Here is a 144179-nt window from a genome sequence, read left to right on the forward strand (position 1 = left end):
CAAAAAGCCTAGAAACATGCAGAGTCTTATGCCGAAAGATCATTTTACATACTGGCCCCCTTTTGCTTTCTAGACATTATTTGTGGCGAGGTCCGGATACGGTTCACCAAGAATCTGCCTAGGGGCAACTGATCTGGGTGCTGCGATCATACAGTCGCAGTGGCATTGATGCAACCAGGTAAAAAAGGGTTTCTACATCTGAAGAACCAAAGTCTTACAGTTATTTTAGAAATACAGGCTAGAAACCTACCCTTAGTAGAGAAAGGTCTTTTATCACCTAAAAATTCTAGAAAAAAAACCTAAGAATTGCTAAGAGCAGGAGGGGTTAATATGGGCTGTCCTAACAACATGGTTTGCCAGTATCCTCACCTACAGATAACAGCATATAACCCACGGTCAGTACATTAAGAAGCCTGTGTCCTGTGCTGTACAACAGAAAGAAACATTTTGTAAATATACATTTCCAAAGATATTTGCACAGCAATATATTTATAGTAAAGATTTACATACGGGCTTCCGCCTGGAGGACTCTGCTTTGCTCAGCGGGCGGATCGATCCCTGCTAAGCAGGCGGAAGATAAGACCGTTTTCGCTCTGTGTGCAGAGACAGACCCATGAGATCCTTGCTCTCCTCTATGGGAGATCGGATGAAAATGGACCACCTGTCCGTTTTCATCCAATCCCATCTGATCCTCCAGACGGATGGAAAATAGGGTTTCCATCCGTCTGGATTTCACAGACAGGATCAGATCGGAGAGCAGTGGGTGTCAGCGGACATGTGACCTCTGCATGGAGCATCCGATCAGGTCTGTCTGAAAAACTGACAGGCGGACCCGATTTAAAAGCCCGTGTAAAGGTGCCCTAGTGTCAAAAAGCTAGACAGAGAAAAATAGTTTGCTCTTCACTCTGTTTCAGGGCTTGATATATTTTCCAGGGATTCAACAATTTCTCCCTACCAGGAGTAAATCCAGCACAAACATAACTTTGACAGCAATCTGGCCCAGCTCAGTGCTCAGTCTGTTACACAGACTGATTATAAACATCTATACACTGCTACACTTGAAACATGAAGTTTCTATTCTTTAAAACCCTGATATGTGGTCGTAGTCAAGGTGCCCAGTCCACGCTTCCTTTTCTTGACAAAGTTCTAAAGGGCAGAATAATTTGATTTGAGTTTCTGTCAAAACCAGCGCCAATCACATCTGAAGCCCATTTTACTACAGCACTTAGCAGCAGATACAGTATATCGCATCCCAAACCAACTGATGGGCTTCCTGGGGCTGTCTGCCACTTACTGTAAACCTCACCCTCAGTTTACACCTGGGGCCCTATAGTACTGGATGCAACCATGCAGGGCCCTTGAGAGAGCATCCACTTATTTAACGGTTTAAACAATTTTTTAAAATAAAGATATGTAAAAAATCTGGCATGTTTGTTAAAGGAAACTTTATTTATGATAAGCGGTCACATCTCCTCAGAGCCATTCTTGTAAAAACAAAGAAACACCTAAGGGTTTTTTTTTTTTTCTTAACTAGAAGTTTCATTACTGGTTTTTCATATACATATTTTCTTTGATAGGGGGGTGCCCTCAAATTCTCCTCAATATACTGCAGAGAATACCAAAAATTGTCAGACAATTTCTTCCTATTCCTTGATATGCAGGAAATGGAAAGCATCTGAGACAATATTTGTCTCAACTGGAGCAGTTGCCTAGAGCAGCCAGTCAGCTTTTACATTTTCATTTTCTAAGCTGTGTTGAAAAAAATGAATACTAGAAGCTGACTGGTAACTATGGGCAATGGCAACAGTTTATCAATTTCCCCTAGTGTGTCTTAATCGTTAGTCTACTGTCAAGTTGTGCATACACAAAGATATGCTTTATTAATTAAAAAAAAAATCTCCCCTAAAGTACACCTTGGATATCATTTCTCATTATATTGTTATCTGAATTGGGTAACTGACGTGTTGTTTACATTTGAAGAAACAAGAACTATGGACATCTTTTACTATGAAGACAAAAAAAATTCAGCTGCACACCACCGCCAGTGAAACAGTGTTTATTGGAACAATACAATACAAGTGACTGCCACCAAGACATGAGACATGAATGAGGTTGATGTGTTTCACACTAACATCGTGGCTTTGAAGGAGCGTGGTGTGCAGCCAAATTCTTTTTGTCATCACTACAGCTACAGGAGCGAGTTTGGGCTAGCACCCAGTACTTTTGGATTACACTCATCACTGCTCTTTCCTTTCCATCTTTTTTCTACGGACGGTCAATATATATGTACATATCAAAACAATGAGGAATCCCCTGAGGGTTCCTTATAGAGATTATTAATAAACAAAATGGAAAAATAAAGTATGTTTTTCAATATATATATATGGCAGTACATCTAATGTACATCAAAAAATTGATACACTACGCCAGAGGGGGATGCGATTTTTTTCCTGTAATCTTTGGAATTATTGGTATCCCCCATATTTAGGTGGTTTTTAACATATTTTGACAAGTTATTACCCAAGTTTACCCCTTTTTCTGCCACTCCAATTTTTGTGGGTTTTAGTGAATATAAACATGCAGATTTTAACACACTCTTAGCACCAACAGGAGTCAAAATTAGTGAATTAAACAATGTACAAATGATGGTTCCAAAGGTCACCAAGAACAAAGAGCTCCACAATAGGTTCAACAACAACAATAAAAAAAATATATTTTTAACATAGTAGGTTAGAACTTCTGTCTGGCTTTTAGAGCAATGTTCCAGTGGAGATTCCCCTCACTTTCTTTTCCAGCTCCACTGGTCACCGGAGGACCCCTTTAGAGACCTGGATATTAATGGAGACCTGACAGAAGTTCTGACTCTTACTCAATCTATGCAAAACTAAAAAGTGTAAAATTGACCTTAGTGCCACTTTAACTGTGTACTACTGTGATATGAGGTAGTTCTTGCATTGTTTCAGTAAGGTAATTGCGGTACTTGTATGAGGTTTCCACAGCTTTATTTAAAGCAGGCTCAATCCTTCTTTGGCAATGCTGCAATTCAGACTGTTGAATAAGGTTAAACATTAACCATTTATTAATCTATTCATAACAGAGCTATGAGCAACTATCACTTAGGCTTGATTCACACCTAAGCATGTTTGAGCACTTCTGTAGTGCTTTTTGCTGTGCTTTCCACAGGTTATTACTGTGATTTTGCCATGACCTTACCACGATTTGTGTTTTTTAATGCTTTTTGGTCCCTGACCCTTTCCAAAATTGCAGAGGCACAAAAATGCATTGATGTGAACGAGTTCCATAAGAACCCATGTTGAAAAAATGTTGTGCATTTCTGCAAAATGCATTCTAAATATTGTTGGTGTGAATGAAGCCTTAAAGGGCAAATGTGACTAAAACGTATGAGTCGAATATGTAATTGCTAGTATTGTCAAGGGATAACATGGTAATATTGACAGAATTTAAACAATACTATAATAATGAATCATAATTAATATAATACTATAATAATGTATTGTATTATATAATACTATAAAAATGAAGCATAATTATCCATGAGTCTAGTAGCTTTTCACCATTTTGGCCCCGTTCACACCTAAATGTTTTGTAACTTGTAGCTCAACAAGCAAAATCCCATTGTACTCAATAGCCTTTGTTCACATCTGAGCATCCTGTCACTTGCAGCTGAACGCCTGTCGCTCAAAAAAGTACAAGAACTACTTTTCAGGCAGATTTTAGTGTTTTGGGCCCCGAAGACTTCAATAGGAACCCCTATTTGAGCTTTGTGCAGGTATTTTTTAGCCTATAACCAAAAAACCGAAGCTTAAATACACATTAAAAAAGCTTGTAATACTCTGCTAAAAAAGTGCCTGTATACACCTCTCAAAAAAGCTCACATAAAAACTCCCAAAAATCGCTCTGCTCAGATCTGATCAATGCAGATTGAGATAATGCTTTCTGGCATGCTGATAGTAATAATACACATCTGCACAATTAAAATGTACTGATTTTATGTCACCCTACTACAGAAACAAATGGGATATTTTGTACTTTCTTTAAAATACTTTCCTCCAGTTGTTCAATGAAGTACATAACAGTTCTTCAACCCTTAAAAATAGCTGTGGCCACTAGGAGGATTGGACATTATGCATTAAAAAGGGTACAGTCCCATCTATAGGTTATACCCTTGCACATGCAATTTGGGCTCAGGTCTAGCAAGCAGCAAACAATTGGAAGAAAGAATACAAAAAAAGGAAAAAATGGGTATCTTGGGACTTTAACGGTGCATATTTGCTTAAAGTATTGATCTAGTCAAAAGACACATAATATAAAAAAGTATCAAACTTTTTTATTGAAAAATTGGATTAAAAACGTTCAACTCACAAACATTAAGACAGAAAAAGAAAAATGGAAAATACATGCCAAAGGGCATGAAATGTAGATTGGTCCTTTACTCTAAAGGAGTTTGACCGGTTTCGCCAGAACAGGCTTCTTCAGAAAAATAGCGTAAACACAGATCCCTCTATTGGGTGAAACATACACATGTCAGAACAATTAAGTTCATACATAATATAAAAAGTATACAATAGCGCATATACACATAGACCTATGTTCATGCATGTTGACCATTTCCCACCCGGTAGAACCCTGTATACTAAAAAAACTGATCCATACCTGTAAGCTGGAGCAGATATTGAGAAAAGAGAATGTATGAGCCCAAATTGTGGAACCCAGCAAGTCCAGGAGCCATGCAGGCACGGCCCGCTAATGGTCTCCCGCAGAGGGGATAGAGGAGCCAAAAACACAAAGATTATACCTAATAAAGCACAGCAGTGTTAAGTTAGCCTAGAGTGCTGAGTAAAATTATATAAATTTAGAAATGATAAAACCAATTACTGGGCCAAAACATATGGTCAAGTTCAGCACAGAGAGGGTTAAAATCACAGTCTAGACCGGACATAGCACAATAGGACAGAGGTCTGAAGATTCTCAATTCATAAAGATTTTTTCTTCCTCACAAGGACAAAAAAAAAAACCAAAAAATATCAAAAAGTAAATAAGGGGGAAAAATAAAAGTGGAAAGACCCCCTAAGCAATTCATGGCAGGCAAGTGGCAATGGACAATGGAGAGCCCATAAAGATGTATCCAGGTATTTCACTTGCAACAATGAAGATGTTGAATGTATAGCAGGAATTATCCACCTGGAATTAATACAAACCCAGGTGCATATGAGTTAATGAGTATAAGGAAATGGCACAATAGAATAGAAAGATAAAGAGAGGGTAAGAGATACATCATAAGATAATTTCCATAGATAGGAAGCAACAGGTCTGCTGACCCCACATCAAGTTACATCCACACCTACCACTTGCCACAAACTGCCAGGACTTCTGATCTAGACCACATCCAAAGAGCGTCTGCTACATGGAGAGATCAGGCTCCATTTAAACCCCCCTCCACTCTGCTGACGTAGAACGCCAAAGCAAAGTGCGGACGTGATAGGCTGGAGGCTTGGAAGAAAGAAAGGAAACCTTCCAGAAAATATCTTACCTGTGACAAAAAGCCAACAACATGAAAACAGCCACCCAACAGAGGAGAGGGAGCCGTGTCCTATATATTTTTTCATTTTTTTTTCTATTATTTAACTAGGTGGTCTTTTTTCAACCTATGCAATTATGAACAGAGAAAATAGTTTTACTGAGAGTACAAAAAAAAAACAGAATTTTTGTAAAATCTTACCGTAAAATTCCTTTCTCTGAGTCCTCCGACAGTCGCCGCCCCTAAGTCATCACTATTGGTTATTGACTTCCGCTCCGCAGGAGTAGCTAGGCACAAGACTTAGTTAAAAGAACAAAAGCATTTAGCATAGACTCACCAATGGGGGCTGTCCCACTGGTCAACACCCCCCTGCAGTGATCCCTCCCAACTCAGTTTGGTAGAATAGCAGTAGGTGTACAAGAAAAAACCCCAAAAGAGGGGCGGGGGCGGCGACTGTCGGAGGACTCAGAGAAAGGAATTTTACGGTAAGATTTTACAAAAATTCAGTTTTCTCTTACGTCCTCCAACAGTCGCCACCCCTCATAAGTCATCACTATTGGGATGTCCCAAAGCAGTGTAGACATGAGGGGTGGGAGACGCAACCGTAGAAAAAGGCAACGCAGTACCCACATCACAGAAAGGAACCTTACACATACAGTAAGAGAACCTTCTGGGCAACGGAAAAGGCTCAACAGGAGCAACAGCCCAGGAAAGCAAATAACCCAGGGTATAAACAGCCCCAACAGCCAGGGACCCACAAAAAAACAAGGGTCCCCTATGGCACTGCCGCACTGAGAACCTTGCGGCCAAAGGAGGTATCAGCTGATGCCAGAACATCCACCTTATAGAATTTGGAAAAGGTGTGCACCGACGACCAAGTCGCAGCCTTGCACACCTGGGCCATCGAGGCCTGATGCCGGTAAGCCCAGGACGTACTCAATGATCTGGTAGAGTGCGCCTTAACAGGAAAAGGTGGAACCCGTTCCTTCAAAGCATAGGCCTGTTCAATGGTCTGTCTGATCCATTTGGCAATGGTCGCCGCAGACGCAGCCATGCCCTTCCGAGGTCCCTCAGGAAGGACAAAGTGGGAATCCAATTTCCGAAAAGATTCAGTGGACGACAGGTACACCCTGATCGCCCTGACAACATCCAAGGAATGCAATGCAACCTCCTTAGGATGCTTAGGCTTCGCACAGAGCGAAGGCAAAACAATGTCCTCATTAAGGTGAAAATCAGAGACCACCTTAGGGAGAAAAGACAAATGAGGTCGAAAAATCACCTTATCCCTGTGAACCACCAGATAAGGAGAGCGGCAAGACAACGCCGCCAACTCTGACACCCTGTGTCAACTTCTCACGTACCTGACTGATGAGCCCGATAGTGCAGAGGAAGGCCTCCCTTACGTATCTGACTCGCGGCCCCTGGTAGAGCAGACAGGTGGCACGGGAGAGCAGAATGGTATGAGGGCCTGGCGGGTCAGCTGTTGGACGGGTAGCTCCAAGGTCCCTGATGCTTTAAGAGGAGACAACCAGCAGGTAGGAGGATCCCAACAGCAGGCAGGCAGAAGGACGGAACACCCGAGTCCACACTCACTTTGGGGGCTCACAGGCAAACGGATCAGTTCACAGGCCGGGGGTCAACAACAGGCGGGCGGCGTGGAATCCAAAGGAGCATGCAGGTTCAAGGTCAGATGGGAGCCGAGGTCAGGTGCAGGCAGAAAGCAAGGGAAGTCCAAAGTCAAGCCGGGTCGTACAGGAGATCAATCATAGAAGCTGGTAAACCGGAGCAGGGGTCACAGGAAGCTGCAGATCAGACAGCAAGGACATAATGCTGCTGCAGAGTTTAAATAGAGCAGCCTGTTGCCAATCACTGCAATTAGGCTGCAGACTCTGCACTAAGTTAACCCCTTAGGTAGCAGACCCATGACACCCTGCGAGCCGAAGTGATCGCCACTAGAAAGGCAACCTTCTTAGACAGCAGAGGTAACGATATCTCCCGGATGTTTTCAAAGTGAGAACGTTGTAATACGGACAGAACCAAGTTCAAGTCCCATGGAGGTAAAGGCTCCCTCCGGGGAGGAGCCAAATGTCGCACACCTTGAATAAAGGTACGAATTAAGGAATGAGACGCCACAGGGCGTTGAAAAAGAACAGCCAGTGCAGAAACCTGGCCCTTTATCGTGGCCAGCGCCAGGCGCTGGTCCACACCAGTCTGAAGGAAAGCCAACAATCTCGTCACCGAGTATGAGCGAGGAGAAAACCTGCATGCTCCTTTGGACTCACACCAGGCAAAATATGCTTTCCAGGTGCGGTAATAAATCTTACCGGACGAGGCTTTCCTAGCCTTGATTAAAGTAGGAATGACATCTGGGGAGAGACCCCTGTCTCTCAGGACCTGGCTTTCAACAGCCAGGCCGTTAAAGCCAGCGACTGTAAAGCAGGATGGAAGATCGGTCCCTGAGACAGTAGATCCTTCCGCAGTGGCAGCCGCCAAGGAGGCTCGACCGCCAGGTGAACAACGTCGGCGTACCAGGACCAGCGTGGCCAGCCCGGCGCCACTAGAATCACCAAGTGCGGTTCCGAGGCCAACCTGCGAAGGAACCTGGTCAACAACTGAATCGGAGGAGAGGCATACATCAGACGATACTGATGCCAAGGGGCCACCAACGCATTTCGAGGCGTCCGCCCACGGATCACGCGTTCTTGCCACGAATCTTTCCACCTTGTGATTTAGCCGAGACGCGAACAGATCCACGTCCGGGGATCCCCACTTCGCACACAGCATTTGGAAGACCTCTGGGTGCAGGGACCATTCCCCCTGGCCCAGGGTCTGGCAGCTCAGATAGTCGGCCTGCCAATTCTCCACACCCGGAATATAAACTGCTGAAATTTCCGGGACATGAGTCTCGGCCCAAGACAGAAAGTCGGTCACCTCCCGGGCCGCCCGGGCACTCCTGGGGCCCCCTTGGTGATTGATGTAAGCCACCGCGGTGGCATTGTCCGTCTGTACCCGAACAGGATGGCCCCGAAGTCGATCCGACCACTGGAAGAGACAAGAGTTTGATCGCTCTCAATTCCAATATGTTGATTGGAAGGGAGGATTCCTCCCCCGACCAAGTGCCCTGGGCAGACAGGTTGCCCAGGACTCCACCCCAGCCCAACAGGCTGGTATCCGTGGTAATCACCGTCCACAGCAATGGACGGAAGTATTTTCCTTCTGACACAGCCGGGGACTGAAGCCACCACAGAAGATCCATTCTGGTCCGGCGACTCAATGAGACACTCAGATCCAAGGACTGAGGTAGCCTGTCCCACCTGGCCAGGATCTCCGCTTGAAGAGACCGTGTGTGAAACTGAGCAAAGGGTATCGCCTCGAAGGCCGATACCATCAACCCTAGGGACCGCATGCAGGTCCTGAGTGACGAGGATGGCTTGTCCCTGAGGTACCTGATCTCGTCCTGTAAGGTCCGGATCTTATCCTCCGGCAAGATCACCAGCAGAGTCCAGAACCATTCCCAGATAGGGAAGACGAACCGAGGGAGACAAGGTCGACTTCTGTACGTTGATGGTCCATCCGAACTCCTGGAGCGTCTGTACCGTAGTGGACAGATCGTGCAGCAGGTCCTGGCTGGCACTTGATCTTAAGAGGAGATCATCCAGATATCCCAAGACCGCAATGCCCTGTGCCCTTAGCAGGCGCCAACACTTTGGTAAAGACCCTTGGAGCCGAAGCGAGACCGAAAGGTAACGCCACAAACTGATAGTGGTCCTCCGCTATTGCGAACCGAAGGTACCTCTGGTGACCCTCGAAAATGGGGATGTGTAGGTACGCATCCCCCAGGTCTATAGAGGCCAGGAATTCCCCTGGACTCAGGGAGGCCACCACCGAGCGGAGAGATTCCATACGGAACTTCCGAACGCGCACAATGCGGTTCAGCGCTTTTAGGTCCAGAATCGGACCTTGCCCTCCTTTCTGGGCACAGATTGGAATAAAATCCCAGAAACCTGTCCCGATGAGGCACCGGGACGACAACCCCCTGGGCAAAAAGGTCCTGCACCGCCTGATGCAGGTCCCTCAGACGCCCCGAGGTCAGATGAAGATTTGAGGGAAAGAATCTGTCCGCCGGCCGGGAAAGGAATTCGATCTTGTACCCTGACCGAATGATTTCCTGAACCCACCTGTCCGGAATTCGGAGCAGCCAAGGTTGGAGGAAACCGCGCAAACGTCCCCCCGCCCCTGAAACGGATGAGGGCGCCCCTTCAGGCAGAGGCGGATTGACCTGCCGCACCAGCATTGCCGGACTTCTGCTTGCCCGCCCAGGGCTTCTTCTGGCTGCCTTGGCCCTTGAAGGGCTTGCCCTTGGTTTGGTTCCTAAAGGCACGAGAGGACCCTTGATTGGGTCGAAAGGCGGGACCCCGCTTGCCACGAAAGGACTTGTTCTTCGGGTTCTGGGGCAGCATCGTGCTCTTGCCCCCCGTGACGCCTTTTACCAAGGTATCCAACGCCTCGCCAAAAAGGCGAGACCCTGCATAGGGAAAATCAGCCATTGTTTTCCGTGATGTCAGGTCAGCCGACGAGCTCTTCAGCCAGATCAGTCGACGGTTAAGTACCACGACACTAGACAGGCGCGCAGCCAAAGGGGCCTCATTTAAGGCCGCATCGCACAAGTACATGACCCCTTGGTGAATTTGATCCACCATAGCCAGCGTGGCAGAATCAGACGCGACGGTGCGCCTAAGCACCGTAGTCCAATCCGCCACCGCCTTAGCCACCATGACGGACGCGAAAATAGGTTTGAGCAAGGAACCCGCCACCATGTAGGAATGGCGGGCAAGAGACTCCAACCTCCTGTCCGTGGGATCCCGGAACACCGGGGTCTCCTCAGTGGGAATCAAGGTAGCCTTGTTTAGCACGGCCACAGTGTGATCCACCTGTGGAGGCACACACCAGCGCGAGTCCGTAGACGGCGCAAAGGGATAAAGCAGTTTAAACTGACTAGGTACCGTGAAAGGACGTTTTAAATTGCGCCATAGTTCATTCACAGTGTGATGAAACTCAGCGGGGCAGGGAAAAACCTGCGCTGACTTGCGGGTCCTATGTGTACCAAACGAGGACACAATGCCCGGAGGACTGGGCTCATCCTCCAAGTGTAGTGTTTCTTTCACAGAAGAAATGAACTCATCCATAGTCACGCGTTCTTCAGGCGACCCCGGGGGAGAATCGCCAACCCCCTCCACCTCCCCCTCAGACCCCAGTGGGTCCAGGGACGAGCGAGACCCTGAAAAGGGCACGCCAGCCACAGCAGCCACATCACCATCTGAATCAGAGGAGAAAGACAGTCTAGGCCTTTTCCTAGCAGCTCGTTCAGCCATCAGCACCTCCATTTTGGACACTTAAGACGCCACTACGGCGGCCAAATCAGGTATATCAGGGGGTACAGCAGGACTGGGGTCCCCCACAAGGGCTGGAGGGAATTTGCTGTCCTGAGATTCCTTTGCCCAAGTTACAATAAAAGGTACAATAAAAAGTACTGGCCCTTTAAGATCGCTGCGGAGTGCGCAGCCCACCGCTACATGCACAGTGAACACAGACCCCCAAAAGGAGAAAAAACTGAGCCAGAAAGGACAAAACAGGGAGTTATGGAAGAGACAGTCTGCAGAGCCCCCACGAAGTGTTACCACACTGATCGCTGCTACAGAGGAAAAGGAAATGAGGTCATCAGAGGCTGAACTATAAGCTGCAAGACCCAGGGAAAATGGCTGCCCATAGAACTGAATGGGAGGCTTCGGCAAGATGGCCGCCGACATGTGCTCGGAACGATCGTTTTGCCACACACAAGATGGCGTCGGATGGTGCCAAAAACACACTACACAGCATGCAGTTACCAGCCCACAGTGAAGCCAGACATGCTTGCCCATACCTAAAATGGCGGACCGCACGGTTTTCACCCGCTGCGGCCGCCGTACACACAGTCTGCACCCCCAAAACACCGCAGTGACACAGGGGAAGGGGCCCCCAAAACCACACAGCACCGCAGCGCATGTAAAAGAGACCCCTGCAGGGATCGCATCAGGGAGCCCCACACAGGCACAGACATGGGGAAAACACAGCAACACAGGACTGCCACCCTAGACAGAGGCCCCACACAGAAGGAACTTACCTGTACCGGATGGCGTGGGGTGCCTCCATGAACGGAAAGCCTCTGACAGGGAATGCCATTAGCCAAGAATAGGACACTGCAGCACCGCAGATGTGTCCAGTGAGGTAGCCACCTCAAAGGCTGCATCCCTGCTGCGAACAGGGATGGGTCGTTCATAATGATGAACACATGGCTGAACGCTCGATGGCGGGCTGGCTGGGGATCCCTCTGACCCTCTGCCCTGGAGAGCCGGGGCGGCCAATCCATCTTCATCCGAAGATCTGACTAAACTAAGCTGACAAAATAAACAGCTAGTAAAAGAAAGAAAAAACGGACATTTGCAAAGAAAAATCAAAGAAAAAATATTAGAAAGGCTGAGACTGAAGCCCCAGCACAGGGAAGCCTAACTACTCCTGACGCTAGGCAGAGACAAACTGAGTTGGGAGGGATCACTGCAGGGGGGTATCGACCAGTGGGACAGCCCCCATGGGTGTGTCTATGCTAAATGCTTTTGTTCTTTTAACTAAGTCTTGTGCCTAGCTACTCCTGTGGAGCGGAAGTCAATACCCAATAGTGATGACTTATGAGGGGCGGCGACTGTCGGAGGACGTAAGAGAAAACTGGATTTTTGTCTTACCGTAAAATCCTTTTCCTTCAGAGGTTCACTGACAGACACAGCTTCAAGTCTTCAGACTATTGGGCTTATGCTCTCTCTCTCTAGGAGTAGGACTAGTCGGAAACTTTTTTGGTTACTTACGCCCCTGGGGCAGTCCCAGAGGGTATACTATTACTTCCTGCTGTAGGACTTCAGTTTGTAACATTCAGTGTCAAAATAACAAATAACTCAACCCCAACAGAGGGGCAGGTGCTGTGTCTGTCAGTGAACCTCTGAGAAAAGGATTTTACGGTTAGACAAAAACATAGTTTTCTCTTTCGTTCACTGACAGACACAGCTTCAAGTATTCAGACCATTGGGATGTCCTGAAGCAGTGTCAACATGAGATGTGGGAAAAAAAACACAGCAAACACAGAATTTCCTACAAGGCTAAACATAGCCAACAGGTAATAACAGGAGCTCAACTAGGAACAACTGGAGCTCACCACCAGGAAAAACATTACACCCTCAAGAAGCGGAAGCCCTTGCAACCGCAGCCTGCAAATCTTTGCAGCCAAATGCTGCATCCGAAGATGCAAGTACATCCACCTTTGTGAATGTGTGTACAGATGACCATGTAGCCATCTTGCACACCTGAACCCCTGACACCTGATGACGGAAGGCCCAGGAGGCACTAAGTGCCTTTGTAGAATGCGTTTTAACAGGGAAAGGAGGAACCTGACCCTTAATGGAGTAGGCCTGCACCACCGTCTGCCTGATCCACTTGCAAATGGTCGCATCAGATGCAGCCTGTCCCTTAGAAGGTCCATCCAGAACAAATAATCAGAATTCCTAATAGGTTCAGTCACCGCCAGGTAAATCTGAATCGCCCTAACCACAACTAAAGAATGCAAAGAAATTTCCTTAGGATGTGTAGGCTTAGGACATAGGGACGGTAGCACAATGTCTTCATTTAAATGAAACCCAGAGACAACCTTAGGAAGGAACAGCTGACAGGATCACAACACCACTTTGTCCTCATGAATCACCAGGTAAGGTGACCAACAGGACAACGCAGCCAACTCTGACATGCGACGTTCTGGAAGTAATCGCTACCAAGAAAGCCACCTGAGAGCAGAGGCATTTCTCTAATATTTTCAAAGGGAGGTCTTTAAAGCACCAACAGAACCAAATTGAGATCCCACAGAGGTACCAGGGATCGTACCGGAGGAGCCAGATGGTGAACTCCCTGCACAAAAGTGTGAACCAAGGACTTCGCCGCTAACGGCCTTTGGAAAAAAATAGCCAAGGTGGAAATCTGGCCCTGGATGGTGCCCAGAGCCAAACATTGATCTACACCCAATTGTACAAACTCCAACAGGCAAGACACAGAAAAGGAGCGAGGAGAAACCCTCCACAACTCACACCAAGTAATGTACGCCTTCCAAAACTCAATGATAAACCTTCCTGGAAGTAGATTTCCTAGCTTTCAACAGCGTAGGAATCACCCACTCTGACAGCCCTCTGTCCTTCAACACCTGGTTTTCAATAGCCAGGCCGTTAAAGCCAGCGACCGTAAAGCAGGATGGAAGATTTGTCCCTAAGACAGAAGATCTTCCCTGTGGAATTTTCCAAGGGACGTCTGCTACCAGTCTTACCAGGCCTGAGTACCAAGATCGGCGAGGCCAGTATGGTGCAACCAGAATGACTGGAATTCCTTCTACCTCAATTCTGCGTAGCAGTCTCAACAGAAGTTGTATTGAAGGAAAGGCGTAATTTAGATGGTACTGACCCCCAAGGGGCCACCAGAGAGTCTGCGGCGTCGGCCAGAGAATCCCAAGGCCTTGACAGGAACCTCTGCACCTTTCTGTTGAGACGGGAAGCCAGTAGGTCCACATTGGGGGCCCCACACCGAAGACACAGTTGATGAAATACCTCCAGGTGAAGAGACCATTCTCCTGGATCCAACGTCTGCCCACTGAGATAGTCTGCTTGCCAATTCTCTACCCCAGGAATGTGCACAGCAGAGAGGGCCGGAACATATCGATCTGCCACTTCCAGGGCACTATTTCTGCTCCCTTGATGATTGACACCAAAACGGCCTGCCACACTGCTGTAAAGAGGAAGAGGAAACGCTGACATGACACTAGAGGCACCCGCTGCCTCAGCACTGCATCAGACTATAGGAAAACGGCCGTCATTGAGACTCTATGGGTTAACTAAAAACATGGCGGCTGGACTACACAAACATGGCCGCCGAAACCGGGAATACAGAATCCATGTCAAAATGGCAGCACCAAGCGGCGCTATATGGGACCCTGGACCCCAGGTAAAAAAATCACAGACCCTAGTTCACACAGGAACAGTTGATTGTAGTTCACACAGGAACAAAAATAACAAAGAAAAAGTAAAAAAATCAATTTAAATAGGAATAAATGCCAGGACCGCAGATCCCAGCAGAGAGCCAGGTCCCTACTCCTAAATAGGCAGAAAAAAACTGGACTCCTACAGCAGGAAGTGATGGTATACCCTCTGGGACTGCCCAAATGGAGTAACCAAAAAGGTTTCTGCCTAGTCCTACTTCTAGAGAGAGACCATAAAGCCCAATGGTCAGAAGACTTGAAGCTGTGTCCGTCAGTGAACGAAAGAGAAAAACAATTTTCTCTTTCGTTCATTGACAGACACAGCTCCAGAATTTTCTTGACCATTAGAACGTCCCAATGCAGTGTTAAACATGAGGGGTGGGAAAAAAAACACAGCAGAAAAAATTCAGTAAAAGGCTAAACCTAGACAATCAGGTAACATGGAGCTCAACCAGGAACAACTGGAGCTCACCTAAAAAATCATACATCCTCAAAGAGGACTAGTCCTCTCAAACAGCGGCCTGCAAAATTTTGCGAATAAAAGCAGCATCCGCAGATGCCAGCACATCTGTTTTATAAAATTTTGTGAAAGTGTGCACAGACTGGTGACCAGGTGGCCGCCTTGCAAACCTTCACCACTGATGCCTGATGGCGGAAGGCCCGGGTGGCACTAAGCACCCTTGTAGAATGCGCCTTAACAGGGAAAGTTGGAACCTGACCCTTGATTGAATAGGACTGCACTACCGTCTGTCTGATCCATCTGGAAATGGTCGCAGCAGATGCGGCCAACCCCTTGTGAGGTCCATCTGTAAGGACAAAAAGTGAGTATGATTTCCTAAATGACTCGGTTGCCGCCAAGTACACCCCGATCGCCTGAACCACATCCAGGGAATGCAGGGCAATCTCCCTAGGATGCTTAGGCTTAGGACACAAGGAGGGCAACACAATGTCTTCGTACAGATGGAAACCAGAGACAATCTTAGGAAGGAATGACTGACAAGGGAGAGCCACCACTTTATCCCTGTGAGCCACCAAATAAGATGAATGACAAGACAAAAAACAGCTGCATGCAGAAGTAATCGCCACCAAGAAGGTTACCTTCTGGGAGAATGTAAGCAGCGGAATCTCGCAAAAATTTTCGAAAGGCAGTGTCAGGGTTCTAGTCGTACCCGCCAGACGGCTAGGCGTGGCCACCCCACTGGTGCCTTTCAGAGGTATTGAACCTGTGTCCTTCTGGCTTCCCAGTCTGCAAACTAGCCTCTGAGCCACTTCAGGACTTTGGAGAACTCCTGTTTATTCCTGTATTGCCTGCAGCACTAGGGGGCTGAATTTCACCAGAGGCTCAGACCTGTCAGTAACTCTCCAGCTGTATTTAATACCTAATTAACAAGGTATAAGACCCTGCCCCTCCCTAAGGGCAGTGTCAGTTCATTGATTCTGGTTTCCTGGTTTGGTTCCTGTTGTTTGAGTTCCTGCATTCCTGTTTGTTTCCGGCATCTGACCCCTGGCTTCACCTGACGGTTCTCCTGCTCTAGTCCTTGCCTGTATTTGGACCTGGTTATCCTGAACAGCCCCCGTGCACAAACTCACAGGCCAGGTGGCTTCTTACCTGGTCACCCTGGTCTGTGTTTGTTTGCAAGGGTGAGCATAAATCTCTGCCTGAATGACTCCCAACAAAGGTAAGCCTTGACAGAATGAACTGACCTAACATGGAGTCAGCAGAGATGTGCAAGATGCTAACCCTGCAAGTGTCCAGCCTGGCCCAGACTGTTTCAGAGCTGCAGCGTGAAATTCTGTTACTTAAAGGCACAGTACGCCCAGTCTCGGAACCTGCATATTCAGAGCCGTTTGTTGTCATGCCTGAGAGATTCAATGGTAGTCGTGCTTCTTTCCAGTGCTTTAAGGTGGACTGCGAAATTTTATTTGCCTTAAAGCCTCGGACATATGCCAGTGACTTTATCAAGGTCCGTGCGGCTATCAATCTGCTGTCTGGATGGATCAAGACATGGGCACACCAGATGTTGCTTGCTCAGAATCCTGTCCTTGACAGCTGGGTGTCCTTCTTGACTGCATTGGACTCGCAGTGTAAGACCTCTAGAAAACCATCTACTCCAAGGTCAGGTGTCAGAGAATCCAAGATACCCAGAGACAGGGAATACCAACACCACACGTCAATGTTGCCATCTTGTGAACCTGTTCATAGAGAAACTCCAGAGGTTTCCCATGTTCCTGCCGACTCTGAAGAACCCATGGAGATAGGTCTCATAAAGATAAAGACCAAATTGACACCTGATGAAAGAGACCGGAGGAGAGGCCGTGGTCTCTGCTTTTACTGTGGAGAAAGAGGGCACTTTATCTCTCTGTGCCCTACGCGCCCTCCTAGACCTCGGGCTCTCCATTTGGGTGCTGTTCAGTTATACCCAGTCAGCAATACACCTCTGTCTGTGAATTGCCAACATTGTTGTCACACAAGTTCATGTTCGTCTATGGCCAAAGGTACTCAGACCACTGTGATTGAAACCACCAATGTCCTTCAGGTACCTGATAACGTGACCTCTGTGACACTTCTGTCTAAAGCCCCAGAAGAGGCAACGCTGTCTCCTAAAGATGCAGTTCTTATTAGTACCAACACTACTTCAAGCCTGCTCGAAGAAGATATACCACCAGACTGTACCTATGCTTCTGATGGTACTGTAGTCTGCAAAAAAGACTTGCGTTTATTTGAGGAGGCATTGCGTGCCAGACGCTCCACTCCTGCTGAGGAAAATGTTCACGCCCGGCGGGCGTCCCTAAAGGGGGGGTACTGTCAGGGTTCTAGTCGTACCCGCCAGACGGCTAGGCGTGGCCACCCCACTGGTGCCTTTCAGAGGTATTGAACCTGTGTCCTTCTGGCTTCCCAGTCTGCAAACTAGCCTCTGAGCCACTTCAGGACTTTGGAGAACTCCTGTTTATTCCTGTATTGCCTGCAGCACTAGGGGGCTGAATTTCACCAGAGGCTCAGACCTGTCAGTAACTCTCCAGCTGTATTTAATACCTAATTAACAAGGTATAAGACCCTGCCCCTCCCTAAGGGCAGTGTCAGTTCATTGATTCTGGTTTCCTGGTTTGGTTCCTGTTGTTTGAGTTCCTGCATTCCTGTTTGTTTCCGGCATCTGACCCCTGGCTTCACCTGACGGTTCTCCTGCTCTAGTCCTTGCCTGTATTTGGACCTGGTTATCCTGAACAGCCCCCGTGCACAAACTCACAGGCCAGGTGGCTTCTTACCTGGTCACCCTGGTCTGTGTTTGTTTGCAAGGGTGAGCATAAATCTCTGCCTGAATGACTCCCAACAAAGGTAAGCCTTGACAGGCAGTTTCTGAAGAACCGACAGTACCGAACTGGGATCCCACGGAGGCAATGGAGACCGCACAGGCGGAGCCAGGTGGCGAACCCCTGAACAAAGGTGCAAGCCAAGGAATGCGTAGCCAAAGGACGTTGAAAGAAAATCGCAAAGACCGAAACCTGACGCATGATGGTACCCAAGGCCAGGTGCTGTTCCACACATCTTTGGAGGAACATCAAAATTCGAGCCACCAAACGGAGAGAAACCCCCCCCAGAGACTCACACCACGCAATGTACGACATCCAGACGCGATGGTAAATCTTCCTAGAGGTAGATTTCCTAGCTTTTAACAGCGTGGGAATCACTGAGTCAGACAACCCCCTATCCTTCAGCACCTGGCTTTCAACAGCCAAGCCGTTAAAGCCAGCGACTGTAAAGCAGGATGGAAGATCGACCCTTGGGCCAATGTGTCTTCTCTGAGAGGGAGCCGCCAAGGGACATCGGCAACCAGCCGAATTAGATCCGCATACCAAGATCGGCGAGACCAGTCTGGGGCCACTCGGATGACCGGAAATTCCTTCTGCCTTGATCCTTTGCAGAAGTCTCGACAGAAGTTTCAGAGGGGGAAAGGCGTATACCAGACGGTACTGTCCCTTACTGTCCCTAAGGAGTCACCAGTGCGTCTGTAGCATTGGCTAGAGGATCCCGAGACCTTGCCACGAATCTCTGCACCTTTCTGTTGAGGCGAGAGGCCAACAGGTCCACCTCCAGAGTTCCCTACCAGAGACACAGCTGATGAAACATCTCCGGATGAGGTGACCATTCTCCCTCGTCCAAGACCTGTCGACTGAGGTAATCCGCCTGCCAATTGTCCACCCCTGGAATATGTACAGCGGAGAGAGCTGGAATGAAAAACATTCCACCCACCTTAAAATGTTGGCTTCTTCTCGAGCCGCTAGGACACTTTTTGTTCCCCCTTGGTGATTGACATATGCCACGGCCATGGCATTGTCCGATTGAATTTGTACCGAACACCCCTGAAGACGAACCATCCAATGGCCCAGACAAAGTCTAATCGCCCAAAGTTCCAGTACATTGTTCGGAAGTCTGAACTCCTCCAAAGTCCAAACCCCCTGAACACATTCTGTGCCCAAGACACCTCCCCACCTGGACAGGCTTGCATCCGTGGCAACCACTGTCCAGTACGGGGGAAGGAAGGATTTTCCCTGTCGAAGAGCCGGAGAACGAAGCAATTTCATCCAGGGAAGAACCAAACAGGCGATCCCCTAAAAGGGGAAAATACGATAAGACCTTCTTGGAAGCTTGGTCCGCAAACCAGCATTTCAGCCATTTAATGCACCGAAGGACGACTGCTGTCACGGACAGCCTAGAAACTAAGTGAGTCGCACTCAGAAAGGTATCACAGATAAACTGTAACCCCTGGACCAACTGGTCCGCCAGCTCCACAAAGGCAAGGGGAAGCTGTTCTCCCTCCAGATCCTGGCGCAAAAGCTTAACCCACTTCAGCAAGGTCTGGGACACCAAGGCAATGGTGAACACAGGCCTGAGGACTGAATGGGCCATAGTAAACATGTGACAGAACAAGGTCTCTCACACCTTTCATGCATACCATAACAGTGGAGGTGTTATGCACTGTACTCATTAGGTACATATACACAATGTTCGACCTGCACCAGTGAAAGAGTCAAGTACATTCAATCTTATGAAAAAAGTTTCAGCTGTGGCTGTAGGTAGTCTTTTTAGGAGGTATGCAGGATAGTTTAATCCCTGGGGTTAGTGGAGATGGATGGTGGAGGTGGCTGCAGGCTTCATACAGAGCTAGAGGGACTCTGCAACATACGAAAAGGGATAGGAGAAGAAAAGCAGCACCACCTCAGTGTAGATTAAAAGGTTATTTATTACATAAAAACAACGTAGTAACTCACACAGAGGAAATCGTTGATCAGCAAATGGTGATGGTTCATCTGCAACACTGCAGGGATGTTCGGGAAGTACACTGTGGCGGCCGTGGTCCTGGCTGTGCCGGTGGAGTCCGACACTTCCTGTGGTTCTGGCAGCATTCAGTATCCAGGTTTACATCCAATAGTGGCAGGGGGGTACTCGCGTTCGGAGCATGCGTGATCCTTCCTCAAGCGATGCTCTTACATGTAGGAGGGTTCCCATGTGTAGTTGGCTAGCATGTCGAGAAGATGTATGCTGTCTCTAACATAAGATGGAAGATTTTGTGCCAGTGGTTGTAAAAACTGGTCGATATAAATAGAAAAATAGCTAGTGACACTCTCCATGGCTGCCACGATGGGTCTGCCGGGTGGATTGATTGGGTCTTTGTGAATCTTCGGTAGGTGATAGAAACATGGTCTGCTGTAGAGATCATGTTTCAAGAAGGCTGTTTCTGTTTTGTTAATAATTCCTTCTGATGCAGCATTATTGATGAGTTGGTGTGCTTCTCCGGTAAATTCTGGTAAAGGGTCTTTTTCTAATTCGGTATAGGTGTTTGCGTCTGACAATAGTCTGGCTGATTCTTGAAGGTAGTTGGATCTATTTTGGACCACGATCCCACCACCTTTGTCGGCAGACTTAATGATGATGTTGTTGTTTTTGGTGAGATTAGCCATGGCTAGACTTTCTTCAGTGGAAAGGTTGGAGTGGGAACCTCGAGTGGTACGGTTTTGTTGGCAAAGTTTTTGGATGTCTTTATAAACTACCTGGTAGAAAGTTTGTATGTAGGACCCTTTAGAGGAGGTGGGGTTGAAGATGGATGGTGGGCGAAGTGATGTGTGCGACACTGGTGAAGAGGTAGGCAAATGTTGGCTAAGAAATTCGACATATAGGTCCTCATTCTCGGTGTATAGTTGCTCCAGATGTAGTAGGGCTGTTAGATCGGAGGGAGTTGAATCTAGGTCCTCGGAGTGGGGGATAGGGTCGAAATCAAGCGTTTCTTCTGTAATCTTGTTGTCATTGCTTTTTTCGATTTTCATATGAAAGAAGCGTTTTACAGTGAGATTTCTGATAAACCGGTTAAGGTCTATGAAAAGTTGGAACGGGTTGGGGCCAGCGGTTGGAGCAAACGTGAGACCCCTGCTGAGCAGAGATACTTCAGGGGGTGTTAGGGTGTGGTTGGATAAATTGAAGATTTTAATGGTCATCTGGTCTTTCGTTTTTTGTCTTTTGCATCCCCCCCCCCCCCCTTTGCCTCTTCGGTGTTTTTTCTTTTTGGAGATGGACGGGGGGTTTGGACTAAAAAAGACAAATTTTCCAGACAGCTGGGTAGTGTGGGTTGGGCTGAATTTGAGCCTTTTGCGACATTGGTGTCTGGTTCCTTTGAGGTCTGGGTAGAAATGGGATGATTAGCCTTCGTCCTCTGTTTAGGGTTGTCACAGGAAGATGAGGAGGTTTTTTTGTTGTTGTTGTTTTTGGACTTTGGTGTTGAGCTGTGGCTGGATGCAGGCAATAATTTAGTAGTTGTAGAATGTTTCTTAGGGTGGATTTTTGGACTTCTGGCGGGGGGTGGACGAGTGCTCTTAGGGAGCAATGCTGTGGGTTTGGATTTAGGTTGAGAGGGGTGTGTTGAAGGTTGCTCTGTAGAGCGAATGGATGGGAAAGATAAGAAAGATAAGGAAAGTAAAGGCTGAGGGTGGGGGAAGGGTAGGTTTTCCCTCAGTAATGGGATGTTTGGTGGTGGTGTTATTTGTGCGTTTCCATTGGAAGATGCGGTTGAAGTTGTAATCGTCAAAGTCTCTACGTATTTTCTTGAGTTTGATGCCTAAGAAGGAATCTTCGTATTGTTTTGTGTGCCATTTGAGTTTCCTAAGCCAGGAGATGGGTAGATGCGGGGTATTTTGAATGAGAGAACCTCCTTGATTTTGAATGTTCTTTAACCACTTAAGCCCCGGAAGATTTTACCCCCATTCCGACCAGGGGGTATTTTGCGATTCGGCACTGCGTGAATTTAACGCACAATTGCGCGGTCGTGCGACGCTGTACCTAAACGAATTTGACGTCCTTTTTTTCCCACAAACAGAGCTTTCTTTTGGTGGTATTTGATCACCTGTGCGATTTTTTGATCACGCGCTATAAACAAAAAAAGAGCGTCAATTTTGCAAAAATAGCAATATTTTTCACATTTTTTAATATGAAATTCCCCCAAAAAAAAATGTAAAAATCAAAATTTTTAAAAATTTTCGGCCAATTTATTTTATGCTACCTATGTTTGGTAAAAAAAATCGCAAAAAGCGTATTTTGATTGGTTTGCGCAAAAGTTATCGCGTTTACTAACAAAGGGAAAGATTTTTGTCATTTTTGTTGTTTTTTTTTTTTAACGCGTAATGGCGGCGATCTGCGATTTTTTTTGCGGTACTGCGACATTGCGGCGGACAGATCGGACCCTTGACTGACATTTTTGACACTTTTGGGGTTACCAGTGACATTTCTACAGTAATCAGTGCTATACATATGCACTGTTACTGTAAAAATACACTGGTAGTGAAGGGGTTAACTTTATTTGGAAGGGAGGGGCTGTGTGTGTCCCTAGGGGCGTGGTTTCTACTGTGATTGGCTGTGGCTCTAGCTGTAAGGACACTGATCAACGGATCTACATACCAGATCCGTTTTATCAGTGTCTTTGCAGCGAGGAGAATGACAGGCAGTTTGTTTACACAAGCTGCCTGACATTCTCCCTCTCCCCCGCCGATCGCCGAGTGACCGGCGGACATCGGGTCCGCTGGTCACACGCGCGGGGGGGCCCGTGACCACGCGGGAGCGGGAGCGCGCCCCGGGGGGCGCGCGCTCGCTCCCTAGACCCTCACAAGCAAGCAACGTAGCCCTACGTTAGTTTGCCTGTGAGGGGCTGACCGCCGACGTAGATAGTCGTGCGGCGGTCGGCAAGTGGTTAGAAGTTCTGTGTATTTTAATTCTCTTTGTTGAGTGATAATCGTTATCCATTTTTGTGTGCAAAATTCAGCCACACTGGACCATTCCGTTGAGAGGGAGGGGGATAGGAAGGAACATGTCTTGGTGTTCCTTAAACCTCTTGGGTTGATTTTGTGCATTGAGTATTTTTGCAGGAAGAATTTGTCCCACCATTGGAAGTTAATCATGTTAATCGTATCTTCCATTTTCCGGAATTGTGTGCATAATGGCCTGTATGAGGGGCGAGGTACTGAATACCTGGCTATAAAGAATTCTGATGGGAATAATGTATATAGTTCATCTAATATCCCAAATTTGGATGCTTCTACTTCATTAATAATATCCATCTGGAAAAAGGTGTGGGGGGGGGTACTGGGTGGAGGGAGGTGTAGGGGCAGTGGTAGCAACAAGGTGTATAGTAAAACAATATTTAAAACAATATTAAAGCAGTATTTAAATTACTAGTAACATGAGAGTATGTATCATGAGCAATGGGTACATGGCATCAGATACAAATCACACATGACATTGCAGTTGTATTCACATATGTTGGACAGACAGCATGGAAATGGACTACAGTAGAATAGGTACCAGAGATTTCACAGCAGCAAAAGGTCGCTTCTATTTGGAAAAAAACAACGCAGGACAAGACAACGTTCGACCTGCGCCAGTAAAAGAGTCAAGTACATTCGATCTTATGAAAAACGTTTCAACTGTGGCTGTAGGTAGTCTTTTTAGGAGGTATGCAGGATAGTTTAATCCCTGGGGTTAGTGGAGATGAATGGTGGAGGTGGCTGCAAGCTTCATACAGAGCTAGAGGGACTCTGCAACAGACGAAAAGGGGTAGGAGAAGAAAAGCAGCGCCAACTCAGTGTAGATTAAAAGGTTATTTATTACATAAAAACAACGTAGTAACTCACACAGAGGAAATCGTTGATCAGCAAATGGTGATGGTTCATCTGCAACACTGCAGGGATGTTCGGGAAGTACACTGTGGCGGCCGTGGTCCTGGCTGTGCCGGTGGAGTCCGACACTTCCTGTGGTTCTGGCAGCATTCAGTATCCAGACTTACATCCAATAGTGGCAGGGGGGGTGCTCGCGTTCGGAGCATGCGTGCGCTTTCCTCAGGCGATACTAGTACCAAGATCGCCGAGGCCAGTCTAGTGCCACAAGAACAACCGGAATGCCTTTCACCGCCACACGGCGAAGAAACCTCGGCAGGAGTATGAGCAGAGGGAAGGCATAAATCAGCCGATACTGGCTCCAAGGAGCCACCAGAGCGTCTGTGGCATCGGCCAGAGGATCCTGAGACCTGGCCACAAACCTCTGGACCTTTCTGTTGAGGACGCAAACAGATTAACCTCCAGGGTCCCCCTCCGGATGAAGGGACCATTCCCCTTGATCCAACAACTGACGGCTCAGGTAATTCACTTGCCAATTCTCCACACCTCCTTGGCCGCCAGGACACTCTTGGTGCCCCCTTGATGATTGATGTAAGCCACAGCCGTGGCATTATCTGACTGTATCCGAACCGGAGAACTGCGTAGCCGGCTCGTCCAGTGGAACAGGCGAAGCTTGATCGCGCTCTGAGCTCCAGAATGTTAATCGGCAAGGAAGGCTCTCCTGATGCTGAAGTCCCCTGGGCACAGAGCTTCCCCGCACTCCACCCCAGCCTGACAGGCTGGCATCCGTGGTGACCACCATCCAGAACAGTGGTAGGAAGGATTTGCCCTTACACAAAGTAGGAGACTGGATCCACCAGGATAGGGTCGACTTTGTGGGATGACTCAAACAAATCTGCCAGTCCAATGACCGAGGGTCCCTGTTCCATTTTGTCAGAATCTCTTTCTGCAGAGGCCTGGAATGAGATTGAGCAAATGGGACGGCTTCAAAGGTCGACACCATCAGACCCAGGGCCCTCATGCAGGGCCACAGGGAGGACTGATCGGCTTCCATCAGCAACCTGATCGCCCTTTGCAACTCCTGTAGTTTGTCCAAGGGGAGAAAGACCCTCGCAATAGCGGAGTCGAGAGTCAGCCCCAGATAAGTGACCCGTGCAGATGGTAATAAGAGCAGATTTCTTGAAAATGATTGTCCACCCGAATTCTTGAAGGGTCTGAACTGTAATAGAGATGTTGTCAAACAGATCGTCCAACAGGAGATCGTCCAGATATCCCAAAATTTAGATTCCTCTCTGATGTAACAAGGCCAGCACATGGGCCAGGATATGGTAAAAACTCTGAGAGCGGAGGCGAGACTAAAGGGTAAAGCCACAAATTGAAAATGCTCCTCTGCCACCTCGAAGCGGAGGAATCGCTGATTTCCCTCGAATATGGGGATGTGGAGATACGCATCCTTGATATCGATGGAGGCTAGAAAATCGCCCTGATTCAAGGATGCCACCACCGACCGAATGGACTCCATTCGAAACTTCTCTACCCGCACAAAGCGGTTCAGAGCCTTGAGATCCAGGATTGGATGCACCTTGCCCTCCTTTCTGGGCATTGTGAACAGATATGAATAGAAACCTTGAGAGTGTTCCTGTGGAGGAACCGGCACGATCACCCCTTGAGCCAGGAGGTCCTGCACAGCTTCCTGAAGATCTTTCAAACGCTCTGGAGACAGGTGAAGATTTGACAAAAAAAAACCTGTCCCCCGGCCAGGACCAAAATTTGTACCCAGGAACAAATCAGTTCGCGAACCCATTTTTCTTGAATGAAGGAAGTCCAGGGTTCCTGAAAGAAGCGCAGATGCCCCACCATTCCAGAAACGGGTGAGGGCGCCCCTTCATGCTGAAAATGACTTGTCCGCAGCACCCGACTGACTGGTCTTCGACTTGCCCTAGTGCTTCTTAGACCCTCCAGAAGCTCTGAACGGCTTACCTTTTTCTTGCGCCCCGGGGGCATGGAAAAAAACATCTATGAGCAGTAAAGGAAGGACCCTGCTTAGCACAGGATGTTTTGCCTTTAGAGGACTGAGGAAGAAGAGTACTCTTCCTGCTAGTCAGACCCTTGATCAACTCATCCAGTGAGTCACCAAACAAACGCTCTCTCAGAAAAGGAATATCCGTCAGGGCTTTCTTGGAAGCTTGGTCAGCTGACCAGCTCTTCAGCCAAACCATGCGCCGTTGGGCAATCCCCACAGCCGAAACTCTGGCCACCAGGAGAGCCGCATCCAGGGACGCATCACACAGGAACACCAGGGCCTGGGCCATCTGGTCCTCAAGTTCCATCCATTCTGGGGGAACTACATCAGGGTCCAAGTTCTCTTTCAGAACCCTAATCCATTCCGTAACTGTTTGTGATACTAAAAACAGACACAAAGACCGGTTTTTAAAATGGAACCCGCCAACACGTGAAGATGGCGGGAAAAGAATTCCACCCGCCTGTCCATCGGATCCGTAAAAACCTTGTAAATTGTAGATTTGTTCAACCTGGAAACAGGGTGATCCACCTTAGGTGGCACCGTCCAACGGTTGGAGACCGTATCAGCAAAAGGATACCGGCGTTTAAAGCATTTTGGCACAACTAGCACATGCTTAACATGCCGCCATTGGTCATTCACAATATTATGAAAAGTCTCGGGATAGGGAAAAACTTGCTAGACTTTTGGGTCTTGCGGGAGCCAAAGGCCACCCGTGTCCCTGCCGGCTTGGGCTCATCAGCCAATTTTAAGATTCCCTCACTGAAATAATCAGGGCTTCCACCAAAGCGTGTTCCCGCGTTGCAGCTGAAGAAGACAGCTCCTCTTCACCATCTGACTGCGAGGACAGCAACCCTTCAGGTAGGGGGGCGTCTGTGGTGACCACATCAGCCTCTGAATTAGAGGACTCCACCAAAGATGGAGAAGGCAGTGGCCGTTTTCAGCTATTAACCTTTTTCATGACAAAATCAACTTTTGTTGTCAGGTTTTCCAGAGTTGCTGAAATCGCGGCCAGCGACTGCGATCCGGACTCTCCGGGAGTCGCATAGAGTGGGTCTGAGGGTGAATTTACATAATCCATAATCAAAGTTACAGAAAAATGGAGTACTGTCACTTTATGAAGCGCCGATCGCGGTTCCCACCGCCGATAGCAACGGACTGCAGATTCCCCCTGAAATATATTCTAACAGCAGAGTGTTCAGGGATATGCCCGCAAGGATCCCAGTACTGTACTACCTCCAGAGAGAACCCTCCTGAATAAACTGCAGCAGGAAGAAGAATAACATGAAGTGACCTCGGCCTGGATGTAAAAGTTCACGCTGCTAGTTCAGTTCAATAGGCCTACACAAAAATGGTTGCCAATGCATTTTAATAGGAAGCTCAGGGAAAATGGCTGCCCCATACAAGTCAATGGGAAAAATATACACATTGCCCACACTTAAGATGGCGGCATCCACGGCCGGCCATGCGGCCCGGGATCACCACAATGAAGGCCTCAAGGATCTACAAGACCCAGCAAGAAACAAGGTACTATTGCCACCCCCCTCAGGATGCCAGGTGCCCCAGTTACATAGCCCCCCACAAGGGGAGGGAGACAGGGCACAGAGGCCGGGTACCTGACAGGCCAGGGGGATCTTTTAGGAAGTACAGGTCCTATTATCCCCAGGAGAGGGCCCACATCCCCCCCAAGACCACCATGGGCAAGGGGGGTCACATTTACTCACCATACCATGGACCAGGTGGACTCCGGGCAGACCTCCTCCCACCCGTAGTGAGGGTGCTGCCAGCCGAGGGGTACGCTGCGACTCAGGGCGTTTCAGGACGTCGCATCCCGGCGAGGCATCTGCTCGCAGGCTCGTCCCCATCCGGAAAGGGGCACCGTCGTAGCGAGGCCTAGTGCGGGACTATAACCTGCTCGTGCTTGTAGGCCAGGCTGGGGGGATCATAAGGATCTAGATTATCCAGTGCGAAACCCCAGCCGGCAGTGCTTGCAGATCAACAGAAGGATCCCCCTGAACACTAGCTAGCAAAGTGAGTAAAGAGAAATAAAACTAAATATTCTGAAAAGAATAAAAAAACTGAGACCTAAGTCCCAGCAGGAAACCTAGGTCCTACTCCTTCTCTAGACAGAAACAAACTGGTTTGCTGAGCAGAAGGTGTGTGGGTTATGCCTGTGGGGACGGCCCTGTGGGAGTGTACACCCATTCAGCTAATGAAGATGGAGGCTGCGTCTGTCAATGGACGATAGAGAAAGACACAAATTATAAGAGGGTATTGCGCACTGCACAATTTTGGCATCTCATGCTAAAAACAAAGTAGTTCAAAGTATTACGTCATGTTTAGTCATTTCAACAGCTTTTTGTTTTACTTTATTGGTCTACAAATAAATAAAGCTCTTCAAGTTTTTGATTACTTACTGTATCAGCTTGAATTAGTTCTGCCAAATATATAATGAGGTCCTCTGCAGAGTTTAGATGTAGCCCTAGTCTAAGAAATGCTGTAGTAACACATGCTGCAGCAATCACTGATGGAGCAAATGCTGAAATGTTGTCTGTCAAGAGGCAAGATATAATCATTTTCTTCAATAACTAAAATACAAGGAATTTCATAAACAAGTGTACAGGTGTTTGACTGTATTTTTAAGTAAATAAATTCATGGAAATTTAGTATGACATTTGAACAGCTTGCATCATGTATACATACCGAGTGTACAAATTGTCATAAGTATTCGAGAATGTCTTTTAAGTGAAACACGGCTGGTTTTGGACAGCAACAGCCTTTCCAAAATATGATCCAGAAAGTCATGGGATATAATAATTTCCAAGTCCCAGTGCAAATAATAAAGTATAATTACTTCCCACTCCTGTAATAGAGCAAACAGAAATATATTCAAAATCTTTAGTGCATCTTTAGCAGAAACCTGTGCTTTGACAAACAAATGAGTTGCTACCGCTGACTAGAGAAGGCATGCACCCAATGAAGTGAGAACTCCTAAATGTGCCTACTGATTCCAAGTGGGAGACTTACAGATTTTCAAAGCCTTTAAATCAGTTTGATAGCAAGGCACATACAATTTTCAGAAAGAGAGAAGTCAGCAATGACTGCCTCCTATTTTAATAAAGGTTTACATAACTCCAATTCATCTTCTAACAAATGTTATTAGTCCTAGGAAGTGATTCCTATGCAAGAGTGCTGAAGCTGTAAATTCACAATGGCTACCTCCCTCCACAGTATTAGGAAATGATTTTACATTTTTGCACATGAGACAGCGTTTACTGAAAATACAATGTAATGTTACAGGTCAAGAGGCAAATTAAATATATGGCATAGCAGGGAGGATTCCTCCATCCACCTCGTATATATGGATGGGGGAATCTGTTCATTTTCTAATTTTCATCAGCCCTCTGGCTGATCTAAAAAAATTACCTTCTATGGCCAGATATAAGCATGTAACTAGTGAAACTCTTTCCAGGAGAGAAAGAATCCCCCATTGGAACATTGTATTCTGCCAGTGGCAATCACACCTGTTAGAATACATTGCGCAGCTGAATAAATGCAGCTGAATGAGGAAATTTTGCCAATATGTCTCTTCTACAGAAGATCAAACGATCAACTTCTGTTGAGCAAGGGTGACCACACACTGAACAAAATTTCTTTGGTCCCTGCTGAACCAGCCAAACTGTGATCAGTGTTCGGCCTGCCTTAGACAGGAATTCCCCCACGTTGGAAAGATCACTTCTTGAGTCTACAGGGCAGGAAGTGAAGGCAAATCTCTTTAATAACACATAGATGCAAAGAAAAAACTGACAGTGGTTTTAACCCTTCCTTAGGCTGGCCATACATTATACAATTTTCATGTACAATTTTCCGTTAGATTTACCAAACCATATATTATGAGGTCAAACTTATACACTACAGTATACATTTGTATGCAATCAAGCAGGCCCTTGCTCTACAAAATTGAAGGTAAATCTAAAGGAAATTAAATAAGAAAATTATATAATGTATGGCCAGCGTTACTCTACAATGAATAGAAACGTTTTGGCTTTATATATACAAGTTAAATAATGGCATTTTGAATGAACATTAGTTAATTAGCAAAGTTCAGACAATTTTAATACAAAAGAGACATTTTAGAAAGCATATTTTGTAAGAGGCTCCTAATAAACTGTACAGGAAAGATGCAACTGTACTGTGTATTAGAGGTACTGCAGGTTTGGTGCGCAGGCAACAGCAAATGTCAAGTGCAAGAGTTATATAAAGCCTGTAGTCTGTCTAAAGTTCTTAATCTAAGCACTACCGCACCCTGATATTAGGCACTGTAAAATGTCAGGTAGTGATTTAATTAGTGTCCTCCCCTTGCAGGCAGTTTTCAGAAATAGCCCGACTTCGGGTAGTGAGTGGAGAGAGCTCACTACTTTTGGCCAAGCCCAACCAATGCCATCCGTGGGATGTGCCTTAGGCATTACTGGCATATATACAGGTGTATCTCATCAAATTAGAATATCATCAAAAACTTAATTTATTTCAGTAATTCAATTCAAAAGTGATACTCATATTTTATATAAATGTGTTAGACAGAGTGATATATTTCAGATATTTTTATTTTTTTTTAATTTTGATGAATATGGCTTACAGCTAGTGAAAACCCAAAATTCAGTATCTCAGAAAACTAGAATATTACATAAGACCAATAAAAAAAAAAAAAGGTTTTTAATACAGAACAAATGTTGGCTTACTGAAAAGTAAGTCTATGTACGGTATAGTATGCACTGTACCAGTAATGGCAAACCTTGGCACGCCAGATGTTTTGGAAGTACATTTTCCATGATGCTCAACTACACTGCAGAGTTCATGAGCATCATGGGAAATGTAGTTCTAAAACATCTGGGGTGCCAAGGTTCCGCATCACTGCACTATACCAAAACTTGGTTGGGGATCCTTTTGCATGAATTACTGCATCAATGCGGCGTGGCATGGAGGCGAACAGCCTATGGTAATAAACCATTTTAATTAAACAAGTTATTGGCACTTTTGGTAGTTTGGGCTGGTGCCAAGTCCTTCCGGAAAATGAAATCAGCATCTCCATAAAGCTGGTCAGCAGAGGGAAGCATGAAGTGCTCTAGAATTTCCTGGTAGAGGGGTAAGCTGACTTTGGACGTGATAAAACACAGTGGACCAACAGAGCAGATGACATGGCTCCCCAAATCATCACAGACTGTGGAAACTTCACACTGGACCTCATGCAACTTGGTTTCTGTGCCTTTCCACTCTTCCTCCTGACTCTGGGATCTTGGTTTCCAAATTAAATGCAACATTTTCCACAGTCTGTGATGATTTGGGGAGCCATGTCATCTGGTGTTGGTTCACTGTGTTTTATCAAGTCCAAAGTCACTGCAGCCCTCTACTAGGAAATTCTAGAGCACTTCATGCTTCCCCCTGCTCACCAGCATTTTGGAGATGCTGATTTCATTTTCCAGCAGGACCTGGCACCTGCCCACACTGCCAAAAGTACCAATACCTGGTTTGATGATCATGGTATCACTGTGCTTAATTGGCTAGCAAACTCACCTGACCTAAACCCCATAGAGAATCTGTGGGGTATTGTCAAGAGGAAGATGAGAGACACCAGACCCAACAATGCATATGAGCTGAAGGCCTCTATCAAAGCTTATATAAAAAAGCATCTCCTCTGAGTTTAGGATTATAAGGGCAATTTAGACAGCACAGTATATAAAACAATTCATATTTATTTTAGAATAGGAAAAAAACAGATACATTCAGGAATTATGATTTTGTTGTCTTTCTATGTAATGTGGACACAATTGTGGTCCTGAATTTATCTGTTTTTTATTATTATAAAAAAAATATGAATTGCTTTATATACTGTGCTGTCTAAATTGCCCTTAAAATCCTAAACTCAGAGGAGATGCTTTTTTATATATCTGTTGTCTAATTTATGGGATGGTGGCAATACACACCTTCAGTGTTTTGAGATTTAATCATTTAAGGCCCCTATCAAGCAACCTGGACTTCCATAACACCTCAGCAGTCTCACAGGCTGATCGCCTCCATGCCACGCCGTAGTGATGCAGTAATTGATGCAAAAGGAGCCCTGACCAAATATTGAGTGCATACTTTACTGTGCATGGACACACTTTTCAGTAAGCCAACATTTCCATATTAAAAATCCTAATTTTCTGAGATATTGAATTTTGGGTTTTCACTAGCTGTAAGTCATCAAAATAAAAAGAAAGAAATGCTTGAAATATATCTCTCTGTGTGTAACGCATCTATATAAAATATACGAGTTGAATTTTTTTATTAAATTAACGAGATACACTAACGTTTTGATGATATTCTATATTTTATGAGATGCAACTGTAAATATATATATATATATATTTATATTTATATTAGGGATAGACCGATTATCGGCAAGGCCCCACTTTCCCCGATATATTGGTATCGGCCCCAGAACTGGCCGATATTGTCGTCATTCTGCCTTCTTAGGCTGCCTCCCTAGCCTTGCACAGCCTTGTCTGGAGTCGGGACTAGTCTCGCGGGAGTGTATCACAGCCATACACCCACCCACAGCAGCCCGGTGCCAGCCAGCCATCCACATCCACAGGGTGCCAGACAGCCACCCACAGACAGGGTGTAAGACCGTCAGCCAGCCACAGGCCCTGTACCAGCCAGCCACCCACTTACCACAGGGTGCCAGCCAGCCACCCACCACAGGGTGCCAGCCACCCACCAAAGGGTGCCAGACAGCCAGCCACCCACCCACCACAGGGTGCCAGACAGCCAGCCATCCACCACAGGGTGAATACGTGTGTAGGGGTGTGCTTAACTATACATAAAAGGGGGGGGTGGCTGCACCTGAACTCTAAGAACAATAGAGTGAAGAAATGAATAAAATTACTAAAGGTGCGCTCAAACTGTCTTAATGTATCTCATGAATCAACATGGAAACATATCAAAAATTATCCTTAGTTATGGGGACCAATACAGAAGAATACAGATACGTGAAATATAAAAATATAAATATATGTGCAAAACATTAATGGCTGCAATATATATAAAAATATATGCAATGAATAATTGTGACCAATTTTGAGTCCAGAACCCCTGAGCAGAATCCGTGCCGAGGACGCCTCCCCACCCAGACAGGATGGCCGTCCAGTACAGGGGAAGAAAAGATTTTCCCTGACAAAATGCCAGAGAATGAAGCCACCAAACCAGGGACCCTCTCGTACTCTGTCTCAACAGGATCAGATTGTCTAGAGACTAAGGATTATTTTCAAAATATGTCTTTATTAAATTTAAAGATAACATACAATTAGAGACTGAGGATTCTTGATCCATTTTACCAGAATCTTTTTTTTTGCAGAGAGCTTGTGTAGAACTGAGCAAACGGAACCACCTCAAAAGGTAGACACCATCAGGCCCAGCACCCGCATGCAAGTCTGAAGAGATGACCGTCTGCTGGACAGCAGAAGCTAAATTGCCTGCAGCAATTTTTGGAGTTTTCCAGAGGAATAAACACCATGGCTGAGGCCGAGTCCTGAGTCAGACCCAGATAGTCCAGACTGGTGGACGGAATCAGAGTAGACTTCTGAAGATTCAGAATCCAACCAAACTCCCGCAGAGTTTGCAGAATAATCTCCAAGTTGTCCAGAAGAGCAATCAGATTCTACTCGCAAAAGCAGATCGTCCAGGTACCCCAGTACTGTGATTCCCTCTCTGACGCAACAATGCTAGCACCGGGGCCAGCACTTTTGTGAAGCCCCGAGGAGAAGAGGTGAGACATAAGGGTAGCGCCACAAACTGATAATGCTCCTTGCCCACAAAGCGGAGGAAACGCTGGTGGCTGGCAAATATTGGGATGTGAAGGTAGCCGTCCTTGATGTCGATGGAAGCGAGGAAATCCCCCTGTTGTACAAACGCCACTACTGTGCGAATGGACTCAATTGAGGACTTCTGTACCCGCATAAAGCAGTTTAGTGCCTTGAGGTACAGAATTGGACGTACCTTGGCTTACTTCCTGGGATCTGTAAACAGGTTTGAGTAAAAACCTTGAAAATGTTCCGATGTCGGAGCTGGAACAATCACCCCTTGAAGTAACAAGTCTTGCACTGCCCCAAAGAGATCCCTTAAATGATCTGGAACAAGTGCAGGTTGGAAGGGAAGAATCTTTCCGGAGGATAAGATCAAAACTCGATCTTGTAGCTGGAGCGAATTACTTCCTGGACACACTTGTCCTGTATCAGGGAGGTCCGCGGATCCAGAAACCAGCGAAGACGTTCCCCCACCCCAGACACGGATGAGGGTGCCCTTTCATCCAAAGGAAACCTAGTCTGCAGGTCTGGCAGAACCCGCTCGTGACTTGCCTGACCAGGTTCTCTTACAACCCCCGGTGGAGGCCCTGAAGGGCTTAGAACCATTATCTTGAGACCCTGAGGGATGAAAAGGCCACTTGTGAGCTGAAAAGAAAGGCGACGGGGCTCCTTACCCTTGGGAGCCTGTGGAAGAAGAGTACTCTTTCCCCCTGTGAGGCCTCTGATGAGGTCATCCAAGGAAGCTCCAAACAGGCGAGCCCCCACAAATGGAAGATTGGATAAAGCCTTCTTAGAAGCCTGGTCTGCACATGAGCATTTCAGCCAGATAATACGTCGCAGGACCACTGCTCAACCAGGCAGTCTAGAAATCAAGGGAGCGGCATCCAAAGAGGCACAGACAAACTGTAGCCCCTGGACTAATTGATCCACCAGCTCAGCAAAGGCATTGGGGAGCTGTTCCCCTTTCAGGTCCCAGCGTAGAAGTTTTGCCCGCACTATGGAGGGCGTCCGTAGAAGTCTGTCAATGACGAAATGCGTCAGAGCGTGGTCATGCGATCACCCTGGCAACCAGAAGCTGAGCGGCTGCTTCAAGCGGCTGTGTGATCTTCCAGACGCTGACGAGCGAAGGAGCGGTGAGATCCTAGCAGCTGGTGTCTGTGTTGCATATCGATGTATTGATTTGCTGTGCTATTTATAGTTTTATGTGAGTGCATTGCAAGGGGAAAAGGGGGGGGGGTTAATAAAGTCTTGCAATACTACCCTATGAGCCCTCCTTTTTCCCTGCATATGCTCTTCCTTATTACCTGCTGGAGCTGTGTCCCGCGGTATTATGCGGTGGATCCTTACACCCCTTTGAGATTGAATGTGGACTGGCAGTTACATAGTATTGGGAGGTGATTTGTGGATTGGCACTGAGCTTTGGATCTTCTCGAGCGGAGTATGGAATGTTTTTTTTTTTTTTAAAGGCACAGCACCTGATATTAGCTGGTGAGTGAGCATTACCTAAGGTGGGGTCACGTGGTGCGGTGAAGGCACATTGTGTTCAACTACACTTCGTGGTGATTGGCCATCCTATCTTTGGATTTATGCTTGTCTTTTGACTGTGGACTCACCAGTATATACCTCTCCATAGGAGGTTATTTGCTATTTAGCGCTGCTTATGTGTCTGACTTTACAGTGTTTTATAGGAGGAGTTACACACATCTTTTGTTCCGATGTTGCAATATGTCGCCAACTTGTTCATTCCATGCCTAGAAGACTTGGTGCTGTCCTGACAAATCAGGGAGGTCATACAACATGCTAGATGTAGTAAATTAACGTAAAGTGTTACTAGATTCACAACAGTAAATCAGACTGTATATACAATAAAGCATGCTTGTTATACTCACTGTGGAACCTAAGGGGTAATCTTGCGCACTGTGTAAAAAGGCTGTTTGATCCTGTCTTTACTGATCCTCCCCTTCTTTCTGTCCCAAATCTATTTCCTGATAAGACAGAGCCTTTGGAGGCACTCTGCATTTGCTCAGTTTGGTGTGTATTGCTAGAGTTTTTCTTTTCCTGGGAGGGTGCATGTGATCAGCACAGGGTGAAACAGAACTGTCCAGACAGAGGGTTAGGTGTCATGCAGCCTCATAGGACAGTCAGAGGAGAATGAAAACTCCTCCTACAGGCTTTAACCAGACACTGACAGAAGTCACAAGACTGCTATATACTGCTGATGTGAAAAGGTACAAACCCAATTCCAAAAAAGTTGGGACACTACAAATTGTGAGTAAAAAAGGAATGGACTAATTTACAAACCTCATAAACTTATATTTTTTTCACAATATAATATAGAAAACATATCAAATGTTGAAAGTGAGACATTTTGAAATGTCATGCTAAATATTGGCTCATTTTGGATTTCATGAGAGCTACACATTCCAAAAAAGTTGGGACAGGTAGCAATAAGAGGCCGGAAAAGTTAAATGTACATATAAGGAACAGCTGGAGGACCAATTTGCAACTTATTAGGTCAATTGGCAACATGATTGGATATAAAAGGAGCCTCTCAGAGTGGCAGTGTCTCTCAGAAGTCAAGATGGGCGGAGGATCAACAATTCCCCCAATGCTGCAGCGAAAAATAATGGAGAAATTTCAGAAAGGAGTTTCTCAGAGAAAAATTGCAAAGAGTTTGAAGTTATCATCATCTACAGTTCATAATATTGAAAGATTTAGAGAATCTGGATCAATCTCTGTGCATAAGGGTCAAGGCCGGAAAACCATACTGGATGTCCGTGATCTTCGGGCCCTTAGACGGCACTGCATCACATATAGGAATGTTACTGTAATGGAAATCACAACATGGGCTCAGGAATACTTCCAGAAAACATTGTCGGTAAACACAATCCACCGTGCCATTCACTGTTGCCGGCTAAAATTCTATAGGCCAAAAAAGAAGCCATATCTAAACATGATCCAGAAGCGCAGGCGTTTTCTCTGGGCCAAGGCTCATTTAAAATGCAGTGTAGCAAAGTGGAAAACTGTTCTGTGGTCAGACGAATCAAAATTTGAAGTTCTTTTTGGAAAACTGGGACGCCATGTCCTCCGGACTAAAGAGGACAAGGACAACCCAAGTTGTTATCAGTGCTCAGTTCAGAAGCCTGCATCTCTGATGGTATGGGGTTGCATGAGTGCATGTGGCATGGGCAGCTTACATATCTGGAAAGGCACCATCAATGCTGAAAGGTATATCCAAGTTCTATAACAATACATGCTCCCATCCAGACGTCGTCTCTTTCAGGGAAGACCTTGCATTTTCCAACATGACAATGCCAGACCACATACTGCATCAATTACAACATCATTGCTGTGTAGAAGAAGGATCCGGGAACTGAAATGGCCAGCCTGCAGTCCAGATCTTTCACCCATAGAAAATATTTGGCGCATTATAAAGAGGAAGATGCGACAAAGAAGACCTAAGACAGTTGAGCAACTAGAAGCCTGGATTAGACAAGAATGGGACAACATTCCTATTCTTAAACTTGAGCAACTTGTCTCCTCAGTCCCCAGACATTTGCAGACTGTTATAAAAAGAAGAGGGGATGCCACAAGAGTGGTAAACATGGCCTTGTGCCAACTTTTTTTTAGATTTGTTGATGCCATGAAATTTAAAATCAACTTATTTTTCCCTTAAAATTATACATTTTCTTAGTTTAAACATTTGATATGTCATCTATGTTGTATTCTGAATAAACTATTGAAATTTGAAACTTGCAAATCATTGCATTGTTTTTATTCACAATCTGTACAGTGCTACAACTTGGAACAACGATTTTGGAATCGGGGTTTGTATTTAGGAGTTTATATTTACTAAAATAATTTCATTTCCATGTTCTGTGTACTGTGGGAGACCACAGTACACAGAACATGGATGAATGCATGGATGAATGCATGCACCATAGTGAATGCAATGTCCTGGGTTTAGCAACACTTTAGGTTAAGAGGAACAACCACGATCAGGTAATGTTCTCCCAGGCAGTGGCTGAACAGAGCAGTCTCGGGCCGCCCATATACATAACTGTCCATTTTAGAAGAACAATATTCTCATAACTAGAAACAAGGGCAAGGTCAAAGGTCAACACCTAAAATAATAAAAAATATAGTAAAAAAAAATGTATAATAAACAAGCAAAAAATTGGGGGAGTAAACCCTAAACATGTATATCTAAAGCCGGTGCAGCTATGGACCAAGCAACATGTATATTAAAAAAGAATAGCGCACACATGCAAAAGAAATGACTATCAAATATGGAGACAATCCATAAATAAAAATGGGGATTTAGTCCCACCATATGGCCATATCGTGCTCAAGCCCACCACTGCGTCAAAGTACCCCATTATCAGTGGGTCCTACACTATCCATAAAAAGGGGTGAATCCAGCCTCTCTAACCCTTGGAGACAACACTCCTTGCTGGGATAGATGTGCTAATGCACTACAAAGGACTCCTCCTATATCTACTTGATAGTGGACTCTGATAGAGTACAGGTGTGTGTGGGGGGTGGGATGCTCAACCTCAGAAGTCTGGTCAGACCGAATACATAATAAACAAGCAAAAAATTGGGGGAGCAAACCCTGAACATGTATATCTAAAGCCGGTGCAGCTATGGACCAAGCAACATGTATATTAAAAAAGAATAGAGCACACATGCAAAAGAAATGACTATCAAATATGGAGACAATCCATAAATAAAAATGGGGATTTAGTCCCACCATATGGCCATATACAATGACGTACTAAACATTATACAAGAATAAACAAGTAAAACCAAAGAAATATTGGATTGTAAGAATATGAATTGTAGTAAATGACAATTAAGAAATATATAAAAGCCTCAATTGTAATCATTCATTCACACAATAATAATACATTGTACATCCACTTTATTCCCTGCCCTAAAGGAGTTTACAATCCAAAGTTCCTATCTCACATAACCAATTTAGACATGAGACAATTACCGTACCAGCATGTCTTTAGAGTGTGGATGGAGCCTGAGGAAACCCATGCAAGCACATGTTCTCCCTGGGCTTGCATGGGTTTCTTTCGGGTGCTCCGGTTTCCCACCACACTCCAAAGGCATGCTGGTAGGTTAATTGGCTTGGTCTAATGTGGCCCTAGGGTGTGTTTGTATGCATGTGAAATAGGCAACTTCGATTTTCAGCTACTTGAGGGCAGAGACTTATATGAATGTACAATATAAGTAAAGTGTTGTATAATATGTCACTGCTATTTAGAAAACTTTAATAAAATAAACAACAATAGGTTGGGTTTAGTACAAAGATATATCAAAGGGGATTAGATAACATTTACCAAATAAAAACAAAAATTATAAATTGCAGGTTACATTTTTGAGCAGTGATTTGCCCATGAATATGGTAATATATCAGCAGCCAGAAAATGCTACTGAGGATGCTGGATTGGGACTTATTCCAAATTGGTGTTAACGTGGTGGAAAACCCTGACATATACCCAGTGAAGTCACTAACCTCAGATGATACACAGAGATGAAACAAATACTCCAACATAAGCTGTACCTTTTTATCTGCAGCACTATCTTCTGTAGATAGTTCTAAAAAAACAACTCAAGATCAAAGGATTTTTTATCAGCTTTAGCAGCTGAAGGGCACGAATCTGGGTCTGGTCTCACGGTGCAAATCAGTTAGAAGAGCTGATTGGAGGGAAGGGATAACCCCCCTTTTTCACACAGTACAGGAAGAACAAGCAGAGCTAAGGACATGAATCACGGGCTGTGTGCTGGAACTCTCCTCCCTATCACCTTTGGATGGAGGCAAGTACACAGTATAGAAAGGATGCGCTTTGTTCATATTTATTGTCTGAAGTTTCGAACCACTTATAAATTTAAACTCTGAATTAAATTATTTTCAAATTTTTGTCTGTGGCTTTAGTCATATCCTAATGTGTCATATTATGAAAGCACCAAAAGTAAAATTTATTTTATTTGAAAATAATTTATGTTTAGTGTTTTGCATATAGTTTATTATGTTCAAGACAAAAAAGTTTTCTTGGATCTTTTAGTTGGGTAAATACTAAATGTTTCAAATGAATATTGTATGTTTCATTCTCATTCAGCAGGTGAAGCTCTAGACTCATTTTGACATTATCTGCTCTGCTAAGAAAAAAAAAGTTGGCGTTTACAGAGCTCAATAGTTCAAGCTTCCCTCCCTTACTGTCTACTCTGTGATAGAGTTTCAGTCAGGGAGGGTCTGCATGAAAACACCTTTTGCTGTATTTTTTCTTCACAGAACCCATAATGCTTTGATAAGAGTGTCGCGTGTAGACTCTGTAAAATAAAAATAAAGTTTGTGTGATAATAACATAAAATGCTATAATTGACCCGCAATCAGTATAGTTTCCCTATATATATATATATATATATATATATGGTATACACACACAGTATCTCACAAAAGTGAGTACACCCCTCACATTTTTGTAAATATTTTATTATCTTTTCATGTGACAACACTGAAGAAATTACAATGTAAAGTTGTGAGTGTACAGCTTGTATAACAGTGTAAATTTGCTGTCCCCTCAAAATAACTCTACACACAGCCATTAATGTCTAAACTGTTGGCAACAAAAGTGAGTACACCCCTAAGTCCAAATTGGACCCAAAGTGTCAATATTTTGTGTGGCCACCATTATTTTCCAGCACTGCCTAAACCGTCTTGGGCATGGAGTTCACCAGAGCTTCAAAGGTTGCCACTGGAGTGCTCTTCCACTCCTCCATAACGGAGCTGGTGGATTTTTAGAGACCTTGCGCTCCTCCACCTTCTGTTTGAGGAAGCCCCACAGATGCTCAATAGGGTTTAGGTCTGGAGACATGCTTGGCCAGTCCATCACCTTTACCCTCAGCTTCTTTAGCAAGGCAGTGGTTGTCTTAGAGGTGTGATTGGGGTCATTATCATATTGGAATACTGCCCTGTGGCCCAGTCTCTGAAGGGAGGCGATCATGTTCTGCTTCAATATGTCACAGTACACGTTGGCATTCATTGTTCCCTCAATGAACTGTAGCTCCCCAGTACCGGCAGCACTAATGCAGCCCCAGACCATGACACTCCCACCACCATGCTTGACTGTAGGCATGACACACTTGTCTTTGTACTCCTCACCTGATTGCCACCACACACGCTTGACACCATCTAAACCAAGTTCATTTGTCTTGGTCTCATCAGACCACAGGACATGGTTCCGGTAATCCATATCCTTAGTCTGCTTGTCTTCAGAAAACTGTTTGCGGGCTTTCTTGTGCACCATCCTTGGAAGAGGCTTCCTTCTGGGACGACAGCCACGCAGACCACTTTGATGCAGTGTGTAGCGTATGGTCTGAGCACTGACAAGATGATCCTCCATCCCTTCAACCTCTGCAGTAATGTAGGCAGCACTTATACCTCTATTTCCCAAAGACAACTGCTGGACATGATGCTGAGCACGTGCACTCAACCTCTTTGGTCGATTACTTCTTCCTATGTGGACCTGCTCACTGAAGACACCCCCCTTGGTTTATCGCCTTCTAATGTAATCCTATCTGGTTAAAGTTTTTATCAATTGGTACATGAGTCACCCGTGGCCTACTTTCCCACCCCCTCTCCCCCCTCTAACCCCCTTTCTCTCCCAGCTGCTCTCTCCTCTTCTCTCACTTTCTTTTCTGCTTTTTGCTATCCTTTCACTTTCATATAGGCTCTCTCTGACATTGGTTTTATGATGCAAGATGTTGTGTTATCATTATGTTTTCTCAGACTTTTCATGACTGGGTGTGCTTGATGCGCACTGAAATGTTCGTGTACTCATTGATACTGTTCCATGGCTATTTGCTGTATTTTATGTTGGATGGTATGGTCTATGCTCTGTTTTTCTTTGTCTTCTTGAAAAATTTTTCAATAAACAGAAATTAAACAAAAAAAAAACCTCTTTGGTCGATTATGGCGAGGCCTGTTCTGAGTGTAACCTGTCCAGTTAAACTGCTGTGTGGTCTTGCCCATCATGCTGCAGCTCAGTTTCAGAGTCTTGGCAATCTTCTTATAGCCTAGGCCATCTTTATGTAGAGCAACAATTCTTTTTTTCAGATCCTCAGAGAGTGCTTTGCCATGAGGTGCCATGTTGAACTTCCAGTGACCAGTATGAGAGAGTAAGTGCGATAACATAAAATTGAACGCACCTACTCCCCATTCAAACCTGACACCTTGTAACATTAACGAGTCACATGACACCGGGGAGGGAAAATGGCTAATTGGGCCCAATTTGGACATTTTTACTTAGGGGTGTACTCACTTTTGTTGCCAGCGGTTTAGACATTATTGGGTGTGTGTTGAGTTATTTTGAGGGGACAGCTAATTTATACTGTTATACAAGCTGTACGCTCACTACTTTACATTGTAGCAAATTGTAATTTCTTCAGTGTTGTCACATGAAAAGTTATAATCAAATATTTACAAATATGTGGGGGGTGTACTCACTTTCGTAAGATACTAAGATACTGTACATAGGTCCCGCACACATATGTGAGGTATTGCTGCGAACGTTCGAGCAAGAGCAATAATTCTAGTGTTAGACCTCCTCTAACAAGTAGCATGTAAAACTTTTTTAAGGGCATCACCCGTAGAGAGTTTTAGGTATTGTAGTTTGTCACCATTCCACGGGTATGCGCAATTTTAAAGCATGACATGTTAGGTATCTTTTTACTTGGCGTAATATCATCTGTCATATTTTACAAAAAAATTGCGTTTGAAAAAAAACGCTGGGCAAATACTGTGCGACATAAAAAATAGCAAGGATCGCCATTTTATTATCTAGGGTCTTTGTTAAAAGAAAATATATAATGTTTGGGAGTTAGAAGTAATTTTCTAGCAAAAAATACTGATTTGAACTTGTAAACAAAAAGTGTCAGAAAAGGCTTAGTCTTCAAGTGGATATACTGCAGTGTTGCCAACTGCCCGTAGATTTACGGACAGCCCGTAATATCAGGGCACTTTTCTCCTGCCCGTAAATGCCCGTAGCAGGAGAAAAGTGCCAGTAAATCTACGGCGGAGGCAGAAAGGTTAGAACTGCGCGTGCGCAGTTCCTGGACTCGGAGATCCCCGAAGCGAGCCGAGTTTTCTTCTCTTCTCTCGTGTGACGTCAGCCCCCTCCCTCTCTCGCACACCAAGCGCTGCGCGTCAGCTATCCGCGCCCATCACTTGTGGAATTAAAATCAACAGCATGGCACTCTGCTCCTGAAATCCCGCCCCCAGCCCCTAGTGAAGCCCACCCAGTCTATCATCCCAGTAGGTGTGTCCGGCCGCGCCTCCCCCCTTGTGGTTGCCTAGCAGCGGGACTTTGTAGAAGGTTTGAGCAGTGGGTGAATGTACGATGGCCCCCCAAGAAGAAGAAGGGGAAAGGGAGCGCTGCCGGGAAGAAGGAGAAGAAGGCGGAGGAGAGGACCAGAGGGGAGCCGGTCACTGAGGAGAGCAAAGACTTCTACCAACTCCAGATCCGGGACCTGGAAGGCCGCCTAGAGAGGTGATTAGGGGGGGGGGCACTACAACTCCCAGCATACCCTAGCTGAGGTTAGAGGAACCACAACTCCCAGCATGCCCTGTCTGAGATCAGAGGGACTACAAGTCTCGGGTGTGGTAGCACTACAAATCCCAGCATGCCCTGGCTGGAGTAAGAGAGACTACAAGTCTCAGGTGTGGTAGCACTACAACTCCCAGCATCCCCTGGCTGGAGTCAGAGAGACTACAAGTCTCAGGTGTGGTAGCACTACAACTCCCAGCATGCCCTGATTGGGGTCAGAGGGACTACAAGTCTCAGGTGTGGTAGCACTACAACCCCCAGCATCCCCTGGCTGGAGTGAGAGAGACTACAAGTCTCAGATGTGGTAGCACTACAACTCCCAGCAAGAGAAGAGGACTGGTGAGTGGGGCTCCGAGCCTCCGACAGCTAGCAGAGCAGACTGGAGTAGAGAGAGGAGTCAGGGGGCAGAGGACATCAGTGTCCTGCTCCTGTGCCCCCTTCACCTCTCCACAGGCAGTGTCACAGCTTCACTCTGCAGTAATGTCACTGATATGGCTATGGAGAGGTGAAAGGGACTTAGGAGGAGGACACTGATGTGCTAATATGAAGGGGGACATAGGAAGAAACTACTGTGAGGGGTGAGGAGGGCACTTCCATGTCTGCAGTCTCTGACCACCTCCTGTTCCATGTCCGCAGCCTCTGACCATCTCCTGTATCATGTCCGCAGCCAATGACCACCTCCTGTACCATGTCCGCAGCCTCTGACCACCTCCTGTATCATGTCCGCAGTCTCTGACCACCTCCTGTACCATGTCCGCAGCCTCTGACCACCTCCTGTATCATGTCCGCAGCCACTGACCACCTCCTGTACCATGTCCGCAGCCTCTGACCACCTCCTGTATCATGTCCGCAGTCTCTGACCACCTTCTGTACCATGTCCGCAGTCTCTGACCACCTCCTGTTCAATGTCCGAAGTCTCTGACCACCTCCTGTACCATGTCCGCAGTCTCTGATCACCTCCTGTTCAATGTCCGCAGTCTCTGACCACCTCCTGTTCAATGTCCGCAGTCTCTGACCACCTCCTGTTCTATGCCCGCAGTCTCTAACCATCTCTTTTCTTTTATCGTGTCTGCAGTCGAGTCTGGAGAGGAGTCAAGAGTGAGAGCGCCGCCGGCATGGAGGTCACGGGAGAATTTAGATGTGTGGGGCCCCGGCCTGCGGAGTGGAGACCAGAGCCGTCTGACTGAGCCCTGCACAGTGCACCTGAGGGGAGGTCAGTGAGAGCGCCGCCAGACCAGTCTGATAGGGGGTGGGTCACTGATGTAAGGGGGAGAGAATACAATAATATAAGTGGGCACTGACTTTTGTTTAACTTAAACTTATAGTTTAATTATTCATATTTGCACGGTTTAGCACTGAAAACGGCTATTTTATGTACATTTTTGCAGTGCCAGTAAAAAATTGGTGCCGTCCGTAAATTTTGGACGTTCTGCCAGTAAATTTCACTCCGGGGGGGTTGGCAACACTGATATACTGTATATTTGCAAACATGTACACTAAAGTGCTAATGACACTTTATTAAAAAAATAATAATAATAACAAAGAAACACAGACAGCAAGAAGGTTTATTCTTACATTTCCTGTGGGTGGTTTATTAAATCTTCGTTCTTTTGAAGAACTCCAGGTGGTGCTGCTATTCAACATTTTTGGATGAGTAAGGTGGTGTTTCCCTTGTTTGGAACTGTGGATCCTTCTGCCAGCTGCTAGATTACTTCTCTGTCCTGTAGTGACATAGCAGCTAACAGATGGAGCCACACTGCCCAGTGAGGAGATACGGCATTTAAAACACCTAAAAGAAGCAGCATGCAGAGCTCATTAAGAGAATAAACATTTAACAAACTGGCCACACGAAAGGCAAATAAAAACCTTCCTCTTTTACAGTCTAATGCCCCGTACACACGTACCGATCGTCGGCCGACCGATCGGCCGTCTTTTGTCCCCGGGCTGTCGTGTGCGCTGAAAAGTGCAAAAGACTGCACACAAATTTTGTCCGCCAACTGCAGAAGTGATGTCATGTGATGGTTAACTTTCCTTGTCTTTTTTCTTTTCTGAGCATGCCTAGTCTTGCAAATCTGCTGTCTGTCGGCCGAATTCTGTACTGACTGGCAAACAATCGGCCGTTCTGGTGTCGGCATACAAAAATTTTAATGCTTGCACGACAGATTCTGTTCGGCCGAAAGTGCGCTGTCGGCTGTCGGAAGCATCATACTAACAAGCCGAAAATCGGCCGATCGGTCGTCGGCCGAATCTTTTCGGCCGACAATCTGCACGTGTGTACGGGCCTTAAGTCTCCTTGTTTTAGGTTTCATGCACACAGGAAGTTTGGCCCACAGAGTGTAAAAAATTAGCTTTCTTAGGTGCAAGGGAGGCACAGGTGCAATGTAAATCCACTGCCAGCAGTCTGTCAAAATCAACGACAGCCTGAAATATGTAGTGGCTGTACACGGTCAGACGCCGTTCTGCTATTTGCATTCAGTGCTGTAAGCATTCAGTTACTTAGGCCCCAAACTGCTTGGGTGCAGTAATATCAAAGATTGCATCATGTGCTTCAAGAAATTTCATTTTTCATTCTGCTTGACCAACTGCACCATAATGGGTACATCTGCTCATTCCTAACTAATTGTATACAGCAGCCAGTGATTATAGTTTCATTGTTTGTACTTGTCCACTTGAGTACAATGAGATCGACTGTGCTGCAAAGCATTAAAATGCTCCAATCCTAAACTCTAGAGCAGTGATGGCAAACCTTGGAACCCCAGATGTTTTGGAACTACATTTCCCATGATGCTCATGCACTCTGCAGTGTAGGTGAGCATCATGGGAAATGTAGTTCCAAAACATCTGGAGTGCCAAAGTTTGCCATCACTGCTCTAGAGTCTAGCCTATTTTCGCTACCCACTCACCGAAGCAATAAGCCCATTGATGTCATCAAAGTTGCCCAACTTATTTCCTATAATCCCACAACTGACCTGGTTACATTTGAATTGGAATTTGATACCACTACAAGGAAGCCCATGTTATCAGCAGCAAAATGAGTCTCCACCCCTTGCTCACCATCATTCTTTAGAGCTGCTATCCACTTCATTTTTTATTGTCTCATCTGTTCCCCAGCTAGTGATCAACTCTCTCTGTTAGTAAGGCTCCTTTCACACGGCCGCTCCGTGTGAAAGGTCCGCTGCGGGACTTTTTTTTTTTTTTTTTTCCATGGAGCGGATGACATTTCTGTCATCCGCTCCGTGTGCCCGCATATCATCCCATCCGTTTGCGGATGATATGCGGACATAATGTAAGTATATGGCACTGCGGATGTCAGCGGATGACACCGCTGACATCCGATTTTCCTTCCTTTCCGTTTTTTATACGGAAGGAAAAATGGGGTTCTGTTCCGTTCCGAAAAACGGAACAGAACTGAAAGGAGGAAAATCGGGTGTCAGCGGATGGTATTCCGCTGACACCCGCAGTGCCATTCACTTACATTATGTCCGCAAACGGATTGGATGATTTGCGGACACACGGAGCGGCCGTGTGAAAGGACCCTAATTCTTTTAGCATGACAATATTACTGAACACATTCACACAGCAGAAAGCAACATTTGTAGTCAATTTTAACATGTGGAAATAAAAAGGTTATATACCCTGATCTCAGCAGCAGCAACAGAGCAAGCTGTATACAGTTCTAGAGTGTCAACTTTTATTGGCACCATATCTTTCATCTTCGAGGCCAACAGGATACACACTGTACCAAGCAGCTGTAAATTTCTTTTTTTCACTGGAAACAAAGATAAGCATTTTCGTATATACATCATAGCTAGAGGGAATACCCCATATTCACATTGTTGGTCCTCACACACCTAGAATTTGAAGAATAAAATAAAGACAAATTAGTTACTTATTAATCTAAAGCATTAGGTGGTTACATATGCTTAGCATTATTAATTCCCTAAGGGTATAAATACAATAAATAGTGTTGCACAAGAGTAAAAATCTGCCTAGTTGCTATTTCAACTATATTGGTGGCCAATCCAGATTGTAATGTGTATGGTGTGCTATCCAAAAATATAAAATAAAATAAAATAAACTTGTGAGATATAAATTGTTTCGTGAAAAGTCAATGTTTTGATGTGATTCCAATGCTGAGTATATAAATAAATGTGTAACCCGCTTCAATAATCATACAGTGTTACCAAATATAAAGTGCTGTGTGCTGATACCGTGGTGTTTAAAAAATCCTTGCAATCAATATTTGCTATGTTCTCTCATGCAAACAGAAACCAATATATATATAAAAGATTCTAATATATATAAATAGTGCATAAAGTGCTTATAGGTGTTATAATCTGTGAGCCCTTAATATAAAGAAAAAGTGCCAGGTGCTTGTGGAATAATCAGCTACAGGTGCTCAATCCACCAAGTCTGTGGACATGTGGGTGTGTTCCCAACCGGTATACTTGACCGATATATCACCAAACTCCATGCACCCCCTCGTGATTGGGTGCTCACCTTAAGACCGATATAGATATGCCTCTAATCATATACAATATTAACTCCTCTGGGGCACCTCTCCTCCCTTCCACTGAGATACCGAAAGATCGCTGGCAGTATCCTCCTGCATGTAACTCCAACACTCCATAGGGGACGATACCATGTGAAAGAGATAGCTCCAGATAGTGCTTATATCGTTTTATACTTTTTATTAAATGCCAAGTGAAAAGTTGTACACTCACATTTCCAGGTGCATGTATGCACGTATGAATCGCTTTAACCGTTCCCGGATGCCTTTCGGATAAATAGGGAGCCGCCTCGGCTTGCGACCGTCCTCCTTGGTCTGCCCGACAGCCTCACCTACGCTGGGTGCAACGCTCCGCCCGTCCTAGCCCCTCCCCTACGCGTGACGACACAGGGACCTTGTGTCTTCCTCAGGGGGATATCCGAATATTAATATTGTATACGATTAGAGTAGGGATGCACCGAAATGAAAATTTTGGGCCGAAACCGAAAATGCAGGATGCCCTTGGCTGAAAACCGAAACCGAAAATGACTTTTTCCCCCAAAAAAATTTAAAATGGATAGAAGAGGGGCATACACCAAAAACAGGCAGCGACGTACACCTGTCGCTGCCACCCTGTCACAGTATATGTACTGTGATGGGTTGGCAAGAGGTTAATTTAAATACCAATGGTATTTGTATTATGCAGCATGAGGGGGTTAATGTATTGTCACTGCTGGTCACTCATCTATTAGTGACTGACCAGTGGCAGTTAATTAACCCCTTTGTGCTGCATTAGTGCAACCAGTGTTAATTATCACTGATACTGGTTGCACTAATGCAGCACAAAGGGGTTAATTACCTGCCACTGGTCGGTCACTAATAGATGAGTGACCAGCAGTGACAATACATTAACCCCCTCATGCTTCATAATACAAATACCATTGGTAAGCTGCCTCAGCGTCCCCCTCGGCAGTATACCCCCCCCCTCTGGCTCAGCGTCCCTCCTCCGGTGTCCTTCATTCAAAAGTCCCGCCTCTGGCCGGCGGCCCGCCTCCCGGTGATGTCACTACTACGATCTGTGTTGAATGAAGTGACACACCGGGCGGGAGGGCAGGGCGAGCGGCCGCTATAGATAGAACTATGTGATCCTTCCCCGTCAGCTCAGCGGGACTGTGTGTGAATGAGAACTGACCTGACACCGGGCGGGGGGAGCGGCCGCTAATAACTGTAACTATGTGAGCTTCACTTCCCTGTCAGCGGAGATACGTGCCTGACAGTGAAGTGAAGCTCACAGTTATAGTTATTAGCGGCCGCTCCCCCGCCCGGTGTCAGGTCACTTCTCATTCACACTGAGCTGACAGGGAAGGATCACATAGTTCTAGTATCTATAGCGGCCGCTCGCCCCCCCCCCCCCCGCCTGGTATGTCCATTTATGCACACATCTAGTAGTAGGGACGTCATTGAGAGGCGGGCGGCCGGCCAGAGGCGGGACTTTTAACACCTGCCCTGCGCTGCGCCCTCCTTCCTCACGGCGGCCATTATTTTCGGCAATGTTAACCCATTATCGGCCGAAATGGGATAGGCCCATTTTCGGCCGATAATTCCGGTGCCCGAAATTTCGGTGCATCCCTAGATTAGAGGCATATCTATATCGGTCTTAAGGTGAGCGCCCAATCACGAGGGGGTGCATGGAGTTTGGTGATATATCGGTCAAGTATACCGGTTGGGAACACACCCACATGTCCACAGACTTGGTGGATTGAGCACCTGCAGCTGATTTTTCCACAAGCACCTGGTACTTTTTCTTTATATTAAGGACTCACAGATTATAACACCTATAAGCACTTTATGGACTATTTATATATATATATTAGAATCTTTTATATATATTGGTTTCTGTTTGCATGAGAGAACATAGCAAATATTGATTGCAAGGATTTTTTAAACACAACGGTATCAGCACACAGCACTTTATATTTGGTAACACTGTATGATTATTGAAGCGGGTTACACATTTATTTATATACTCAGCATTGGAATCACATCAAAACATTGACTTTTCACGAAACAATTTATATCACACAGGTTTATTTTATTTTATTTTACATTTTTGGATAGTACACCATACACAGTACAATCTGGATTGGTCACCAATATCGTTGAAACAGCGACTAGGCAGATTTTTACTCTTGCATGAGAGAACATAGCAAATATTGATTGCAAGGATTTTTTAAACACAACGGTATCAGCACACAGCACTTTATATTTGGTAACACTGTATGATTATTGAAGCGGGTTACACATTTATTTATATACTCAGCATTGGAATCACATCAAAACATTGACTTTTCACGAAACAATTTATATCTCACAAGTTTATTTTATTTTATTTTATATTTTTGGATAGCACACCATACACAGTACAATCTGGATTGGTCACCAATATCGTTGAAATAGCAACTAGGCAGATTTTTACTCTTGCGCAACACTATTTATTGTATTTATAGCACAGAGCACTTTCTGAGGAGTGAGGTGTTTGCGGCAGTTGTAAAATCTAGATTAGGGGGGTAGCTCGCAGGATTCCAATCTGATTAATTCCCTAAGGGCTTGTTTACACTAGTACACAATCGGCACTGGATCATTCTTCAAAAGGCATTTGACACATGGTGAGGGGGCATTATGTCACCTCTTCACTGCCCGTTTGAAGACCTAAAATCTCACACCACATGTTTTTAGCCCCTTCAACTGCAAGTTTAAACAAGTCCTTATTAATTTAGAATGTGTAGGTTTCTTGTTGTCAGGCGCTAGTTTGTGCCAGGTACTTCAAATACAAATTCAAAACAGTATATCTATATAATGACAGCACTAAATTATTAGTATAACAACCTAAAAAAAAATATGTATCCACTACTGGGGATGAGCTGAGGCATGTTCGAATCCTAGTCTGAACCCACCTGAACAATTCCCCCCCATGAAGCTGTCACTGCACACAACCAATTGTAGGCAACCAAAGCATTCCTTACCCCACAGCTGAATGTTTACACTCGACTGCGATGCATGCCTCGGCCGCTTATGATTGGTGGTGTGCAGTGACCGCTTACTGACGTAGGGTAGGTTCTGAATTGTATCTGAATCCAACTGAGCTCATCCCTACTCACCACATTTGTCTGTAAACAGCATAGTAGGTGTTTTGTGAATGGATGTGGGAAGTTGATAGGAATGGGGAATGACAGAACCCCTTCATTGTATAAGAGGCAGAACTCTCAGTTGCAATGCTGGAAGAAGAGTGCTGTGTGTAGTGTCAGGATTTTTGGGGGAATTAAATAAAAGAAAATGGAAATATTTAAAAGCCATGTAGACTATAGAGATTTTGAACAGTACAGCATCCATTTTGTTAGGAGTTCATGGAAAGTTCATGTTCTTTTACAAAATGCCTTACAGAGAGTCTTGAAATTTTCAACAGATATCTTTGTATTTCTTTTAAATCGTAAATAAGTGGTACATGGACATCTCATCAGATAAGGGTCATTTTAACTAGACACCAACAGTCAGTGGTGGCCAGTCTCGCTTGTACTCTTATCTTACTCTGGTGCGCACCCGCGAACCGTACTCGAGTCCGCTTAAAAAGGGTGGTCTTGGGTACGGTTCATGTGAACTCCAGTACGGTTCGCTTCTGATGAGAACACAAGTGTACCAAATCGCAGAAGTGAACCGCTTAGTAATGACGTCTAATGTGGTTGACGGAACCGTCGCCAATAACAAGCGTCAGGATGAGCGGAAAGGGTTTGCTGTGGTCAGCAGAAGAAATCGAAACCTTGTTAGAGGTATGGGCTGACGAAAACATAAAAAGCCAACTAGAAAACACACATAAAAACGCAGAAATGTATAAAATGTTCAGCGAACACCTGAAAAAAAGGGGATTCACAAGAACGGCAGATCAATGTCGTGTGGAGGTAAAGAAACTGCGACAGCAATATCTGAAAATACGTGACTCTCTACGAAAGACTGGAAGCTCAGCAGAAGAGAAGGATAAGTTTCCCTGGTTTGATGCCATTGACAACATTATTGGTTCAAGGCCCACAAGTGACCCTCAACACATAATCGAATCACATCCACCTACACCTTCATCTTCCTATGCAACCTCCAATGAGCAACACAATCATTCCGCAGTTTCCCAGCCATCATCCGAAACGACAAATAAGCTATCAAGCAGAGAGTATATTTCTTTATTCCATGGTTTATGTTATTGCTAATATTATAAGCAATTCATTATTCATCTGTATATTGAGTAGCAAGACATGTAATGTGGGTTTTTTTACATCAACGTCAATATTTTTTAGATAATGTCTTTATAACGCAGCAGCTAAAATATATCTTGGTTCATATTTTGCCACCATTTTCAGTTGTTAACCACTTGCTGCCCGCCCACCGTCAAATGACGGCGGGACAGTGTGGCCATTGTTCTGGGCGGGCGTCGTATGACGTCCGCCCATTCATGCACAGCAGGCGCATGATCGTGTGCGCGCCGCCCTGCACTGCCGGTGGCGGCGTGTCCCCGAGACACAGCGCGTCACCGGCAGGGGGGAAACAGCCAATGGGCATGGCTGTTTCCCATGTGATCAGCTGTGTTCTAATCACACAGCCAATCACAACAGTAAATGCCGGAAGAAGACCACGCATGCGCGATCGGGAGCGCGCTCATGTAGGTGGCGCTGTGTTCCCTAGGAAAACAGCTAGCCACCGACAGTGGTAAACAGCCAATGACAGTGGCTGTTTACCACGTGATCTGCTGTGAAACCATTCACAGCCGTTCACAAATGTAAACACAGAGCAGTTCACAAATGTAAACACAGAGCAGTAAATCACTGTTACTAGCTCTTCTCCCCTCACACCGTTTCCAGTGTGAGGAGAGCAGAGCCAGAAACAGTGAGTTACTGATCTGTGTCTGTCACTGTAAAATCACAAAAAAAAAAAGTGTCCCCACACAGTGATCAGCCCCCCCCCCCAATTGCACCTGTCACTCAACAGTCACCTCATCAGTGCCCAAAAATCGCCACCTATAAAGTGCACCTGTCACCAGACTGCCATCAGTACCGCCAGCGGTGCACCTGTCACCCACCGGTGACCATCGCCCGTCACCCCATCAATCACTATCACCTGTCACCCCATCAGTCATCGTCACCTGTCACCCCATCAGTGATCGTCATCCGTCACCCCATCAGTCATCATCATCTGTCACCCCATCAGTCATCGTCACCTGTTACCCCATCAGTCATCATCATCTTTCAACCCATCAGTCATCGTCATCTGTCAACCCATCAGTCATCGTCATCTGTCACCCCATCAGTGACCGTCACCTGCCTCCTATCCGTCTCCTGTCACCCATCAGTGATCATCCGCAGTCAACCGTCACCCGTCGCACATCCCATCACAGCCAACATGTCAAAAAAGGGTGTACAGCAGCGAGGAGGTGTTTCAGATCCTCTCTATGACTGATGAGAGCACCGGGGAGCTCTCATCAGTATCCGAATCCAATTCCGAATCCGATTCGGAATTTGAAGTCGCTAATAGTAGCGGATCGGAGATGGACTAGGAGGAAGAATGGATCCCTCCCAAAAGGGCACGGCGCTCTGGAAACCAGGCAGCCACAAGGGATACACCCAGGATCCTATGCCCAGTACCAGCACTGCCACCAGCAGTACACCCCAGGATCCTATGCCCAGGCCCAGTACCAGCACTGCCACCAGCGATACACCCCAGGAGCGAATGCCCAGGCCCAGCACCAGCGCTGCGGTATCACTCCCAATTTCAAATCCCCCTACTACCAACACTGGAGTGTCACATCCCCCAAGAGCCAAGGTCACTACCCACCTCCCAGATGCTCTTGCCTACCCAAGATGGCTGTCCTCCAACTCGGGATCAGCAAATATTCCTCCTTTTACCGCACAGCAAGGTGTGCAGGCCAATACAGAGAATTTTTCGTTAATTGATTTTCTCCATTTATTTTTGCCCAACAATTTTCTGCAATACATCGTGGACCAAACGAATCTGTATGCCCACCATTTTATTGTAAACAACCCCCAATCATCCTATTCCCGTCCATTTGAGTGGAGAGAGTTGACCTTGGAGGAGTTCAAAATGTTTTTGGGCCTCACGATAAACATGGGGGTTACAAAAAAAAATGAAGGACATGCCTATTGGTCCACCCACCCCATATGCCTATATATTCTTCCCTAATGTCCAGGTCCAGGTATGAAATGATTATGCGTTTCCTTCATTTCAGTGACAACAGCCAGTGCCCCCCCCAAAATCATCCAAATTTTGACAAGCTATATAAAATTCGCCCCCTCATAAATTATTTTTCCCAAAGTTTTGCAGAACTTTACGTCCCTGATCAAAACGTATGTGTGGATGAGTCCCTGCTACACTTCACAGGCCAGCTAGGAATAAAGCAGTATATTCCGAGTAAAAGGTACAAATATGGGGTCAAATTCTATAAACTGTGTGACAGAGCTACGGGATATCTGTATGCGTTCCGCATATACGAAGGAAGAGATTCCCAGCTCGATCCCCCTGATTGCCCGGCATACAAGGTTGTATGGGACTTGGCGTACCCACTGCTGAGGAAAGGTTACCACACATACCTGGATAATTTTTATACCAGCCTGCCCCTTTTCAAACATCTGTACCTTGAAGGAACCCTGGCCTGCGGAACCACCACGAAGAACAGGAAGGGCTTACCACAATCCTTAGTGAATAAAAGAATGAGAAAGGGGGAAATAGCAGCCTTGAGAAACAATGAAGTGCATGCCTTGAGATGGAAGGATAATAGAAATGTGTACATGATGTCCACCATTCATAACGACACCACAGTTGAGGTTCGAAGAAGAAGAGGCCCCATTCCAGGATTACAATCTTTACATGGGGGGGGGGATTTTAATTTACAAATGCTTCAGCCCTACTTGGCAACAAGGAAGTCCCGTTTCTGGTACAAGAAAGTTGCAATTTATTTATTTCAATTGGCCTTTTATAATGCTTATGTTATCTATTCCAAATCCACTGAAAGCCCCATCTCCTTCCTAAAATTCATTGAAGAAACTGTCACGACCCTCATCTACCCACAAGGACCCCCCCAGAAAACCTTCGCTCTGAGGCTGTTAGCCGACTTAATGAGCGCCATTTCCCAGACCACCTTCCACCGTCTGAAGCAGGCCGTAGACGCCCATAAAAAATGCAGTGTAAGCAGCAAAAGGGAATTTCGTAAAGATACCAGCTTCTATTGTCCGGACTGTCCCTCCCAACCTGGCCTGTGCATTGGAGAATGCTTCAGACGTTATCATACATCCATAAATTACTAACCCATTTCCCCGTTTTCATCTGTGCTGACCAATTTTCCTCCTATAACCATGCCACTGCCTTCCACATAAACTGACCCTGGCCTGTTTTTCCACTATGCCTCTGCCTACTGTTTGGACTGCTTTCAAGTGAACTGACCCTGGCCTGTTTAACCGATTACGCTTCTTCTTACTGTTTGGATTGCTTCCCTGTGAACTGACCCTGGCCTGTTTTATCAACTACGCTTCTGCCTGCCGCTTGGATTGCTTGCACGTGAACTGACCCTGGCCTGTTTTACCGACTATGCTTCTGCCTACCGCTTAAACTGATCTGTTGCCCTGCTACTGTAGTACACAGGGGTCTCACATATGTGAGGGGCTCCAGAGTTGTTTTTCCGGATAGAGAAAAACGGAATTTTTGTAAAATCTTACCTGTAAAATTCCTTTCTCGGAGTCCTCCGACAGTCGCCGCCTCTTCATATTCGTCACTAATGGGGTTATTGACCTTTGCTCCATAGGAGTAGCTAGGCAACAGAATATATTAATATCAAAGCTTTTAACATATCCCACCCCCAGGGGGTGGTCCCCTCAGTCAATACCTCCCTGCTTCCTGCATACCAACTCAGTTTCAGTAGAATAGCAGTAGAGTACATAAACAAACCCCAAAAGAGGGGCGGGGCGGCGACTGTCGGAGGACTCAGAGAAAGGAATTTTACAGGTAAGATTTTACAAAAATTCAGTTTTCTCTTACGTCCTCCGACAGTCGCCGCCTCTTCATATTCGTCACTAATGGGGACGTCCCATAGCAGTGTAGACATGAGGGGTGGGAAAAAAGCAGCCGCGCCTAAAACAACGCAGTACCCACATCAGAGAAAGGAACCTTACCAAAGTAAGAGAACCAACTGGGCAACAGGAAAACGTGCTCAACAGGAGCAACAACCCAGGAAAGAACAAGTAACCTAGGGGTAAAAACACCCCAACAGCCAAGGGCCCAAACAAGGGACCTTAAGGCACCGCCGCACTAAGAACTTTGCGGCCAAAGGAAGCATCTGCCGATGCCTGAACATCCACTTTGTAAAATTTTGAGAAGGTGTGAACGGACGACCAAGTCGCCGCCTTACACACCTGTGCCACAGAAGCCTGATGACGATAGGCCCAAGACGTACTCAGAGACCTGGTAGGGTGCGCCTTCACAGGGAAAGGAGGAACCTTCCCCTTCAGAGCATAGGCTTGCACAATGGTCTGTCTGATCCATTTGGCGATGGTCGCAGCCGACGCTGCCATGCCCTTCCGAGGACCCTCCGGAAGAACAAAGAGAGAATCCGACTTGCGAAAGGATTTAATCGATGACAGGTAAACCCTGATCGCCCGAACAACATCCAAGGAATGCAAAGCCACCTCCTTTGGATGCTTAGGCTTCGCGCAAAGCGAAGGCAAGACAATGTCCTCAATGAGGTGAAATTCCGAGATCCTCTTCGGAAGAAAAGAAGGGTTAGGTCGTAAGACCACCTTATCCAAGTGAATCACCAAGTAGGGAGAGCTGCAGGACAAAGCCGCCAGCTCCGACACCCTGCGAGCCGAAGTGATCGCTACCAAAAAAGCAACCTTCTTGGACAACAGAGACAACGAGATCTTCCTGATCTTCTCAAAGGGAGCATGTTGTAACACGGACAGAACAAGGTTCAAGTCCCATGGAGACAATGGTTCCCTCCTAGGAGGGACCAGATGTCGCACCCCTTGAACAAAGGTGCTAACCAAAGAGTTAGACGCCACAGGGCATTGAAAGAGAACGGCCAGCGCAGAAATCTGACCCTTAATCGTGGCCAACGCCAAACGCTGATCCACGCCCGTTTGAAGGAAAGCCAACACTCTCGACACCGAGTATGAGCGAGGGGAATACCCCCTGGACTCACACCAGGCAAAGTATGCTTTCCAAGTACGGTAGTAAATTTTTCCCGAGGAGGCTTTTCTAGCCTTGATCAAAGTGGGAATGACCTCATGGGAGAGACCCCTATCCTTCAGGACTTGGCTTTCAACAGCCAGGCCGTTAAAGCAGGATGGAATATCGGTCCTTGAGACAGGAGATCTTCCCGAAGTGGCAGACGCCACGGAGCGTCGACCGCCAGATTCACGAGGTCTGCGTACCAAGACCGGCGAGGCCAGTCCGGTGCCACCAGAATCATCTTGTGCGGTTCCGAGGCTAACCTGCGAAGGAGCCTGGACAGCAGCTGAATCGGTGGAAAGGCATACATCAGACGATACTGATGCCAGGGCGCCACTAACGCGTCTGAGGCGTCTGCCCGAGGATCGCTCGTCCTTGCTACGAACCTTTCCACTTTGTTGTTTAGACGAGACGCAAACAGGTCCACATCTGGGGACCCCCACTTCGCGCACAACATCTGGAAGACATCCGGGTTGAGGGACCATTCCCCCTGGTCCAGGGTCTGGCGGCTCAGATAATCCGCCAGTTCTCCACCCCCGGAATGTGGACTGCCGATATCGCCGGGACGTGCGTCTCGGCCCAAGACAGAATGTCGGCTACTTCCCGAGCTGCTCGGGCACTCCTGGTGCCCCCTTGGTGGTTGATGTAGGCCACCGCCGTGGCATTGTCCGTCTGAACCCGAACTGGACGGCCCTGAAGCCTGTCCGTCCAACGCAGAAGACAGATTTATCGCTCGCAATTCCAGAATGTTGATCGGAAGGGAGGATTCCTCCTCCGACCAAGTTCCCTGGGCGGACAGAACGCCCAGAACACCACCCCAGCCCGACAGGTTGGCATCCGTGGTGATGACCGTCCACGACAAGGGACGAAAAGACTTGCCCCCCGACACTGCCGGGGACTGAAGCCACCACAAAAGACCCCTTCGGGTGAGATGGCTCAACGATAGCCGCAGATCCAGAGATTGCTCACGCCCGTCCCACTTGGCCAGGACCTCCGCCTGAATCTCCCGTGTGTGAAACTGGGTGAAGGGAATCGCCTCGAAGGCCGTAACCATCAATCCCAGACACCTCATACACGTCCGGAGGGACGAGCACTGATTGTCCCTGAGGGACCTGACCTCACACTGAAGCGTGCGAATCTTGTCTTCCGGCAGGAAGACCTTCGCTTGAACAGAGTCCAAGATCATCCCCAAGTAAGGAAGACGAACCGACGGACAAAACGTTGACTTTGGAACATTTATCGTCCAGCCGAATTCCTGCAGAGTCTGCATCGTGATGGACAGGTCGTTCACCAGGCCCCGACTGGTCGCGGATCGAATCAGGATATCGTCCAGATACATAGTTACATAGTTACATAGTTACATAGTAGGTGAGGTTGAATAAAGACAATAGTCCATCCAGTTCAACCTGTGTAGGTGTGTGTGACTGTAATCATCTAACATAGCCCTCAATCTCCTGATCCTTGAGATGTAAGTCTAAGAGTCTTTTGAAAGTCACCATACTACCCGCAGAAACCACCTCTTGTGGTAGACAATTCCACAATCTTGTAGCCCTAACAGTAAAGAACCCCCCACGTTGCCTGAGGTTAAAACGCTTCTCCTCTAATCGCATTGTATGTCCTCGAGTCCTCATGCAATTCCTTCGAATGAACAGCTTTTCTTCTAAGCTGAGATCCCCATTAAGATATTTATAAATTGCTATCATGTCCCCTCTCAGACGTCTTTTCTCCAGGGAAAATAAATCGAGCGATTGCAGCCGCTCTTCATAGGTAAGGTCCTCCAACCCCCTAATCAGTTTAGTTGCCCTTCTCTGGACTTTCTCCAGCTCCAACACATCCCTCCTGAGGACTGGCGACCAGAACTGGACAGAATACTCCAGATGCGGTCGGACCAGAGTTTTATAAAGTGGAAGGATTATAGTCTTATCTCTGGAATACATCCCTTTCTTTATGCATGCTAATATTCTGTTGGCTTTGGAAGCTGCCGCTTGGCATTGCATGCTGTTGCCTAATCTATCAACTAAGACTCCCAGATCCTTCTCCATTTTTGATTCCCCCAAGGGTTCCCCTCCTAACGTGTATTGTGTTTTTATTTCACAGAAATGCCCTGGGCTCTCAACAAAGCCAGAACCGGCGCAAGCACCTTGGTGAAAACCCACGGAGCCGAAGCGAGACCAAAGGGTAACGCCACGAATTGGTAATGATCCTCCGCAATGGCGAATCGAAGGTACCTCTGGTGACCCTCGAAAATGGGGATGTGAAGGTATGCATCCTTCAAGTCGATGGAGGCCATGAATTCCCCCGGAACCAGGGCAGCCACCACTGATCGCAGGGATTCCATGCGGAACTTGCGAACCCGCACAAAGCGGTTCAGAGCTTTCAAGTCCAGAATCGGACGTACCTTGCCCTCCTTTCTGGGCACAGTGAACAGGTTGGAATAGAACCCCCGAAATCTGTCCCGATGAGGCACCGGAACCACCACTCCCTGGGCCCGCAGGTCCCGCACCGCCAGGGGCAGATCCTGCAAGCGCTCCGGAGTCAGCTGAAGGTTTGAGGGGAAAAACCTGCCCGCCAGCCGAGAGAGAAACTCGATCTTGTATCCAGATCGAACGATTTCCTGAACCCACCTGTCCCGAACGCGGTCCAGCCAGGGTTGAAGAAAACCGAGCAAACGTCCCCCCACCCCAGAAACGGGTGAGGGCGCCCCTTCAGGCCGCATTGTTATGGGCAGCGGATCCGGACTGGCCGGACTTCTGCTTACCCGCCCACGGCTTCTTCTGGGAGCCTTGGCCTTTGAAGGGCTTGCCCTTATAGTGCGACCGAAAGGCACGAAAGGACCCCTGAGAGGGCCTAAACGAAGCATTCTTCTTACCACGAACAAACTTATTCTTGTGAGATTGGGGCAAGAGAGTGCTCTTACCCCCAGAAATACCCTTTATCAGAGTATCCAAAGATTCGCCAAAAAGGCGAGATCCCGCGTAGGGCAAATTAGCTAAAGTCTTGCGGGAAGATTGGTCAACAGACCAACATTTCAACCATATCAGGCGACGGTTCAAGACCGCCACACTAGAAAGACGCGCAGCCAAAGGAACTAAATCCAAGTCTGCATCACACAAATACATGACACCCTGATGAATCTGGTCCACCATAGCTAAAGTTGTCGGCGGGGCCGAGTCAGCCACCAGGGTGCGCCTGAGCACCTGCGTCCAATCCGCAATAGCCTGGGCTGCCATAATGGAAGCAAAAATAGGCTTCAGCATAGAGCGAGCAACCGTATAGGCATGACGGGCGAGAGATTCCAACCTCCTGTCCGTCGGGTCCCAGAACACTGGGGTATCCTCAGCAGGGATCGCAGTCGATTTATTCAAAATCGCCACCGCGTGATCCACCTGAGGTGGCACACACCAACGCTCATCAGTAGCCGGTGTAAAGGGGTAACGCAGCTTGAACCTACTTGGCACAGCAAAAGGCTTCTTTAAATTGCGCCATTGCTCATCAACTGCACGCTGAAATTCCGTAGAGCAAGGAAAAACCTGCGATGTTTTGCGCTTTCTTTGCGTCCCATAAGAGGACATCAAAGGAGGAGGACATGGTTCATCCTGCAAATGCAGCGTTTGCTTGATAGAAGCAACCAACTCATCCATGAGTGCAAGCTCTTCAGACGAGCCAGGGGGAGAAACATCAACCCCTTCCACCTCAGCCTCCCCGTCAGACCCCACAAGGTCTAGGGATGAGTGAGACCCTGAGAAGGGCACTCCAGCCATAGCAGCCCCATCGCCCTCTGAATCAGAGGAAATAGACACCCTGGGCCGTTTCGTGGATCGATCAGCCACCAGCATCTGCACCTGAGCAGCTAAGTTTGCCACAATAGTGGCCAGATCAGCCCCCTCGGGGGAAGCAGCAGCCCCTTGGCCCCCCACCAAGGTGGGAGGAAACTTGCAATCCTGAGAATCCATGCCCCAGCAAAATAATTAATAATGGGTACTGCCCCTTTAAGATCGCGGCGAGCGCTGCCCACCGCACCCACTAAATACACTGACCCCCACAGGGATAAGAAACTGGGCAAGTAATACAGGAAAAAAGGAGATATAAAACCTGGAGAGATCACACAGGCTGCTGCACCGATCGCTGTCCCAGAGGAAAAGGAAGTGATGCAAGACTGACCGCCCCTATGAAGCCTATGCAAGGCTACACAAACATGGCCGCTGGGCTGAGGAAACTTAGGGCAAATAGAACATGGCGCTGACATGTGCCTGATCGATCGCCGCTCAAAATGGCGGCGCTTGGCGCCAAAAACGCTGTGCAGTACCTCACAGGACCTGCCACCATAATTTTGCCCCAAAAAAATGGCGGATCGCTGCACAGCATGTCTAAAATCTGACTGCTTCATATGACACCCAGCAGAGCGGGAGAGCCCCCCCCCCCCCTTCACAGCCCACACACAGGCAGCAAGCTCACACAGGAGCTGACAGGGAGCACAGCAGCCACACAGACATGCAGGGTCACACAGTCCCAGACTGACACCCAAATAGACAGGTCCCCACATAGAGTAACACTTACCAGTCCGGATGGCGTGGGGAGCCTGCTCCAGCGACCAAACCGCAGTACTGAGGACAGGGAGTGTCGCAAGCATGACGCAGTGGAGTTGCGGTGCGAAACCGCAATAGCGTCCAGTGAGGTAGCCACCTCACCGATAGCATCCCTGCAGCGAACAGGGATGGGTCGTTCAAGGTGGCCAGACTGAGACCCAGCGCCGCACGATCATCTTCATCAGAAGAAACTAACTAACGCTGAAAATAAACAGCTAAGTAAAAGAAAGAGAAAAAACTTCAAATAAAATCAAAAAAGAGAAAAGTAGCTGAGACTAAGAGCCCCAGCACAGGAACAGCCTGCATACTCCTGAGCTAGGCATATGAAACTGAGTTGGTATGCAGGAAGCAGGGAGGTATTGACTGAGGGGACCACCCCCTGGGGGTGGGATATGTTAAAAGCTTTGATATTAATATATTCTGTTGCCTAGCTACTCCTACGGAGCAAAGGTCAATAACCCCATTAGTGACGAATATGAAGAGGCGGCGACTGTCGGAGGACGTAAAAGAAAACAATTTTTTGGTTCTCTCTGGGTTTCGTAAATTCCGGATTAGGGTCTGGAGTCCGGAGGCTTCAAAGAGATTTGGGTGGGAGAAGCCTCTACCCCTGTCCCCAGGTCTCACCTGACCAAGGCCCTCAGCTGACTTACTACCATCATGCCTCTGCCTGCTGCATGATATTAACTGTAGCAAGAGGCAGTATGTTAATGAAGGGCTGGAGAGTGGTACAATGATTGTCTGCAGTGTACCGGGACCAATATTATGGCTGTGCTGACCATGTCTCTGCCTGGAAAATTCCTTTGGACAAATGCTGTGGCTGTGCTGACAATATCCCAGTATTGACTATAGACTATATTCCTGCCTGCTGCCTGGAAAATTGCTATTGTCGTCGCTTAGCATGTCCCTGCCTGCTGCCTGGACTAATGCTCTCCTCCTCTGTGGACAACTGCACTACTAAAACCACAGGTAATACTTTTTTTTACACTTTCCTTTATAGAATGTATTTTGTGGTGTAATTCTTGGTATGTACATGCTATGTGTTAAAAATATGAGGGGCCTTCAAAAATGATAGGTTGTCAGGAAATTAGATGTGCATTTTATGTTCTCAGAATGCCTGACGGTGCTACTTGAATGTTGGGCCTCTGTATGTGGCCAGGCTATGTAAAAGTCTCACACGTGTGGTATTGCCATACTTAGGAGGAGTAGCAGAATGTATTTTGGGGTGAAACTTTTGTTATATACATGCAACCACTTACCGACCACCTAACGACTATATATATCGGCCATTTAAAGCTAAATACTGGGGTTATGGCAGTAGATAGCTGATATAACCCCGGTATTTTTTTTAAACGGCGGGCGGTCGGCTTTCAGATGAGGGTGGTCCCAGTGGCTTCGAATCCGCCGCAACGGTGCAGGGGAAGAGGTGCCCCCCCCCTCCCACCGCGTCCTAGACGTTTTCCCAGCTTACCAGACCCACCGCCAGCGGGGAAAACTATCCGGTCCTGGATCCTCAGAGACAGGAAGTCGAGTGAGGGCCATCAATGGTCTTGGAGGACCGGAGCTACGTCAAAAGTTTGTTTAAAGGGCCGGTTTAAAGGGCCGTTTTTTTTCCTTTTTCAACAATGTTTTTTTTTTCTTTTATAGTGTAGTTGTGAGGTCTTTTTTTGACCCCAGATCTCACAATAAAGAGGACCTGTCATGCCTATTTCTATTACAAGGGATGTTTACATTCCTTGTAATAGGAATAAAAATGATCAAAACATTTTTTTTTTTTAAAACTTTGTAAAAATAAAAAATGATTAAATAAAATAAATAGGAAAAAAAAATTAAAGCGCCCTGTCCCCGTTAGCTCGCGCGCAGAAGCGAACGCATACGAAAGTCCCGCCCACGTATGTAAACGATGTTCAAACCACACATGTGAGGTATCGCCTCTGTAACTCTAAGCTGCTAACCTGTAGAAATGTTTAAAATGTTGCCTATGGGGATTTTAAAGTACCAATGTATGGCGCCATTCCGCGAGCGTGCGCAATTTTGAAGCATGACATGTTGGTATCTAATTATTGAGCGTAACATTATCTTTCACATTATGGAAAAAAATTGGGCTAAATTTACTGTTTTCTTATTTTTTTATTAAAAAATGTGAATTTTTTCAAAAAAATTGCATTTGGAAGACGTGATAAAAAATATTGCAACGATCTCCATTTTATTCTCTAGGGTCTCTGCTAAAAAAAAATATATAATGTTTGGGGGTTCCAAGTAGTTTTCTAGCAAAAAAATCATTTTAGCTTGTAAACACCAAGTGTCAAATAGGCCCAGTCTTAAAGTGGATAAATGGACAACTTTGTGTAAAGTGCTACTTGGATGTTGGGCCTCTGTATGTGGCTAGGCTGTGTAAAAGTGTTACACTTGTGGTATCGCCATACTCCGGAGGAATACCAGAATGTATTTTGGGGTGCAATTTTTGCTTTGTGCCTGCTAGGTGTTGGAAATATTGCATAAATGGACAACTTTGTGTAAAAAAAAAGATGCATTTTCATTTTCTTTCCACTGTTTCCAAAAACTTGTGGAAAAAAATGACACGTTCAAAAGACTCATTATGCCTCAAAAATTATACGTTGGGGTGTTTGCTTTCCAAAATGAGGTCATTTTATGGGGGTTTCCATTGTCCTGGTGCTCCAGGGCCTTCAAAAGTGCGATAGGTTGTAAGGAAATTATATGTGTAATTTATGCTCCTAGAATACCAGACGGTGCTACTTGGATGTTAGGCCTCTGTATGTGGCCAGGCTGTGAAAAAGTCTCACACATGTGGTATCGACATATTCAGGAGGAGTAGCAGAATGTATTTTGGGGTGCAATTTTTGCTCTGTGCATGCTAGGTGTTGGAAATATTGCATAAATGGACAACTTTGTGTAAAAAAAAATGCATTTTCATTTTCTTTCCAGTTTCCAAAAACTTGTGGAAAAAATGACACGCTCATAAGACTCATTATGCCTCAAAAATTATACGTTGGGGTGTTTGCTTTCCAAAATGGAGTCATTTTATGGGAGTTTCCATTGTCCTGGTGCTCCAGGGCCTTCAAAAGTGCGATAGGTTGTCAGGAAATTATATGTGTAATTTATGCTCTTAGAATGCCTGAAGGTGCTACTTGGATGTTAGGCCTCTGTATATGGCTAGGCTGTGAAAAAGTCTCACACATGTGGTATCGACATACTCAGGAGGAGTAGTAGAATGTGTTTTGGGGTGTAGTTGCAAGTATACACGTGCTGTGTGAGAGAAATAACCTGTTAATACAACAATTTGTAAAAAAAAAAAGAATTGTGGGAAAAAAATTACAACTTAAAAAAACTCACCATGCCCCTGATTAAATACCTTGGAATGTCTACTTTCCAAAAAGGGGTCATTTGGGGGGTATTTGTACTTTCCTGACTTTTTAGTGTCTCAAGAAATGAAATAGGCCTTCAGTACATCAGGTGTGATCAAGTGTGATCAATTTTCAATGATTAGCACCATAGCTTGTGGACTCTATAACTTTCACAAAGACCAAATAATATACACTTACTTGGGTTATATTTACCAAAGATAAGTAGCAGTATAAATTTTGGCCAAAATTTGTGAAGAAAAATTACTAATTTGCAAAATTTTATGACAGAAACAAAGAAAAATGTGTTTTTTCACGATATTTTCAGTCTTTTTTTATTTACAGCACAAAAATAAAAAACCCAGTGTTGATTAAATACCATCAAAAGAAAGCTCTATTTGTGTGAAAAAAAAGACACAAATTTTTTATGGGTACAGTGTTGCATGACTGAGTAATTGTCATTCAAAGTGTGAGAGCCCTGAAAGCTGAAAATCGGTCTGGGCAGGAAGGGGGTGAAAGTGCACTGTAGGCAAGTGGTTAACTATTGAATAACTTTTTTATTTTTACTAGTGAAATTTGTCCTGCATAGAAAGTACAGTTTATTATTGTCTCTATTATTGATTATATGATGCCATAGAGGCTGCATGTGTAATTATAGAAGACTGCAAAATGATGTTTTGCGTTTGCCTTGTTCTGTGGTGTAAAGGTGCTGTACATCTAATCACAGTTGTCATCACATGTTTTCCTTCAAGACATGCACAATTTACTAAAGTTAGGCTTTGTTTTTAATTTTACATGTCTTTTTATCAACCTTTCAGGTGAATCTGACAGACCTAACTCTACCCAAGCAGAGAACATCCAGCCCAGAACGGTCATCAAGAAGAGAAAGGCCAAGGTTGATGTAGCAAGCATGCTGGAATCCTATGTAGATCAACATAAGAAACAATATGATGACTTCATGCAGGCTGAGCAAGTCCGTCAGCAACAGGAGAAAGAAACACTGGATGAATGGATGCAAGTGCAAATAGATCTGGAGGAGCGCCGCATCCAAGCACAAAGAGAGGAACGGCAGGAACATAATAGAATGTTAATGTCAATGTTTAACAGAGTGTTTGACATTTTTGCACCTTCATCACACCAGCAACCCCCCCCCCCCCCCCCCCACATTTACAGACAAATTCTTTACATCATGTTTTCTCAGCTCATGACAACATAGCATACACAAACCTGCATCCTCATGCTCAACAGCACTCTCGGTCTGAAGTGCCCTACTACCAAACTGAGACAAGAGACAGCCCATCTCCATCCTATCAAGAGTTATAAGAGATTGTTTGATATTATCTTTTTTGCCAACCTGCGGCCCTTCAGATGTTAGAGGACTACATCTCCCATTCTCCTTTGCCAGCAAGTAGTATGGGAGATTAAGTCCTGCAAGATCTGGAGGGACTCCGGTTGGACACCTCTGGGAAGTTAGAGGACTACATCTCCTAGGGCTGGGCGATAAATCGATTTAATCGATTTATCGATTTTTTAGTTTGAAACAATTTTTTTTTGAAAACTCGAGTTTTTTTATACAATTGTTTTTTCCCTCCTTTTTCCGTCTGCCCCCGCGTAACAACACACACCTGGGCTCAGCCAGCTACTAGTCCGCCGCATAGGAACCGAACTCTCCCCAGTAACGGATCACTACCGCCGCGCCTGGATGTGACGTCAGCTGCGGGCGGTGCGTCTGTACAGGGGTTGCGGCGCGCTGTGATAGGTACACAGAGAACTCCCCGGCCTGGATGTGACGTCAGCTGCCGGGAGAGGAAGGGGGCGGTGCGTCTGTACAGGCCAGGGGCTGTGATAGGATAGGTACCTATCCTATCACAGCCCCTGGCCTGTACAGACGCACCGCCCCCTTCCTCTCCCGGCAGCTGACGTCACATCCAGGCCGGGGAGTTCTCTGTGTAAATAAATAAATGTACTACTTTTTGCCTGAAAGTGGGAACCCTTAAGATTTGTGGCACCATCAATCTTCTATATTATTAATAAAAACATCAGCCTTGCACTGGTATATTAGATTTCTCAAAAAAGGGATGCAATATGAAGGATTATATTTTATAAAGGCAAAGCTCCAGTATAGTAATCTGAAAGTATAAGAGATCCCTAGAGAATAGGAGAGTCTGTGGTTGAAATGAAAGACATATCTAGGACTACAAACATTTAAAATTTCTGTGCATCAATACTGACTGCATCGCTGCTGGAGCCAAAGCTTAGAATTGAATTCAGTACAAGATGGGAAGTCAATATATGGACTGACAGCAAGACGAAGTGGCAGGGATGATGGATGACTGACAGCTGCAGAGTCTAGGGTGAATATTGGCAGTAGCCTCAATGTTTCATCAATTGCAGGTCAAATTAGTATCTATCCTATCACAGCCCCTGGCCTGTACAGACGCACCGCTCCCTTCCTCTCCCGGCAGCTGACGTCACATCCAGGCCGGGGAGTTCTCTGTGTACCTATCACAGCGCGCCGCAGCCCCTGTACAGACGCACCGCCCGCAGTTGACGTCACATCCAGGCGCGGCACGGCGGTCCGTTACTGGGGAGAGTTTGGTTCCTGTGCGGCGGACTAGTAGCTGGCTGAGCCCAGGTGTGTGTAGTTACGCGGGGGCAGGCGGAAAAAGGAGGAAAAAAGCAGAAAAAAAAAACAATTGTAGAAAAAACTCGTTTGAAAAAAAAAAAATCGTTTCAAACTAAAAAAGGTGGCCAGTTACTGGGGAGTTCTCTGACTGTACCTATCACAGCGCAGCCCCTGTACAGACGCACCGCCCGCAGCTGACGTCACATCCAGGCGCGGCGGTGGTCTGTCAGACACACATATACAGCCGTATATTTTTTTTTAAGTGCATTGGGAAAAAAAACGAAAATCGAATCGAAACTCAAATTTTTCTTTAAAAATCGAAGATTTTTTTTTTAGGCAAAATCGCCCAGCCCTAACATCTCCCATTCTCACTTGCCAGCCAGTAGTATGGGAGATGAAGTCCTGCAAAATCTGGAGGGACTCAGGTTGGACGGTGATTCACAGTAGAACAATATGTGCAATTTCTTCTGAAACTTTTATGTTTTTGTTTACATGATACAAGAGCATCTGAAGCACTTTTTGTAGAACTGACATTGTTAATTTATATTTTAATTTATTTTATTTATCCTTTTACTTTTTATATGGATGAATGATCTTCCCATAACATGTTTGTAATGTTTTGATAATAGGCTCACCGGATGTGCCTTCAAAATTGAAGTTTATTCTTGATTAAGCAAGACTGCTTATTGCAATTTCAATAAACGTTTTTGACAGTTTCTTGTATCTCATTTGTTATTGACTGATAAGTTGTAATACAAAACAGCTATATGAGTTGTCAAATAAAGAAAACAATTCACATTACATTTCTATTTCACATAAAGGGTATGTTTTGTTTTGAAAAAAAAACGGAATTTTTGTAAAATCTTACCTGTAAAATTCCTTTCTCTGAGTCCTCCGACAGTCGCCGCCTCTTCATATTCGTCACATATGGGGTATTAGACTTTGCTCCGAAGGAGTAGCTAGGCAACAGAATATGTTAACAATAAAGCTTTAACATATCCCACCCTCAAGGGGTGGTCCCCTCAGTCAATACCCTCCTACTTCCTGCAACCATATCTCAGTTTTAGTGGAATAGCAGTAGAGTATACATTCAAACCCCAAAAGAGGGGCGGGGGCGGCGACTGTCGGAGGACTCAGAGAAAGGAATTTTACAGGTAAGATTTTACAAAAATTCCGTTTTCTCTTACGTCCTCCGACAGTCGCCGCCTCTTCATATTCGTCACATATGGGGACGTCCCAAAGCAGTGCAAACATGAGGGGTGGGAAACGCATCCGCGCCGAAAGGCAACGCAGTCTCCACATCAAAGAAAGGAACCTTACCAAAGGAAGGAAACCAGCTGGGCAACAGCAAAAATAAGTGCTCAACAGGAGCAACAACCCAGGAAAAGACAAAAAACCAGGGGATACAAAAACTTATCCCAACAGCCAGGAGTCCCCAACAAGGGACCCTAGGGAACAGCCGCACTAAGAACCTTGCGGCCAAAGGAAGCATCCGCCGATGCCTGAACATCTACCTTGTAGAATTTGTGAAAGTGTGTACGGTCGACCAAGTCGCCGCCTTACACACCTGGGCTACAGAAGCCCCATGACGACAGGCCCAAGACGTACTCAGAGATCTAGTAGAGTGCGCCTTCACAGGCACAGGGGGAACCTTCCCCTGCAAGGCATAGGCCTGTTCAATGGTCTGCCTGATCCATTTGGCAATGGTAGAGGCGGAAGCCGCCATGCCCTTCCGAGGACCCTCTGGAAGAACAAACAAGGAGTCCGTCTTTCGAAAAGACTCAGTCGATTTAAGGTAAACCCTAATCGCCCGAACAACATCCAGAGAATGTAGTCTCACCTCCTTTGGATGTTTAGGCTTCGTGCACAACGAAGGCAAAACAATATCCTCGTTAAGATGGAATTCCGAAACTCGTTTCGGCAGAAAAGAAGGATTAGGTCGCAAGACCACCTTATCCAAATGAACAACCAGGTACGGAGACTTGCAGGACAAAGCCGCCAGTTCCGACACTCTGCGAGCCGAAGTGATCGCCACCAAAAAGGCGACCTTTTTGGACAACATAGACAACGATATCTCCCTGATCTGTTCAAAAGGAGCACGTTGTAACACAGACAGGACTAGATTCAAGTCCCAAGGGGGCAAAGGATCCCTCCTAGGAGGAACCAGATGCCGCACACCCTGAATAAAAGTGCCAACCAAGGAGTTGGAAGCCACGGGACGTTGAAACAGAACGGCCAGCGCAGACACCTGACCCTTTATCGTAGCCAGCGCCAAACGCTGATCGACACCCGTCTGAAGGAAAGACAGCACACGGGAAACCGAGTACGTGCGGGGTGAAAACCCCCTGGACTCACACCAGGCAAAATAGGCCTTCCAAGTACGGTAATAAACCTTTCCCGAGGAAGACTTCCTCGCGTTGATCAAGGTATGAACAACCTCTGGAGAGAGACCCTTCTCCTTCAGGACCTCGGTCTCAACAGCCAGGCCGTCAAAGCCAGCGACTGTAAAGCAGGATGGTAAATCGGTCCTTGAGACAGTAGATCGTCCCGAAGAGGCAGACGCCAGGGGGCGTCGACCGCCAGATTCACGAGGTCTGCGTACCAGGACCGGCGAGGCCAGTCCGGCGCCACAAGAATCACCGTGCTGCGTTCCGAGTGTAACCTGCGAAGGAACCGGGACAGCAACTGAATCGGTGGAAACGCGTACATCAGCCTGTACTGATGCCACGGGGCCACTAACGCGTCCGACGCGTCTGCCCGAGGGTCGCGCGTCCTTGCCACGAACCTCTTCACCTTGTAGTTGAGGCGAGACGCGAACAGGTCCACATCTGGAAGACCCCACTTCGCGCACAACATCTGGAAGACAGCCGGGTGGAGAGACCATTCCCCCTGATCCAGGGTCTGGCGACTCAGATAGCCTGCCTGCCAGTTCTCCACTCCCGGAATGTGAACCGCCGTTATCGCCGGGACATGAGTCTCGGCCCAAGACAGAATGTCGGCCACTTCTCGAGCCGCTCGGGCACTCCTGGTGCCCCCTTGGTGGTTGATGTAGGCCACCGCCGTGGCATTGTCCGTCTGCACCCGAACCGGGCAGCCCTGCAGCCGGTCCGTCCAGCGATGAAGACAGAGCCTTATCGCACGCAATTCCAGAATGTTGATCGGGAGGGAAGACTCCCCCTCCGACCAGGTCCCCTGGGCGGACAGAACGCCCAGAACACCACCCCAGCCCGACAGGCTGGCATCCGTGGTGATTATCGTCCACGAGATCGGACGAAACGACTTGCCCCCGGACACCAACGGGGACTGGAGCCACCACAGAAGGTTTTCCCTGGTGCGATGACTCAACGAGATCTGAAGATCCAGAGATTGAGGTCGCCCGTCCCACTTGGACAAGATCTCCGCCTGGAGACCCCGCGTGTGAAACTGCGCGAAAGGAATCGCCTCGAAAGCCGAGACCATCAATCCCAGACATCTCATACACGTCCGCAGAGACGAGTTCGGAACGTCCCTGAGGGACCTGACTTCCTCCTGAAGAGTCCTGAGTTTGTCTTCCGGCAGGAAGACCTTCGCCTGCACCGAGTCCAGTATCATTCCCAGATAGGGAAGACGAACCGACGGACTCAGTGTCGACTTTGGAACATTTATCGTCCAACCGAACTCCTGCAGAGTTTGCATCGTGACAGACAGGTCCTTCTCCAGACCCTGACTGGTCGCAGACCGAATCAGAATGTCGTCCAGATACCCCAGGACAGAAATGCCCTGGGCTCTCAATAATGCCAGAACCGGTGCAAGCACCTTGGTGAAGACCCGCGGAGCCGAGGCGAGCCCAAAGGGCAACGCCACGAACTGGTAGTGATCCTCCGCAATGGCAAATCGAAGGTATCTCTGATGACCCTCGAATATGGGGATGTGAAGATACGCATCCTTCAAATCGATGGAGGCCATGAATTCCCCCGGAACCAGGGCAGCCACCACCGAGCGCAGGGATTCCATGCGGAACTTGCGAACCCGCACAGAGCGGTTCAGAGCTTTCAAGTCCAGAATAGGACGAACCTTGCCCTCCTTTCTGGGCACGGTGAACAGATTGGAATAAAACCCCCGAAATCTGTCCCGATGAGGCACCGGAACCACCACTCCCTGAGCCCTCAGGTCCCGCACCGCCAGGTGCAGATCCCGCAGGCGCTCTGGAGACAGTTGTAGATTTGAGGGAAAAAATCTGCTCTCTGGCCGAGAGAGAAACTCGATCTTGTAACCAGATCGAACGATTTCCAGAACCCATCTGTCCCGCACACGGGCCAACCAGGGCTGAAGAAAACCGAGCAAGCGTCCCCCCACCCCAAAACTGGGTGAGGGCGCCCCTTCAGGCCGAACTGTTATGGGCCGCAGGTCCGGATTGGCCGGACTTCTGTTTCCCAGACCAGGGTTTCTTCTGAGAGCCCTGGCCCTTGAACGGTTTGCCCTTGTAGTGCGGCCGAAAGGCACGAAAGGACCCCTGAGGGGGCCGAAAATGAGCATGCTTCTTCCCAGAAGCCCCCTTAGCCTTGGGGAAATGGGGCAAGAGAGTGCTCTTACCCCCGGTAATCCCCTTAATCAACACATCCAGGGACTCCCCAAAAAGGCGAGACCCATCATAAGGCAGATTGGCTAAGGTTTTACGTGAAGATTGGTCCACCGACCAACATTTCAACCAAACCAGGCGGCGAGACAACACCGCCACGCTGTGCACACGCGCGGCCAACGGAATCAGGTCCAGGTCCGCATCACACAGATACATGACACCCTGGTGGATCTGATCCACCATATCCAGGGTCGCCGCCGAGGCCGAATCGGCCACTAGGACGCGCCTAAGCATCTGCGTCCAACTTGCGATCGCCTGGGCCGCCATGAGAGAAGCAAACAGAGCCTTAAGCATAGAACCCGTAACAGAATAAGTATGACGGGCAAGAGACTCCAGTCTCCTATCCGTGGCATCACGGAAAACAGGGGATCCCTCTGCAGGGATCGCAGTGGCTTTGTTCAAAACCGCAATAGCATGATCCACTGGCGGAGGCACACACCACCGTTCATCAGTGGCAGGCGAGAAAGGATAACGCAGCTTAAATTTACTTGGTACCGCAAAAAGGCTTGCGCAAATCGCGCCATTGGTCCTTAACAGCGCGCTGAAAATCAGCATTGCAGGGAAAAACCTGCGGCGTCCTGCGTTTTCTCTGCGTCCCATAAGCCGCCAAGGCAGCTGGGGGACACACCTCGTCCTGCAAACGTAGCGTCTGCTTAATGGAAGCAATCAACTCATCCATGATTGCAAGCTCTTCAGGCGAGCCAGGGGGAGAATTATCAACCCCCTCAACTTCAGCCTCTACCTCAGACCCCACTAGATCAAGAGAGGAGCGGGACCCCGATAGGGGGGTCCCCGCCAGAACAGCCCCATCACCTTCACCCTCAGAATCAGAGGACAGAGCAACTCTGGGCCGTTTAGTAGATTGAGCAGCCACCAGCATTTGCACCTGTGCAGCAAGGCCAGCCACAATCGTGGCCAAATCCCCCCCTGGGGGGGAAACAGCGGTCCCCTGGCTTTCCACCAATACTGTGGGAAACTTGCCCTCCTGAGAATCCATTGCCCCTGTATGCCAGACAACCAAGGGTTAACTGCCCCCTTACAGCAAGCGCGGCAAGCGCAGCCCACCGCACCACACTCAGGCACAATGAGACCCCCACAGGGAATATACAGACTGAATACAGGCAATGGAACACAGGAATAGAAGGATAAAACCTGAGGAGACTCCGCTGCTGCTGCTGCCTCGATCGGTGCTTCCAGGAGAGAGGAAGTGATGCTGCCAGGGCGCTCTATGTAAGCCTATGGAGGCTACAAGAAAATGGCCGCCGTGCATGTAAACCATGCGGCCGGAGCGGGCGCCGGTAAAATGGCGCCGTTTGGCGCCGAAATCGCCGCTCCACAGTGCATAAAATCACACACAATATTATCCCATTATATGGATACATGTTAGATCGCCGCAGCGATCGCTGTATATGCCCCAACATGCCATTAAAAACATGCCCCACAGCACACAGCTCCTCACACTGCCCAGCCTGACATACTCAGTGTCATACAGCTCCCCCCCCCCTTGCAGCCCACAGCATGCAGCCGAGATATAGGGAGACAAGCAGTGTGATTAAAGGCAGGTTACACAGTCCCAGACTGAGACCCCCCCCAGACAGACAGGTCCCCACATAGATACACTTACCTCACATGGCGTGGGGAACCCGCACAGGCGAACAAGCCGCTGCACATGAGGCAGGGAGAGTCGCAATTCAAGACGCACACAATGGCGGTTCAGAAACCGCACAGCGTCCGGTGAGGTAGCCACCTCACCAAACATCCCTGCACCGAACAGGGATGGGTCGTTCACCGTGCCAGGAGCGTTACCTGGCTGAACGCTCGATGGCAGACTGGGAAGCCACTGACCCACGACCTGCGACCAGGGGGATCAGCCCGAGACCCAGTCCGCATGATCCTCTTCGTCCGAAGAACTAACTAATGCTGACAAAAATAACAGCTAAGTAAAGGTAGAGAGAAAACTCAAACAAAATATCAAAAAGAAGAAAGAGTCTGGGACAAAAAGTCCCAGCACAGAGAGAGCCAGCCACTCCTGACAAGCTAGACATTAAAACTGAGATATGGTTGCAGGAAGTAGGAGGGTATTGACTGAGGGGACCACCCCTTGAGGGTGGGATATGTTAAAGCTTTATTGTTAACATATTCTGTTGCCTAGCTACTCCTTCGGAGCAAAGTCTAATACCCCATATGTGACGAATATGAAGAGGCGGCGACTGTCGGAGGACGTAAGAGAAAAAAAAATTAACCCACAATTACAAACTTGAAAAATAAGAACATAGGGCATCTCTAATTGAGTTGGCAGTGTTGTTTGACTCAGGGGCATTTGCTTCACTGGACTCATTTACTGCACAATTTTCCTCATCATAGTCCTCATTATGAATTTCACAAAAATTGCGAAGCACACAACACGCTGTGATGGTAGTATTAATGTTTTGGATGTTACAGTTGTACCTTTTCATCAAGCACCGCCATCTTCCCTTGAGACGACCAAAAGCCCTCTCCAGTCATCCGTGCTTTGCTTAGCCTATGGTTGAAGACAGCCTGTGCCGGTGTTGTTTCTCTATTTTCTGGGTATGGTTTCATTAACCATTTCAGGAGAGGATACGCTGCATCCCCTATTATCATTATTGGCACATCAACATCTTGAAATCTCTCTGTGCTTTTAGAGTACAGTGTACCACTGTGGCCCCTCTGATAAAGTGATGAATTTCCAAACACTCTAGCATCGTGAACTTTGCTTTGCCAGCCGAAATTGATGTCCCAGAACCTCATTCAATGGTACTTTTTGTGGGGCGAAGATACAGCCATGACTCACAGGTACATACACTGAACACAAGCAATACTGTCAGCAGGATCATTGTACCTAACAAAGTCCCCCAGAAACCCTGACACCGCACCAGTGCAATTGCACACACACCAGCTATTCAGCAGCACACTGTCGCCGCGATGCATGCATACACCCTCTAGGCATTCCCCACATACCAGGACACTTCACCGCTATACAGCCCAGCCCTGGTAGGCTATGCAGAGGAATATGCAACAGGATTAACTATCCCTCCCGCATATTCCACGTCTGGATCAAACTCCTCTCCAATTAACCCCTATCTTACCGGATCAGCTCCTCTGCACCATATTGAGTGACACTGCTCCCCCCAACGCACCGGAGCTTCCACAAGGAACTTATCAGGCTACACACAATTATGTGAGAGGAACAAGCTCTATTTTGAAACACCCAATGTGAACTTCCCACATCCCTATTTTCTATCCCTGAAAAGTCACCATTTTTTGTACCGGCCGGTTTTTGTATCCTTGTTACATGTATGTCCGTCTTGTTTTCTGTTTATCGTTGAAACATCATAACTTGTACTAAATAAAATGGAAGGTGATGGCGCTGCTTATTTAATAAAGTGCAAATAGATATAAGATGCTAAAGTATAAATATGATTGAGGAATAAGTTAATAGATAAAAGATGCGGAGGTGAAAAACCAAGTAAAAAGATCAAACGTGTAGTGTTATAAGGGATATGAATTAATCTAAAAATAAATTTAAATATATAAAAATATTCAAAAGTATATGAGAGAAACAACCACCAGAGGGCGTAATAAATGGCAAAGTGTGACAATAAATATGCTTGTGTATATGCCAAAATAAAATAAACAATGTGAATATATGACAATGCTAAATAAATAAATAAAATATATACAAGGTGTATATTCCACAAGTGATAATATAAATAATAGTGAATAGATAAGTAAATAAATAGGTGATAAATGTGCGGGAAACTATTATGCACGGGATGGGTGTGCAAAACAACAGTTAGTATACAGTGCAACAAAAAGTGATAACAATAAATATATCAAGGTGAGTCAAAGATAAATGTGCCAAAAATAATTTTTTATATATAAATATGCAGGTGAATATAAAGGTGCGGGAAGTCTATTTGTGCAACGTGCAAAAAAATCCAAAAAATTAGTCCATAAAATAATGGTGATAGCAAAAAATATATAGGTGTACAGGATATCTTACGGTGACCCCCAAGGTGGGTGACTGGTGAGTGGCAAAGTGGCCCCTGGTAAAAAGACCTACTCACCAGATGTACCCACCCCACACAGGGGTATAGAGCGGGTACTGAAGAGGTATCTTTTGAGCCTGGATCTGTGTAGTAGTTCCCTTCCTAGGGTAGATGTGTTATGGAGTCCGGAGTGTCCTGAGTGGGGTCCGGTAGTGAATTGTGGTATCCAAAATCTCGTGGGTAAATCAAGTGTGGCCACTCAAGGGTATATGGATGGAGGAAAAAAAGGAGCTCGATAGTGTATTATCGTTATGCTAGAAAGTTTATTGTAAATTACAGCAGCAAAATGGGTACTCACATATACAATGTGGGAAAACAGCGAGGTATCAGCGTCCCGGAACGCAATGCGTTCCAACCAGAGACCGGAACCGGAAGTGACGTGACGGCGCTGTACGCGTTTCGTCATGTGACGTCTTCTGCAGCGTCCTATCACTTCCAGCGTAGGCCCTTTTGTACATGGTGGTTGCTAGGCAACAAAGTAGGCGGAAATCAACAAAGGAAGAATGATGCCGTGGGTCGTAGTATAGGGAACAGGGCGTAAGTTGATCTTAGCCAAATAGAAATCAGATGGTAAATATAAATAACAAAAACCCAGGCTAACCATTGTTGAATACTAATTAAATGAATATAAAATATAACAATATAAGAAATGTAATGTTCCGTGCCTAATAATTGAACCACCGTGTATACATACAGGGAAGGATATCTCGTACATGTTATTAAAATATATACAACAATACTTTATTAACAAATAAGATTAAGAATATGTTAAAATAAAAAAGTATTAAATTAAAATATATTACGCCATCTGGTGGATAGAATAAATAAATGAAGTACATTTGATTTAAGAACGTAGACATTGCGCCATCTAGTGGATAAATTGTTAATTGTATAAACTATTCATTTGATATAAAAAGTATATATACGATGTAAAGGTTATTAATGTTGTTACCATGAGTTTGTTAGTATGTGATTACTATCAATATGTACCAATTTATGGAAATATATAATTAAGGAGGACATCTGATTTGATATATGCTATATTGTAAAAAACATTATGGATAAAATTAGCATCAATATAAATTATTGTGTAGAAACCTTATTGGATAAGATTTTATGAATAAAAAATATTATGAATAAAAAATATATAATAATATTTTATAGGAGGATAGTACATCTAATGTGTGGAAAAATATATGTCTATTGATTATTAGAAGGATGTATCAAAATATATATAGAAAGATGTATATAAAAATAAAAAATATATATATATATAAAAATTAAGAAATGGAAGGTGAGATGACAATAGTGTGTATCGAACATTAGAATCCAGTATAATATATTAAGTTTAATAAATATGAATATGAATACATAGAGTGTAAGAATGTAATAAATGTGAATATAAAATTTATAAATAGGAAGTGATATAGTAAAAAATAGTAGACAATAAAAATATGTGATTATAAAATATATTGTGATGATAGGATGGATACTATATTCATATATAAAAATTGATAGGAAAAGGATTAAAAATTAGAAATAAAACAGTTGAGGTCTATATCTAGGTTTAATCCCCTAGGCTGGAGTGTATTAAGCCGATATATCCAGCTGGTTTCATTTTTAGAAATTTTAATTCTTTTATTTTCACCTCTCCAGTGTCCTGTAATAGAGTCAATTCCAACAAATGTAAGTCCCCTGGGATCCTTGTTGTGTGCCTCTGCAAAGTGCCTAGAGAGGCTATGTTTCGGGAATCCATTTCTTATGTTCTTGATGTGTTCTCTAATACGCACGAAAAGAGGTCTGGTGGTCCTACCGACATACTGAAGTCGGCATGGACACTCTACCAGGTAGGTCACATGGGTGGTCTGACATGTAATTAGTTTGTTAATCTTGAATTCCTCTCCACTCCATCTGGATTTAAAATATAACGTCTTTCTGGGTTGTTTATTCGTTGATTTGCAAGGTAAACATCTATTGCATCGAATAAACCCTTTTAAATCAGGAAACAGTTTCACTGGTTTGGGGGGATCAATAGCATTATGTACCAATTGATTGCGTAGATTAGGGGCTCTCCTATAGATAAACCTCGGTTGTCTAGGGAGTAATTTGGACAAGGTCTTGTCGGATTTTAGGATAGGCCAATATTTTTTCATAATCTTCTCTGTTTGTCTGAAATTTTGATGGAATCCCGTAATAAAAGCTAGCTCATTGGATTTTTTGTTGGGGACATTTTTCTTTTGTAGGAGTTCTTCCCTATTGATATTTAATGTTTTATCTCTTGTCATAATTAACTTTTGTCTGTCGTAACCCTTTTCCTCAAATCTTGTTATTAGAACATCCGTTTGTGATATATAATCTTCCACATTGTCACAATTTCTCCTGATCCTGACAAATTGGCTCTTTGGGATTCCTTCTTTCCATACAGGATGGTGACAGCTGTTAGTAGGTATGTATCCATTCCTATCTGTAGGTTTAAAATAGGTCCTACTTTTCAGTATATTATTGTCTTTAAAAATATTAAGATCCAAATAATTTATTTGATTAAAACTCCAGTCTCCTGTGAACTTAATGCCATATGGATTCTCATTCATTTTTAAAAAGAAATTATTCAAAGATTCTTCAGTCCCTTCCCATAAAATGATAATATCGTCTATATATCTTCGGTAGAATGTTAATTCTGGTATATCCTGAGTGTAAATCATCTTTTCCTCTAACATGTCCATAAATAGGTTCGCTACGCTAGGTGCGTAGCGGGCTCCCATTGCAACTCCCTTTGTTTGTAGGAAATATTCATTTTTATGCCAAAAGAAGTTGCTACTCATGGTGAGTTTTAAACCATCCAGGATATATTTTATTTGTGTTTGTTTTAACTTGCTACGTTCGTGTAAGGCAATATCTACCGCTTTTAATCCATCACTTTGTTTGATGCTGGTATAAAGGGAATTAGCATCTATTGTAGCCAAGATACATCCTTCTGGTAATTGTACTTCTTTGAGTGCTTTAATCAACTCTGAACTATCTTTAAGGTAAGATTTCCCCATCTTTACAGCTGGTTGTAGGTATCCATCCAGATATTCGCCCAATCTAGAAAACAAGGAGTCCACCCCACTCACAATGGGTCTCCCCGGGGGTTTGACAGGGTCCTTATGTATTTTAGGCAAATAGTACAATACTGGGATCTTACTTGAATCAGGTATCAGGTATTGTGCTTCCTTTTTATCCAATATTCCTATTTCTTTGCCTTTGTTAATGAATTCTTTAAGTTTCTTCCTATATATCTTGGTTGGATTCCTTTTCAGTTTTTCATAGGTGCCTTCCACTCTTAATAGATTGTTCATTTCTTCTTCGTAGTCATTTTTGTTCAGAATTACTAATCCCCCTCCTTTATCTGCGGGTCGAATAATGATTCCTTTTCTGTCTTCTAGTTGTTTGATTGCAGATTTAACCTGATTGTACTTTTTATGTGGTTTTTTAATCTTCCTCAGGTCCTCCTCCACCATTTTCTTGAATGCGCTAATACATTCACCTCCAGGTACTTTTGGATTAAAAATTGAGTTATTTCTGAGACCTGAGTGTACAAAATTGGGGTCAGGAATAGTGGGTGTGTGTCCTTTTAGTTTAAAAAATTTCTTAATATTCAGTTTTCTTAAAAATTTGTGAAGATCAATAAAAATTTCAAAGGGGTCCGCATCTTTGGTGGGGGCGAATTTAAGGCCAAGATCTAAAAGCTGAAGTTCGTCATCATTAAAAACTATATCCGTGAGGTTAAAAATACCTTGCCCTAAAATTCTCGCCTTCGTTTTCTTCCTCCCACCTCTCTTACCCCTCTTACGTCTTCTTCTTCCCAATAATGGTTTTGTTGATTGGGTCTCATGTATCCTCCTGGGGGTGGTGGTCCCCTCCATTGATTCTGGTAGTCTCCTCCTCTGTATGTATTGGGTCTTCTGTCTTCGTGATAATTGTGGTTCCATCTCGTCTGTTGGTCTTGTGGTCCTCTCCATCTCGTTCCTCCTTGTGGCCTGTACCACCCTTGTTGTCTGTAAGAGGGTGGTGGTCTTCTTTGGTGGCCTCCACGGAAAAAATCCCTTTGCATATTGTAGTTCGGTCTATCCCTATAATCTCTGCCTGGAGTATATGTATCCATCCTGGCTAACGGAGAAAATCTGTTATGCATAGGTAAATTAAAATTTCTGTGATTAGGTGTATCATTTCTATTAAAATCTCTGGGTGGTGTACGTGGTCTTTCTTGTACTCTGGGTTGATTCCTGGGTGGTATGAGTCTATTTTCTTGGGTAGTAGGTATGGTGTCTTCTATGTCTCTATTGGGTCTAAAGGTGAAAACTTGTGGGGTCCTAGGAGCTGGAGTAGCTATAGATTCTTCGTATTCATCTTCATCTACTGATGTATCTCTGGACTCAAAAGCATTAGGAGTGGTAGGAATTTCCATTTCTTCTTCCGCTACTTGCCATTTGTACACTTTGGAACTTTTATAGTCAGTGACATCTCTGCTATACTTTTTTTGCTTTTTCTGTTGTATAGCCGAGTCATATTTTGCAATATATGTTTGGAGTTCTTTTTCTTTGTCTTTATATTCCTTATGCAGTGAAAATGGAATGAGTGCCGTTTTCAGGTCTGTTATCTGTGTTTCAATATTCCTTAGTTTGGTCTGTCTCCTTTTGATAATGAGTGTAAGGAGATCTGTTTCGCACCGATTGAAGAATATATACCATTCTTCTGTTAAGGTAATATCATTAAGACCATCATTGGGGTTGACATCCCACCTTAGTCGTCTGGGGGTAATTTTATCTCTAATGTACATTTCTAAAGTGGAAATGTCCCACCAGACCCTAAGTTGTTTTTCAAGGGCATGTTTAAGTTGTTTGAAAAGCCCGTCCATGTCTTGTCTATTGGTTACTCTTTCCTGATTAAAAATATAACACTACACGTTTGATCTTTTTACTTGGTTTTTCACCTCCGCATCTTTTATCTATTAACTTATTCCTCAATCATATTTATACTTTAGCATCTTATATCTATTTGCACTTTATTAAATAAGCAGCGCCATCACCTTCCATTTTATTTATCTCTTTATAGCCTTTGGCTATAGTTTAAGGGAGGCTGCAGCTTATTTGTGCATATATTGTTACAATCCCTTGATATCCTTAGCGCGGATTTATTTATCCACATATCATAACTTGTACTGCACAGTGTGCATTTCACACAATATTATCTTAAATTAAATTGACCTATTATCACATCATTTATGTGTTACCTTGTGCATCATTCACCCTCCATACAAACCAACTTTTTTCTGCGACCTACGCAGAGCACTTTTCCTATATATACTACCACCCCTTTTAGAAAGACAGAATAAAAGCCTTTACGGTTATAATAGTCCACTGGACTGTCTGGTGGACATAAAATACCAATGTGGGTACCATCAATAGCCCCACCACAATGTGGGAAACTCCAATGGTCACGAAAACCTTGCATGATGACCTTGAATTCATCCTCAGAAGGTGTTTTGATGTACACTTGGAGTGATTCCTGTACAATGACTGATGTAACATATTTTGTTACCAATACAAGCAGTGGAAACTTCAATCCCAAATAAATTTGAAATTGACCTGAATTCCTGGTTTGTAGCCAGCCTCCAAATACATATCGCAACTTGCTGTTTGTTCCACAGACAATGGTCTTCTAAATCTGGTGAGATGTCTTTCCAGATGTGGCTTGAGGATATCACATAGCTGCATGAATGTGGTCCTCTTCATCCTAAAATTCTTGCACCATTCATCTGTCCAGTTGGTTAGGACATGATTCCACCACACACCAGATCGATGACGTATCCAAATTCTCCTATGACATGACAGAAAACACACACACACATATATATATATGATTCTCTTATTTTATATATATATGTATGTGTGTATATATCTATATGTGTGTATGTACAAATATATGTGTATATATATTTATATATATATATATATATATATATATATATATATATATGCACACATATATATGTATACACATACATACAAATATATTTAACAATTATTTATATATATATATATATATATATATATATATATACACATACAGGGCTTGACAAATTTGCCTGAAATCTAGGAGCCAGCTAAAAAAGTTAGGGCCCAGTTTTTTTTTTTTTTTTAACTAACAACCAAGCTTTATTTAATAAAACGGATACTAAATTTACACATATATACGACTAGAACCCCACTCTCCTCTATAGCGCAATTGGATGGAAACAGACTGTCTGTTTCTTTCCATCCGATGCCATCTGATCGGATCCACGGGATGGATAGAAAATAGAACCACCATCCGTCTGTTTTTGGCGGGCAGGGTCAGATGGCGGCAGATTACCGCTCCATAGAGGAGACTGAACGGTCCGATCAGGTCTGCCTGAAAAACTGACAGGCGGACCTGATCAGACAGCCCGTGTGAAAGGGGCCTTCGGCTGTGGCACGGCGATGAGGAAAAAAAAAAAAAAAAAGATATTATTTTTATATATATATATATATATATATATATATATATATATATATATATATATATATATATATATATATATATATATATATATATATATATCATTTTTTTTTTAATAATAAGAATTGAAAAAAAAAAAGAAAACATTTTTTTATTTTTTTTAATAATTAAAAAAAAAAGAAAAAATTATTATTATTTATTTTTTTTACATGTAAAAAATTAATTAATAATAATAACCACACTCCCTGTCCACTTACCTTTAAGCAAAGGTAACTGGACAGAGAGATGAAGCCTTAAAAAACTTCCATCTCTTCTCCTCTTTGGAAGGAGAAGGGAAGGCATTGAGAACATGCATTACTCCCGGCCACCACAAGAGGGCGCCAGTTCCCCAGCTTCTCATCTCACAGAAGAAGGCCGAAAAGCCGGGGACTCAATTTTTGGACGGCGCGGAAGTCCGTGAACTCGAAGAGGAGGTGGGGGGCGCAAAAGGGACAGGACACCTCCTGCAGGGCACCCCAGGTGCCAGGTCGCTAATTCTAGTCTCAAATGCGACCTGGGGCCTGGGATTTGTCGAGGCCTGTATATATATATATATATATATATATATATATATATATATATATATATATATATATATATATATATATATATATATGTGTGTGTGTATACATATATATACACACACACACACACACACATTTTATATATATATATATATATATTTATTATAAGAGAAACACACACATATATATATGTGTGTGTGTGTGTGAGAGGGAAAACACTGTGTCAATGTGTGTGCACTTTTACCTTGATGACAAGCGGGATCGATGAATTACAAGCAAAGAGATGATTTCTGTATGCCTTCTCACAAATTGACGTCGGCGGAAAGCACGTTGTCGTTGAAAAGATTGGAGTATATTTGCGGCAGACAGACGCAAGTGCGTTTCTATATTTTTTCAATAAAAAATAGAGAATCAAACATAGAACAGTGAAGCTAGCAATTCCTTCCATTTTGGCTCCTTCTTGTTTACAGCAGTTGCCAGGACACATGAGTATGCGCCTGCTGCAGCTTGATGATGCAAGCGTACCGCAGTTCGCATACAGAAATCTAATGTGAACACAGTCCATCGGGGGCAGCGGGAGGGGGGAGCAATCGAACTCTGGTTCGGATCAGGCAAATCGCACCAAGTGTGAAAACGCCCTCAAACTATATAAGTTTTAAAGATACATTATATCGTGTGTAAGAAAATATGAGTAATAATTATACATATATTATGTATACATATATATTTAGGAATGTTATATCACATTTTGGTTTTATATTCTTGCACATAATAATCTTACTTAGAGTGAAACTAATTACTTCATTTTAAGGTATATAAAAGGAGTGTTTATGTAAGTTTGTGTTTAAGTGTTTATGGTCATCATAAATACTATATCCTAGACGCAATGTCTGACAGTAATGACAGAATCCAAGTAATTAATGGATCTTCACTATCCAAGAGGTCGGGATAGGTCATCAGTAGAATAATAGTATTGTATGTTTTATGCTGAATCTAATAAGCAATACGATACTGCCCCCTTTGGAGATACTACTAAATGCAGTCTCGGGGTAAAATTAGTTATTTCCAATAAATATATATATATTGTATTAAAAATATATCTTTATAAATGGCTTTACCAGATCCAGTCCCTGCCAAGATGAGTGATGGAGATATTAGATTGACATGTATATATATTATGAGAGTATGGACAAGTTTATGTTGTGTTTATGAATATTCTTAAATATAAAGAAATCATCATTTCATTTTAATATGCAAAATATTGGGTTATTAGTAGAGGCGTGACAATGACCTCACCAGTTAATGGATAAATGTCCCAACCAATGGGGATAATGTTCCTCCCTCTGGTTTTAACTTATGGTAATTTTAATAGTCCTTTGTTCAATACAATATAAAAAGGAGAACCCAGATGTAATAGGACACATTACATTACTGACAACACTCATTACACCTACAACACACACGCTACTCACATCCATCCATATACTCATCTATACATACTCCATCTTGCTCCATCATTTATCTGAAACTTTGAGGGACGCCAAACGAAAATCCTCCCTAACTGGCCACCATTTTAAGAAGGCATCCATCTTAAGGACTCTGGTAACGACCATTTGAAGCTAGCAGCCTTTTATCCTTGTTTGCCTTCTTTAATCAAAATAAAGTAATTTTAAAACGGTACTGCACCATCCGGAGCTTGTTTATCTTGTTTCCCTAAATCTGACCTGGAGGACCTTGAGGACCCTATTCGCCCAGCGTGGGGGATTCCGGTTTAGAGGGATCAGAGCCCAGCAGTCACCATTTCTCTGACCTGGAGGGTCATAAAAGCATTATTGGTCTCTTTGTCGTAAGGCAGTTGAGACCCATCATATCTGGTGAGTTTACACCTTATCCTTTTTGAAGTCACCTTTATGATTGGATTTCCTGGACCATTGCACTTGCACTTTTTTTGGCACTCTTTTGGATTATTTGTTACTGAGTCACTTATGAACTATTTTGGACTTCACTTGGCACATTATTTATATTGCTATATATTTATGCATTTTTTCACTGTGCATTTTTTATGAACTATTTTGGACTTCACTTGGCACACTATTTATATTGCTATATATTTATGCGTTTTCTCACTGTGTATTTTTTAAGGGTATAGATTTTAGACATTTATGATATTAGCCTTTTTTAATTTTAATTTATCCCTACCTGCCCCTTTCCTACCAGCAAGCGCTATATTATCCTATTTAGTTTGGGGTTTTTTCTTACAATCACTTTGCACCTTATAGCAGCTGCTTTTACACTCATTTATTTTATATTTATTAGTGTATCCACCCGTTTAACTAGGCACTCCTAGGCGCGAGGAATATATTCGTTTGAATATATATATTTTTAAAGAAGAAGAATGTGTAATTAGCTCCGACTGATATCTCACACAGAGGAGGAGGGGGAGGTGACAGGCAGTTCACACAGATTCTACACAATCCCCACCCCCACTGAATGCTGCCAGTACAGAACATCTGCAGCCCTCTGCCACCTTCTTTATACTGAACAGGAAAGCCTCAGCCAATACTGCCTGCCAGCCTTCTGCTATTTCAGAGGAGACTACAGTAGTAATTGTCGGCTCGCGTTGTTGTGATGAACAATGCTGGAGAGGAGCACCATCATCCACAAAAGCAACAGTCTACAACAGGCATCACTAAATGGCGGACCAGGGTCTGGATCCGGACCCAGTAAAAGTCCTATCAGGACCGCAGCCTCGCCACAATCCTGTTCCCTGAGTGTCCTCTCCCCGCTGCCGGCTTGCCTGCCTGCCGCTATCATCTTTAATTGAGGGCACAACATGGGAGGCACAGCAGGTCTGTCCCTTTCATACCATTGTATCGCTCCTCCCTCCCCCCCCCCTTCCCCCACTGCCCTACCTTATTCACCCAATACGGGAAGCACGGCAGGTCTGGACAAAGGACGGGACTTTTTATCTTAGGAAGCGGGTAGGTCCGGGCAAACAATCACTTTACAATCCTTGAATATGAAAAGTCCCACACTTTGTCCAGACCTGCCATGCTACCCATCTTGTGTGAAAAGGGTAGGGCAGTGTGGGGAGGGGGGGAGGAAGGGGGGAATACTGCAATGTTATGAAAGGAACAGCAGTCTGTTTTATCGAGGGAGGACTGTGAGGGGGGGCTGTAAAGAGGGGTCTGTGGTGAGAGGTCTGTGATTTGGGAGGTTGTGATGGGTAGGGATCTGTGATGGGTGCGGCTGTGATGGGGCGGTCTGTGATGTAAAAGGGGGGGGATGTGATGTGAAGGGGGGACTGATGATACTGATATAAAAAGGGGTCTGTGGTGTGAAGAGGGGACTGAGGACACTGATGTAAGGGCCTGTTCACACTTGTTAGTGACCTATGTTTTTCTGTGCTAGAAAAATACAGGTCTTTGCAAGGGCAAAAGAAATCAATGTGTCTGTGTCCTGTTCACACTGCAACAGTGGGCCTGGGTGCTAAGCAGTGAGGTGCAAAATGCATACTGCGTGCATTTTTATGCAATGGATTGGAGCTCACCTGAAGGCTCCATGTACAGTTTCTTTTCACTATAACTGAGCTGTGGTGCTTAAAAATGAATGCAATGTAATATTAAAATTTATATAACGTTGGAAGAAAAAAAAAAGGACAAAGTGCAATTATGCACATAAACGTGCACTGCCACACCAGTTCCTTCACCTCACACTAACAGGTGTCCAAACAGTAGAACCCTGCATCCCAGGATGTTTGGGCCCTAAAGGTTGTGGGGTGGGGGGGTGGGAGCGGTGACTTGCACGGGAAGCTGTAATGTAAAGGATCTGAGTCATAGCACCAATAGGACACTTGGACCTCCACTGAAAGAAAATTTTACTGACCGGACCCCAGTGAATTTTAATTCAGTACCCCTGGCCTACAACAACACATTCTAGCTACTACACTAGTCTATCCAAAATAGAATGTGGATGGGTCTGGGCTCAGTTGTGAGCGTGAGACTAGTGTAGTAGTAGGCAGCTTGCACTGTTGGGAGTAGGTGTTTTGTGAATGACACCAGTTGCTACTGTAGGCTCTCTCTTTCAAAATTGGTGGTGGCTGTGTTTGAGCTAAGCCTTTTCTTTACCAATGGACCTGTTTACACCAGTGGCCGTGTCCTACCATGGCTGCTGGTGTGCACTTGGAAGTAAATGCCTACATCATCTCGTCATCTAGTGGGACAGATCTAGCAGGGATTTAGCCCCGTTTCACATTTGTGCGTGTGCGGGGTTCGCATGTAATGTCGGAGCGCACTGCTCCGACATTACATGCGATCGGCTGTGCGGTGCGAGTTTAGCCATACAAACTGTATGGCTAAATTCGCATCGCACCCGCAGCAAACACGCACAGGAGGCATTTTTGCAGCCGCATCAGGATCGGATCGCACAGCAGTTCACACTTGTGCAATCCGATCCTGTGCGAACTGCACGATCGCACTGCGATATGCGATCAAACTGGGGGTGTCGTTAAGATTACATTGACACCCCCAGCGGATCGCATATGGCAGTGTGAACTGCCGGGGGTGCGTGTGCGATGCGGGAACAGGCTGCGAATTCGCAGCCTTCCCGCATCGCATAAATGTGAACCGAGCCTGAAGGAGGATTACTCTCCCTGCTGGTCACTCTACATGACACACATTCCACAAGCTGGAGGGGCATGCCTAGTACTGTGACTGGTAGCAGCTTCTCTGGAAAGACTCAATACAGCAGCATGCACGCCTGTATATTAAGGGCATCAGAGTCTTGCTTGCTCGTCCTCCTAATCTTTCACTGAGGCCGGAAGCAAGCATGCTAAGTCACATGACATCAATATAAGGGATCCAAAAAAAGGTATTTGGGAGACTTTTATTATCACTTTAACCACTTGCCAACTAGCCGCCATACTTATACTGTGGCAGGTCAGCTCTGTCCAGCAAAACGACCTACCTGTACGTTGCTTTGTGAAACAGCTGGTGGGGGGCGCGCATGCGTCGGATGGCCACAGGGGAAGCCATTCAGCGGGTCTGGCGACCACGATGCTTACCGGGCACCCGCGATCGCTCCCCATGAAGACAGAACGTCAGTCTGCCGATGTAAACATGGCAGACCGCTGCTCTGTCAGTAATGAACACAGGGAACCTGTGTTCCTCCTATTTAGGAACACAGGTCTCTGTGTTCATCCAGCAAGTCCATCCCCCACACACTTAGAAAGCACCCCCTAGGGACACAGCCTGTGTCATTATTACAATGTCATTATTACAGTGCAAATTTTTTTAACACTGATTACTGTAGTAATGTCACTGGTCTCCCAAAAAGTGTAAAAAAATGTCAGTTAGGGGTCCGATCTGTCCGCCGCAATGTCGCAGTCTAGCTACAAATCGCAGATCGCCGCCATTACTAGTAAATAAATAAATAAAAATTACAAATCTTTCCCCCAGTTTGTAGATGCGATAACTTTTGTGCGAACCAATCAAAATACGCTTATTTGGATTTTTTGGACCAAAAATATGTAGCAAAATACAAATTGGCCTAAAATGATATATAAATTTGATTTTACATTTTTTTTTATTGGGAATGTTATATAGCAGAATGTGAAAAATATTGTTTTTTTTTTCAGAATTGGTATTTTTTTGTTTATGGTGCAAAAAATAAAAACCGCACAAGTGAAATACCACCAAAAGAAAGCTCTATTTGTGGGGAAAAAAAAGGACATAAATTTTATTTGGGTACAGCGTCGCACGACCACACAATTGTCAGTTAAAAAGGGTGTAAACCCTCTCTTATAACTTGTACCTATAGGCAAGCCTTTCATAAGGTTTACCTATAGGTGCTGTAAATATCTCCTAAACTTGCATAGTTTAGGAGATATTTACTTTTAATGCAGCCAATGGCGTCATCGGCGCTTGCGCTCTGAAGGAACAGGCACCTGTGCAATTCCCCGAGAGCCCTGTGCCGTGAACGGCAGCTCCAGCGCATGTCATGTCATCGCACCTCCGGCCAATCAGATGGCCGGAGAATGAGAACCAGGAAGGCCGAACATGTCGGCCGTTCTTTCGCTGAGCGGGCGGCTATGCAGAGGCTTCGTTCTAAGGTAAGTTTTTCATAATGAGCTAGTATGCGATGCATACTAGCTCATTATGCCTTTGTCTTACAGGGTTTTTTTCAAAAAGATTTTGGGGGGGTTTACTTCCTCTTTAGTGCCGGTTCACATTATTGCGGTTTGCGAGATCGCATGTAATTCGGAGCGCACTGCTCCTAAATTACATGCAATCTCATGACGGATGCAAGTTCAGCCATACACTTTGTATGGCTGAATTTGCAGCGCATCCGCAGCAAACTCGCACATGAGGCATTTTTTGAGCCGCATCAGAATCGGATCACACAGTGGTTCACACTTGTGCGATCCGATTCTGTGCGAACTTGCAGATCGCACTGCGATATGCGATCGCAACTGGGGGTGTCATTAACTTTTAATTGACACCCCCTGTGTATCGCATATGGCAGTGTGAACTGCCAGATGTGCGATGCGGGAACAAGCTGCATATTCGCAGCGTTCCTGCATCGCACAAGTGTGAACCGAGCCTTAACCACTTTACAACCACCCGCCAGTTATACTGCGCCACCGCTTCTGCTCGTCAGTTATACTGCTGACGAGCAGAAGCGGCGGCGGCGCGCTTCTGCTCGTCAGCAGGGAAGCCGATGCATCGGGGCAGGCGGCTCCGATTGCTGTCTGATACCCGCGATCGTTCCCCGCTGAGAGAGAAGAGCGCTCAGCTGTTGTAAACACAGCTGAGCGTTCTTCTACCTGGAAAGATCACAGAGCCCCTGTGATCCTTCTATATAGGATCACAGTTCTCTATGGCCATTCCACAAGCCACGCCCTCCACAATTAGAAACATGCCCCTAGGTACACATTTAACCCCTTGATCACCCATAGTGTTAACCCCTTCCCTGCCAGTGCCATTATTACAGTAACAGTGCATATTTTTAGCACTGATTACTGTAGTAATGTCACTGGTCCCCCCAAAAGTGTCAAAAATGTCAGTCAGGGGTCCGATCTGTCTGCCGCAATGTTGCAGTCCCGCAAAAAATTGCAGATCACCGCCATTACTAGTAAAAAAAAAAGCAATAAAAATGACATAAATCTTTCCTGTAGTTAGCAACCGTGATAACTTTTGCGCAAACCAATCAAAATACGCTTATTAGGCCTCTTTCACACGGTCGCTCCGTGTGAAAGCTCCGCTGCAGGACTTTTTTTTTTTTTTTCACGGAGCGGATGACATTTGTGTCATCCGCTCCGTATGTCCGCATATCATCCCATCCGTTTGCGGATGATATACGGACATAATGTAAGTCTATGGGATTTTCCTTCCTTTCCGTTTTTTGAACGGAGGAAAAATAGGGTTCTGTTCCGTTCCAAAAAACGGAACAGAACTGAAAGGAGGAAAATCGGATGTCAGCGGATGGTATTCCGTTGACATCCGCAATGCCATAGACTTACATTATGTCCGCAAATCATCCGTAAAAAAATAGGATGATTTGCGGACACACAGAGCGGCCGTGTGAAAGAGCCCTTAGGATTTTTTTTGACCAAAATTATGTAGCAAAATACAAATTGGCCTAAAATGATATAAAAATTAGATTTTTACTTTTTTTTTTTCTTGGGAATGTTATATAGCAGAAAGTGAAAAATATTGTTTTTTTTTTTTTTCAGAATTGTAGATTTTTTTGTTTATAGCACAAAAGATAAAATCCGCAGAGGTGATCAAATACCACCAAAAGGAAGCTCTATTAGTGGGGAAAAAGGACATCAATTTTATTTGGGTACAGCGTCGCACGACTGTACAATTGTCAGTTAAAATAACGCAGTGCCGAATTGCAAAGAATGGCTGGTCATTAATGGTTGAAATCTTCTGGTTCACAAGTGGTTAAGGTAAACACTGACATAGTTGGCATCTTGCAAATCACCCCATACACCGTTATGCCAGGCAGTGGCAGTACATTATGTGGCATACCAGGTGGTGCCCCCCCTGCAGGAAGTGTCTCCCCCATATCTGGGAATGGTGGCATGCTTTTATTCTAATGTGTACACTGAAGGCGAACTAAATGTCACACACACGGGGGGGGGGGGGTTAGTGAATAAAGCAGTCACATCTCTGGACACCAGCTCCTCCAATATAACAAGTAAGCCAGGCATGGAGCACATATAACAGTGCTCTACACATGCTTATCTTGGGCGGGGTCTACCTCCAGTATCCAGTGGGCCAGGATCTCTTGCATGTCCTCGGTGACTTCAGGCTGATGACACCGGCCGCCTGCACTCTCCATCCTTTGCCGCCTCTCATGGGATAAGAGGTTACAGAGAACTCGGGGATCCCGGACTAGCTGCGAGTCTGGCAGAGCTCGGAGCACCCTCTCTCCTTCACACGCCATGATTCTGAACGCCCGCGAAGAGCCGCGCTTTCGAGCGAGGACACGCCCACAGGGAAGAGCCGCACGCTAGAGTTAGGACACGCCCACAGGGAAGAGTTGAGATCTAGAGGGAGGACACGCCCACAGAGAAGAGCCGCGCTCTAGAAGGATGACACGCCCACAGAGATGAGCCGCGCGCTAGGAGGAGGACACGCCCACAGGTGGCCTCACAGGCCGGAGACGTTTACATACAATACAAGACCTCATGCACACTGGGCTCTTCTGAACTCTTTTCCCCTGACAAGAAAAAAGCAGTGTTAAAAATATGCCTAAAGCATCGTTTTTTTAAACGCGTTCAGGTGGGTCAAGCCTTTGAGTGTTAATTAATTTCATTGGCCAGCATATTAATTTATTCTGGCCCTTGAACTGAATAAACACTCAAGCGCTAAACACGTTACCATTTAGGCGCATCGGCTTTTTTTTCTGCCCAAACGGAATGCAATTTTCCTACGTTAACATGTCTGCCCCAAACACCCCTGGGTCTAAACTCCTCTAAAAGCCTGTGTGCATAAACACATAGCCATACCTCTGACCTTTCAAACTTGGGAATGAGGGACACTTGAGGGAGGCAGAGACCTGCGGTGCACTATGCATGCTGTGGCAAAAAGTGGGTGTGGTAAAATTTCACAGTGGGAGGGGCTTAAATGGCATGATTAACCACTTGCCTACTAGGCCTATTTCTGACATTTGGTGTTTACAAGCTAAAATCAGTTGTTTTTGCTAGAAAACTACTTTGAATCCCCAAACATTATATATTTTTTTTTTGCAGAGACCATAGAGAATAAAATGGAGATTATTGCAATATTTTTTATCACACTGTATTTGCGCAGCGGTCTTCCAAACGCAATTTTTTGGGAAAAAATTCAATTTTTTGAATGAAAAAATAAGAAACCAGTAAAGTTAGCCCAATTTTTTTTCCATAATGTGAATGATAATGTTACGCCGAGTAAATAGATACCCAACATGTCATGCTTCAAAATTGCGCACACTCACGGAATGGCGACAAACTTTGGTACTTAAAAATCCCCATAGGCGACACTTTAAAAAATTTTCCACAGGTTACCATCTTAGAGTTACAGAGGAGGTCGATACCTCACATGTGTGGTTTGAATACCGTTTACATATGTGGGCGGGGTTTCCGTATGTGTTCGCTTCTGCGCGCGAGCTAACGGGGACAGGGCGCTTTCATTTTTTATTTTTTTTTCTATTTATTTTATTTATTATTTTTTATTTTTACACCGTTTAAAAAAAAAATTGATCATTTTTATTTCTATTACAAGGAATGTAAACATTCCTTGTAATAGAAATAGGCACGACAGGACCTCTGTTTTGTGAGATCTGGGGTCAAAAAGTCCTCAGATCTCACAAGAACACTAAAAGATGAAGAAAAAAAAAAGGGACCTTTAAACCAGTTGCTAGGCAACGACGTTTGCCGTCGCTCCGGTCCTCCAAGACCATAGAGTCGAGTGAGGGCAAGCTTGCCCTCACTCGACATCCTGTCTGTGAGGATCCGGAACCGGATCATTTTCCCCCGCTGCAGGCGGGTCCGGTAAGCAGGGAAAAGGAACGGGACGCGACGGGAGGGGGGCACCTCTTCCGCCATCCCGAAAGGGTGATCCCGCGGTGAATCAGCCGCTGGGACCACCCTTATCGGAAAGCCAACCGCCCACCGTTTAAAAAAATACCAGGGTTATGGCAGCTATCTGCTGCCATAACACCAGTATTTAGGTTTAAACGGAGGACGTATATATACATTGGCCGGTAGGCAAGTTTTTAAACAAAATCCAGGCTTTGGATATATGCTGGAGGGGCGCTTTGGGAAGAGAAATTACTTGGCTAGAGTGTGGGATGGAGGGGGGGGTTAGATATGTGCTGAGAGTGATCTGGGAGGGGAGAGGACTTGTGCTAGAAGGTGGGATGTGGGGGGTCAGATATATGCTGGGGGTGTTTTGGGAGGGGAGTGGACTTGTGCTAGAAGGTGGGGGATTTCAAATCCAACCCCCCCCCCCTTTTTAGCACAAGTCCTCTCCCCTCCAAAAGCTCCCCCCCAGCACATATCCTCTAACCACTGGCCCTGTCACGGCACTCCTCCAAGTGTACATACAACATAAAAGGGGTAAATATCCTGTGCTAAAGTGTCAATAACAGAAATCGCAAAAAATTATATCATCAAATGACAGCAGCACTCACTGTATCTACACACAATAATACAAAGGAGACTACTAAAACAAATGTGTTGTGCTGCCAAATAATAAATAATGTAAACCCACCATATATTCAATAAAATACCATATATAATCGAACTACAATCATAAACAACAAATAAATATAAAGTACAGAATTCATATAAGGTGAAGTGTAATAAATACATCCATAAACAAGTGATTTAAAAAGTTCATAAAATATAAATAAATCAATAAATAGGTGATTGAAGAAGTTCATGAAAATTTGTAGATGGCGAAAGAACAACCAAGTGCAGTACTGCATGAAAATTAACACACTTCACTTTATATGAATTTTGTACTTTATATTGTTTTATTGTTTATGGTTGTAGTTATATTATGCATTTTATTGAATTTATGGTGGGTTCACATTTTTTATTATTTGGCAGTGCAACACATACAGAAAGACACACAGACATTCTCACACAAAGATACACATATTTTATATAAATATATATATATATATATATATACACACACACACACACATATACACACACACACATACATATATATATATATATATATATATATACACACACACACACACATATATACACACACACTCACAAACACACACACATATATATATATACACACACACACACATACATATGTAAATGGACAACTTTGTGTAAAGTGCTACTTGGATGTTGGGCCTCTGTATGTGGCTAGGCTGTGTAAAAGTGTTACACATGTGGTATCGCCATACTCAGGAGGAATAGCAGAATGTATTTTGGGGTGCAAAAAAATTGCATTTGGAAGACTGCTACACGAATATGGTGTGATAAAAAATATTGCAACGATCTCCATTTTATTCTCTAGGGTCTCTGCTAAAAAGAAATATATAATGTTTGGGGGTTCTAACTAGTTTTCTAGCAAAAAAATGATTTTAGCTTGTAAACACCAAGTGTCAAAAATAGGCCCGGTCTTAACCACTTGCCGACCGCCACATGACTATTTACGGCGGCGGTCAGCTCCTCACAGGCAAAGGGACCTAGGTCTACTTCGCTAGCCTGTGAGGCTCTAGGGAGCGAGCGCGCGCCGCCGGAGGCGTGCTCCAGCTCGCTCACGGACCCCCACGCGCGTGTGCCGCCAGGCACTCGCGATTGTCCGTTACAGCGGGAGAAAGGCAGGCGACTAATGTAAACAAAGCCGCCTGTCATTTTTCCCTGTGTAAGAATGGAGATCATACGGTTCTGCTATGTAGGACCGTTGATCTCTTTTCTTACACCTCAAGCCACATCCAATCACAGTAAGAATCACGCCCCTAGGGACACACTTAACCCCTCCCTCTCAAATAAAGTTAACCCCTTCCCTGCCAGTGTCATTTTTACAGTAACAGTGCATATGTATAGCACGGATTACTGTAGTAATGTCACTGGTAACCCCAAAAGTGTCAAAAATGTCAGTCAAGGGTCCGATCTGTCCGCCGCAATGTCGCAGTCCCGCAAAAAAAAAATTGCAGATCGCCGCCATTACTTGTTAAAAAAAAAAACAATAAAAATGACAAAAATCTTTCCCTTAGTTAGTAAACGCAATAACTTTTGCGCAAACCAATCAAAATACGCTTTTAGCAATTTTTTTTACCAAACATATGTAGCATAAAACAAATTGGCCTAGAATGTTAAAAAATTTTGATTTTTACATTTTTTTGGGGGGAATTTCATATAAAAAAATGTGAAAAATATTGTTATTTTTGCAAAATTGACGCTCTTTTTTTGTTTATAGCGCATGATCAAAAAAAAATCGCACAGGTAATCAAATACCACCAAAAGAAAGCTCTGTTTGTGGGAAAAAAAGGACGTCAAATTCGTTTAGGTACAGCGTCACACGACCGCGCAATTGTCGGTTAAAGTCACGCAGTGCCGAATCGCAAAATAGGCCCTGGTCAGGAAGGGGGTAAAATCTTCCGGGGCTTAAGTGGTTAAAGTGGATAAATGGACAACTTTGTGTAAAGTGCTACTTGGATGTTGGGCCTCTGTATGTGGCTAGGCTGTGTAAAAGTGTTACACATGTGGTATCGCCATACTCAGGAGGAATAGCAGAATGTATTTTGGGGTGCAAGTTTGCAATGTACATGCTATGTGTTAGAAATTTTGCATAAATGGACAACTTTGTGTAAAAAAAAATGCGTTTTCATTTTCTTTCCACATTTTCCAGAAACGTGTGAAAAAGAAATGACATATTCAAAAGACTCATTATGCCTCAAAAATTATATGTTGGGCTGTTTGCTTTCCAAAATGGGGTCATTTTATGGGGGTTTCCATTGTCCTAATGCTCCAGTGCCTTCAAAAGTGCGATAGGTTGTCATGAAATTATATGTGTAATTTGTGCTCCGGACGGTGCTACTTGGATGTTAGGCCTCTGTATGTGGACAGGCTGTGAAAAAGTCTCACACATGTGGTATTGACATATTCAGAAGGAGTAGCAGAATGTATTTTTGGGTGCAATTTTTGCTATGTGCATGCTAGGTGTTAGAAATATTGCATAAATGGACAACTTTGTGTAAAAAAAAAGCATTTTCATTTTCTTTCCACATTTTCCAAAAACTTGTGGAAATAACTGACATGTTCAAAAGACTCATTATGCCTCAAAGATTATATGGTGGGGTGTTTGCTTTCCAAAATGGGGTCATTTTATGGGGGTTTCCATTGTCCTGGTGCTCCAGGGCCTTCAAAATTGTGATAGGTTGTCAGGAAATTATATGTGTAATTTATGCTCCTAGAATGCCTGAAGATGCTACTTGGATGTTAGGCCTCTGTATGTGGCTAGGTTGTGAAAAAGTCTCACACATGTGATATCGACATACTCTGGAGGAGTAGTAGAATGTGTTTTGGGGTGTAGTTGCAAGTATACATATGCTGTGTGAGAAATAACCTGTTAATTAAATCTTCATTTTGTAAAAAATTGTGGGAAAAAATTACAACTTCAAAAAACTCACCATGCCCCTTATTAAATACCTTGGAATGTCTACTTTCCAAAAAGGGGTCATTTGGGGGGTATTTGTACTTTCCTGACTTTTTAGTGTCTCAATAAATTAGATAGGCCTTCAGTACATCAGGTGTGATCAAGTGTGATCAATTTTCAATGTTTAGCACCATAGCTTGTGGACTCTATAACTTTCACAAAGACCAAATAATATACACTTACTTGGGTTATTTTTACCAAAGATAAGTAGCAGTATAAATTTTGGCCAAAATTTGTAAAGAAAAATTACTCATTTGTAAATGTTTATGACGGAAACAAAGAAAAATGCGTTTTCACAATATTTTCAGTCTTTTTTTATTTATAGCACAAAAAATAAAAAACCCAGTATTGATTAAATACCATCAAATGAAAGCTCTATTTGTGTGAAAAAAGGGACACAAATTTTTTATGGGTACAGTGTAGCATGACTGAGTAATTGTCATTCAAAATGTGAGAGCTCTGAAAGCTGAAAATCGGTCTGGGCAGGAAGGGTGTGAAAGTGCACTTTAGGCAAGTGGTTAACATTGACCTCTATAGGATATCTTGGTCAGTCTGATATTGCACTGCTCTGTCTTTAACATTGGGGTCTATAGGAAACCTTGGTCAGCCTGACATGGCACTGCTCTATCTAACATTGACGTCTATGGGAAATCTTGGTCAGCCGCACATTGCACTGCTCCTTCTTTACATTGGGGTCTATAGGAAATCTTGGTCTGCCTGACATGACACTGCTCCGTCTAACGTTGACATCTATGGGAAATCTTGATCCGCCTGACATGGCACCGCTCCATCCAACTTTGACGGCTATAGGATATCTTGGTCAGCTTGACATTGCACTGCTCCTTTCTTTAACATTGACTTCTATAGGATATCTTGGTCAGTCTGATATTGCACTGCTTCGTCTTTAACATTGCAGTCTATAGGAAATCATGGTCAGCCTGCCATGGCAGTGCTCCATCTAACATTAACCCTGTGGGAAATCTTGGCCCGTTTGACATTGCACTGCTCTATCTTTAACATTGGAGTCTATAGGAAATCTTGGTCACCCTGACATGGCACTGCTCCATCTAACATTGATGTCTATGGGAAATCTTAGTCAGCTTGACATTGCTCTGCTCTTTCTTTAGCATTGGAGTCTATAGGAAATCTTGGTCAGCCTGCCATGGCATTGCTCCTTCTAACAATGACTCTATGGGAAATCTTGGTCTGCCTGACATCACACTGTTTCGAGTTTAACATTGGAGTCTATAGGAAATCATGGTCAGCCTGCCATGGCAGTGCTCCGTCTAACATTGACGCTGTGGGAAATCTTGGTCCGTTTGACATTACACTGCTCTATCTTTAACATTGGAGTCTATAGGAAATCTTGGTCACCCTGACATGGCACTGCTCCATCTAACACTGAAGTCTATGGAAAATCTTAGTCAGCCTGGCATTGCACTGCTCTTTCTTTAACATTGGAGACTATAGGAAATCTTGGTCAGCCTGCCATTGCAGTGCTCCGACTAACATTGACGCTATGGGAAATCTTGGTCCACCTGAGATTGCCCTGCTGCGTCTTTAACATTGACATCTATGGGAAATCTTGGTCAGCCTGACATGCCACTGCTCCATCTAATATTGACGTCTATGGCAAATCTTGGTCAGCCTTACATTGCACTTCTCCGTCTTTAATATTGACATCTAAAGGATATCTTGGTCAGTCTGATATTGCACTGCTCCGTCTTTAACATTGGAGTCTATAGAAAACCTTGGTCACCATGACATGGCACTGCTCCATTTACATTGACGTCTATGGGAAATCTTGGTAAGCCGCACATTGCACTGCTCCTTCTTTAACATTAGAGTCTATAGGAAATCTTGGTCTGCCTGACATGGCACTGCTCTGTCTAACATTGACGTCTATGGGAAATCTTTATCCGCCTGACATGGCACTGCTCCGTCCAACTTTGATGTCTATAGGATATCTTGGTCAGCCTGTAATCGCACTGCTCCATTCTTTAACATTGACTTCTATAGGATATCTTGGTCAGTCTGATATTGCACTGCTCGTCTTTAACATTGGAGTCTACAGGAAATCTTAGTCAGCCTGCCATGGCAGTGCTCCCTCTAACATTGACGCTGTGGGAAATCTTGGTCCGTCTGACATTGCACTGCTCTGTCTTTAACATTGGAGTCTTTAGGAAATCTTGGTCACCCTGACATGGCACTGCTCCATCTAACATTGACGTCTATCGGAAATCTTGGTCTGTCTGACATTGCACTGCACCTTCTTTAACATTGGAGTCTATAGGAAATCTTGGTGAGCCTGACATTGCACTGCTCCATCTAACATTGACGGCTATGTGAAATCCTTGTCCGGCTGATATGGCACTGCTCCGTCTAACATTGGCATCTATGGGAAATCTTGGTCAGCATGACATGGTAGTGTTTCGTCTTAACATTGACGTCTACGGGAAATCTTGGCCAGACTGACATGGCAGTGCTCTATCTAATATAGACGTCTATGGGAAATCTTGGTCCGCCTGACACGGCACTGCTCCATCTAACATTGACATCTATGGGAAATACTGGTCAGCCTGACATTGCACTGCTCCGTCTTTAACATTAGAGTCTATAGGAAGTCTTGGTCAGCCTGACATGGCACTGCTCCATCCAACATTGACGTTTATAGGAAATCTTGGTCTGCCTCACATTGCACTGCTCCTTCTTTAACCACTTGCCTACAGTGCACTTTCACCCCCTTCCTGCCCAGACCGATTTTCAGCTTTCAGCGCTTTCACACTTTGACTGAGAATTACTCAGTCATGCAACACTGTACCCATACAAAAATTGTGTCCTTTTTTTCACAAAAATAGAGCTTTCTTTTGATGGTATTTGATCAATACTGGGTTTTTTATTTTTTGTGCTATAAATAAAAAAAGACTGAAAATATCGTGAAAAAACGCATTTTTCTTTGTTTCTGTCATAAAATTTTGCAAATTAGTCATTTTTCTTCACAAATTTTGGCCAAAATTTATACTGCTACTTATCTTTGGTAAAAATAACCCAAGTAAGTGTATATTATTTGGTCTTTGTGAAAGTTATAGAGTCCACAAGCTATGGTGCGAATCATTGAAAATTGATCACACTTGATCACACCTGATGTACTGAAGGCCTATCTCATTTCTTGAGACACTAAAAAGTCAGGAAAGTACAAATACCCCCCAAATGACCCCTTTTTGGAAAGTAGACATTCCAAGGTATTTAATAAGGGGCATGGTGAGTTTTTTGAAGTTGTAATTTTTTCCCACAATGCTTTGCAAAATGAAGATTTTTTTTATTTTTTTTTTACAAATTGCCGTATTAACAGGTTATTTATCTCACACAGCACTTGTATACTTGCAACTACACCCCAAAACACATTCTACTACTCCTCCTGAGTATGGCGATACCACATGTGTGAGACTTTTTCACAGCCTGGCCACATACAGAGGCCTAACATCCAAGTAGCAGCGTCCGGCATTCTAGGAGCACAAATTACACATATAATTTCCTGACAACCTATCGCACTTTTGAAGGCCCTGGAGCACCAGGACAATGGAAACCCCCATAAAATGACCCCATTTTGGAAAGCAAACAGCCCAACGTATAATTTTTGAGGCATAATGAGTCTTTTGAATATGTCATTTTTTTCCACAAGTTTTTGGAAAATGTGGAAAGAAAATGAAAACACATTTTTTTTACACAAAGCTGTCCATTTATGCAATATTTCTAACACATAGCATGCACATAGCAAAAATTGCACCCCAAAATACATTCTGCTATTCCTCCTGAGTATGGCGATACCACATGTGTAACACTTTTTCACAGCCTGGCCACATACAGACTCCAAAAACCAATAGGGTGTGACCACCCTCCTCCTGCGCTTGGTATCCAAACCCCTCGACCACACTCCTCACGGGACTCACAACTGGCTTCTCAAATGGCAAATGGCGTCTGTATGTGGCCAGAATCAAAGAAAACAAAAAAGGGCGCACCGACCTAGCGCATTATTCTCAGTAGAAGGCTTTATTTATGTAACAATAAAAAGTGGCTACTCACAGACGTAGATGAAAATACATCTGAGGAAGAGGCAAGGCCTCGAAACGCGTCAGCCGTCATCTCATCGATTATGAACGATTGTATGGACTACACCCGGACATTGGAGCAACCTAACTTGATATGATGTATTTTCATCTACGTCTGTGAGTAGCCATTTTTTATTGTTACATAAATAAAGCCTTCTACTGAGAATAATGCGCTAGGTCGGTGCGCCCTTTTTTGTTTTCTTTGATTCTGGCCACATACAGACGCCTAACATCCAAGTAGCGCTTTACACAAAGTTGTCCATTTATCCACTTTAAGACTGGGCCTATTTTGGACACTTGGTGTTTACAAGCTAAAATCATTTTTTTTGCTAGAAAACTACTTGGAACCCCCAAACATTATATATTTTTTTTAGCAGAGACCCTAGAAAATAAAATGGAGATCGTTGCAATATTTTTTATCACACCATATTTGCGCAGCAGTCTTCCAAATGCGATTTTTTTTGAAAAAAATTCACTTTTTTGAACAAAAAAATAAGAAAACAGTAAATTTAGCCCAATTTTTTTCCATAATGTGAAAGATAATGTTACGCCGAGTAATTAGATACCCAACATGTCATGCTTCAAAATTGCGCATGCTCACAGAATGGCGCCAAACATTGATACTTAAAAATCCCCATAGGCAACATTTTAAAAATTTCTGCAGGTTACTAGCTTAGAGTTACAGAGGAGGTCTAGGGCTCAAATTATTGCTCTCGCTCTAACGATCGCGGCGATACCTCACATGTATGGTTTGAACACCGTTTACATATGTGGGCGGGACTTGCGTATGCGTTTGCTTCTGCACGCGAGCTAACGGGGACAGGGCGCTTTAATTATTTTTTTTTTTTCCTATTTATTTTATTTATTATTTTTTTATTTTTACACAGTTTAAAAAAAAATGTTTTGATCATTTTTATTCCTATTACAAGGAATGTAAACATCCCTTATAATAGAAATAGGCATGACAGGTCCTCTTTATTGTGAGATCTGGGGTCAAAAAGACCTCACACCTCACAACTACACTAAAAAAGAAAAAAAAATTGTTGAAAGAGGAAAAAAAAAAAGAAAAAAAAAAAAGCGGCCCTTTAAACCGGTTGCTAGGCAACGTCTTTTGACGTAGCTCCGGTCCTCCAAGACCATAGAGTCGAGTGAGGGCCATCTTGCCCTCACTCGACTTCCTGTCTCTGAGGATCCGGGACCGGATAGTTTTCCCCGCTGCCGGCGGGTCCGGTAAGCTGGGAAAACGTCTGGGACGTGGCAGGAGGGGGGGGGGGCACCTCTTCCCCTGCACCGTAAGGGTAATTCCGCGGTGAATCCGCCACTGGGACCACCCTTATCGGAAAGCCGACCGCCCGCCGTTTCAAAAAATACCGGGGTTATGGGGGCTATCAGCTGCCATAACCCCAGTATTTAGCTTTTAATGGCCGACGCATATAGTCGTTAGGCGGTCAGTAAGTGATTGCATGTATATGGCAAACAGGTGACGATGACTGATGGGGTGACAGGTGACGATGACTGATGGGGTGACAGGTGACGATGACTGATGGGGTGACAGGTGACGATGATTGATGAGGTGACAGGTGATGATGATTGATGAGGTGACAGGTGACGATGATTGATGAGGTGACAAGTGACGATGATTGATGGGGTGACAGATGACAATTACTGACGGGGTGACGTGACGATGATTGATGGGGTGACAAGTGACGATCACTGATGGGGTGTCAAGTGACGATGATTGATAGGGTGACAGATGACGATAACTGATGGGGTGACAGGTGACGATGACTGATGGGGTGACAGGTGACGGTGATTGATGGGGTGACAGGTGACGGTCGATGGTCACTGATGGGTGACAGGTGACGGGCGATGGTGCACGGCGGTACTGATGGCAGTCTCTGGTATCCGGTGAACTTTAGGCTACGTTCACATGTGAGCGTAGCGATCGCGGGTAGAATCACTGCGATTCTGCCCGCAATCCAGAAATCATTGCAAATCGCGGGGCGCCTGTGCGTTGCCCGTGATTTGCAATAGCACCCCAAACGCTGTGCGATGTTGCTGCGATTTCCGCCTGCCGAATCGCGGTAACATCGCGCAAACAACGCATGACGCCCCAAAGAAACTCTTGTACCTTTTTTGGGCATCATGCGTTGTTTGCGCGATGTTACCGCGATTCGGCAGGCGGAAATGGCGGCAACATCGCACAGCGTTTGGGGTGCTATTGCAAATCACGGGCAACGCACAGGCGTCCCGCCATTTGCAATGATTTCCGGATCGCGGGCAGAATCGCTGTGATTCTGCCCGCGATCGCTGCGCTCACATGTGAACGTTATGGGTGTCAATTTCTGGGCACTGATGAGGTGACTGTTGGGTGACAGGTGACATTGGGGGGGGGGCTGAGGACTATGTGGGGGGACCTTTATTTGTGTGATTTTACTTTTGACATGTGCACAGAGCAGTAACTCACTATTCCTAGCTCTGCTTACCTCATACTGGAAACTGTATGAGGAGAGAAGAGCTAGTAACAGTGAATTACTGCTCTTTGTTTACATTTTGTGATCGGCTGTGAATGGATTCCCAGCCGATCACATAGTAAACAGTCACTGTCAGTGACTGTTTACTACCGCCGGTGACAGCTGTGTTCCTACGTAACACAGTGCAACCGACATGACCGCGCTGCGCGCTCCCGATCGCGCGTGTGCGGTCATCTTGTGGGCGCCTTCATTGTGATCAGCTGTGTCATTGGAACACAGCCGATCACGTGGGAAACAGCCACGCCCATTGGCTGTTTCCCCCCTGCCGGTGACGGGGGGTGTCCCGGGGACACCCCGACACCGGCAGTGCAGGGCGGCGCGCACGCGATCGCGCGCCTGCCCTGCTTAAAGTGCCGCCGTCATATGACGGCGGCCCAGGATAATGGTCGCTCCGCTCCACCGTCATATGACGGCGGGCGGGCGGCAAGCGGTTAACATTGGAGTCTATAGGAAATATTGGTCAGCCTGACATGGCACTGCTCCGTCTAACATTGACGTCTATGGAAAATCTTGGTCTGCCTGAGATGGCAGTGCTTCGTCTAAACATTGACGTCTACGGGAAATCTGGGTCAGCCTGACATGGCACTGCTCCATCATTAACATCAACGTCTATGAGAAATCTTGGTCAGACTGACATTGCACTGCACAGTCTTTAGCATTGACGTTTATGGGAAATCTTGGTAAGCCTGACACTGCAAAGCTCTGTCTTTAACATTGACATCTATGGGAAATCTTGGTCCACCTGACATGGCATTGCTCCATCTAATATTGACGTCTTTGGGAAATCTTGGTCAGCCTAACATGGCACTGCTCCATCTAACATTGACGTCTATGGGATATCTTGGTCAGCCTGACATTGTACTTCTTTAACCACTTGCCTACAGTGCACTTTCACCCCCTTCCTGCCCAGACCGATTTTCAGCTTTCAGCGCTCTCACATATTGAATGACAATTACTCAGTCATGCAACACTGTACCCATAAAAAATTTGTGTCCTTTTTTTTTCACACAAATAGAGCTTTCTTTTCATGGTACTTAATCACTACTGGGTTTTTTATTTTTTGTTATTTATCATGGTGAAGGCACCTAGTTTTCGTGTCTAGCCCTATGTAGGATGTGGGATACCTGCTGCTCTTTTTTATTTTATGGTAAAATACCAAAAAAACAACAAATGTTAGAACTAATGAAAAAAATGAGCGCTGGTAATATAGTGGGCTTGTGTGTATATCTTGTGATGATATATTCAAGATAAGTGATATAAATAGTATCTGTATCAAAAATTTATAACCAATGTATAAATAGTTTATGATACCTAATAAAATGATAAAATATACCAAATAATGTACGCACTGTAGTAATATATATTGTGACTTAGGTGATGATTTGCATAAAATCGCATATGACTGACAGTAAAATCCTTAATATATGAAATTATTAGTGCAACTGGTGAAATAGTCTGTGATAGTAAATAAATAAATGAATAGAATCTTCAAAGTGCTTTTGTGCTCCAATTTTGTGCTCTTGGTAAAAGTAGGCAATTTTTGCTTCTTACCAGATCCCTTTAGGTCGCAAGGACCTAAATCCTCTTTGATCCCTTTAAAGGATGGATCAATCCTCCACCAAACTTGTCCACTCCAGGTAAGTAGTTGATGTTCTAGGGTGGATCAGGATCAGGATAGTGGCCTCAAGCAGATGTATGTAAAAAGAAATGGTGGGGAAGCCAAAAAAATAGTGTAATTCCGTTTTTTATTAGAGAAATAAAAAAAAGTAAGAATTGGCTGCTTACAATGTGAAGTGCCTAGCCTGGCACTGGGTGGAAGCGCTCTTTGCAAACTGGGATCTGTGGAGATGACAATGTAGGTGTTATGTCCTAGACAGTGTCTCACACACAGCCTCTGGTGGCGTGGCAGCGGTGGCGTGCGTTCCAGACAAAGCGGAAGTGACGTCGCTGGCTCTCTCGATTTCCGGTTTACAGAAGACCACAATGCATTTCACATTTATCGCGTCCTCAGGAAGTCTGCTGCATTCCGGAATAGGCTGCTATTTATGGGGCTAGCTGCTCAGTAATTAGCGGGATGATTAACTGATCCACCCCATTCTTTATCTCTATATTGGCATGGTTTCACATAGTGAAAATGCCTGGTTGTACCCCACAGCAAAAATATATATATGACACATTACTTTTATAACCTAATGCAAATATTTGATTGAATCTTGCTATCATTTAAACGAGATAGCGTTTTTCCAAAATTCATTAATATAAGAAACCGGAGCAATGTGTTTGTACACACATTGCTTCATGTATGGGTGGCTTATAATTAGGGATGCACCGAAATGAAAATTCTGGGCCGAAACCGAAAATGCAGGATGCCCTTGGCTGAAAACCGAAACCGAAAATGACTTTTTCCCCAAAATGTTTTTAAAATAGAAAGAACAGGGGCATACACCAAAAACAGGTAGCGACGTACACCTGTCGCTGCCACCCTGTCACAGTATATGTACTGTGATGGGTTGGCAAGAGGTTAATTTAATTACCAATGGTATTAGTATTATGCAGCATGAGGGGGTTAATGTATTGCCACTTCTGGTCACTCATCTATTAGTGACCGACCAGTGGCAGTTAATTAAAGTGGAGTTCCACCCTATTTTTATACTTACCTCCATCTTCTCGCTCCGGGTCACCTGAAAAAGAAATGGATAATCGCATATTTTTTTTTTTTTTACTTACCTCGTAGCGAAGAAAATATACTTACCTTACTTCCTTCTTCCTCCTTCCTCGGCCGCGGCCCGTCGTCACTTCCTGGCTCTGCAATGATTCCTGGGAGCTGGACGTCATAGCTCCCAGGAATCATTGCTCCTGCACCGGCCCCGACGTCAGTTCCGGGTCGCGCGCGTCATCCCCTTCTAAACAGCTTCTGGGCATGCCCAGAAGCTGTGGAGGGATGACGCGCGCGACCCGGAAGTGACGTCGGGGCCGGCGCAGAGCATCGTGGGACCAAAGAAGGCGGAAGAAGACGCCGAAGAGGACGCGCTGGCTTCAAGCTGCCCACATCTGAGATGGCAGCGCTGGACAAGACGTTTGCAAGGTAAGTATTTGTCCTAACAGGTAAGTGCAACCCGGGACAGATCAGAGGCTAGCCATTGTGGAATGCACTAGCCCTGACTGTCCCGGGGGTATTAAAAAAAAAAAAAAAAATCCAGGGTGGAACTCCGCTTTAACCCCTTTGTGCTGCATTAGTGCAACCAGTATCAGTGTTAATTAACACTGGTTGCACTGGTACTGGTTGCACTAATGCAGCACAAAGGGGTTAATTAACTGCCACTGGTCGGTCATTAATGCATCAGTGACCAGCAGTGACAATACATTAACCCCCTCATGCTGCATAATTAATACTAATACCATTGGTAAGCTGCCTCAGCCCCCCCCCCCCCCCGCCTCAGCATCCCCCTCGGCAGTACACCCTCCCCCCCTCTGGCTCAGCGTCCCTCCCCATCCCAACAATTCAATCTCCTTACTGTCACTCTGCTGAGTGCTCCTCCGGTGTCCTTCATTCAAAAGAAGCGCCTCTGGCCGGCGGCCCGCCTCCCGGTGATGTCACTACTACGATCTGTGTATGAATGAACTAACAGACCGGGCGGGAGGGCAGGCGAGCGGCCGCTAATAGATATAACTATGTGAGCGCTTCACTTCCCTATCAGAGGAGATACCCGCATGACAGGGAAGTGAAGGCTCACATAGTTACAGCTATTAGCAGCCGCTCCCCCCGCCCTCCCACCCAGTGTCAGGTCAGTTCATTCACACACACAGTCCCGCTGACAGGGAAGTGAAGGCTCACATAGTTACAGCTATTAGCGGCTGCTCACCTGCGCTCCCGCCCGGTGTGTCACTTCATTCATACACAGATCGTAGTAGTAGGGACATCATTGAGAGGCGGGCGGCCGGCGAGAGGCGGGACTTTTCAAACATGCGCTGCGCCCTCCTCCTTTCTCACGGCGGCCATTAATTTCGGCATTGTTAACCCATTATCGGCCGAAATGGGATAGGCTCATTTTCGGCCGATAATTTCGGTGGCCGAAATTTCGGTGCATCCCTATTTATAATCTGCCTGGAATATTTAGTAGCTGCTAGCTGCTCAGTAATTAGTGGGATGATTAACTGATCCACCCCATTCTTTAACTCTATATTGGCTTGGTTTCACATAGCGAAAATGCCTGGTTGTCCCCCGCAGCAAAAATATATATATGACACATTACTTTTATAACCTAATGCAAATATTTGATTGAATCTTGTTATCATTTAAATGGGATGGTGTTTTTCCAAAATTCATTAATATAAGAAACTGGAGCAATGTGATTGTACACACATTGCTTCATGTATGGATGGCTTATAATCTGCCTGAAATATTTAGTGTATACTCATTGTTTTTTGGGGATATAATACTCATAGAAGGGTCATGTTCACAAGTCCCCAATTGTCAGGCAGCGCCAACACTTACAAAAGTGAACAACAATATTCCAATCCAATCTATTCATAGTATACATTATAAAATCACTAAAATACACAATAAATATTTATAGAGACATGTGGATATATTCATCCAAAAAATATTTGGGACATAAATACATAAAAAGTGCTATTGCATAAATATTTATAAACTCCTTAAAAAATATGTATAAAATATATTAAAAAAAGGAATTTGTTGTGAGGGTCTGTGAGTTTCTGTGTTGGACTCCCTCTAGTGGTTGTAGCTGAATATTATTTTTAAATCTGGCTGTTAAATTCCTTAAAATTGGTGCAGATAAGTCAGTGATATATAGAGTTCTAATATTTGTGTGGTATTCTTTACGTGTGTGATAGAAAAAATATTGTGATAAATCATAAATAAATTAGTGAGAAATAATTGTAATAAATATATATAATAAATTGTGTTGTATATGAATACAAATACTCTTCAGGTATATTTTGCATGATCGGTATTATATAAGTGCATAGCATAGTCAAGGTGACCAAGGTTTCCTATAGACTCCAATGTTAAAGATGGAGCAGTGCAATATCAGACTGACCAAGATATCCTATAGACGTCAATGTTATCCACTTGCCTACAGTGCACTTTCACCCCCTTCCTGCCCAGGTCGATTTTCAGCTTTCAGCGCTCTCACACTTTGAATGACAATTACTCAGTCATGCAACACTGTACCCATAAAAAAATTGTGTCTTTTTTTTCACATAAATACAGCTTTCTTTTGATGGTATTTAATCAATACTGTTTTTTTTTATTTTTTGTGCTATAACTAAAAAAAGACTGAAAATATTGTGAAAAAACGCATTTTTCTTTGTTTCTGTCATAAAATTTTGCAAATTAGTAATTTTTCTTCACAAATTTTGGCCAAAATTTATACTGCTATTTATTTTTGGTAAAAATAACCCAAATAATTGTATATTATTTGGTCTTTGTGAAAGTTATAGAGTCCACAAGCTATGGCGCTAATCATTTAAAATTCACACTTGATCACACCTGATGTACTGAAGGCCTATCTCATTTCTTGAGACACTAAAAAGTCAGGAAAGTACAAATACCCCCCAAATGACCCCTTTTTGGAAAGTAGACATTCCAAGGTATTTAATAAGGGGCATGATGAGTTTTTGAAGTTGAAATTTTTTTCCAAAATTCTTTGCAAAATGAAGATTTATTTTTTTTTTTTTACAAATTGAAGAATTAACAGGTTATTTCTCTCACACAGCATATGTATACTTGCAACTACACCCCAAAACACATTCTACTACTCCTCCTGAGTATGATGATACCACAAGTGTGAGACTTTTTCACAGCCTACCACATAGGTCTAACATCCAAGTAGCACCGTCCGGCATTCTAGGAGCATAAATTACACATATAATTTCCTGACAACATATCGCACTTTTGAAGGCCCTGGAGCACCAGGACAATGGAAACCCCCATAAAATTACCCCATTTTGGAATGCAAACACCCCAACGTATAATTTTTGAGGCATAATGAGTCTTTTGAACGTGTCATTTTTTTCCACAAGTTTTTGGAAACTGTGGAAAGAAACTGAAAATGCATTTTTTTTACACAAAGCTGTCCATTTATGCAATATTTCTAACACATAGCATGTACATAGAAAAAATTGCACCCCTAAATACATTCTGCTATTCCTCCTGAGTATGGCGATACCACATGTGTAACACTTTTACACAGCCTAGCCACATACAGAGGCCCAACATCCAAGTAGCACTTTACACAAAGTTGTCCATTTATCCACTTTAAGACTGGGCCTATTTTTGACACTTGGTGTTTACAAGCTAAAATGCCATTTTTTTGAAAAAAATTCTGTTTTTTGAATTAAAAAATAAGAAAACAGTAAATTTAGCCCAATTTGTATCCATAATGTGAAAGATAATGTTACGCCGAGTAATTAGATACCCAACATGTCATGCTTCAAAATTGCGCACGCTCGCGGAATGGCGCCAAACATTGGTATCTAAAAATCCCCATAGGCAACATTTAAAAATTGTCTACAGGTTACCAGCTTAGAGTTACAGAGGAGGTCTAGGGCTCAAATTATTGCTCTCGCTCTAACGATCGCGGCGATACCTCACATGTGTGGTTTGAACACCGTTTACATATGTGGGCGGGACTTCTGCGCGCAAGCTAATGGGGACAGGGCGCTTTCATTTCTTCTTTTTTTCCTATTTATTTTATTTATTAATTTTTTATTTTTACACAGTTTTAAAAAAAAAATGTTTTGATAATTTTTATTCCTATTACAAGGAATGTAAACATCCCTTGTAATAGAAATAGGCATGACAGGTCCTCTTTATTGTGAGATCTGGGGTCAAAAAAGACCTCACACCTCACAACTACACTAAAAAAAAGAAAAAAAAATTGTTGAAAAAAAAAAAAACGGCCCTTTAAACCAGTTGCTAGGCTTTTGCCGTAGCTCCGGTCCTCCAAGACCATTTTGCCCTCACTCGACTTCCTGTCTCTGAGGATCCGGAACCGGATAGTTTTCCCCGCTGCCGACGGGTCCGGTAAGCTGGGAAAACATCTGGGACGCGGCGGGAGGGGGGGGCACCTCTTTCCCTGCACCATAAGGGTAATTCCACGGCGAATGCGCCACTGGGACCGCCCTTATCTGAAAGCCGCCCGCCCGCCATTTAAAAAAATACCGGGGTTATGGCATCTATCTGCTGCCATAACCCCAGTATTTAGCTTTAAATGGCCGATGTATATAGTCGTTAGGCGGTCGGAAAGTGGTTGCATGTATATAGCAAAAACTGTACCCCAAAATACATTCTGCTACTCCTCCTAAGTATGGCAACACCACACGTATGAGACTTTTACATAGCCTGACCACATACAGAGGCCCAACATTTAAGTAGCACCGTCAGGCATTCTGAGAACATAAAATACACATCTAATTTCATGAAAACCTATCATTTTTGAAGGCCCCTCATATTTCTAAAACATAGCATGTACATACCAAGAATTACACTACAAAATACCTTCTATAAAGGAAAGTGTACAGGAATAGTCCGAGTCCATCTCCGATCCGCTACTATTAGCGATTTCAAATTCCGAATCGGATACTGATGAGAGCTCATCATCTCTCATCAGTCATGGAGAGGACTGCCGGTGACGCGCTGTGTCTCGGGGACACGCCGCCACCAACAGTGCAGCGCACACATGATCGCGTGCCTACCCTGCCTGAATGGGCCAACGTCATATGATGTCGGCGCAGAACAATGGCAGCACCGCTCCGCCATCATTTGACGGTGGGCGGGCGGCAAGTGGTTAACATTGGAGTCCATAGGAAATCTTGGTCAGCCTGACATGGCACTGCTCCATCTAACATTGACGTCTATGGGAAATCTTGGTCAGACTGACATTGCACTGCTCCGTCTTTAACATTGACGTTTATGGGAAATCTTGGTAAGCCTGACATTGCAGTGCTCTGTCTTCAACATTGACATCTATGGGAAATCTTGGTCCACCTGACATAGCAGTGCTCCATCTAACATGGTCCACCTGACATGGCACTGCTCCATCTAACATTGACGTCTATGGGAAATCTTTTTCAACCTGACGTGGTACTGCTCCATCTAACATTGACGTCTATGGGAAATCTTGGTCAGCCAGACATTGCACTGCTCCTTCTTTAACATTGGAGTCTATAGGAAATCTTGGTCTGCCTGACATGGCACTGCTCCGTCTAACATTTACATCTATCGGAAATCTTGGTCTGACATTGCACTGCTCCTTCTTTAACATTGGAGTCTATAGGAAATCTTGGTCTGCCTTACATGGCACTGCTTCGTCTAACATTGATGTCTATGGGAAATCTTGGTCCACCTGACATTGCAGTGCTCCTTCTTTAACATTGGAGTCTATAGGAAATCTTGGTGAGCCTGACATTGCACTGCTCCATCTAACATTGACTGCTATGTGAAATCCTTGTCCGCCTGACATGGCACTGCTCCGTCTAACATTGACGTCTATGGGAAATCTTGGTCAGACTGACATGGCACTGCTCTATCTAACATTGACGTCTATGGGAAATCTTGGTCAGACTGACATGGCAGTGCTCTATCTAATATAGACGTCTATTGGAAATCTTGGTCCGCTTGACATGGCACTGCTCTATCTAACATTGACGTCTATGGGAAATATTGGTCAGCCTGACATTGCACTGCTCCTTCTTTAACATTGGAGACTATAGGAAATTTTGGTCAGCCTAACATGGCACTGCTCCGTCTAACATTGACGTCTATGGGAAATCTTGGTCTGCCTGACATTGCAATGCTCCTTATTTAACATTGGAGTCTGTAGGAAATCTTGGTCTGCCTGACATGGCAGTGCTCCATCTAATATTGACATCTATGAGAAATCTTGGTCAGCCAGACATTGCACTGCTCCGTCTTTAATATTGGAGTCTATAGGAAATCTTGGTCAGCTTGACATGGCACTGCTCCATCTAAGATTGACGTCTATGGGAAATCTTTGTCAGCCTGACATGGCACTGCTCCATCTAAGTTTGACGTCTACAGGAAATCTTGGTCCGCCTGACATGGCACTGCTCCATCTTTAACATTGGATTCTATAGGAAATCTTCGTCTGCCCGACATGGCACTGCTCCATCTAACATTGACATCTATGGGAAATCTTGGTCAGCCTGACATGGCACTGCTCTGTCTTTTACATTGACGTCTATAGGATATTTTGGTCAGTCCGATATTGCACTGCTCCGTGTTTAACATTGGAGTCTACAGGAAATCTTAGTCAGCCTGACATGGCACTGCTCCATCTTTAACATTGACTTCTATAGGATATCTTGGTCAGTCTGATATTGCACTGCTCCATTTTTAAATTGGAGTCTATAGTTAATCTTGGTCCGCCTGACATGGCACTGCTCCATCTAAGATTGACGTCTATGGGAAATCTTGGTCTGCCTGACATGGCTGTGCTTCATCTTAACATTGACGTCTACGGGAAATCTTGGTCCGCCTGACATTGCACTGCTCCGTCTTTAACATTGGAGTCTATAGGAAATCTTGGTCTGCCTGACATGGCACTGCTCTATCTGTTTGGCTATGCATTTTCCTCCAACTCAATTCAAGGCATTCTGGATTTTTAAATGGCCTTTCCTTTAAGCTATTACAGCAAGCAGATTGGTACTCGTTTTAAATATGTACAACAGACCTAAAACATGTACTTCTCTGAATATTGCTGCAAGCCTCTCCTGTAAGGTAGATAGTACTCTGGGCTGGAGACAGGTACTTGGGTACTCTGATGGGCTACAGAGAGGTACTCGGGTACTATGATGGGCTGCAGAGAGGTATTCAGGTACTCTGTTGGGCTGGAGACAGGTACCCAGATACTTTGATGGGCAGGAGACAGGTATTCAGGTACTCTATTGGGCTGCAGATAGGTATTCAGGTACCCTGATGGGCTGCAGATAGGCACTCTGAAGGGTTGGAGACAGGTACTCGGGTACTCTGATGGCAGGTACTCGGGTACTCTGATGGGCTGGTGACAGGTACTCGGGTACTCTGTTAACAGGTGCTTGGGTACTCTGATGGGCTGGTGACAGTACTTGGGTACGCTGATGACATGTTCTCGGGTACTCTGATGGGCTGCAGAGAGGTAATTGGGTTCTCTGATGGGGTGGAGACAGGTACTCAAGTACTCTAAGCTGGAGACAGGTACTCAGGTACTCTGATGGGATACAGAGAGGTACTTGGGTACTCTGATGGGCTGGAGAAGGGTATTCAGGTACTCCATTGACAGGTACCCTGATGACAGGTACTCAGGCACTCCAATGACAGGTACTCGGGTACTCCGATGATGGGTACTCGGGTACTCGAATGACAGGTACTCAGAGTACCTGTCATCAGAGTACCCGAGTACCTGTCATCAGAGAACCAGAGTACCTGTCACCAGCCCATCAGAGTACCCGAGTACCTGTCATCAGAGTACCCGAGTACTTGTCATCAGAGTACCTGTCATCAGAGTACCCGAGTACCTGTCACCAGCCCATCAGAGTACCCGAGTACCTGTCACCAGCCCATCAGAGTACCCGAGTACCTGTCACCAGCCCATCAGAGTACCTGATGGGCTGGTGACAGGTACTTGGGTACTCTGATGGGCTGGTGACAGGTACTTTGATGGGCTAGTGACAGGTACTTTGATGAGTTTGTGACAGGTACTTTAATGGGTTTGTGACAGGTCCTCTTTATTGGGGGGCAATCAGTGTGATTTAAGGTGCACTGTGATCGTTAACTAGTTGTTACCGCAATCTCCTCCTCACACAGGATCAGTGTGTGAGGAGGAGAACACGATGATAACTAGTTACCGTGTTCTCTGTTGACATTATGTGACCGGCTGTGATTGGACACAGCCGGTCATGTGGTCAAGAGCCAATTTCATTGGTTCTTTACCCTGATCAGGGATGGACTGTGTCAGAGTGACACTCTCCATCCCCGAACGCCACTCTGCACGCCCCCAGAGCGGCATGAATGAGGAAAGTGCATGTGTCTGGCTGTGATTGGACACAGCCGGTCACATCGTAAAGAGCCATTTTTTTAATGGCTCTTTACACCAATCAGAGATGGGCTGTGTCCCGACGGGGGCGCGGGAGAGGAGCTGAAACGGGCAGACATCATATGACGGCCGCCGATCGATGAGATGTTCCTGCAGGCATCATATTACTATGGCCCGGTATGGAACTGGTTAAATACACATTTAGATTGTGCTTGTAATACATTTAAATCCTTTAGGTGGCAGTACAGGGAAATTACATACTGTAATGTCCCATTCCATACTCTTGCAAAAGCGACTGGTAAGAAAAAAACACAATGTGTGGATCTCGGAGTAAATGATTATTTCAAATACAGGCTAACTTTTAAAGGAGAACAGAATAGTTCTAACAAGAAACATTGTCTGCAAAATGTTCTGTTTCCTAAATTTCTTTGATTCAAACTTTTACATGAAATAAAATATCTTTCAGTAAGGTAACATATTAAGGTTTATCGGTTTGCATCCTGTTCTGTAAAAATAGCGAGACTGTTGCAGTTTCACCTACAGCAGCTATCTTTCCCTTAAAGTGTATCTATTGTCAAAATGTAAAATCATATATTAATGTCCACATTGTATGTCAATGATTTCTATCCTACTCATAATAAAGCGGTAGCAAACCGTCAGTCCAAAAAAAAAAAATTAGGCCCATGCAGGATAATGTCATAATGTACTAGTATGCAGTGCATACTAGCACATTATGATATACTTACTTTAAAACTAACCACTCCAATGGCACGCTGTCACTGCTGCTGGGGCTCCCATCTTTACCCGGTCTTCCTTAATAGGTTTGTGGGTTTCGGCTGTTTTAATGGCCATGCCAGGATGCTGTCACTCCCGCTCATGGGCACATGAGTCACGGCCGCGGCATAAATTTTTGAATGGACGGCACTGTTTATTCAGAGCCCAGTGCTCATGTGCTGGTGATGTCACTAGCTGCTACTAAAGTAGCACGTTTAAGAGATATTGACTGTACCTACAGGTAAGCCTTATTTTATAGTGATCTGTATAGATAGTAAACATATGATTTCATTCTTTCAGGGTCCATTTAATGTTGCTGTCGCGTGGCCAATGTCATAGTTGCGAGAAAGAGAATTTGTGAAGAACACAAAAGAATCCCAGTTACTGTTAGATGTGCACTGCAAGAAAAAAGCTCCTGCCCCAATCTCAAAATTGTCAACTTTCTGCACTAATGGCAAGGCAAAATCCAGATGCCTCAAGATAAGAACTGCAGTGAAAAACCTTCTATGGGGTTTTAAAAGCATGGATAGCTTCTTGTGGCCACAACCTATCCTTCTTGGTAAAGTCAATGATGGGCCCTATCAGAGTGGAGAGTTTTGGATAAAATGTCTGTAAAAATTTGCAAACCCTTGAAAATTTTGAAAGGAATGAGGATCCATAGGCAGTGGCCACTGCAAAATGGCCTGGAACTTACTTAGCATGATCCATAGCTAAGCCAGAAACAGAGACAATGCATTTAAAAAATGGGACCAAAAAAAAAAAATACTTTAGTTTGACATAAAGAAAGTGTGTAAAGAAAGCAAGACTGCTTCAACATGACATTAATAGTCTGCCAAAGACTGGTGAAAAAAATCAGAATATCATCCAAATAGATAACTATCTTCCACTCATGAATCATAAAACACCAACTTGTCCTTAGAGAAAATATGGCATTAGTAGCGCAAACAAAACGTGGTCAAAATCGGCAAATGAGTTTTCCTCAAAAAGCATCCATAAAACATAATTAACCAGTCTGTCAAAATGCAAAGTCTTGACAGAGTCTATGAGTAAATAGATGTAATATACGACAGAAGAAAGGAAACATGTATCCCAGTGTGCAGCTGAAATAGACCACCTCACAATCCTCCGCCAGTGTGTTGATAACTCCAGAGAAAGTGGAAACTCACCAGAGGGCAATGCCTACCCACTCTCATGGATAAGGCACAAAAGCGTGGTTGTTAACCCTCAAAGATTCCACTGGAATGGCTGTCACTTGCCCCCTATCTCATACACCGCACTGGTCTCGGATTGGCATCCCCTAAGGTTTCCCCTGGATGTGCAGTCCCCTTCTCCTCCAATCCTCCAATCACACGCAATTAGTAGGATAAGGGTATGTAAAGACAAATAATCTGCACTAGTGTGATACCTTTTTTTAAAAAAAACAACTTCTTTATTTCACTCTCAAGCTATTGCACTTACAAACATGTCAAGTCATAAACCAGTATTTGAATAATAAAGGTGCTCAACGAACAATCCTGGGTCTCCTCACCCTCTCCACGCTGGTGTGGTGTCCACTAGGGAATGTCTGCATGTCACCAACCATTACAATCATTTGGCGGTGAGTAGATAACCAAAGGGGGAGACCCCGAATAAAGCACAGATCGAGCACCTAAGCACCTGTATGATTTTAAGTGGAAAGATTCATCACAGCAATATGATGATTTAATGGACACTGATTTATTTATACTTGCACTGATTTAACAGGAATTGATGATTTGATTTAACAGCACTTTATGATTTTCATGCATTTTTATGAAGTTCATGATTTTCTATATATTTATAAATTTCTTGATAGCATTATTTATAAGTTTAAGCAGCGCTGCAAATCACAGTTTTATATATTTTAAAAGAGCACCAAGCACTTTTACACTGCAGCTAGCAGCTTTTAACACATTTACTAGTATATTTTGACACATAAGCACTTTTTCCATAAGCGCAGGGTCCCCTCAGTTTCACAACCATTACAATTTGTCTGCGGGTGTTGTGTGGTATTTTATATTTTATATCTTCCACTCATGGATAGTGAAGAACTGGATCTGTTCCTGATGATTGGCTCCTTTGGTAAGTACTAGTATGGGGGTCTAGAGTTTGACTGTACCTTGGTTAAGTGGACAGTTGTCAATAGCAACCAGAGACAATGTGGGGAACCACCAGAACAAGAGGGAGCTGAAGCTGAGAGGTTAGAGCTTTGTCCATAAAGGCAGAGATATATATTTTTTTAAAACAAACGTTTATTGAATTATGCATAAAATAGTGGTACAAACAGGGTATACAGCAAATACAGAAAAACTGTCAAAATATGCAAAAAGCAACATGTAAACAAAAACTGGGTAGCGTATGGAGCAGTTAAAAAAGAATGATGTAAGCCATATGAGAATTGCAAACAGCATGAAATTGTGCGTAATGTGGGGCAGCCATGCAGACATAAAACAATAGAGAGCGGAATGAACAGCAAGAAGGTTATCATGGAGTACAGGTGGATAAGGCCTGGAGCCATCTATCCCATAACTTATGGTAACGGGCCGGGCAGCCCCTATGAATGTAAATAATCTTTTTGTAGGGAAGGGAGTTATTGACATCAGCGATCCAGATGGCCAAGGTAGGTGAAGACGACTGAATCCACAACCCAGTGATCACCTTCCGGGCACAAAATAATGTTTAGTGTAAAAATTTGATAGTATATTTGTGCATATCTCCACCTGGGAGTGTGCCTAAGAGACAAATCTTGGGGTCTAGTGTCACGGGAGTGCCCATTTGGTCATGGAGGAACTGTACCACCTGTGCCCAGAAACCTCGGATACGAGGACAATGCCACAATAAGTGACCAAAGGTGCCAACCTCGAGTAGGCATCTAGGACAGGTGGGGCTCTGGGAGGGATCGAATCAAGCCATCCTGTCGAGGAATAGATAAGCTCTGTGAGTAATGTATACTTGCGTGAGTCTATCTGAGGCTTTTTGGGGAGACCAGAGTACAACAACCGAGAAGTGGCCCCGGCAATAAGGAAATCATATAGCATAGAGATGAGTTTGCGTCACTCCTGGCCCCTAAGGACTTCAAGTATATCTTTGGAGGTAATGGGGGAACACGGTTGTGAAATTGTGAGCGGAGGGCATGTGTAATCTGCAGATACCTCAATAACATGTGTTGGGGCAAATGAAATTCCTCCTAAAGGCATGCAAATGATTTAATCGCTCCATCATGCAAAACACATGAAAGAAAATATATGCCATCGGTCATCCACAGGCCAGGGTCAGGAACCTGGAGGATTTCCGGGAGGTGTCTGTTGTACCAGAGGAGTGTCATAGTGTGCATCGTCGGGCTGTTAGTCTTGGATAGCGCAACATCCCATACTTTCCTGAAATTGGCTGACGTGCTGCCAAGGCAGAGATATTATGCTTAGGAGTTTGATTAGTAATACAGGCAGGGACAAACAACTTGTTATGCTCCTCAGGGAGACTGATATGGCCTAGAAAAATTTCTCCCTGCTCCACTATGCCTTTCTCAGTTTCTTTCTAAATGGTAACCAAACTTTCTTAGTGCCGCTAACAAAGCCGCTAATCGTCCAGCATTTCAGGGGCATTTAACCTGAGCACCCATGAAAGCTTTGAAGAGCCCCATTCAAAACCCCCATGCGTGTTTGAATATTTTTCAGATATTTTACCTATGCCTGACAATGTTCAGCATGCAGAATTCCATTCTTTCCAATTTTCCCTCTTCACACTATATGCTCAGTTGCTCTATGCTTCTGACATGTGCTTTGCAGTCAGGATCATCATATAGGAGACCTAAAGCATTGAAGAATATGTCCTCAGAAGCCAGAGCAGGGTATGAGGATGGTAAACTAAAGGCCCAGAACATTGGATCCCCTTGGAGTAGAGATAATGCTTGTAGTTGTTCAGAAGTCAAGGATACCAAGGGGCCAAAAGCAAAGCTGTTAATACAACTTGTAAGATTTTTTGAAATTTGTAAAGTCTTGACAGCTACTGCTGATATAATATAAAAATACTATATATGATAATATAGATATTTTTTAAGAAAATGTTTTTAATAAAGTTTTATAAGAAATTGTTACAGCCTTCAAGAAGCTCGACCCAATCAGTGGTGGTCACTTATGTAAGATATAATCACGCTCAATCACAACTTTTTCTACAATATAGTGTAACATTTTATAGTTGGCTCATGTGTGAAATAGATCAGTTACTGTTGGAGAGTCCTTAAACCATCTTGCCCAGACATTTGTGAATTTTTTTGCACATCCTCTGTTTTCATATGTGTCTTGGTTCAGTGGTACATTTGAATACTCCATTTGTTTCCAAAATAATATAAAGGGGGGTGCAAGTTTCTTTCAACATTTGACAAAAGCTTTTCTGGCACCCTAGGTGCTTTCTTCTTTCAGCAATAGTGGGAGCCATCCTACAAATAATACCTAATTCAATCATTACCCATGTAATCATGTGCCCCTGTGTGAATTTCAAGGTTTTTTTTTTGTAACTTTATATTTATACTTATAATTTTGCCGATGGAATAGCTGATTAGTGCTAGAAACATGTCATAAACAAATAGTTATCTACTGGAATATGCCAGTGAGCAGTGTCCTTGGTATTAAAACAATTTGATCAAGCAAATATTTATTTGTAGCAGTGACCTTGATTTCCTGCCAGATTTTGGCTTTTTATTTATCATTTTGTGCAGTCATACGATAGTACAGCCTCCTTTTCCAGAGTACAGTGTATTTTGTGATTACAAAATTTTGTTTGATGCTCATTAAGTTGCCACATCAAGGGACTAGACCTTAAAAGACAGTTTGCTTAACATGAACGTATCTCTAAGCAGCAATTTAAACTAAGCATGAAGAAAAAGAATGCATAAGCAGAGGTTATCTGCAGTCAAAACTAACTAGTGGATCCAGAGATACAGGCAGATGAAGTTTGGGCCACACTAGCAATTTTGTCAGTTCCACCATACTGCATTAAGCATAGAAAAAAGAATTGCCAGCAAAGCCCTTGCTTAAAGTCTATGATAAAATGGGTGATCTAGGGGTGAACAGAAGGGGTGACTTAGTCATCTCCCACACACATAGTTCATTGAAGCTTCAGTCTGCACAGGAGTAATGCATGAAGGTTCCCGATTGCATAGGGCCCTTTTACAGTAAAAGTGCAAAATATTTGCTTATTGATAGTGTACTAAATTTCTGTTTAACTCTTTTTTTAATTTTAAAGTTGTTGATAAGAATTTGCAATTTAATTGGAGGTGGGTGCTAGGAAAAAGCATTTATTTGGCCTTGTCTGCTTATCAGATGGGGCTTGATTGTTCAGCTAGGCTGTCATGTGTTCCCAGGTGTGCCTGTTGAGCTTGGGGAGTCTCCCCACTGTGTCCAATTGTGCTCTCATTGGACAGTGGAGGAAACCTGACCAATAGCACACCAGGGCTTGTATCTATCCCAGAGGGCAAAATATGCCGCAATGCATCCTGGGATGGGATAAGTTCGAGGGCAGCACATGACAGAGCGTCTTTGGCGGGAAGCAGAGTCTCAGGAGGGGGTGACGGCTGTCTCTCCTCCTGTCAGCGTGAGGAAAGGTGTCCTTGGCGGGCGGCCTAGAGGACAGAAGGTTGAGCTGAGCTGCAGAGAGGGATCCAGAGTGCTGAGGACCAAGTAGGGCTGCTGGGGCAGGAAAGCAGTGTCGTGAGTACTGTAAACTGCCCAGGGGTCTGCCTAGGATAGGGGACCGCTCCAGAAGGTCAGAGGGATCCAGGAGCCAGTCAACCGGGAGAGAGGGCTTAGAGAAGGGGGTGCCAGAGTCTAAGCCCTGAAGAGAAGTCTCTGAGAGAGGGTGCCAGTGTGGGCCCTGAAGTGTTAAGAGTTGCAGCAGTGTTTACAAGTAGCTACCTCAGCCAGAAGGGCTAAAGGCAGCAGTACAAAGGACTTTGTGCCAACGGGGAGTGACAAAGTCAGTTCGGAGTTAACGAACAGCAAGTCAGCGTTAACCAGCGCCAACCAGCGTTGACTGGCATTCAGCCAGCGTCAAGTCAACGTCCATAGGCATTTTTCTCAGTTGTCCAATTACCTTGTGAATAGTTGCACCAGAGGAGTATCTCACTCATTCCCTTCTCCCATCCAAGTTCCTAAATAAATACAAAACCCAAAGATGCTGGATTGTTTCCTGTCTCAGTACTCACACTTGGAGAACATGCTTAAATGTGCTGTTGCTAGCGGTAACCCTGGCAGACCCTCATCCAGCACAATGGCTGGGAATCCTGCTACATCTGTTTAACTTTATTTTTAAGTTTAAAGTCCTAGATAAGAATTTGCAATTTAACTGGCAATGCTAGTTATCAATACTTCTTATAATCACTTCTCTTTACCTATTTTTTCGGTACTGAGTATATTAGCTGTTGTCTCTCAGAAAAACAGTAGTTCTTACACAAATTTACTTTCAAGCCATATCACACTAGCAGTTCTGTCATTGGCGTCTATTTGCCAACATAAGACCATATGTCACAGCTCACTTTCTACTATAGCATTGCTCCCCTGCTGTCCAAATCAGGTGTCACTCCGTTATTGGAAAAAAGAGTTGTGAATAGATGCGCTAACCTGTAAAGGTGCAAACAAAAATACTTTAATAATAATAAAGTAAACAATGTATCCCTAATAATTACCCGTATCAAATCATACAAATTAGTGAATGTCACAAAACAACAATTCTCTCAAATATCCAAGTGTCCATTATTCCATTCTGTACAAAAAGTAGCTTTTTCTAATGCAGTGCTTCACAAGGATTATGTGCAAATCCACCACCTGTTAAAATGCGCACTCACCAGCAGTTGGTATATTTTAAGCCTTAATATTATGCCTCTATGGGTCCTTATGATCTTGCCTGTGGTCCCAGTTTCTATGACAACCCCTCCCATGCATTTGTAAAGTAAAGAATAGCCATCATTGCATAACTTCCTTAAACCAGTTTATTGTTGCAATTAAAAGTATAAATTTACACTCACATAAGTTGGTGCCTTTGGACCGGCACTAAGTCTCTCCAGCGGTCTCTGTGGCCATGCAATTGCCACTCTGTGCACTGGAGCCGGCATGTGTTCCAAGCCTCGATCTTGTTACCACCACAGGAAACGTAAGTACGTCATCCACGTCCCACTAGCCTCAACGCATTTCGCAATTACACATGCGTCATCAGGAAGCTTCCAGGATGCTGGATACACTCTGCTTTCTCTTGCAGAGAGTAATAAGAATTAGGATCACATACAGCGCTCATAATAGAATATTAGTCCGAGAAATTGTCCATTAGACAATGTTGTCTTAATATATCACTTGGTAACCTCTGAATCAAAAAAAGTATGTTTGTCCAAATTATGAATGTGTTGTGATTTCTGAACCATAATCCCACAGGTAGAGTTCCAATCTGAAGGCTAATCTTCTCTTCCACTAGTGATATTGTCAAAAGGAAACCAAAAAAAAAAAAGCACAAAATGTCACGAGACTCCATAAAAATAATATCTTTTACATAGGCAATCAGGACAAACATTGGAGTGGAATAAGAACTATTTAAAAGGAGCAGAGAGATTTTCAGTTTGGTAAGGTGCATGAAGGGACCTTTCTAGGCATCCACACTTGGTGTGCGCATCACTGTGTTAAAAGGATTTGCACATTTTTGAGTGGTTTTATCACTTATATTAGCAGCAATTAAAGCAGTATTACATTATACTAGTGTTTTGTTTTTGTTTTTTTGGGGGAGGTCATTTCAACATCTGTACTGGGGTCAAGCAGGAGGAATAGTTTTCAAAGTGATTCATTTATAAATGCATGAACTTGGAAGTCTGGTAAGGTTTATGGAGTGACTTTGCTGGGCAATTGCACTTGGTGGAATATTCACTGGGTTAAAGGGATATGCACAAGTTGTATAACTTAATGTGAGTAGTGTTATCTTTATTAGTTTTACACTATATTAGTGTTTTGGTGGTCATTTCTAAATCCATATTGGAGCCATTAAGGAGGAATATCTGTTAAAGTGATACACAGCAAGGAGATTGCAAGGTAAAAGAAGATTTGACAGTGGTTCATAGACAACCTGTTAAGAAGTTTTGAGGGTAAGGGTACATACAAAAAGGATTATTTGAGGAATCACATTTTGGTGATTTATTGCACTGATGTACTCATTTTAAATGTGAGCACATATAATATTGTAGCACCCTCCAATGTAGGTGCTAGGTAAAGTATAGTGGGCCTTGTCTGCTTATCAGCAGGGCCATGTTTTTAGTTAGGCTGGCATGTGTTTCCAGGTGTGCCTTTTGTGTTGAGGAGTCTCCCCACTGTGACCCAATGAGGGCTCTCATTGGGCAGTGGAGGAAACCTGACCAATGGGACACCAGGGCTTGTATCCACCCTGGAAAGGCAGATTCTGCCACACAGCATTTTGGGAGGGGGTATAAGTCTGTGGGGAGTACATGACAGATCGTCTTTGGCGGGACAAAAAAAGGGGAGGTTTGGGACTTTAAATGAGGTGTGTGACCAAAGTATGACCATAAAAAGATGTACATGCAGAATCAGGCAACAAACAGAGTAAAATCAAAGTCTATTGGTTTCATTGTATGCAAGAGATGATACTGCATTAAAACATGATTGAGACAGTAAATTACATATGCATGACCAGAACATGTTAAAAGATGAAAAAAAAATATTAATGGCAATTCAAAATGAAAATTGAAATGGTAGTAGACAGAGACATGGTAAATAAAAATTTGTAAAGATTGCATCCAGATGTAGCACACTACAGGTAGGTGCTAGGTAAATGCATAGTGGGTCTTGTTTGCCTAACAGCAGGGCCATGATTTCTTTTTAGTCAGGGTGTCATGGCTTTCAGGTGTGTCTGCTAAGGGGGGAGTCTTCCCAATGGCTCTGTGAGAGGTTTCTCATAGGGCAGTGGAGGAAACCCAATCAGGGACATATTCAGGCTTGTAACTACCCCAGAAGGCAGATTCTGCCGCAGAGGATTCTGGAAGTGGGTATAAGATTGAGGGGAGTGCATGACTCAGTGTCTTTGGCGGGAAGCAGAGTCCCAGAAGAAAGAGTACGGCTGTCTCTCCTCCTGTCGGAGGAAGTGGATGTCTCTGGGTGCTGCCTGAGAATTTAGAGGGTGCTGGGTTGAGCTGAAGGGGATACGGTGTGCCGAGAACCAGCGGAGAGAGAGAGGGGTCCAGTCCCAGGAAAACCTACAAAGGTCGTGATTACTATGGATTGCCCCTGGGGGTCTACCTAGTGTCAGAGGGGACCGCTCTGTAGGAGGTTCTGGGATCCAAGAGTCAGCTGTAAAGGGGGTGCCTGGTCGGAGGACCCAGAAGTGTTAGAGGGGGTACCTAGGTTGAAGACCCTGAAGTATTAGAGGAGGTACCTGCACTTTGGGCCCTAAAGAGTCAATGTACAGTGTGGAGTGTACCAGTTGAGAGTTATAGCAGCACAGGAATTTACCAGCCAGAGGAGTATCCCACTCCTTCCCTTCTCCCATCCAAGTTCCTACAATAAAACTAAAAACCAAAGATGCCGGACTGTTCATTGTCTCAGATCTCACACTTGGGTAACAAGCTGTTGGTGTTAACGGTAACAATGGCAGACCCACATCAGGCCAAATGCCTGGAAATACTGCTACATTTGAGGGCTCGTCTGGGATTTTGCCATGGGTTACTGGGTCGGTTGCCCCTAGCAACGGCCAAAGAAAAAGTCAGAAATCTCCATTTTTGAGCCCAGAACTGCTCTTTAAATTTCAAGCCAAGTGTGAGGCCGGATCTGCAGGAGGCAGGGAGAGTGGGATGAAGATTGAAGTGCACATGGAAGGTTTCCCATGGCAACGCAAGAGTCTGAGCAAATCCTGTAAAATGAAGGGAACCTTCCACGTGGACTATGACATGTACTCTGCTATCAGGCATTGGAAAGCAGGGGGGAAAGGAGTGAAAGTGTACAGATGCTGCAACTGGTTAACAGGGAGAGGTCCCGATGGGAACAGAGAAAATGGCAGCAGAGGTCCCGGTGGGGAAGGAGAAGATGGTGGCCGGGGGCACAAGGAGCGAGGTGCCAGGGGCCAGGTGTGTATACAAGCTATATCGACTGATGTTGACCGTGCTGCTGACAGCAGGACATTTATTCTGTATGGTGAGTGCATGGATACTGTGAAGATTGCAGTTGGCCATGCCGGGAGAGGCAGTGGGACTATATTCGGAGATAATATGGAGGGCCTTACTTGCACATGTGCTGTCGGGGAGAGGACTATTGACCGTGCTTGTGACAGCGGGATATTACTCTTGCCTAGCAAGGAGGGACAGCTGGCTTCAGGGGAGGAAGGCGCAGTTGTGGCCCGGATGCAAGTAAGAAGAGTGGATGCATGTCTGGCAAGTGACGTGGTCCGCTTTACAGCAACTTCCCTGTGGGCTAGAGAGAGAGAGCATGGCAGGGGAAGAGTTACTGTACCGTGTGGGAAATCGCGCTCCACACAGACCTGCCTAGCAGGAGGAGTCACCGCCCAGCAAGGCAAGAGGGTGGAAATAGCAAGAAACATCCAGCCAATCAGGAGTAACCAAGGGAGCCCCTCCTTCGGGTGTGGCTGTGAGGGAGACATGTGTAGGAGAGAAAAACATGGCGTTTGTGAGAGAGCAGAAGAGTGTGACCGCTATCACCGCATCCATTGGCGGAGATCCTGCTAGGCAGACACCGGAGCAGATCCACCAGCCCAGCCCAGCTATCGTATGGGACACAGGCTTCCGGATGGTGCCTGAAGCAGGACTCGCGCTGTGCACAGGAGGCGGCCTGGAGTACCTGGGAGCGGTATGTCCTCAATGTGCAAATATAACTTTGAAAGTGCAAGCGTGGGTCCAGTGTGGGGAATGTGGCTATCTGCTGCTGCGGGCAGAGAGGAGGGCCGGTGTCCTGTCAAATAATGCCTCCTGTCAAAAAATGCATCCCACAAACTGCGCATGCGCAGTAGGTGACATCACTCCAGCTGACTTCTCCGATCAGCTGGGGTTGACGTAATCGATGTGCATGCGCAGTCCGTTGGATGCATTTTTCGATGGGAGAGACAGAGCGGGTAGAATCTAATGTCAGATTCTGCCTCGCTCGCTGTACTATCTGCGCATGCGCGGGACGGCTTATTCTTATGTGAGATTCATATTGACAAATGGCGGGAATATTATGTGATTACAGAACAGTCACACAGCTCTGATCGGGGCACATTAAAGGGGCACTCTCACGGCACGGGGACACTGATGTAAAGGAGAACTCTCATGGGGACACTGATGTAAAGGAGAACTCTCATGGGGACACTGATGTAATAAATAAATAATAAAGGGGAACTCTGACTGGAATATGAAAGGGGAGCTCTGACTGGAATATTAAAGGGGAACCCTGACTGGAATAATAAAGGGCCACTCTGACTGGAATAATAAAGGGGAACTCTGACCAGAAAAAAATAAAGGGTAACTCTAACCTGAAAAAATAAAGGGGAACTTTGACTGGAATAATAAAGGGGAACTCTGACCGGGACACATAAAGGGGCACTTTGACTGGGACACTGGATGTAAAGGAGGACTCTGGTGAGGACACTGGATGTAAAGGAGCACTCTGATGGGGACATGGATGTAAAGTAGGACTCTGACAGGGACACACTGGATGTAAAATAGGACTTTGATAGGGACACACTGGATGTAAAGGAGGACTCTGACGGGGACACACTGGATATAAAGGAGCACTCTGATGGGGACATGGATGTAAAGGAGGGACTGACAGGGACACACTGGATGTTAAGGAGGACTCTGATGGGGACACGGATGTAAAGGAGGGACTCTGACAGGGACACACTGGATGTAAAGGAGGACTCTGATAGGGACACGGACACCGGCTGAATGACGGCGGGGGACACAGACCGAATGAAGGTGGGGGACACGGGCTGAATGATGGCGGTGACACGGGCTGAATGACGGGGGAATACAGACTGGATGATGGAGGGGTACGGGTTGGATGAGAGGGGGGATACAGGCTGGATGAGGGGGGGATATAGGCTGGATGAGGGGGGACACAGTCAGTGCTTATTCCTGGGGATTTCACAGTGGCTGTAGCATGATAGGACCATCATGTTACTGTAGCACAATTCCCAGCTGTTTTGCTGGATGTGGGTCCCCATGGGTTACCGCTAGCAACAACAGCGCATTTAAGCATGTTCTGCAAGTGTGAGCACTGAGACAATGACCAGTCCAGTATCTTTGGGGTTTTTATATTTATTTGGTAACTTGGATGGGAGAAGGGATGAGTGGAATACTCCTTTAATTCAACTATGCACAATTGGGCGGAGACACTTAAGAAGTACTGTTTGAAGCTGGATTGACGCTGACTGAATGCCCGCCAATACTGACTTGATGCTGGTTAACGCTGGCCAGATGCCGGTTAATGCTGAACTATTCTTGTAACTGAGCTTCAACTAAAGAAATCCTCTATGAGCTGCCTTAGGTACTCCTTCCTGAGGTAGCTACTCGTACACTTTTGCTGCACTGCTGAACACTTCAGGGCCCACATTGGCGCCCCCTTTCACTCCCTTGTCTTCAGGGCTTAATACTTGGAACCCCCTTTCTATGCCACAACTACCGATTAGTTGGCTCCTGGATCCCTTTGACCTTCCGTAGTGGCCCCCTATCCTAGGCAGACCCCTGGGCAGTTTTGAGTACTCACAACACTGTTTTTCCTAAAAACTTCTGCCCAGCAGCTCCACTCGGTCAGCAACACTCTGGATCCCTTTCTGCAGCCCAGCTCAACCTCCAGTCCCTAGGCCAACCGCCCAGGACACCTTCACTCTCTGACAGGAGGGGTGACAGCCGTCAGCCTCCTCCTGGGACTCTGCTTCCCGCCAAAGATGCTCTGTCACACGCTCCCGCCAGGTTTATACCCAATCCCAGCAAGCATTGCGGCAAACTCAGCCCACTGGGACAGCTATAAACCCTGGTGAGCTATTGGCCAGGTTTCCTCCACCGTCCAACAACAGCCCTCATTGGATACATTGGGGAGACTCCCCAGACTTAACAGACTACACCTAGAAACACATGACAGCCTAACTAACTAATCAGGCCCCCCTGATAAGCAGACAGGGCCACACGTATACTTTTCCTAGCACCCACCTAGGAGGGTGCTAAATTACTATAGGTGAAGTCACAGTAGGAAAACTATGAGGGGCCAGGGTCCCAAATTTGGCACAGAGATAGGGGAAGTCTATCTCTGGGTACCTCTAGTATCCCTGTGCCAAATTTGGTGCCCCTAGCCCCCGGGGTTAGGTCAGCTTGGGGCAGTATGGCAAGCTTGGCATTGGCACATTTGCAAGGCCAAAGCTCGGGCCCTGAACATGTCCGGGGGTTCCAAATTTGGCAGGGAGGTAGGGGAGGTTTACCATTACCATCCCAAAAGTGTTGGAGTCATTAGCCAAAAATATCTTTGTCAAAATGTTATGGGGTCACTTAGGAGCATATGGCTGCAGTCAATACCACAAAGCAGGGAGTGCTGGGTACCATATTAATCCACATAGTCTTAGTTATCCGTGAATTGGGCTTTGCATTACTTATGTTCTGCAGTATTTGGCCAAAGTTGATCCCCATGGCAGCCCATGTAAAAATGAAGCATTGGCTACAAAAAATTTATGTGGTTCCTAGATGTCCTCTAGTATTAGTGTAGCAGGTTTTCCAGGCATTGTGCCTGATGTGGGTCTGTCATTGTTACCGGTAACTTCTCCAGCCCATGTGAGCTGCAACCCTGGGTGTGAGAACTGAAGCATTGATAACTCCGGCATCTTTGTTTGTTGTTTTATTGTATTTTAAGGGGATGGGAGAAGGGAATGAGTGGGATACTCCTTTAGGCTTCAACTAAATACACTTGGGACTTTGTTCCTGAAAAATGCACGTTGGCGCTTCCGTGACGCCAGCCAACACTCACTAACACTGAGAACACACTGCAACTTGATAGAAGTGCTGAATCCTTGACTTAAACTCCAGAAGATCCAGGACTGAGAACTGTAGAGCTTCTGACACTATTGTACTGCAAAAGTCACTGAATACTTCCCTCCTGCCTTGCACTGGCTTGAGGTAGTATGTTGTAGAATTCTGTACAGCTGTAACTTTCAACTGGCACACTCTGTACAATTCAGGGCCCAACTGCAGATGCCCCCTTTAACCTTGAACTCTTCAGGGTCCACTGACTATGTACCCCCTCTGACAGGGCCGCTGTTAGAAATCATGGGGCCCCCTACAGCCTACATGATGGGGCCCCCTTTGATCCCACCCCTGGCCCCGCCCTCTGCCCCCACCCCTGGTCCCTCCCTTGACTCCGCCTGTTCAGTTTGTGTTTGCATGCACCATACAATGGACAAGGGTGGAATTGTGATGGCTCTATGGGTGACCATTTGTAAATCTGCTCTGGAAAAAAAAGAAAAAGATGCAGTCCTTTTCCATAGTTTTTTCTATCCTGAACGGACATAGAGCTAGGTGTAGACCTAAATAGTGCTTTCAATTAAGTCCACATGAAAAACTGACAGGCGGCCCTAACTGGAAAGCTTGGAACGTTCTTGACCTCTTCACGCCGGACGTACGCATCAATACAGCCTATTGGCGGGTGGACCAGAATGTACACATTGCTGTGCGGAAAGCGTGCGCCCTGTGTGCTCCCTGGACAGTTATTGGCGATTAATGGAAAGCTCCTAATCTCTACTTACAATTGGGAGATTTCCGATCATGTGTCTGCCAATCATGGTCAGGAACACTGCCCACCTCCCAGCATCAGAAACCTCTTAAAAAGCATGGAGGCACTGACATTAAGGGGTTAAAGAGGAGTGGTTGGGGCAGTAAAAATGCACAGCTCCTCCCCCCAAAACACAAATGTACAGTATACTCTTACTGTGTCTTCTGAACATCAGCATTAGTATATACACACAGTACAGCAGGCTCACAGCACATCACATGGCAGTTCATTGCTGAATTTATCATAGCTGTACTGGGCTGCAGTCTGTAACACTCAGTACAGCCATAATTGAGCAAAGTCAGCAATGAACTGCCATGTGATGCGCTGTGAGCCTGCTGTACTTTGTGTATATACTAATGCTAATGTTCAGAAGACACAGTGAGGATTCTGGGGACTGTATCCGAATACTAGTGTCACTCACTGTGTGATGCTGCCTCCGCAGCTGGAACTAGTGCTGCTGCTTCTCCCTGTCAGTGTCAGCAGCCTCCACTCGGTCTCTGCATCTGTCCTGATAGAGCGGGACATGTACATAAAATCACTCCGCCAGAGCAGGCAGCTGACTGACCGGAACTATAACTTAGCAGAGCAGGTTGCAGCATAGGGAATGTTCTTACGCCCCGAAAAAGATTAAAAAGTCCCTGCAATGCTACGACCTCCTGGACCCCACAGCTGATCTGATGGGCCCCAGAAAAATGTGTTTATACACCCCCAAAGCATGTAAGAGTGAGGAGGGTGTATTTTAGTAAGCCCTATTTCTTTATTTGGCAGACACTGACTACAAAGCTTTCGGGGCCCCTGATGGGGCCGGGCCCGGTACAACAGGGCCGGTTGTACTGCCCTATCAGCGGCCCTGCCCTCTGAAGCTTCAGGGTCCTCAACCTAGGTACCACCTTGACAGCTAGCTGACACTGGATCCCAGAACCTCTTCCGGAGTGGTCCCCTCTAACTTCAGGCAGACCCCCAGGGGCAATCCTCAGTGCTCACGACCTGTGTAGGCTTTCCTGGGACTGGAACCCTCTCGCTCTCCACAGGCTCTCAGCACACCGGATCCCCTCAGCTCAACTCACCACTCTCTGGATTTCCAGGTGACACCCCGAGATATCTGCTTCCTCAGACAGGAGGAGAGACAGCAATACTCTCCCTCCTGGGACTCTGCTCCAGGGCCAGACTGGGAATAAAATTCAGCCCTGGAAAAAATTTCATACCAGCCCCATAGCATTATTATACCGGCCCAACAGCATAACACCATTATTTTCTTGTTCATAAAAGGGAAAACCATGCATTTTAAAGCAAATTTGAAGAGTGTACTATCATAGATAAGAAAGATATGAAAGCATATAGAGCTTTATATATAAAAGAGCAAATTCTAGTTAAAAGTGGTAAAAGTGTGGACATGGTAAAGGAGATGTCATAGGCTGTGCGGACATGGTACAGGACATATCAGGGGCTGTGCGGACATGGTAAAGGAGATGTCAGGGGCTGTGCGGACATTGTACAGGAGATGTCAGAGGCTGTGCGGTCTTGGTAAAGGAGATGTCAGAGGCTGTGCGGACATGTTACAGGACATGTCAGGGGCTGTGTGGACATGATACAGGACATGTCAGAGGCTGTGCGGACATGGTACAGGAGATGTCAGGGGCTGTGCGGACATTGTACAGGAGATGTCAGGGGCTGTGCGGAGATGGTACAGGAGATGTCAGAGGCTGTGCGGACATGGTACAGGAGATGTCAGGTGCTGTGCGGACATGGTACAGGAGATGTCAGAGGCTGTGTGAACATTGTACAGGAGATGTCAGAGACTGTGCGGACATGGTACAGGAGATGTCAGGGGCTGTGCGGACATGGTACAGGAGATGTCAGGGGCTGTGCGGACATGGTACAGGAGATGTCAGGGGCTGTGCGGACATGGTACAGGAGATGTCAGAGGCTGTGTGGACATGGTACAGGAGATGTCAGGGGCTGTGCGGACATGGTACAGGAGATGTCAGAGGCTGTGCGGACATGGTACAGGAGATGTCAGGGGCTGTGCGGACATGGTACAGGAGATGGTCATATGCTGTGGACATGGTACAGGAGAGGTCATAGGCTGTGCGAACATGGTACAGGAGATGTCAGAATTATTAGGGGCCCTAATACAATGCTTATCCCCCTCCCCCTAATACAATGCTGTTCCCCTCCTCCTAATACAATGCTAACCCCGCTCCCCCTAATAAAATGCTGTTTCCCCTCCCTCCCCCAAATTTGGGGGGGGATCAGCATTGTATTAGGGGGAGGTCATCATTTTATTAGGGGGAGGGGGGTTAGCATTGTATTAGGAGGAGGGGAACAGCATTGTATTAGGGGGAGGGGGCCCCAGGGGGGGTGGCAGATAAGCATTGTATGAGGGGGGGGGCGGGTCAGCATTGTATTAGGGGGAGGGGGTAGGTTAGCATTAGGGGCCCTAATATGCTGATTCTCCCCCCCAAATGCAAGAGGACGAGGTCCCCCAGGCCCCAGCCCATTTACTCTTGCCTGGCTGTGCTGTCTCAGGCTCTGCTCCGCTCCTCCTTCAGTCACTCTCATTCAGACAGTGTGACCTGGCTGCGATCATGCTGCTGCTGGCGTCTGTGTGGTGTGGGAGGGATCGGCGCTGTGACCGTCATGCAGACAGTCAGATGATCCACAGCCGCGCAGCCGGTCCCACCGGATGTGACGTCATGCCGCTCATAGCGGCTGACGTAGGAAAGACTCTAAGAGTGTATCCATCACTGGAGCACAGCGGGGGCCGGGGCTGCAGCCGCCATCACAGCGCGGCCGTGGCGCGGTCCCAATGCTTAAAGCGGCCCCATCTTAAAGCGGCCCCAGGGTCAGCGGCCCACCGGGAAATTTCCCGGTATCTCGGTAGGCCAGTCCGGCCCTGCTCTGCTCCCACCAAAGACACTGTGTCACGCACTTCCCCCAAACCTATACCCACTCCCAGAATCCTTTGCAGCATAATCTGCCTTCTGGGGTAGTTAGAAGCTTGGATGTGTCCCCTGATTGGGCTTCCTCCACTGCCCTATGAGGAGCCTTCTCACAGGAGCCAATGGGGATACTTCTCTCTCAGCAAGCACAACTGGAAACCATGACACCCTAACTATACAAATCACAGCCCTGCTGTTAGGCAGACAAGGCCTAATATACATTTTCCTAGAACCTACCTGTAGGGTGCTAAATTAGTTTGCCAAGTATGGTGCCCTTAACCCTCGTGGTTAAGCGCCCTAAATTTATAGTAGCTTGACCCGCTATGTTAAACTTTGGCACAGTCGTAGTCTGGACATTTGAGGGACTGCAGCTCTGGCCCCGAATGAGTCTGGGGGGCCATATTTGGCACGGAGGTAGGGGAGGTCTCCCTTTACCAAACATTTTAGAGTTGCTAGCCCAAAATTTTCTGGTCAACTATTTCACTTGAGAGTTCGTGGCCCTCGGCCCGTACCATGGGGCGGGGAGTGCTGGGTATCGCAGGAATCCCTTGACTCTATTCAACAGTATCTGTAGAGCGGGACTCTGCAGTTCCTGTTTTCCATAGTGGTTAGCCAAATCGACCCCTATGCAGGTCCCTGTAACAATTAAGCATTGGCCCCAAAAAATGTATGTGGCCCCTGGGTATCCTATATCTCTGAGCCAAGTTTGAGGCCCCTAGCCACCAGAGTTCAGGTACCACAAGGCCCACAATTGAAGTCAGCTTGGTGCTGTATGGCAATCTTCGAGTGGGCACAGTTGCAGGGCCCCAGCTCGGGCACCAAACAAGTCCAGGGGACCATATTTGGCACAGTGGTAGAGGAGATCTTCCTTTACCACTCTTAAAATGTAGGAGTAGCTAGCCTGAAATTTTCTGGTCAACTTTTTCAAGGGGCCTCTTGGGAGTGTGTGGCCCTGGTACCGTGGAGCAGGGACTGGTGGGTACCATATTAATATCCATATTCTTAGCTATCCAATGTTACCTGCGGAGCAGGGCTCACTGGTACCTATGTTGCACAGTATTTGTGCAAATTTGACCCCCCATGCCAGTCCTCATGAAAATTAGGCATTGGTCACAAAAAAATGTGTGTGGCCCCTGGGGGTCAGCTAATATACCTGTACCAAGTTTGGTGCCCATAATCCCCGCGATTCGGGTACCACAGGGTGTGGCCCCTCAAAATTCCCTACTGTGCCATATATTAACATAGGCTAGGCCAAACTAGCCTAAATGTAGGGCCCTGCGGTAGCGGAATGATGTTGCCCAGGGGCACCAAACTTGGTACACGGTTACTAGAGGACCCACAGGGGCCACAAAATGTTTTTGGAGCCAATGCTTAATTTTCATGGGGACTTGCATGGGGGTGGAATTTGCCCAAACACCGCAGGACACAGGAACCGCAGAGCCCTGCTCTGCAAATACTGTTAAATAGCTAAGAGTCCAGAGATTCCTGCAGTACTCGCCAATCAACACTCTGCAGTAGCACCCGAGGGCCACACACTCCCAAGGGGCCCCCTAAAAAGCTGACTACAAAACTTCAGGCTAGCAACCTCAAAATTGTAGAGGTGGTAAAGGAAGACTTTCCCTACCTCTGTGCCAAATTTGGGCCCCTGGACTCATTTGGGGCCCGATCTGTGGCCCCTCAAATTCCTGATTGTGGCTGCACCATAGATTAACATAGCTAGCCTAAATGTAGGGCCCTGCGGTAGCGGAATGATGTTGCCCAGGGGCACCAAACTTGGTACACGGTTACTAGAGGACCCACAGGGGCCACAAAATGTTTTTGGAGCCAATGCTTAATTTTCATGGGGACTTGCATGGGGGTGGAATTTGCCCAAACACCGCAAGACACAGGAACCGCAGAGCCCTGCTCTGCAAATACTGTTAAATAGCTAAGAGTCCAGAGATTCCTGCAGTACTCGCCAATCAACACTCTGCAGTAGCACCCGAGGGCCACACACTCCCAAGGGGCCCCCTAAAAAGCTGACTACAAAACTTCAGGCTAGCAACCTCAAAATTGTAGAGGTGGTAAAGGAAGACCTTCCCTACCTCTGTGCCAAATTTGGGCCCCTGGACTCATTTGGGGCCCGATCTGTGGCCCCTCAAATTCCTGATTGTGGCTGCACCATAGATTAACATAGCTAGCCTAAATGTAGGGCCCTGTAGCAGCTGAACCACAGTGCCCAGGAGCACCAAGTTTGGCACAGGGATACTATATGATCCCCAGAGGCCTGTAATGTTCCGGTACCTTTGGTACCCTAAATTACACTTTCCACAAGTGTATGCGCCCTACCATTTACTTTTGGAAAGGTGCGCATACACCTTTAAGACTGGAGCTGTCATCACTCAGCGCGGGACTAGATGGCTATTTAAGGCGTCGGCTCTCACTCACATGTGTTCGTTCAAACACCCTTATCTGGATGCTAACCTTGCTTGAAGCTTCCATGCTTGCAAGCTTACTTCGCTGACGGAACCTCGCTGCGCTGATCCCTGTATCCCGCTACTGGATCATCCGCCTCTCCTGAACCACCCTTCGGCTGTATCGCTAATAGTGCTAAGTACCCCGCAGGGGAATTCTCTATAAACTTATACTAAGCTTACACTATCTAGCTCTGCATAGTAGAGACTGTTTATCACATCTGCATAAACTAGATTGCTAGCTCTTGAGACTACTGCTACTTTTCTGCACTGGGTTGATCTCTTTTGTATGTCCACCTGCTATTCTATCATCTGTATCATACAACATTGTTAAACCTTCCTGCATCCATCTGCTACTGTCTCACCTTCAAGTGTCTATCACCTACCACCTCCACTCAACCTATCCCTCAAACCTTCATCATTGTGTTACCACATATATAAAGTCACTCTAGGAACCAGCTTGCTAATTGTGTGTATTTACTGGCTGAAATAAGACCTTCCACACATGATGAGTCATTGAGGTTGGGAATGGTATCTCAGCATATCTCTTACATGACAACTGACGTGGAACTATTTCTGCAGCTGAAAATCCACACCATATAAGAAACGCAGGAGCGTTACAAGGCCACATATATTTGTTTGGTGCCAATGCTTAATTTTCACAGGGACCTGCATTGGGGTACACTTTAGCTGACCACTGCAGAATAGTCAAGGGATTCCTGTGGTATCCAGCACTCCCTGCTGTGCCGTACGGCCCAGGGGCCACATACTCTCAAGGGGCCCTAGAAAAAGTTGACCAGGAAATTTTGGGCTAACCAACCCCAAGATGTTTGGGGTGGTAAAGGAAGGACCCCCCCTACCTCTGTGCCAAATATGCCCCCCCCCCGGACTTATTTGGGGTCCAAGCAGTAGCCCCTCAAATTTCCAGACTAAAACCCTGCTATAGATTAACATAGCAGGCCAAGCTACTATAAATGTAGGGCCCTCTGGATACTCATAAGGCGTTTGATTCTATGGAGTGGCCCTACTTGTTTGCAGTCCTTGCATGGATGGGTTTTGGGCCTAAGTTTATTAGATGGGTTAGACTACTGTATGACTCTCCAATGGCTAGACTTTGTGTTAACAACAGTATCACTGAGCCTTTTTCTGTGTGTCGTAGTACCAGGCAGGGGTGCCCCTTATCGCCCCTGTTGTTTGCCATGGCCATAGAACCATTGGCGGTCTTACTTAGGGGGGGGGGGGCGAAAGAATACAAGGTTGTAGGGTGGAAGACTTGGTAGAGAAAACATCCCTATATGCTAATGACATGCTTCTTTATTTGGCTGATCATGAGGGGTCGTTGACGGTGGCCCTGGAGGTGATTGAAACCTTTGGGAGATACTCTGGGTTTAAAGTTAACTGCAATAAGTCGGTAGTCTTCCCCTTTGATCCTACTCTGACATCTAGCATAGTTATTCCGCATGCGCTACAAGTGGTTCCCAAATTTAAGTACCTGGGGGTGACGGTTCAACAACCTGTCCAAACTTATGTAGATAATAATATTACTCCGCTGATACAGAGACTTAAGTTGACACTGTCAATCTGGGTCAAGTTGCCTCTTAATCTGATGGGGAGAATTAATATTTTTAAAATGATATATTTACCCCCTTTACTATACCTCTTTTGGCAAGCCCTGGTGTGTCTCCCTAAATCACTTTTTAAAGCTGTCGAGACCATCCTCACGTCATTTATTTGGGGAGGGAAGCCGGACAGAATTTCCCTGCATAGCTTGAAGCTCCCTACCACGGTGGGGGGTCTGGCGGTCCCTGACCTCCAGGTCTACTATCTAGCATTTCAATTGATGCATGTTCACGCTTGGTTCTTTCTTGACCTCCCAAATGCGGCGGTTACTACTTCGGCGGCAGTGATGGGATCCTATGTGGCCCTCCTGAATTCCCTGTACAGGAAAGGTCAATACCCCTCGGGTGGGGCGGGGATTCTGGGGCTCTTGCATAAAATTACCCATATTTGTAATAAACGCCTGGGGGGATCCTCCTTTAAACATTCTCTTAACGCTCCATTGTGGTATAACTTGGGGCTGCCAGAGCTGTATACATTGTCGGATCCTCGGAGATAGGCGAGCTTTGACCTGAAATATGCACATCAGTTGTTTGAGGATCACGCGTTCAAGTCCTTCCCGGTCCTTCGATTGGAACTGGGTGTACCCTCTACCTGCTGGTTTCTTTATCAGCAACTTAGGCTTGCAGTGGCTGTGCAATTTGGCCTTACTGGGGTCCACCTGGTGACAGCATGACTGGAGAAGGAACTTATGGATGCTGATCATGGGAAACTTATTTCTAGATACTACTCCTTGCTCATGATGGATCAGGAGAATAAACTGACTAAACTGAAAGACCGTTGGTTTTCAGAGCTGCCACAGTTGGAGGAGGAAGCTTGGGAAGAGCTGCTAGGGTCCCAGTTTGATGGGATTATAGCAGCAGGTGACAGAGTGATAAAACTCAATTACTTGCATAGAATTTATTATACTCCGCATAGATTGCACCACATGGGTAGGCTGCCCTCTGCGGAGTGTCAGGCACCCAAAGGTGATTTTTTTTTCATATGGTGTGGGCATGCCCCAGGTTTCAGGACTTTTGGTAGGGGGTGTGTCCACTCATGGAGGAAAAGCTGGCTCTTCCGAATGTTTGTTCTCCTGACAGGTGCCTACTCGGAAACTTGTCTGAGGAGGACCTTCAGCAGGTTCAGAGGGTGTTATCCCGTATCCTGTTCTTTTACGCTAAGAAGATGATTGCACAGCAGTGGAAGAGTCCTGATCCCCCTCTGTGGGGGCTTGGGTTTCTCTCATTAATAATGCCCTGCCTCTCTACAAGCTTACCTATTTGGCTAGGGGGTGCCGAAAAAATTTGATAAAATATGGTTGGTCTGGGTAGATTCGGTCTCGGGAACTCTGGAGGTGTAGGGGGATCTAGATTAAGGGGGGAAATCCTAAGTATGAATGTAGGTAACCCTGTGAATTCTGCTTTCCCCTCCACGATGCCTGCGAGGTACTGTTGATTCTCCATGTTCATGGCTATTGCTTGGCCCGAATTTAATTATTTTTCTGTTATAGATGCTCTTAATAAGGTACTGGTACTCAACTTACAATTTTGTTTCCATGTAGGTCGGATGGTTTGGGGGGGGGGGGGGTTATTTTTTAATGCAGTTTCGAGATGGTTTATTATGCTTGATTTTACTGGTGGCTGTTTGGTCATTGTGTATGTAATTCCTTTTATATTCACTGTCTTTTGCAACTGCCTTGTTGCCATCGTTTTTGGCTGTTGTATGTATACATTTGTATTAATAAAAATACCTTAAAAAAAATAAATAAATGTAGGGCCCAAACTACGGGGGTTCAGGGCTCCATACTTGGCAAACGTATACTAGAGGACCTCCAGTAGCCACACACATTTTTTGGGGGCAATGACTAGTTTTCACAGGGACTGGTATGATGATCGAGTTTGCCCAAATATTGCAGAACATAGGTAATGCAAAGCCCTGCTTCACGGGTACTATCGGATAGCTAAGACTATGGGCAATAACTACTTGCCCACCGGGGCATAGCCCAATGATGGCTACAGCGCAGTCAGCTTATTCTGGGAGGGCATATAGAGACGTCCTCCCAGAATCACGCTTCCCGCAGATTGTGGTAAACGGCCAACGACAGCGACCCTTTACCTCGTGATCGCTCTATCTAATGACGGAGTGATCATTTGTCAACAGACCGCTGCATGTCCGATTCAGCTCTCTCCTCGCACGCTGTACACACTGATCGGCACCACCCCTACCTCATCCATGCCCATCTGTGCCTAAGTCATACCCATCTCTGCCTCATTCATGCCCATCTGTGCCTCATTCATGCCAACCTGTGCCTCATTCATGCCCATCTGTGCCTCATTCATGCCCATGCGTGCCTCCTCAGTGCTCATTTGTGCCTGATCTGTGCAATATCAGTGTGTCCCTCATCATTTAGCCTATGTCCCCGCCGTCATTCAGCCTGTGTCCCCGCCGTCATTCAGCCTGTGTCCCCGCCGTTATTCAGCCCCTGTCCCCGACGTCATTCAGCCCCTGTCCCCGCCATCATTCAGCCCCTGTCCCTGCCGTCATCCACCCTGTGTCCCCACCGCCATGCAGCCCGTGTCCCCCGCTGTCATTCAGCCTGTGTCCGTGTCCCCATCAGAGTCCTCCTTTACATCCAGTGTGTCCCTGTCAGAGTCCCTCCTTTACATCCATGCCCCATCAGAGTCCTCCTTTACATCCAGTGTGTTACTGTCAGAGTCCCTCCTTTACATCCGTGTCCCCATCAGAGTGCTCCTTTATATCCAGTGTGTCCCTGTCAAAGTGCCCCTTTACATCCAGTGTATCCCCATCAGAGTGCTCCTTTACATCCAGTGTGTCCCTATCAGAGTCCTATTTTACATCCGTGTCCCCATTAGAGGACCCCTTTTCATCCAATGTGTCCCCATCAGAGTGCCCCTTTACATCAGTGTCCCCATCAGAGTCCTCCTTTACATCAGTGTCCCCATCAGAGTCCCCCTTTACATCAGTGTTCCCATCAGAGTCCCCCTTTACATCAGTGTCCCCATCAGAGTCCCCCTTTACATCCAGTGTCCCCATCAGAGTGCCCCTTTACATCCAGTGTCCCCGTCAGAGTCCTCCTTTACATCCAGTGTCCCATCAGAGTGCCCCTTTATGTGTCCAGTCAGAGTTCCCCTTTATTATTGAGGTCAGAGTTCCCCTTTAATATTCCTGTCAGAGTTCCCCTTTATTATTCCAGTCAGAGTTCCCCTTTAATATTCCAGTCAGAGTGCCCCTTTATTATACCAGTCAGAGTTCCCCTTTATTATTTATTTATTACATCAGTGTCCCCATGAGAGTTCTCCTTTACATCAGTGTCCCTATGAGAGTTATCCTTTACATCAGTGTCCCTGTGCCGTGAGAGTGACCCTTTAATGTGCCCTGATCAGAGCTGTGTGACTGTTCTGTAATCACATAATATTCCCGCCATTTGTCAATTTGAATCTCACATAAGAATAAGCCGTTCCGTCCTGCGCATGCGCAGATAGTACAGCGAGTGAGGTAGAATCTGACAATAGATTCTACCCGCTCTGTCTATCCCGTCAAAAAATCCCGTCTGTCTATCCCGTCAAAAAATGCATCCGACAGACTTCTTAACGTTACGTAAACCATAGCTGATTGGAGAAGTCAGCTGGAGTGATGTCACCTACTGCGCATGCGCAGTTCGTGGGATGCATTTTTCGACGGGAGGCATTCTTCGACAGGACACCGGCCCAAGAAAATATATGTGACTTGGGAGTCTGGACTCACTCAGGAGGTGACCGGTACAGAGTCCAAGTTCCTCTGCGGAGGCGGGAGGGGCATGCTACGGTTGATGATGAAGCTGGAGGCCATGCCAGTGGACAGTGGACCAGCATTATCTGCAAGGGGGACTCGCATGTCAGTGCAAGCGGCCGGAGGGTGGCCAGAAGATGCATCTACTGCAACAGTAGCAGGATCTGCTCCTATTTCAATTCCACAGGGTACCAGGCCTGACGCTATTAAAGCCTCACCCACAAGTACTGGTGGTGAGGAAGAAGAGGCTGGTGCTGTGAACCTAGGATCCCCATCCTTCCAGTGCAAGTACGGATCCATAGAGGAAGGAATGGATGATTGGGGATCAGCTGATTAGACAGAGTAGGACTGGGGGTCAGAAGCTGGGAGCAGCTCCCCAGGTCTTGAACTGGTTGTCCCCTTTGACAAGGAGGCCAAGGAAGCAATGGAAATAGGAGAGTTGGCACAAAAGTTGGGGTTTTGCAAAACCTATGTGAAAAGGATTCCCGATTTAACTCCTCCTGCTAACATTGCCCGGGCTCGGGATCAAAATGCAGCTTAGGAGAACTTAATTCAGTGAGTGAAAACTCCATTTTCTCTGCCTGGGAGGAGCAACAGGAAAACCCGTCCCAAACTGTCCAGAATGCAGAGGTGGATGCAGCGCAAGGTGACGCTAGAGCATGGGTACGATTACCCTTATGCTCCAAGAGAAGTCATGATACTGACAGAAAAGCAAAGAGACTTTTGGTGTGATGAGGCTATATGGTACTTTCTCTTTATTCCGAAGCCCTATAGAGTGTCGCCAGAAGCTGAGCTGAAAGAGAGACTTACTGCTGTTAAGGCCCAATGAAACTATGGGCGTTCAATTTACATCGACAGGGTGGAAGTCCGCCGCCCAGATGGATCGGACCAGCAGGCTTGGTCTGTAAGAGTCAAGGATGTACAAGGTGCTTTTGTTCGGGTTCCTCATCCAGACTATTATAGTTGAATAAGAAAAGTCAAATCTTCAAACTGTGCATTCACGGCTGACTAGCCTTCATAACTGACTAAAAGACTGTGCAAGGAAAATATAATGCTGAATTCTACAGTTCTTTCCTGTTAAAGATGTTATGTTCATTTGCAGACTCCTTGGGTCATCAGGCTAGGGTCTTAAGGAGAATACTTTGCTATGTCAGATCCCTTGGGCCATCGGGCTAGGATCTGTGTGTGGATTACAAATACTGTGGGAGAGACTTTACACAGTTCAAGCAAGAAAATGAAACAAGTGACTGACACAAGTTTGATGGTGTATTCAGAAGATTTAGTGGGTGGTGCCACGAGAGACCCTTTTCTACTTCCCTGACTCAGCAGAACTGCAGGCCATTTAGGCTCCAGCGGTTTTCCCTGTTTCCTGATAAGAAGTGCTCTGAGGAACAACCAGGAGGCGCTGTGTCTCACTTCAAGAAAAGGACTCTGCATAGATAGCCAGTGTTAGGGTACAGATTCTCCAGAAGAGGGGAGAAGTGGACCCGACGAGTCAAGACACTAACCAGCAGAGGTAGTTAGGGAAGGGAGTCTCACTCAACTGCTCAGTTAGTTAGTCTTGTATTTCATTATGTATGCAGTTGACTAACTTTTTTTCCATTCTCTCTACAGGTGGGCTCACAGTAGAGATAGACAGTGAGGGAATATAAATTGTATATTACTTGGAATCTCCACCAAGCAAGTTTGTTTGGTGGAGGGTGCATCAGTTTCATGCACCTAAAATTGTTTGTATATTTGTACAGCAGAGAAATGTATATCTATATTTTTCCACCTAATTTATTTGTAAATTTGTTCTTTCCCTTTTCCCCCTTTCCAGTTTTGTGGGATGCTCCTGAGTTTTTGGCTGAAGTTTTTGATAGGAGGCGGCTGCCTCGGAGTCAATGGGGACATGACTCAAATTGGTGGGGGGTGGATGTAGCACCCTCCAATGTAGTTGCTAGGTAAAATATAGTGGGCCTTGTCTGCTTATCAGCAGGGGCATGTTTTTTAGTTAGGCTGGCATGTGTTCCCAGGTGTGCCTGTTGTGTTGGGGAGTCTCCCCACTGTGTCCCAATGAGGCAATGGAGGAAACCTGACCAATAGCACACCAGGGCTTGTATCCATCATGGAAGGGCAGATTCTGCCGCACAGCATTCTGGGAGGGGTATAAGTCTGTGGGGAGCAGAGTCCCAGGAGGGAGGTGACTACTATCTCTCCTCCTGTCAGGAAGAATCAGGTGTCCCAGGCGGCTGGCCTGAGTGGACACAGGGCTGAGCTGAGCTGCAGTGAGGATCCAGGTGTGCTGAGGACCAGCGGAGCGTTGGGGTCGAGTTTCAGGAAAGCATTCTGAGTCGTGAGTACTGCAAACTGCCCCTGGGGGTCTGCCTAGCAGAGGGGACCGATCCGGAGAAGGTCAGAGGGATCCAAGAGCTAGCTAGCCAGTGCAGGATTATAGTAAAGGGGGTGCCAGTGATAACCCTGAAGAGTAAAGGAGGTGCCAGCAGTTGGGCCCTGAAGTGTAAAGTGTTGCAGCAGCATTGCAAGTAACTATCTCAGTCAGTGAAGACTACAGGGAGCAGTGTAAAAGACTTTTGAGCTGTGAGCGCCAGTAAGCGTTGGTCGGCCTTCAGCCGGCGTCAAGACAGCGCTAGGCGGTATTTTTCTCAAGTGTCCCAGATTTGTACCTAATTGAGCCAGAGGAGTATCCCACTCATTCCCTTCTCCCATCCAAGTTCCTACAATAAAACTAAAAACCAAAGATGCCGGACTGTTCATTGTCTCAGATCTCACAATTGGACAACAAGCTTAAATGTGCTGTTAGTGTTAACAGTAACCATGGCAGACCCACGGCCCAATGCCTGGAAATACTGCTACAATATTATTTTTATGGAGTTTCTGGGTTGAACATATTTCACTACTATATTGAGACAACATTATCTAATGGACTATTTCTTGAACTAATATTCTCTTATGAGCGCTGGTTGTGATATTCATTTTTATTTTGGTAATAATGCCTTTGGCAATGTGCTGCCAGTGGTAGAATTACGAGTGTGACATGGCCCTTTCGCATTGTTAGTT

The 144179-nt window shown here is 45.3% G+C and overlaps 1 protein-coding gene across 1 annotated transcript; it reads right to left on the bottom strand.

The window, feature by feature from the left end:
* Positions 1–2916: 2916 nt before the first annotated feature.
* Positions 2917–91824, bottom strand: CCND3 (cyclin D3; the record flags this gene model as incomplete). Its single annotated transcript, XM_082248033.1, has 5 exons — positions 2917–3048; positions 28227–28360; positions 28513–28672; positions 46903–47118; positions 91639–91824. The coding sequence occupies 5 exons, from the start codon at positions 91822–91824 to the stop codon at positions 2917–2919; spliced, it is 828 nt and encodes a 275-aa protein (XP_082104159.1).
* Positions 91825–144179: the final 52355 nt, after the last annotated feature.

The sequence above is a fragment of the Pelophylax lessonae genome, assembly GCF_965119305.1.
Source record: "Pelophylax lessonae genome assembly, chromosome: 2".
In the NCBI taxonomy this organism is placed as follows: domain Eukaryota; kingdom Metazoa; phylum Chordata; class Amphibia; order Anura; family Ranidae; genus Pelophylax; species Pelophylax lessonae.